Source organism: Sphaerodactylus townsendi, linkage group LG09 (genome assembly GCF_021028975.2).
Source record: "Sphaerodactylus townsendi isolate TG3544 linkage group LG09, MPM_Stown_v2.3, whole genome shotgun sequence".
NCBI lineage: Eukaryota > Metazoa > Chordata > Lepidosauria > Squamata > Sphaerodactylidae > Sphaerodactylus > Sphaerodactylus townsendi.
In genome coordinates this window covers 82043269-82165164 of record NC_059433.1, presented here as the reverse complement: position 1 = coordinate 82165164, position 121896 = coordinate 82043269, and the positions used below count along the sequence as shown (strand labels likewise).

The 121896-nt window shown below is 44.7% G+C and overlaps 1 protein-coding gene across 3 annotated transcripts; it reads right to left on the bottom strand.

Moving 5' to 3' along the window:
• Window positions 1-1043: 1043 nt before the first annotated feature.
• On the bottom strand, window positions 1044-64830 carry SYBU (syntabulin). Of its 3 annotated transcripts, none has more exons than XM_048508004.1 (6): window positions 64626-64830; window positions 30730-30927; window positions 14177-14279; window positions 7421-7621; window positions 5309-5458; window positions 1044-2860 (listed from the first exon to the last, which is right to left on the bottom strand). In XM_048508004.1, the coding sequence occupies exons 1-6, from the start codon at window positions 64822-64824 to the stop codon at window positions 1750-1752; spliced, it is 1962 nt and encodes a 653-aa protein (XP_048363961.1). In that variant the 5' UTR covers window positions 64825-64830; the 3' UTR covers window positions 1044-1749. The 3 variants fall into 3 exon arrangements, with proteins under 3 accessions (XP_048363961.1, XP_048363962.1, XP_048363963.1); XM_048508005.1 differs by having other exon boundaries at window positions 7517-7621; XM_048508006.1 differs by lacking the exon at window positions 64626-64830 and adding an exon at window positions 41583-41823.
• Between the last annotated feature and the right edge of the window lie 57066 nt (window positions 64831-121896).

Genomic DNA, 121896 nt, shown 5'->3' with positions numbered 1-121896 from the left:
CGTTGTGTTGAAGCCAACACACTTCCCTAAATAACACAAATGAAACCAAGCTGTGAGCAGAGGTCCACATTCCCTGTAAACCACTGATAGGGATGAAGGGTGGTAGGGATGATCTTGGTAGGGATGAAGGGTGGAAAGAGCCAGGAGAAAGAGGTGCAGAAAAAGAAAACAACGAGAAAGACGTCAAAGGAAGAGGTGTGAACAGAATGAAGTAGAATAAGAATATGAATATGAGAAAGGGGATGAGGAAAAAAATACAGACTGGACAAGATGTGGTTGCCACAGTGCGATTGCTGTGAAATGCTTTAAGTGTAACTACTGGGGGAAAGAAGGTGGTAAAGCATAGCCTGGTCTCCTCAGATCTCAGAAGCTAAGCAAAGTTGGTAGTTGAATGGGAAAGAAGAAGAAGAGTTTGATTTATATCCCCCCCTTTCTCTCCTGTAGGAGACTCAAAGGGGCTTACAATCTCCTTGCCCTTCCCCCCTCACAACAAACACCCTGTGAGGTGGGTGGGGCTGAGAGAGCTCAGAAGAACTGTGACTAGCCCAAGGTCACCCAGCAGGCGTGTGGGAAGTGCCCAGGCTAATCTGAATTCCCCAGATAAGCCTCCACAGCTCAGGCAGCAGAGTGGAGAATCAAACCCGGTTCCTCCAGATTAGAATGCACCTGCTCTTAACCATTATGCCACTGCTTCTCCTCTTTAGAAAGCACTAAAGAGGCCTCTGCAGAGGAAGGCAATAACCTCTGCTTCTCACTTGCCTTGAAAACCCATTGCTGGAGTTCACCATACATTAGTTGCAGCAATGGCACATACATACATGTAGTTGGCTTTGACAGCTTTTTCTAGTCATTAGAAACAACAAGCTAGCAGAGATTTTCCCAGGGTTTTGGGAGGGGGAGGGGAGTAATTGTAGTCTGGACATTTGAGATGACCACATCACAATCCCTCCTGTTGCAGTCAGACAAACGAGCACTCAAAATACCTTACACTGGTCCTGGATAAGTTCAAGTTCAGGATACGCAAAGAAAAAGAAGACACCAAGTCAGTTTCGACATGCTTTACTTATAATGTAGTTATAAACGTTCCCCCCCCCATAAAAGAATATTTAACAAGAAAATAAGTTACTACGTCATACACTTGAAATATCCTTCGCACAACTTGAGTGACATCATTACATTCCGAGTAAGACTTCATTTAAGACTTAAAACATACTTCATCAAATATATTCACAACCATGTTTATATAAAAAAACATAACAAGATTCAAGACTCCCATCAATCTACAATAATGCATTTTTTTTCAACATTTTTGGTTACGGTCCCCTTGTACACAGGATTGGAGCAGTGGAATGCGGGGGTGATTACATAATTAAAGCGCATCAAGAAGCACGGACAGACAATACATGCCAAGACTATGTAAGCTGCCTTTGCGAGAATGAACCTTTTCCCCTTTCACATCTGAAAACATTTGGTATCACAACCCATACACCTAACGACAGAACGAGAAGTGCTGAGCATGCTTTCTAAAATGCACTTGTGTTTACACAGTGGAAACGAGTCGTCATGCCACCAATATTTTTTTCCTCTTCAGTTTCCAACAATGAACATGTTTTCAACTAAATATAGTGCAAATCAAACCTTCCGGAGCAAAAATAAGACCAGACCCACCATTACAGACACAAGCTTTCTCCTGACCTCGCTACACCTGTCAGAACTCAACCTTTTGCGTATTGTAGAAGAAAATTACACCTAGGGGCGGAGGTTGATGGGTATACGACGAAGGGAATGCAGAGCTACCAGACAGCAGCCACGAAGCAATGCTCCAATGTTGTAGACTGGATTAATTCCTCCTTTTTGAGTACTGAGCATCCATATTGCTGTCGGCACAATGGGGGCAGCAACAGCCATAAGGTCAACCAGGAAGTGGCTGCTCCAGTATCTCTTCATGACCTTTCCCTCAGACAACTGCATGACATTCCCAAACATTTCAGTCGGACAATCTGTGAAGTCCAGTTCCTTCATGACCCGGTTCTCATAATACCTAGAATCCATGGCATCGTGCACTGACTCCATGGGAGACAAAAGGATTGCAGAATTTGGATCACATGGAGTCAAGTCTACAAGTGAGTCTGTGAAGCTTTCAGGACAAGATCCATCTGATTCTCTTAAAGCTGGAGATGGGCTGATGGGATGACCATCTTGGGCCTTGAACAGGTTCTGAATCAGCTGTTCCAAGCCTGAGCTGTACAACAATACGTCTGCCTGAACTGCCTGTTCCATTGCCACATTGCGGTTGCCATTGTCATCCTCTTCTGTGGAGTTTGTTAAGTTTGACACATGATCCAGGTGGTTTAAAGTCGAGGATGGAAAGACAGCCGGATGCCCAAGTTCAGGTGTGGTAGCAACTGTTGTCTCCTCAAATATGTCATTCCCATTAGCCACATCATCACTAAGAAGCACACCACTATCTGCCAGATCCTCCATAGACTGGTCCTCCACAAGTAGACTGTCTGCCATTTTGGAATAGGTTGTACTCGTAGCCAAGGACTTATCAGGTGATGCACACTCATAAGTTAGACTCCGATCCTCACTGAAAGAACCGTTCTGTGCTATTTCCATACTTTGGAGTAAGGATTCCAGTTTCTTATTCTGGATGTTGATATCCACAAAATACTTCTGAATCCCTTTGTCTTTCTCAGCCAAGCTGTTCTTCATGGTTTCGATGACCTGCTTGAGCTGCTTGATTTCTTTCCTTGCTTCTTTCAAGGCAAGCTGTGCTTCCACACGATGACACTCTTCTTCAATCCAATCTTCTCGCATGCGGGCCAGCTGAGATTTCAGTTCCTTGATTTCTGTCTCTCTAAAGAAGAAAAACATTAGTTCCTGTGAACAAATTCTGCTCTCACTGGGGAACAAAGAGCAGTGGACACAGTGCACACAGTTTAAAAGTTTTTAATCTATAATCTGTAATTTCTCCTATAGGTTGGACAAATATCTACAAAACAAGGAAAATGGTTTGTGCAACAAGATAGGATAATGGAATTCTCCTAGCCAACTAGCTCTCCTCATCTTTGAGCAATGACCAGTTTAAAAGTATAACATCTCAATCAGTAGTGGGATCCAAAAATTTTATTTTATTTATTTATTTTTATTTATTTATACTTTGGGCTTCTAGACCGCCCCATCCCCGAGTAACAGGTTCCCATGATGGTGGGATTCAAACTGTGGCGTAGCGCCAATGGGCCTGGGCAGGGCATGACGGGGGTGTGGCTGGGTATTCAAGGGGCGGGGCATTCCTGGGTGGGGCTGTGGCAAGCACGCAGCTGTTGCACCGGTCCTTGGGCGGGAAACAAATGCACGCAGGCGCAGGCTGCCATGCACGCTGGTGCACCTCCTGCTAGACTGCTTCAAGTTCTGCGCGCTACTGCTGAGAGAAAGGGCGTAACTAAGGCAAAAGTCATGTGGCAAAATCACCAATTAGTAACCCCCTCTCGGCACACACAAATAATTAGTAACCTACTCTCGGGAACCTGTGAGAACCTGCTGGATCCCACCTCTGATCTCAATCGAATTTCCTTGTTCCAGGTTGGATTTTGGGGATGTATTCCATTAATGGTGGAACATTCCCTTGGCACAATGAACCTTACATTGATGCAAGAGTCTTTTCCACCAGCAGAAGAATCTACTGCATCAGTGAGAGGATCCTTGGGCCAGAGAAATGTTCTACCATTAGTGGAAAGGATTCAACCCATTATTTTGTTCTAAAGATTGGATCCTTCTGACTTTTCTACTGCAGCAAGAAGGCCTCCTCTTGGTTCCTACAAAGGCTAACCAAGGAATCTGCATGCAGGATGAGGGTGAAGGATCCCCTTTGCATTACTGGAAAAATGGATAGGATTCAATTGGTATGTACGTAGAAAACTATATGAAATTGTAGCTGTGTGTAACATAACTCCAGTGGCCACCTTTTCACAGAAAAATGGCACTGGGAGTGTTGACTTGAATGCAGAAATGGCAAGTTTCCCACCCACTGCTTTCATCCTGCAGCCTCCCTCCACTAATGGTGTTCTACAGAGAAGACTTGGCCATAAGGGTTATGTTTACCAGCAGTGGCAGGGTCATGTGGCAGACTCTAAACCATTGTCTAAAGATGAAACTAAGTTCCATCTAATGTATGTTTCCAGTTGCATCTCCTCTACAGAATGGTCTTGGTAACAATGGATCTCAGCAGCAGCACAGCTGGCCTTTTTGGGAATTGTTCTTTTCAAATGACAAACGGCAGTTTTTAAAAATGGGTTTCTTGGACTTGGACTGTTCTTTCCATTCTCACAGAACCAGATGCCTTCCTTGCACCAGGAAACAGAATGGAAATGGCAGGATGTACTTTCTCATAACCTGGAGTTTCAGACTTTGGAGATTAGTGTGGCTCAAGCCAAGATTTTCTCCCCTTTTTAATTATCTCTCCCTTTCTCTTTCTGTTTCCCTTCCCATCCCCTCTTCGTACGATGTATGGATGGATCTCAGCATTGGGGCTGGGGTACTGTCAATGTCTTATCCCACCCAAAGTTGAATGGATTTTATTGCTTTCATTGTCTTATAATGGATTGTTGTAAGCCATAGGTGTCAAACTCGCAGCCCTCCAGATGTTATGGCCATCATGCTGGCAGGGGATGATGGGGACTGTGGTACATAACATCTGGAGGGCTGCGAGTTTGACAACTGTGTTGTAAGCTGTCTTGAGCCTGTACGGGAAAGGGCAGCCTATGAATCAAATAAGTCAAATCAAATTTGTAATTACTAATGGAAAATGCAGTCACAAATACAGGGCTGCAGATTCCAGTGCCCAACCGGACACATACAGATTATTACTGCATTAAGCAGTTTCATGACCAACAAAGAGTTTCTCCTTATATTTCTGACTTCTCTTTCACAGGCCACCAGGTTTTCCCATTCATGTGGGAAGCATTTTCGATATATCGGCGCAAACTGTCTGGGAGACATTACTTCAGTCATACCGATCTGAAGCTATTTCCATGATCTCCAAAGTACTAAAACTTACAGACGGATGACAGCTAGCCTAAAAATGGGAGTGGTAAACCCCAAGCAGCTAAAAGCATTCCATGTGCGGAAGGGGCCAGAATGCTTCAATGGTATACACAAAGCTTTAAAAATGCTACGGTTAAAGCAGTTATAGTTTGAGCCTATAAGCAGTGCTTATTAAAAGCAGTAACAGTCAAAGTGGGCCCAAATAGCCCTCAAAAGGAGCACCGTCTTTACACAATGAATCTTCTAGCAAAACAAATGTTACCTTTCTTGAAGTTTGCTCTCAGATTCCTTCAATTTTGTCTTCAGATGCCTCACTGTCACTTCCTTTTGCTGCAAGGGAGTCAGATACTGCTCCGGACTCGGTGGTTTAACGCCATGGTTCTCTCCACAAGAGGTGTATCGCGCAGGCCGCCTGAAACAGAAAGACGTCGTTGCGCATGCAACTTTTTAATGCTTTTTTCCCCCAGGAAGAGCTGAAATTGCATTTTGCTCAAAACGGGACGGGTGATTTGGCAAATGAACGTGAGGATCAGCCACCCTCATTTGGGCGAGAGGCAGGCTGTTGGTAAAAGACACCTTTCCCCAGTTCCTTCTGTTTCAGACCCAGATACTACAGCGTCTCATCTTAAACTGCAATAATTAGGTGGTAAGATTACTGCATACAAATGATGCCAATATACTAGAGCGTGCCAGAGTCTGTGACATTGTTAGGAACACAGGAGGGAGGGAGCTGACATTCTACAGCCCAATCTTCCACTTCTAGTGGTAAGCAATAGTTTGAAGTGGCATACTATAAGTAGCCCGCTAGGCAGAACCAGGATGTCCCCATTCCTTACTAATCTCCACCCATAAACAGTATCTGAAAGACCATGGGCTGGACATTTCTGGCTTTTTGTTGGCCCTAGTAACCATAACAATGCCCTGTATGAGAGGGCCAGGCTTGGTCATCTTCCTATCAGTGCTATGCTGTAATGGTGGCTGTGCTTCCCTCCAGTTCCACAACTGGATCCCAGTTAGGCACTGAAATCATAGGGCAACCTTGTGATTGGTCAGTGTTCCACTCTTCTGGGACCAATCCTTTTGAGATACGGCTGGGTATACTTCACATAACAGCTTCAGTCCTAACTCTTGTTTTATGCCGTCAGGAAAAGGCAACTCGATTTTCCCTAATTTCCACCTCCCACTAGAGATCTTAATTTCCCCCCCTACTGCCTTGCACAAGGTGCACAGTAGATTATGCCTGGAGAAGAGAGGTCAAGATATCTATTTTATACAGGCGTGGCTCCACAAGTACTAAATAGGAACCAAGTTCGTGCAAAGGGTTGCCAACTTTTAAACCAGGCCTTCTATCTGTCCCTTTAATATCAATATGACCTGCAGTAGTGATCACATGCTATTAACCAAGAAAAGCTTTAACTGCAGATTTCTGTGTATTACACCTTTATTAAAAGGCAGGGCATTTTTCCCCCTGACCAGCTGGCAACCTCATGTGCACCTTCAAGCTGACTAGTGAGACTACTGTGTCTTGATCTTCATGGTTGCTAGAGTGTGGGAGAGTTGCTAGAGTGTGGGACCCCATCATCCTTGGGACAGAAAATCAAACCAATAGCTGCAGTCCTTGAATTGTCTATTCTGGGATTGACTAAATTATTCTAAGTAATTACTAAATTACTCTAAGAGCCAGCGTGGTGTAGTGGTTAAGAGCAGGTGCACTCTAATCTGAGGAACTGGGTTTGAGTTTCCGCTCTGCCACTTGAGCTGTGGAGGTTTAGCTGGTGAACCAGATTAGCTTGTGCACTCCAACACATGCCAGCTGGGTGATCTTGGGCTAGTCATCATTCTTCGGAGCTCTCTCAACCCACCCACCTCACAGGGTGTTTGTTGTGGGGGGTGGGGAAAGGAAAGGAGATTGTAAGGCCCTTTGAGTCTCCTGTAAAAAGAAGAGTTTGGATTTATATTCCCCCCCACCCACCCTTTCTCTCCTGTAAGGGATAGAAAGGAGGAATATAAATCCAAACTCTTCTTTTTCTTCTTCTACACGGAATTTGAAAGGCAAATATTTCTTGACCTCAGGAAAACATCTCCTGTGAACAGTTGGCCTTACAAAAGAAGTCTGGAGGAATGCCTATAAAAACACAGAAAAACACCCCAGTTTGTTTTTGCAGCAGCTGCTGGTCAAGATGAGGGTAAGCTTTGTTAAGTGATACACTGGCCAACTGGAGACTGTTTTAGAAGAGATTTTAAGCTAGGAAGACCCAGGTACCTGCAAGAATGTGCGATGAGGACAATCTTCTGCTACAGTTCAAAAGATTTGGATGATGTGAAGATGGAAGGGACTTAAAAAAGAAGGATGGGCTAGGGAAGGCTCACTTGCCTCATAATGGGGCTATCACTTCCCTTGAATGAACCTGAATTGCTGCTGCTGGCTGAGGAAGCCCCATAATTCTGATGGGTGCTAACAGGACTCAACTGGTTTTTGCACAGCATCGACAGGAAGTCCTTCTCGCTGGATGTTGGAGGACTAGAGCCAGTCTTATAGGACAAAGATCCGCTGTTCCGTCCGTGAGGCCCCCGACTAGAATGGAAACCAAACACAATGCATTATAGGGCATCGTGGACAAAAAAGAAACTGCACACACATTTACTACAATATGTTATACCCAACATTTATTTAGGTGCTAGCAGTAAAGCCCATTTTATGAACAAATAAAATGGGCTCTAGACAACTGTTGGTGGGTTAAGGGCAAACATGGAGGGGGGGCAGCCCCTCCTGTCTTTCTTCCCCCCTTGGCCAATGTTTGATATTTCACTCTCCCTCTCCATCTGTGCCTGCTTCTTTCTCTATCTTGCTCACATGTAACATACACTCCCATCCTCAGATCCTCTCTGTCAAGGGGTGGCCAACCTATGGTGCTCCAGATGTTCAGGGACTACAATTCCCATCAGCCCCTTGCTCAATGCTGCCATTTCTGTGGCAAAAGTCATTCTGAGGCCCAGGAATGCTGCAAGAATGGTTTACCAGTTCAAAAAGTATACCAAGCCATAATTAACAAGAACTATCCTTTGCTATCCATCAATTTCAAATCTATGTACTACTATCTTGCTAATCATAAGCCATGATTTGTCAGCGAGGACATCACATCAAACTACAGTTAAACTAGAACTTAGCTGTGGCTTGGTGTCATGCCTAACATGAGTCAGTATCACTCAGCTAAACACACTTTAAAGGTTTATTGCAATAATGTAAGATTGACTTGAAAAATAAAAGAATTAAAACTGGAATGGCTCCATATAAGCTGCCTTCAATTAGCTGGTAGAAAGACGGGATACGAAAGAATGTGCTATATTTTTAAAAATTAAGATATTGGCCTGGATGCTATAATTTGTTTTGTTAGTGGCGCAGCCTTCTTCTGGCTCTAGCAACTTCACCCGGAGGAAGACATGTTTTCTTCTTCTGGAAGAAAGCTTCTCGCACCGGAAAACAGTAGCACCTTTAATTAAAAGCAACAATAACACCCAGACAATATTACTGTCCAGGCGACAATAGCACCATTTAACATTGATTTTCCAGGGGAACAATAGAGGTGTCCTGCTGTATTATTCTCAGGTAATACAGGTTTTCTTGCCTTCAAAATGGAAATGTCACCCTTGTCATTCAGGCTTAGTGTGGTAGAATAGTATGGCTCTTAATAGAAAGAAGAGTTTGTACAATTTTGCTACAAAGCCATTGTTCCTTATCATCTGTAGTACAGAAGCGCAGTGGCTACCCATGGTGGGGAAAACTAATAATCCCTTCCCCTCTGCCCAAAAACATATGCAACAGCAGAGTCGCTGGAAGTCTCCGGCCCTTCAATGATCACGGCTGAAAGCACTCTACACAGGCCAGGACGCTACCGCAACCCTGGCTAAGCTGTGGGCGCTATCTTCCTCCAGATGCACCGGTTACTCTTGAGGACCAAGGCGAGTTCTGCAGGGCCTGTAAGACCAAGGAGCAGCAGTGGCGTAGGAGGTTAAGAGCTCGTGTATCTAATCTGGAGGAACCGGGTTTGATTCTCCAGCTCTGCCACCTGAGCTGTGGAGGCTTATCTGGGGAATTCAGATTAGCCTGTACATTCCCACACACACCAGCTGGGTGACCTTGGGCTAGTCACAGCTTCTCAGAGCTCTCTCAGCCCCACCTACCTCACAGGGTGTTTGTTGTGAGGGGGGAAGGGCAAGGAGATTGTAAGCCCCTTTGAGTCTCCTGCAGGAGAGAAAGGGGGGATATAAATCCAAACTCTTCATCTTCTTCGTTCCACTGGGCTTTTGGTGAGGCTGGCCACAGATTGGCTGTCCCCTTGTGAGGCCCTGCCATGTTTTTGTCATCTCTGACAGTGCCCCCGCTGGTTTCATCTTTGGGCGCTGCCAGCCCCTCCCAGCCTTAAGGCCGGCCTGAAGACCGGGTAGTCTGTTATTATTGGATTGATACTGCATATTGAACCTTAAATGTTTTAGACGTTTTTAAGTAATTGTGTTTTTTTATTGTATTGTGAACTGCCTAGAGCCCTTTGGGGATGAGGCAGTGTACAAAATCAATCAATCAAACAAACAAACAAACAAACATGCCATTCATTGAGATTATTCAGCTGTTCACCTTATAGTTTTTTCTCCCACTAGCATCAGCTGTTGGCACAATTTGCTAAAGGCCACAGACCCACATAGGGCCTGCCACTGATACCCTGAGCCCATTCCAGGTAACACAGGGAAACATGTTGCCTCTGCTGACATCACAGATACATTTGGCCTTAGAGAATGGGGTAAGCATAGAGTTGGGAGAAGGGGGGTTGAGACATGGCGTAGCAAGGGGCCCCAGAGGGGCTGGAGCCCTTTGCGTCACTTCATGGGGGTACATTACACGGCCACCTTCACAACTGCACCCAGGTCCTGAACTCCCCATGGAATTTGACACAGGGGCGCAGTTGAATGCTGGTGTGAGGGGCTCGCCCCACCCCAATATTCACATGGAGATCGGGAGCTGGGTAAGCCTGTTTGATCCTGGCCTCATCGAGGTTTGGGCCCAACTTTTAGACCTTGATCCAAACCTTGCTGAGGCCAGGATCAGACTGAGCACTGGGGACTGTCTGCGCTAGCTTTATACTGTCGCTCTCTGCCCCTCCTCCACCCCACAAGCCCCACCTCTGGTCAATTCAGGCCAGAGCACTGCTCTGAGTGTGTGTGTGTGTGTGGGGGGTCCCTGGCACCATTTTATGAAGCTGCACCCTTGGTTTGAGGATTGCAGTTTGGCAGTGTAGAAGCCAGCCCAAGAGTTAAAGAAGTGCTGCCATTGCCATCACCACAGCAACTGTGCTGCTGCTTGAGTTGAACTTCTGCCATCCCCCCAACCTTCCCTGTGGAAGGATTTCAACAGGGCAGGGATTCTTGGGGGGTAGAAAAGTTTTAATGTTCTGCCCCTCTCCACCTCAACAATAAAAGACTTGCTCCTGTTGGCCTCAAATCCTGGTCTCTTCCATGTCAGTTTCAGTTAAAGAGCCTCGTGAAGTTGCCCTGCATAAAGCTCCCTACCCCACAAATTCCAGTCATGGCACAGTTTTCTTCAGTAGTACAAATCAGCCTGGATGTATTGAGCTGGATCCTGCAAATCCGTTCCACAGGCAGAGGGATTTTCATCACTTGCGTCAGGGCTAGACTCTTGCTTCTAGAGGAAATCCTCTGCGCTAGTGGAATGGATCCACATAGATCAGCAACTCTTTTATTTACATCCTGCCTTGTTCGCTGATGGGAATCTCCCCTCCTATCCAAGGAAATGATGTGATCCACATCTAGAGCTGCAGCTCTGGTCTGGGAAATTGCTGGACAGTTTGGTGTGGTGGAGCCTGTTTAGGGTAGAATTGAGGGAGGGGAAGGACCACAGCGGGTGATAATAACATACAGGCCACTCTCCAAAGCAGTCATTTTCTCCAGGAGAACAGACTTTTGTAGTCTGGAGATCAGTTGTAATTCCAGATCTCCAAATTCTACCTGGAGACTGGAAATGCTACCCTACCCACTTAGCTTTCACAAGATTGCTGCATCATTACACCCAGGGAAACTAGGACTTTGGAAGTGGCACTTTTCAGAAGAATAAAGTGCAAAACCTCCAGCTCCCCCCACCCCAATCTTAGAATTTCTAAACTCTTCTCAATCTTAAACATCTGAACTACCTGCATTTTTTTAACAAGGGCCAGTAATGTCAATTATCTTTGCCACTCCAGCTGGTAAACCCATACGAAGTGGCCTTATACTAAATCAGGCCATCAAGCTCAGTATAGTCCACTCAGACTGGCAGTGGCTCTTGCAGAGTCTTAGGTAGAGGTCTTTCACTTCACTTCGTGCCTGGTCCTTTTGAACTGGAGATGCTGGGGACTAAACCTGGGACCTTTTCAGTACAAAACTGAAGCTCTTCCACAGAGCCACAGTCCCCTTCCCAATGGTGACATGAGATTTGCCCCTTGCCAAAGACAGAGAGCCAGTGTGGCGTGCTGGTCAAAGGAGATGGATTATAAGCGAATTCCACATGGCCCCAAAACAGCGGTGTGAAAATGGTGTGAAAACGGAGTAAACCCTTTTACACCGTTTTCACGCTGCTGTTTTTTGACCCATGCAGAATCCATTATAATCTGGAGACCTGGGTTTGATTCCCCACTCCTCTATATGAAGCTTGCTGAATGACCTTGGGCCAGTCACAGTTCTCTCAGGACTCTCTCAGCCCGCACAGAGGCAGGCAATGGCAAACCACCTCCAAACATCTCTTGCCTTAAAAACTCTACAGGTCACCAAACTCTGCAGGTTGTCACACACAAAGACAAATTAAGCTACTTGTGTGAATAGAACCCACAAAGGAAGGGTGTGGTAAATCTCCACTGTGGGGAGCGCCAAACAAGCCATGGGCCAAGACTCCCTAAAAACCAAGACCCGAAATATAAATGCAGGAAGTAAGAAATAAGAAACAGACCCCAGTAATCAAGTGGCAAACATCTTTTGATTTGGAATTGGCTTGAACTTCCCCTGGGTACAGAACACTTTGTGCCAACCAGATGGTGGAATGACTGTGCTGGAAACCATCCTCCCCAAACTGTGGTTAGGGTAGCTCGTTCTTCACATTTGTTAATAAGAAAGCAACAGAGAGCTGTATCAGGACTATACCAATGCGCCCAGCCGTTCTGTGAGAACTGATCCCGGCTCCTCTTGCACAGAGGAAGCCATAAAAGCAGAGAAACGATTTGCATTTTGTACACACGGCACAGCAGAGATATTTTTGGCAGGCATAATTTGCCTGGCTGGCTCAACAACTGTACTTGAAAGGATTTTATACAGGACTTCGGGGAAAATTTCAAAGCTCTGCCCTGTGGTTTCCTTTACTTTACTTCCATGCTTGGATACTTATCCAAGTTTCTTTCTTTCCTTCTTTTTGGCACTATCAATGACTTTAATTCAAACATCCTAGTATGATACTAACTTCATTTTAGGGAGGAAATGACAGAACAAAGGCTATCATGTTACTCATGCAGTTCAGATTAATTTAATTCCCAATAGCAGCAGATAGGATTTATTACAACGTTCAGTTTCTCTCAGTGCAAAACATGCTGTCCAGAGGGAGAACATTAGTTTTATTTAACAAGCATTTCTTATTTTATAAACAGGGAACAATCAGTGAGATGCTTTGTGGTTTCTGGGCTGTATGGCCGTGTTCTAGCAGCTAGAACACGGCCATACAGCCTGGAAACCCCACAGCACCTCAGTGATTTCGGCCGTGAAAGCCTTCGACAATACAGAGAACAATCAGACTTAGCCTTATCCTTTACCTTATTTCTTTTTCCAAAAGACTCAGTCAGATTCTAGAGGCAAGTGTGGTTAGAGTGTCAGACTAGGATCTGGGAGAATGAGGTTTCCAAGAACAGGCAAAGTGTGGTTTTTCCTTGCCTGCACAGGGAAAGCGAAGCAGGACACAGCATGTGTTTTGGCGTTGTTTGGCTTTTCTGCTCCTCCCCACCTTTCCCTGCCCAGGAGCAGTTCTGTCAGCATTTCCTGGGGACTAATAGGGCTCCTTTTTTAAAAATTTAAGCACTTAGGATTCATCCCAGAAGCAATAAACCATAGAAATGGTCTTTTAAAAAAATCAGAAACAGATTACTTCAAATGACCACCTGAACCCAGAAGCAGGAGAACTACAGGGCAGGCAAAATGGTGGCTACACTCAGGGGAAGCAGCCGGGCACCTCCTCATGTGCAAATAAGGAAACGTGGGCCCCACTGTGGGCCCCACTGTGTGTGTCACTGTGGGCTCCACTGTGACACACACAGCTGCCCTGAAAACTGTAAGGGCACAAAGGGCCACTGACTGAGGTCCACAGTTGGAGGAGAGAAGGCTTAAGTCCCCTCCCCAAGTCCCAATCTGAATTGGGTCGGTGAGTACCTGGTAAGTAAATTCCCAGCACAGAACTCCCACAGCACATCTTTCAACCTCCTGTAGCTCTGACACATGGCCTTCATAACTACCAGATGAATCAAGCTTTCCTTCTACCTGTCTCCTCTTGCCCTTTTTTCTCCATGATATCCTGTCATTTCCTAGCCTTCCACTTCATTGGTCTGCATCTTCCTCACAAGCTTTCCTCTTCTGTCTTTCCCTAGCCTGCCCATGCCAAATCAGCCATTTATCATTCAACACTGCCAGCACCGCATTCCTTTGCCCCAACATTTCAATGCACAGCAACAAGCGTGCTCAGCTTAAAAAATTTACAGCCAAAAACAAAGCTAAAAAAAAATGTGCTGACGAGTGGACGAAGGTTAATTGTTTAGGAAGCTTTTCAAGAGAATGTGACCCGCTTCCCGCTTCTTGGCATCCAAAATGCTTTTATCACCTTTGCCGGACCACAAAACTATGTGCTGAACACAGCAAATGGCTACGCTCCTGCAAGCTTACAGTCTTTGGAGAATTCTCATCTAAATCTCAGGTTCTTGTTTGTTCTACAAATCATGTCTACATATTGCAATACGAGACAGACCTTTCCTCTCCCAATCTGCCCAAGAAAATGTATTTCCCCAAGCAGGCACCATTCAAAATAGGGGAGACAGGATAAGACACTGTGGCTTACTTCCGAGAAAATGATGACCTTTTGCTCCCAGCCACGGACATATGGACTTCAGGGGCTGAAATGCTGCCCGTGCTGCTTGACGAGCTAAAATCAGCTTCGCTTCCTGAGAAGGGAAAAGTAAGAATAAAAATGTGATGGCAAGTCTAGGACATTAGCAGTTCTCAGACTCCATGATAAATCAGTGGCATCCTTCCTTGTCTCTCCCACTAGAACTTGGAAATGAAGCTCATCATGCGTTGAATGTTGAAAGTAGAGTAATGTCAACCTAAGCCAGTGGTGGAGAACCTATGGCACGGGTGCCAGAGGTGGCACTCAGAGCCCTTTCTGTGGGCACATGTGTACAGAGTTCATCATATGATCACCCCACACACACATTTAGGCTAGCCTGGGCACAATCCTTTACCTGGGAGTAAGCTTGGTTGCTGGCAATGGGGCTTGCTTCTGAGTAAACCCCCCTAAGGGTCGTGACTCACCCATTCAAAGTGTTGCACGGTTGCTTCACCAAGCTTGCTTCCGAGTAATGTGCGCCTCGGAGCCAACCTTTTTTTCTAAACCAAAACCTCAGTATTCAGGTTAAATTGCCATGCTGGCATTTTGTGATAAATAAGTGGTTTTGGGGTTGCAATTTGGGCACTCGGTCTCAAAAAGGTTCGCCATCACTGACCTAAGCAAATGAAGATGCTGCAGTATTTCCACGGATAATGCCCCTATAGCGAAAGAGCTGTTGCCCTTTTTTTAAAAGCCCTCCAGCTTCGTTGTGGGTGAAATGGCAGGTACAAGAGAAAAACAACACTGATGTGCCTTCCTGTCCAAACTACAGAGTTTCGGGGAGGGGATAATTGAATTGAAGCAGGTTTGGAAAGAACACAGAAAAGCAGGGGAAACCATGGAGGGGGATGCCTCGAAAATGATTGGGTTACAATACTGTGTAGATGTTCTAGAAACCAAAAAACTGCTGCAATTTGAAAACCAAAATGGAGCAGAGAACCCATGTGGAAGCCATCTAATTTCCTCTTGGAGTTCGCCTTTGAAGCTGTTTCATTGAGAAAATGATGATTTTCGGATCAACAACCCCAGTTTTTCTGGAAGTCTGAAATGTTCAGTAACAGATTTTTGAAAGTTTCACTGTGTAAATCTATTTGTTCTTTTATACGGGATCTGATTTACCTTTCCTACATAAACCACCAAAGGGATATTCCCAATGTAAATTACCACACAGAGATATATCTCTTTGCCTGGTCTTCCACATTGGAATCTTTTGTTTTTTGGAACTTCCACATAGCACATTACTGTATTTGTCCTATTTCCAGGTTTTCCCTGTCATCCATACACTTCTTCACAAACCTGGGCTGTTTCCACACAGATGTTTTACTACGTTTTGGGTTCTTTATGACAGTATTGTCTTGAGGAATGTGCCCATGACAGCGCCCTCTATTGGTCCTTCTGCATTTTTCTTTGTTTTGCAGATGTCCCAAATCTATTTTGATACAGCATTTTTGAAACATCAGTGCTAAGGCACCTTGGACACCATGTGGATGGGCAGGTGTGCACTTTTTTCAGGTTCTGCCCACCTAAGTACCACGTTCTCCACCCCAGTTGCTGCTGTGGCCATTATCCTCACACACATTATCCCCATATTATCCCCACACTGTGGCCATTATCCCCACATTATCCCCAAAATGGCTGGGGGAAGCCATTTTTAAAAGTATCAGCAGTAGCTGTATCATTGATGCACTACAGTGTTAATTCTAAAGCAACGATGAACTAGTTCCCAGCTTTCATTTTTAAAAACAAGCTTATGTCTTTAGCCCTTTGTCTTGTGGAAGATTCTGGCTGCACATTTCTCTATATACCTCTGCAACAAAAAGAGACTTAAAAATTAAAGATGGAATCTAGTACGGTGCTGTTAAAGGAGTGCAGGGGGAAGCAGCCATGGAAGGCTCAGGCAAGGAAAGTGCTAAGAAAACCTCTGTGGGGATGATTCATTGCTGTTTCCTTCATGAGGGAGTAGCCCTCTTTACTCAGATCTTTTTTGGGGAAAGGTCAAAGCCTCATGTGTATTAGCTTGCCATCTGGGAGGAATGACACATTTTCCTGCCCTGACAAAATTCTGCCCACATCACTACTGTTTCCCCAATTGCAGTCACCACTTACCATATATTTTAAAAGCCATGCCATGGCTTTCTTAGTCTCTTCTCTTTTAAAAAAATAATTTCTATAGAGCTATAGCAATCTACTGCCATCGGTTTTCATTCCATGATTTGCAAAAAGGGAGGGGAAACTCACCACACAAGCAACCCTTTCAAACTCCAATCAATAACATTTTCTCCACAAAAGAAACAAAAGGTGGAGAAACAACGTTTGTTCTATAATGCACTATTTCACATATATGAATAAAAGAACAACAAAAAAAGGGTGTTGGGTCCCCATGGCAACTATGATGAGGGCCACTGCAGCGGGCCTGTGACCAACGGCAAGCTTATGAACCCATTAGGAAAAATCATAGTCCATAGTTGTAGCTTATTTCATTGATGATGTTTAGAAGATACCATAGTCTGTTGCCGGGCAGACAAGCCCCCTCACTACTAAGAAGAAGGGAGGAGAATAGGAGTGGTACAGAAAGACAGAGGGAAATGTAGAGCAGGGTCTGTAAGAAGAGCAGAAGAATAAAACCTTGTTTTAAGAATCTTTCCTTGCTACACAACCAACAGTTGCTCCTGTACATCAATATGAGCTTGTGATACAAAGGTTGAAATGATTAGAAAGCACAAAAATAGCATTTAAAAGCCATCCAATTAAACTGAGCTGGTATTTTGAAGAGTATAAAAAGGCTCAGAGGGATCTAGACAGATTATTGAAAAACTCTAACCTTGAGAATAATCCTATAAAAATGAGGGAAATAATCCTATAAAATATGGTAAAATAGTAATGGACCAGAATGGGTAAGAATCATCATCATTTAAAAAATTATTATTATAAGGCATTTAAAAAAAATAAACATAAAATTTTTCATTTTTAAAAAAAGTAAAATGATGATTTTACCTTTCTGGCCCATTACTATTTTACCATATTGAATAGGATTCTTTCTCCCATGTTTTGGGATGACCTAGAAGTAGCAACAGCAGGCAGATGTTTACCACGTCAGGTAGGCATTAAAGTACTAACAATGATAGATACCCCTTCCAACATAATAGCTACATTGCACCTCAGAGGAGGACTTAACCATGAGCTTTGCAAGAAATTCCACTTATGGAAGCATGTGACCGGGTCTACTAGATCACAATTAATTTAGCAAGCACCTTATATCCTAGCCTTCCCTTTGTCAAGAAAAGGGTCTGCTCTAATGCATGTGGATAGTCACACAATTTATCAGTAAACTGGTTGGCCCTTATATGGATGATGAAAGCAGCAAACCAGACCACCCACAGACAAGGGGTCTGGGGGGTCCACTAGACATGATCAAAACCATGATTTACAGTGCAATCCTGCACAGAATTACTCCAGTCTAAGCCCACTGAAATGATTGGAGCAACTCACTTTAGGATTGCACTGTTAGTAAATTACTCCCCTCACCCAAAGAAAGAAATACAGCACTGTATTTTTACAGCTTTGTATTTTTACAGCTTTACACCTTTACAGCTCTGGCCCCCGCCTGGTGGAATGCTCTTCCACCAATGGTCCGGGCCCTGTGGGACCTTGCTGAGTTCCGCAGGGCCTGCAAGACCGAATTGTTCCACCAGGCCTTTGGGGAGACTAGCCATTGCTAGGGGCCCCTTCCTCCCTTTGTTTGCTGCTGTAACATCATGTGGCCCCTACCGCCCTTCTTCTTTTCTGATGCATGTCTGAGAGGGAATTGATAGCAGGCGCCATCTTGAGCTAACATTAATATTAATTTTATAAGCTGCATTTTAGTGGGGTAGGGTTTATTTTTATTAGAGCCATCTTAATTCATATTTATTGTATTTTAAATTGATTGTGCTCTATCTGTACTGTACACCGCCCTGAGCCCTCCGGGGGAGGGCGGTCTATAAACCCAATAAATAATAATAATAATAATTTAAAAAATCCTGAGAAGACTTGATAAGGAGTAAATATGCTCCAAGGAAAAATATTAAGAATTTATTAATATAAGTGTGGAATAGGGTTGCTGTCCCCCAGGTGGGGCCTAGAGAACTCTTGGATGATAGCTAGGGTTCCAGCCTGGTGATAGAGATCCGTTCACCTCGAGAAAACAGCCACTTGGGAAGGTGGACTGTATGGCATTATACCCAGTGGTGGGATCCAAAAATTTTAGTAACAGATTCCCATGGTGGTGGGATTCAAACTACATTGGTGTAGTGCCAATGGGGCTGGGCGGGGCACGACGGGGGCGGGGCATTAATAATTTCTCTGTTAACTGTAAAAAACTCTTACTGTAGAAAAAAAAGTTCCTAATTTCCAGCTGGTATCTTTCTGTCCATAATTTAAACTCATTATAGCAAGTCCTATCGTCTACTGCCAACAGAAACAACTACTTCTCCTCTAATTGACTGCCTGTCAAAAACTTAACACTTTCAAATACTTAATTTTGTTTCTAGAGATCAAAAGAAGGATACTTTCCTTAAACAAGGAACTTTACCATATTTCTAAAACATGTTTTTAAAACAGCCCAACAGGGAGAATTATCCCGTTTTCTACCTTTGCTAACCAGCCACGTAGGAAACAACAGGACTTTATGATTTTTGGACCTAATGGAATTTCTAATGGAAAAGCAGACCCAATTAGTACCCCCCCCCCTCGGCACACACAAATAATTATTAACCCACTCTCGGGAACTGGTGAGAACCTGCTGGATCCCACCTCTGATTATACCCCACTGAGTCCCTCCCATTCCCAAGCCCCACCCTCCTCAGGCTCCACCCCTCCCCATATTTTCAGGTATTTCCCCATCTAGAGTTGGCAGTCCTAATTACTGCTGATCTCTGGATTAGAGAGATCAGTTTCCCAAGACAAAACAACTGCTTTGGTTGGTGGGCAGTATGGCGTGATACCGCTCTCCCCAAACCCTGCCCTCCTCTGGTTCTACTTCCAAATCTCCAGGAATTTCCCAACCCAGATTTGGCGACTCTAGAAGAAAGAGGGGAAGTGGAATTCAGCCGGCTTGAGCTCGAAAGAGTTTACAGAATGGTGAGAGGCAAAGTTTATTGGAAGCAGGGGTTGGATTTCCAAATTCAAACCGTCCCCCCTCCTGTGGCCGTTGTGTTGCTTATGCCTTCATTGTTGCTGTTATTATGTAAACACCTTCGGCCTGTTGGGTACGGAAAGAAAATAAATTACAACACTAAATTACAACACTACAATATTTTTGTTGTTTTTAAATATTGCTGCATAGGTTTTAAGGGTTTAAGTTTTGTGTTGTTGTTTGTTGATTTATTGATTTGCTGTTCATTGGAACAGCCATGTTGTGAGCCGCCTCGAGCCCTTCGGGGATGAGGCGGCCTATAAGTTTAATAAATAAATAAATAAATAAAAATAATCACTAAAATGGTACAACGTTTGCAGAAGGTCTGAGCTTTAAATAACTTGCACTCTGAAAAGGGTATCAACAGCAAAGACGTCCCATTCGTGCGGAAACACAGAGGCTGATTCCGCACGGGCCAAAAACAGCGGTGTGAAAATGGTGTGAAAACAGTATAAACCTTTTACACCATTTTAAACCCTTTTACACCATTTTCACACTGTTTTCACACTGCTGTTTTTGGCCCATGCGGAATCAGCCAGAGTTAGAAATAATGCCTCTCTTTTCTTCCTTCCTCCCTGCTCTGAAAATACAGGCCACATTTGTTCTACGTGTCCTTCCCTCAGGAAAGGAAAGCCACATACAAGCTTTCAGGGTGGATCCACGGAGGATGAAGGAACTGTATTGGCAGAGCGGGCAGGAAGCAGATTGCTTGTGTCTCAACCAGCACAAGGAAGCCAGCAGGCAGCGCGATCATGGGGCGTTCCATCTGCTATTTTTCTGCAAAAAAAGGATTGTTTTGGAAAAGGGACCTTTCTGACAATGAAGGGGCCCTCAACCTTCCCAAAAGGGTGCTCGAGAATCAATTGGTGTGGCAAGACCGCATCCATGGACTCCATTCTTGAAGACCAAATACTCCATCCTGAAAAATGGCCACGGGTGAATGAAGTCTGATGAGGATCAGAGAGTGCCACTAGCACTTTGAAGCTATGCTTCCATAGAACTACAGCAATACGTTTTCTGATGGGTTGCCCTTGAAGACAGTCTGGAAACTACAGCTGGTTCAAAAGATGGCAGTACGGTTGTTGTCAGAGGCTAGCTGACTGGAACACCGATCCTCTGTTTTAAAACAGCTACATCAGCTTCCAATTTGTTTTCACGCTCAATTCCAAGTGCTAGTTTAAAACCCTTCATGGCCTAGGATGCACATATTTAAAGAACCACCTCTCTCCTTAAGTCCCCACGTACCAATTTAGGTCTTCTGCTTGTCATTTTTTAATTGCTTTCCAACCTAACATGGCCTGCTTGATGTGTATTGGAGCACATTCCTTCTCAATAGTGGTTCTAAACTTGTGGAACACACCTTCTAAAAAGAAGGGGGGGCACCATTTTTTGAAGTTTTTAGGAGGTACTATATAGCCATGTTTGTGGCAGCTTTTAAAGGGGTTTAAGCAGCAGGTATTTTGTGGAGAGGGAGGTTAATGGGGCTTTATGATATTTTGTATGTTTTTAATCTTGGAATTGCAAGATTCCTTAAGTCACTAAGGAAAGGTGTGGTGTAAATAAACTAACAAATAAGAAACTCAGCTCTCAGAAGGATTCCAAGATGATGTTTGCATCAGCAAATATATGAGGCCACTCTAATGGCAACATAAATTGCTTTTTAGGAGCCATTCCAAGCAATTTCCAGCCAAGCATTTTTGCATCTGGGCTGTTCGCCCACCAGTTAATAAATAATCTGTCTTGTTTAAACTTCAGAGCGCTAACAACTTTTTGAGTTGGGCACATTAAAGTCACACACAAAAGTAAAATAACCTTAGGGCCACAGTTCAGTCAAAGTTAAGCACTCCATGGGACAGTTCAAATATACATTTTAATCTCTAGATAGAACTTATAAAAAAGTATTTTGTATGCCGATTACCATTACCTTGGGATCCACTGACTACTATGAGGAGAAAAAGGAATCAGTATTATAAATGCAGCATGTTGATGAACAAGCAGATCATGGGTACTGCCATATATATGTTGAGGGTGGGAGGGATTCTATAAGAACTCAGTGTATCTTGGAAAATCAACGTGCTTCACTCAGGGGCACAAACTGCTCCCTTCTGGTACCCAGAGGAAGGAGCTGGTTGTAGGCTCCCTCAGGTGTGTTCTAGATTTCGGTCACCTTACTTTGTCCCAGCAGAACCCATTGACAACCAAGATTGTCCACATCTGCACAGCTCCACCCTTTCATTTGCACAGTGTCATGTCTCTGTCCTAAGTCTGCACTCTTTTCCAGGTCACTACAAATAGCCCCACCATGTGTGCTCTGTCTTTCACACAAACACATCCGAAAGCACTTCCCCCCACCCCTCCAGTGGTGGGATCCAAAAATTTTAGTAACAGGTTCCCATGGTGGTGGGATTCAAACTGTAGCATAGCACCAATGGGGCTGGGCGGGGCATGACGGGGGTGTGGCCGGGCATTCCGGGGGTGGGGCATTGCTGGGCGGTGCTGTGGCAAGGACGCAGCTGCTGTGCCGGTCCTTGGGCGGGAAACGAATGCACACAGGCGCAGGCTGCCACACACGTCGGTGCATCTCCTGCTAGACTGCTTCAAGTTCTGTGCGCTACTGCTGAGGAGTGGAGGAGGGGCGTAACTAAGGCAAAAATCACCAATTAGTAACCCCCTCTCGGCACACACAAATAATTAGTAACCTACTCTCGGGAATCTGTGAGAACCTGCTGGATCCCACCTCTGCCGCCCCCCCCCCCCCCACAACTTTCTGCTTTAGCATCATCAGATTAATCTCAGGTTATTGTGATTTTATAAAATGGCTGCTTCCATGCAGGGAGCTGACCCAAGATGTACACCTTTTACAGTGTCGATCTCACCACTTGCATTTTAGACGTTTATTTCAGTGTATTTACTTAAGCTTTTGGAACGGGGATAGTATATCCCTGTGCAAAAAACCAAGATCACTTTTCTCCTTTTGCAGAAGCGACGTGTATATATTATGCCTTCTGCAGAGTATCGTTTCATACTGGTGTATCCATGGAGACAGATCCTTTAATAACTCCTTGAGTTAGCGGGTCAAGTAAGCAAACCTGCACAGGCACCATAGCAACAGACGTAAGACGAATAGGGAACCTATCAGAAAATGAGCAGCATCTCTCTCTCTCTCTCTCTCTCTCTCTCTCTCTCTCTCTCTCTCTCTCTCTCTCTCGCTCTTGAGGGAATGCACAGAGCACATTATCACAACGCGCAGACTTGCTTACCATTTTAAGAAGGTGCAATAGGAAACAAAAGAATCGAGGGAGAACCCAGCATCAAAAGTTGCTGGGAGCCAGCAGCACTTACAAACAAATACAAATACAAATACAAAACCTTTAATGGCATATAACCAGCAGTACTTAACGTTTGTGCAACTGGTGTTAAAGCTAGCACGGAAAGCATTCAGATGTTGCGCCACAATATTAACAACAGCAGAGGACAATAGAAAATTTCTGCATGTCTTGTTTTTATTCTGCTGTCCAGTCACAGCTGACTCACGGAAACCCTAAAAGTAGGGTTTTCAAGGCAAGAGACATTCAGGGGTCATTCGCCTCTGCATAGTGACCCCAGTATTCCTTGGTGGTCTCACACTCACACACTAACTAGAACCAACCCAGCTTAGCTTCCAAGGTCTGATGAGACTAGGCTAGCCTGCATCTCTTCATCTCTCGGTTGAAGACCTTTCTCTTGGGAGGTGCAGATATTCCATTGATTTCAGACCTGGGCTGCTTCCATATGGGAATGCAGAATATGGGGCATTTACTTTGATCCAAATCAGAGGCAGAAATGTGATGTGGCTGAAGGTCGGGTGGCCATTCGCAGCCCAGTTGGGGAGAGAACAATGCTCAGTTCAGCATTGACCCCACCCTTCAACCCTTTGAGGCTTTCTTCTGTTTCCATCTGAGCCGTGGTGTACCCTTTACCTTTGATTCAGCCATGGAGAGAGGAAGGAGGATTACTGAGCTGCGTGGAGGCAACATGACATATGGGTAAGAGTGGGCAGTAGCAAGTGGCACGGGGATGAAGCATGTAAATGCCACACCCACGCGCTGCTGTCTTCATAACGGGGGCTTATTTTCGCCCGGCCCAGGTGGAAGCAGCTCCGAGGCCAACTGGCAAGCTTTAAGCAAAAGACATCCTTCCATTCGAGTATCACTATCTGTGTATGAACAGCTTCTTGGAAGGGGGACTGTACAAACTGACGAGCATCAAAAATTGTCAACAGGAAGAAAACCACCTTAATAAATAATAGCCGAGTATTCACATAGCCCTCCCACAAGACAATTCTCTACCCAGAAGAGTTAGAAATCTACATTTTGAGAGAAACAATATAGGGAAGGAATGGACAAGAAGGCAGAATGTGACCAAATGCAATGTAGGTTTCCTTTTGGCTGGAAGTGAGCATATATGGATGTCAGAGACGTCATAGAGGAGATGATCTTTCAATTTGACGTCACAATTGGCAGGGGAGTCTGGGCCTCTGAAGCACCAAGAAAGGATGGAGAAGGCTCATGGGTGGTAGAAGCTAGAGAACAGAGGCATAGCTGGGCCAAATTGTGCCCGGTGCACAATCTATATTTTCCGCCCCCGTGCCCCCCCCCCCCGTGGTGCCCCCCTTCCCCCCTTTCCACACTTACCTTAGTTCCTTTCCTTTTCCTAGAACTTTTTCAGGCTGAAAAAAAGGCCTATTCACAGTTCAGGCTTAAAAACGGCCTGATGGGAACTATACTTCCCAGGAAACCTTGGAACCCCAAGGCATCCTGGGAACTGTAGTTCCTCAGGCCATTTTTAGCCTGTACTGTGAACAGGCCTTTTTTTCAGCCTGAAAAAGTTCTAGGAAAAGGAAAGTAACTAAGGTAAGTGTGGGAAGGGGGGTGGGGGGGTGGGCGCCGCAAGGGGGTGCCACGGGGGAAGGGGGAGGGGCCTGGAGAAGGGGGAGATGTCAGAGGGAATTTTGTGCCCCCCACGTGACCCAAAACTGTGCGCCTGGTGCATGGCACACACCCATCCCCTGGTAGCCCCGCCTCTGCTAGAGAATCAAAAGAAGCAATGGAAAAAGGAGGAAAGGAAAGGAACACAGATGGGCAAGACCACTGCTCACTTTGAAGCAGAAAGTGAAGGGTCTGCATCCAAAGCTTCCACTCCACTAACAGTTGAGTCTTCTTCCAGTGCAAGGAAACTTCCATCAGTGAAAGTAGACTTTTTTGATGCTCTGTGGCACACATTGGGGGTGGTGTGCACAGACTCCACCTGTGTAATCCCACTTGTACCCATTCAGAAGAACAAGTTACAGGCAAATTCAACTTTGTTTTTGTTGTGTCTTCAGTGCAGTACCAAACGAGACTGCTAAAGTGCAGGCCTGCGCACACACAGTCCCAACATCTGCCTGTACAGAAGATGACTCAACGAACAATAATCACAGGTAAGTGCAACCCTTTTTTTGCATTGCTGGAAAGCTCCTTACACCAGAAGAAGGCTCCTTGGATTAGACGAAGACTCCACCAGGAGCAGAGTGGAATGTTTTGATTCAATCCCAGGAGTTTATTATGGATCTGGAAAAGGAATGAATGGAAAGCCACCAGGGAACCTCTATGATACTAAAAGAAGTTGGCCTAGTAGTAAGACAGCTCTCTTCAGCAGTGGACAGTGCAGTCCTAAGGGTGGGAGATAGGATGGCACAAACATAGTGCTACAAAGAGCAAGCCGAGAGTGACACGGCCTCTTCCTGCATGAAAGTGGCCTATGAAACTCAATGGGCTGTACCACTGATTTTGCCGGCATACCAGCAAATGGGAGTGATCCCAGGCCACAAGGGTTCAGGAAGTTGATTATAGGAATGCCCTCTCTGAGGAGCAGCAGTGACATAGTGGTTAAGAGCAGGTGTACTCTAATCTGGAGGAACCAGGTTTGATTCCCCGCTCTGCTGTTTGAGCTGAGGAGGCTAATCTGGGGAATTCAGATTAGCCTGTACACTCCAACACACTCCAGCTGGGTGATCTTGGGCTAGTCACAGCTCTACGGAGCTCTCTCAGCCCCACCTACCTCACAGGGTGTTTGTTGTGAGGGGGGAAGGGAAAGGAGTTTGTAAGCCCCTTTGGGTCTCCTATAGGAGAGAAAGGGGGGATATAAATCCAACTCTTCTTCTTCTTCTCTTCTTCTGGCGCAGCTCAGGCTTCTGTGGTGGAGGAACATGGCCACCTCAGCGGCACTGTGGTCTGGGCATCATGGTGCCATACAGCTTCCCAACATCAGTGTAGGTCCCTCAATACCGCATAAGAACAATAATTTGGATTTATACTCCACTTTTCTCAACTGTAAGGCATCTCAAAGCAGCTTACAAACTCCTTCCCTTCCTCTCCCCACAACAGATACCTTATGAGGTAGGTGGGGCTGAGAGAGTTCTGAGAGAACTGTGACTAGCCCCAGGTCACCCAACAGGCTTCATGTCTAGGAGTGGGGCAACAAATCCATTTCACCAGATAAGAGTTTGCCATTCATGTGGAGGAGTGAGGAATCAAACCAGGTTCTCCAGATTAGAGTGTACTGCCCTTAATCACCACTCCAACTCCTGAGTGAATTCAGCTCACACACACCCCTCCCAGAATTGCACTGTAAATCTCTAATATTACAGACATCATCTGCAAACTAATCTCTTAATAACACATCTGATCAATACTTGTTCAATGGTCACTTAACATGTCGCATTTGGCATTATGCTTTCTGTTTCAAATGCTAGCAAAATGTAGATTTTTGAGCCTTCTGGGTGACAACAATTGAGACGGCGCTTGTAAGTGAGCTGATGAACAAATGAATATTGTACTTTGTAATATAACTTTGATTTTAATGATGCCTCCTGCATAGATTTTACCTACAGAGAAGCCAAAGAGGTTAACTGCAAAATGAATGGCCACAGCAGGAACCGGTGAGGTCATCAACCACCTATTCACTGGTAATTGACTTTTCTTAAAGGTGCCAAACGCACCTTACTAAACATCATTCTTGAGTATCAACTTTACAGTGAATTGCTCTCTTTAAAATCTAACTACCAGAGAGAGAGAAGACAAAGCAACGTTTTGAAAATGCAGTTCAGCACAATGGGTCAACGCAAAGCTATTCTCCAAAAACCACTCCCATGACAAAGCCGCTATTCAGTTTTTGTACATTCTGTTTTCTGAACACCAAACGCATTAATTCTGTCCTCCGTTAGCTGATCTTTGCAACAAACAGAGAACAAAAAGCAGCACACCCAGCACAACATGACAAGCAGGTTTATATATATAAAACCTTTTTAATGTGTGTGCTTCTCTCAAGAGCACAATTTCATGCTGTAAAATCAATATGAAGTCTATTGTGCTGTAGAATGTCCTGCAGATCCCCACCTCTCCCCACCAAAGCATCTCTGGGATCTTAAACGTTAAGGTGCATGGTGATCAAGCAGAAAGTTTTCCGCCTTTCGCATTCAGAAGCATTCGGAATCTTTCGGTTTGGTCTTGTGCCGTGGTCTCTGACACACTGTGGGGCATGACTAGCCATTGTTTCGCACCACGCCCCTTTCAGTTGCCACCACCACTTCAGGTAAAATCTACCCCCCCCCCCATTAATGCAGTTGCCCAAAGTCAACCTCGCAGGGGTATCATTCAGGAGTATGCCAAGGAGCCAGGCAGGTGGGTATGGACTCGTGAGGACTTTCTCAAGTTCAACAGAACTTTATTTTTGCAAGGCACAAACTTTGGTTACTGCAAAGGACAGGATCCAGGCACATTAAGGAAAATAAAATAAAGGGCAGGTGCTAAATGAAGTACTTAAAATCACGTTGCATCTGATTTGGGTAGGGTGCTCTGCCCTGGTGCATCTGTAACTCTCTTTACTTTTAGCATCACCCTCTCGATCATCCTTAGTGGCAAAACACCAGCACTGAGGAGTTCTAAGCAAACAGCAGCAGTGGCGTAGTGGCTAAGAGCAGGTGGCCAAGAGCAGGTGCACTCTGCCAAGAACAGGTGCACTCTGATCTGGAGGAACCGGGTTTGATTCCCAGCTCTGCCGCTTGAGTTGTGGAGGCTTATCTGGGGAATTCAGATTAGCCTGTACATTCCCACACACGCCAGCTGGGTGACCTTGGGCTAGTCACAGCTTTTCGGAGCTCTCTCAGCCCCACCCACCTCACAGGGTGTTTGTTGTGAGGGGGGGAAGGGCAAGGAGATTGTAAGCCCCTTTGAGTCTCCTTCAGGAGAGAAAGGGGGGATATAAATCCAAACTCCTCCTCCTCCTCCTCCTCCTCTTCCTCTTCTTCTTCTTCTTGCCCCTCCGCCCCCAGGAGCTTAAATCAAACAAAGAAGCAGGGCCCTTTTCAGACACCCAACCATGTGTATTTGGGGGTCTTCAGCCCATCTGGGTGCTAAGACTTGAGACTGCCAAACCTGCATCCTCCAATCAAGAAGTGTTAACACATCAAATGTCTAGCGCGTTTTTGATGTTTTAAACCACCAAGGGGATACCAGGATTGCTGTGCAAAAGAAAGCAAAGGAGTACCACTGTCTTTTTCTTGCATTTCTGCTTGTGCAAGAATTCTACAAGTGCAAATTTCATGCTGGATTTGACCCAATATGAAGCCAAGGATCACCCTGTCAGTCACTAAAGGGAATTCCAAGATTAATAACCCAGAAAAACAAGGTTCTTCCATTCTCTACTTTGCCAAATGACAAGGGCTAGTTGCCCGTAATGCACAAATATCAGGGCAAAAGACATCATCCCATAAGAACATAAGAACAAGCCAGCTGGATCAGACCAGAGTCCATCTACTCCAGCACTCTGCTACTCGCAGTGGCCCACCAGGTGCCTTTGGGAGCTCACATGCAGGAGCTCCTGTTCCAAGTCCCCTCTGTTGTTTCACCCGCACTCTGTTGTATCATTTGTGACAGCAGGAAAGGCCAGGATCAAGGGAATGAAATACCATCCTAGCTGAAGGCATATCCCCTGCTCCAGAGCTGCTGCAACCCACCCCTTGCAAACGCTATCAGCGGTCTTGGCTGCTAAACCCGGCAGGAGCCAAGTGACAGGAAAATCCCCTAGAAATGGTTTCCTGGCTTGGCATTCGTGACTTCTCCACCCAGTGGTTGTCCTATATCAGTCCAGGCAGGAGAATGCATTGATTCCTGATCATGAAACTATTTCTCCAGTGGCCAGAAGTTGTCATTCCCAAGCATGGGCAGAAAGTGCATGTTTAGTCATCACTGACCACTATAGCGCAGTGGTTAGGGAACTGAACTAGAACGGCTGAAAGGAGGCTCCAATTTCCACCCATGAAGCTCATGAGATGATCTTGGAGCGGTCACCAAAGCTCAGCCTAGCTTACCCCACAAAGTTTATGTACAAATAAAACAGAGGTGAGTACAAATAATACCATACTATAGTCCTAAGAGGAAGGGTGGAAGAAATATTCTGAAGCATTCCAAGTAATGTTCAAGCACTAATTTCCACACAGTTGATCTTAGCCAAAAGAATGAGCACTGATTTCCGACATCAGAATGCAAAAATTCACCAGCTTTGGAACTTGCTCTCTCTCTCCCGCCCATTCAGGTACTTCCTCTAGACTAGAGGCTTCTTTCTCAGTCAGGTGAGAACTTTCCTTTTTATTCCAGAGGGCTTTTTAAAAAAGATAATGCTGTCCTCTGTGTATACAAGTTTTAACTCTTTTGCATGGATTTTATATTGTAAGTTACATTGAGTAGTTATTATTAAATAGAAAAGCAGGACATGAACACTCAAAATAAATAAATAATATTCTCCATTGGAGGGAAACAGTCCTCATCAAGGCCATATTGGTCAAGACCTGACGATCTCCTCAGCAGATATAAGCACCATCATGTTTTTGTCATAGGCTGTGGTTTCCATCAAGGCATGTCACTTTAGGACAGCCCATTGGAGAAGAAGAAGAGGAGGAGTAGGAGTAGGAGTAGTTTGGATTAATACCTCACCTTTCTCTCCTGTAAGGAGTTTGAAGGTGGCTTACAAGCTCCTTTCCCTTCCTCTCCCCACAACAGACACCTTGTGAGGTAGGTGGGGCTGAGAGAGTTCAGAGGGAACTGTGACTAGCCCAAGCTCACCATGCAGGAATGTAGGAGTGCGGAAACACATCTGGTTTACCAGATAAGCCTCTGCCACTCAGGTGGAGGAGCATGGAATCAAACCTGGTTCTCCAGATTAGAATCCACCTGCTCTTAATGACTGCACCATGCTGGCTTTGCCCATTATTATTATTATTACCATCACCTTCACATGAAGGCTTTTTATGGCTCCATGAGAAACTTCCTTACACTGAGTTAGAACACTAGCCCACCTGACTCAGTCTTGTCTCCTTAACCAGCAGCAGCTTTTTAGAGGGTCAGGCAGACACAGTTCTCCTCCAACACCTGCTACAATACATTCAAATCATGTACTGGACCACTGAACCATTGTGCTGGAGAGCTGTCTGCCATCCAAGCCTATGAACAGTTCCAACATATTAATTTATGCTTCCTATACCAAAAAACTGAGCTTCCTGAGACTTGTTATAGCCAAGCTCCACACCTGTTCACAAGAATAGGTGTCTATCTTGCTCCTCTACAGGTTATTGGGGAAAAACCGATTATGGGACTCCTTTTTCAGTTGATGATCAAAAGTAAGTCATAACATGTTTCCTAGAGAAAGCCGAATTTTAAACGGCCTTTCTTCCCTTCTGTCAGAATCAGTAAAGAATCAGACCTGTTTCTTTACCTAATCAAGGCTTCGTTCAAATTACAATCTTGTTTTACACATTAAGAAGAGCAGGAGAAGCCAGTTAACACTACAAAATAAAATTATGGAGAAAGCACACACACACACACACATATATTAAATAGATTGATGAAAAAGAGCCAAATTAAATTAGATTTATTAGTAACCACCATGCATTTTGAGCTAACAATAAAGGAACCTTTTATTCCCAGTAGAAAATCATCCCCAAGGAATGAGACATGATTGAACACCACCAAAACAATAAAATACCATGTTAAAAAAAATTTTGCACTTCATTCCAAGTGTGAAACTGTTTCCTGATTTTATATATAACACAACCAGCTCCAAGTGATTCTAACATCACATTTTTAGTATTCAACACATGTGCCTCAAGACAAGGAACACCGCTGAGGTCTGTGTAATTTTATTCTTTATAGCTGGGGCCCGTATGATATTGGCAAGATTAAAGAAAACAAAACTAGCAGCTCTTCTACATCCTAATGGAACGACAGCAATGAAAATTGCAAAATCTAAAGTGCCTTACCCGGCTTGGCGAGGCTGGTCTTTGTTTCCTTCTTATGTCGAGCCGACTGTTGCATTCCGTCCCCCATTGTTCCTGAATTAAATTTCTTTCTTGTGTGGTCTCCATCACTGCCAGTACAAAAACTGACTGGACTGTGTCCAGTATCAGGAGGAGTCTTCACTGGTGATACTGACTGGCTGCTGGGGCAACCCGTGTCATCTGAAAACAGGAGACAAAACAAAATGCCACAAGAAAGGTTACATCTAGTGAAGTAAAACACAGGTGGCAGAGAAAGCGTTTTATTACGTTCCCATTTCATCATTGTGCAACTGAGGTTTCCAACAAAAAGCAGATCGTCTCTGCGCTGACAGACAAGGTTTGTGGTAATCTGTGGGGTATTTTCTGCATTTTAGAATTTTTTAGGTTGGAGATGGATGTCTGGAGAAAAGAAGTAACCAGGAACGTTGGAGATTAGCTGCTGCAATGGGAAGGTTTAAAATTAAAGGAGACCTATTTTGAAACAGGGCTTCAGGGTACTTGATCCAGTTTTACTGATACACACTAAAAGAAAAAGAAAACCCCCACAAATAATTTATGCACTATAAGGGTGCCATACCTTGAATCAGTCAGGGTGGGTAATTGGGGCTGGCTGTGATATTGTTTCCAATGAAACCAAAAGTGATGGCACACCTCATCAGGAATTGACCAAAACTGCATGGTAAAATCATAGAGTTTTTGTCAATTCCTAGAGAAGACAGACATCACTCTGGGGAAAACTCAAGTGGCTGCCCAACCTACATTCCAAAAGGATCTTCTGCAGTGGATAAATTTGGTCTGTAGAGTTGTGGACTTGTAGCATGTTTCTTCCAAGGCCATACCCCTCCCCCCACCCCCAAACAATCCTTTCAATGGTGAAGAGGTAGTTACCTTCACCACAGAAGAGAAACTGAGGTGCTGTGGCTTGGATCCAAAGGTGTCTTTGTGCAAGCAGAACACGTAACTGTGCTTGTATGAGGAGGGACTGGTCTCCTTTGCCAAATCCCGTTCCATTCCGCTTCTACATTTTTTTTTGCTACGAATAATCTTGTCAATGTCAACAAATTAATTACTGCACTTCCTAATCCAATTACTAGATGTATCATCCTATCGAATGAACTGATTCATGTTATGCCATCCCTTTTGAGTCACAGAAGTCTTTTCTGCACACAACAAATATAATGTCGTAAGGACGTTGAAAGAAGCATTCCTTGGGTAGGAACTCCACACAGCTTTCTCCCCAAGGACGTCTTCAGGTTAAGCCTTTTCTTCTAGCCCAAGGTTTTCAAAAATCGCCAAACTAGCTATCTTTCCCCCCCAGGATGGGTTGAAGATGCTTTGCCCAATGCTGTGCGGAGAGCAGTCCAGTTTATTTTCCCCACCTGACTTAAATCTTTTCACTTTCATTTCCCCCTCCCTTCATTGCACTCAGAGGTGTAGCTGGCCAAAATGGACCCCTGCTTCGTTGCTTCCCTGCTTTGTAGCACCCAGAGGCATAGCTGGCCAAAATGGAGCCCAGGACAGACTAAGAGTTTTCCACCCCCTCATCGGGCCCCACACCACACTCCCTGTACCATGCCCCACTTACCTCCTGGTCCTGGGGCACTGCCTTCCCTCCTCCTTGGCCCAGCAGCAGCCCAGCCAGAGTCCTGAGCTGGAGAGAGCCCCTCCCTGCCTCCCTCCCCAGCCATGGGAATGGCTGAGGAGCTACTGGGGGCAGAGCCGCAGCCCAGCCAGACTCCTGGCCGGAGAAAGGCCCCTCCCTGCCACCCTCCCTTGGCACTTTTTTAAAAGTCGAGGTCTCTTTTGGCTTAAAAAAAGGAAAACACTGTGGCTGGAGACTGGAGCTCCCCTCCCTCTGAGAGAGAGTGGGGTGCTCCAGCCTGGGCTCAGAGTAGGAAGCAGCATAGCCACGGCTGGAGTGCTCAAGCCGCAGCCGTGTTGCTCCCTGCTCCCAGGCCCAGGGGCATTATCACGTGGGGGGCATTTTGCTCCCCCTGTGACTAATTGGCATGTGCCCAGGGCACATGTCCCCCCATGTTCCCATGGCATCTACGCCATTGCTAGAACCCACAATTTTGAGAAGATTTCCTAGAACATTTACATTTGCTCTGCAGGCATCACAGACACCTGTCTTTTTCCTGAATAACATGTGTGCCACCCTGAGTTCCTCAGGAAGGAGGATAAGTAGAGATCAGTGGGTTTTTTTAAGATTATGTCCAACCCTCCCCAACATTCAAGCCAGTGAACAAAATATACTAAAAATCACAAAACAGAAAACGCAACAAAAACAACTGAATGTCATCTAACACAAAAATAGTCATTTCAATGAAGTCTCAGCAATATATTCATTACAGTTAAAATTGCAGCAGAACCTCAGCCAACCACCAAGACAGCCAGAACAGAAAAAAAAATCTTGCAAAAAGTGGCCATCCTCACAGTTCTAAAATTGGCCAGCCCACAAGCCTTCTCAACTTCTTCCAGAAGGTTATTCACAGATTTGGTTCCCTAACATAGTGGTTCCCAACCTTTTTGGTGTGATTCATAAATCCAGATTTGTCTAGTCTGATCCACTGGGGGTGGGGGGGAGTGTAGTCAAAATCTGCAAGAAGAGCTGAGTTCAGTCATGTATTTTATTCAGGAAAAAGCGTAAAGTGTACCCCCACCAGCAGAGAGGCCAAAGGCAGTGGTAGCTGGGCATCCCACAGTTCTGCAGTGGTGAAACCCAGAAGTGAGCACAATTGTAGATCAATGCTGGTGTTCAAGCAGCTGCAGGCACAGGGGCTGGGGCATTGCTGGGGGTGGACCCAACTTTAGTTGGCTTCTACCTGGGCTTGAGTCAGGAACTCCATGGCCAGGGCTTCAAACTTAAGCCACCCTAACTCTGTTGAGGCCTATGGGGGACTTCAAGGCAGCAGAGTTTTTAAAAATCTTTTAGCTGCCTCCCCACACCACCTGGAAGTCCTTGGGAAGTGGCACAGTGGCACAGAAGTGATGCCATCCCCGGCCACCTCAGGCTCTAGATTGGGTTGTTAAGCACATATTTTGTTGTAAATTGTACCAATGACTGCTGAACTTTTAGGAACAGAAGAGTGAGCACTTTGACATCCATGCCGGAGACTATAACTGATACGCTTCATTTTCTTTTGAGTCTATTCAGGATTATATTGCTGGACTCAGACAGCGTTTTACTGTCCTATAAATACTCATATTAAATTATGCATTCCACTGTGTACATGCCTGAAATTTAATTCAGCAGTTTGTTGCAATGAAACACTTTCTTTGTGTTACTGAAACCAATTGCACATGTCAGGTAATCATTTATGGTTCCAAAGGACTGGTATTTCAGAGAACCTTTCATTTCCAAATCTATGGAAGCTACAATTTCTCTGATGACTAAGGGAGACTCCACTCTTGACTTGGACAAAAAGCTCCCAAGCAGTGGCATACCATATACGACTGTTCTCAAAGTTAGTACCTCACTCTACACAATATGTGTAATGTGCAGAGCAAACATGCACATGTGACCAAGTACAAAGTTCAGGTCTGGGACACTGTCAGACACTACACAATCAAGTGAATTGTGGGTTCGCCTCAATTCCTGCATGTACTAGGTTTGCCAGCTCCAGATTGGAATATTCCAGAAGATTTGGAGCAGAGCCTGGAGAGGGCAGAGTTTTCGGTGGGATGGGGCTAAGCAGGGATGTGATGCCCTCACATCCCTCAACAGTGGTGTAGTGGTTAAGAGCAGGTGCAGTCTAATCTGGAGGAATCGGGTTTGATTCCCCGCTCTGTCACTTGAGCTGTGGGGAATTCAGATTAGCCTGTGCATTCCAACACATGCCAGCTGGGTGACCTTGGGCTAGACACAGCTTTTTGGAGCTCTCTCAGCCCCACCCACCTCACAGGGTGTTTGTTGTGAGGGGGGAAGGGCAAGGAGATTGTGAGCCCCTTTGAGTCTCCTACAGGAGAGAAAGGGAGGATATAAATCCAAACTATTCTTCTTCTCTACAGTTGCTGTTTTCTCCTGGGAAACTGATCGCTGTCATCAGGTGGTCAACTGTAATTCTGGGAGAACTTCAAATCCCACCAGGGAGTTCGCAACCCAAGCAATGGCCCGGTAGGATCGGAACAATGGTTCAAGTTGCCATGTCTCCGGCTATGGCTCCCACTGATTACCTTTGAAGTAGCACCGCAGAAAAATGAACCAAAAAAAATCACCATCATGACAATGGTGTGATGTCACTTTCACGGGAAACACAAAAATGACACCTGTCCTCTCTCCAGAAATGGCACTTGTCATCTCTCACCTGTCATCTCCAGAAACTTGATGACTAAACCATAGAATTCCTGGTGATTCCTAGAAAGGTTTGGCACCATTTCTAGGATGTCCCAGAAGTAACATCCTGTCATCATCAACAGTGTCTCGCTCCCATGTCCTCATTCCCACTGGTATGGCTTGGTAAACCTCAACATTCCTCCTTCTGCTCTTTTCCTAGCCTGAAACTACCCTGTGAGCATGCTATTGGGCCTGTTGTGGAAAATCTGAAACTGCCCCCGTTATAAAAATGGCACAGAAGGGAAGGCTGATGCCCCTTCCCATGTATACAGCAATTCTGATCCTAATTCTGATCCTAATTCTGTTCCTAATTATGCACTCACTCAAGAATTGAAAGGAAACCACAAGTTGCATGTGACTGTGTGACATCTGATCTCACAATTAAATAGTTTTGTTGCCCTACATGTTAGACACTTAAGCCCCAAGAATAATAAATGTGCTTAGAGAAATACCCCCACAAACCATTGCTCTGTGAAGCACACATTCGATTTCTTATTTCACAATCCTAAAACTTTTCCTCAGAAGCAAATTCAATGCCCTTATTCCCCCAAATAAATACACGTAGCATATAATATAGCTTTTCAAAGTGAAAAAAGAACACATTGTCTGCTCAACTTCCCAGATCAGGCCTATAAATTACATTTGGCTGGAGCCTAAGATTTCTTCCCTCTACAAACAGTTATGCTCCAGTGGAAAGAGCCTTATTTTGACAAAGAAAGGCTTCTGAACTTCAGTAAAGGGAGTTATATGATCTAACCCAGGCCATTTAGTCAGAATTCTGTTCTTCTGGCAAGGAGACTAATGCCTCACTCTTGCTGAACACCAACAACAACAAATCAATCCATAGATGAGCACCTGCTTTGACCTGTCATCATCTAAAGGAAAGACGTTCCCAGAATTATTTTGGAAAACTGATGGCAAGCCAGAATGTTCACTTGTCAATTTGTCCTGAAATGCTGAGCAAGAGTTTCTACAGAATTGGCCCTTTGCTTTGGGCACTCGGCATAATTAATAGTGACAGGGTGAGTTCGGAATGCGTCCAAGTCTGGAGGAAAAGCCAGCTTGCAAAGTGGATATGGCTCGTCGGAGTCCTCGAAGTCAACAAAGTAGCCAGGTGCAGAAGACTTTTTTCACTGAAGCATAGCTGCTTGCTGGTTGAAATGTTCCCCATCCAAAAGTTCATTTTTCATTCACCACACGGATACCTGGATACTGCTAAATATTATTATTATTATACACATAACAACACAGCACAACTGTCTGGAATTCATCTCTGAATATCGAGTCCTTCCCAAGGACCTAGGATATTAGAGGTTGACTGCGTGAAAATGTGCAGTTCTAAGTGCTGCTTTCTTGCGGCATGTGGACTGATGTTCTGTCAAGTTGGAAACTTTCAGATCGTTTTCAAGATTTCTTGGGATTCCTCCTAGAGCACCGACTACTAGTGGGGATTACTGTTGTTCTTTTGCCTGTCGTTCAACTTCAATTTGTGGGATCCTTGTATTTTTGTGATCTTTTCCAGCTCTTTGTCCTCTACCCTGCTGTCAACTGGCACAGCAACATCGATGATCCAAACATGTTTCTTCTCTATCACTGTGTTATGTCTGGGGTGTTGTGTGCCAGGTGTCTGTCTGTCTGTATTCTAAAGTCCCAGAGTATTTTTGCTTCTTCATTTTCTGTGGACTTCTCTGGCTTGTGCTCGTACCAGGTCTTGCTACAGGGCAGGCCGTACTTTTTGCAAAGGTTATTATTATTATTATTATTATTATTATTATTATTATTATTATTATTATTATTATTATTATTATTATTATTATTATTATTATTATTATTATTATTAACTGCCCTCCCCCGGAGGGCTCAATGAGGGGTAGGATTTACATAGCAGTGAGGGGTAGGATTTACATCAGAAAAATAGCCACGGAGCTAGAGCTCTCTAGTTTCGTACCAGTTTTCCTCCTTGCCAATTTAGTGATCGCACTGTCACAAGCTTGTGATCCTAAGAATGTGAGTAGCCATGACACATCAGATCAATGGCCCAGCTAGACCAGCACCCTTTAGATATCCAATCCAAGGACTGTCAGCAAGGAGCATAATCAGGAATGTCCTACATCCGGTGTGGACTCATGAAAGCTTATGCTAGTTCTTTATGTACTCAGCATAATTAATCATGCCAGGCCTGTTTAGTATATTTCTGATTATACCGCTGGGCTCTGAGAGTGGGTTAAAAGTCCCTTTTTTGTCATTTAATCACAGCTGATTTATGATGCCTCATATGGTTTTCAAGGCAAGAGAAATTCAGAGGTGGTTTGCCATGCCTGTCTCTGCATAGGGACCCTGGTATTATTTGGAGTTCTCTATCCACATACTAGCCAGGGTCAGTGCTAAGAGTGTGCAATTGGCCCAAGGTCACACAGCAAGCTTCCATGGCACAAGTGGGGATTCGAACCTGGGTTTCCCAAGTCCCAGTCTAACACCTTAACCACTACAGCACAGTGGCGTAGCGTTAATGGGACAAGGGGGGTTGAAGCCCCGAATGGAGCCACAGTGGGGACGTGGCTGCAGCGTGGAGGGAGCATGGTGAGGCATTCCAGGGCAGAGCGGGGGCAGACAGTGCCGTGGCAGGGGCACAGGATGCGCATGTGCTCTGGGCGCAGTTCCCCCTCACTCCACCCCTGCTACACCATGGCTCCCACTGTCCTATACATATTCTTGCCTCCTAGTGCACACACACCATTTACCTAACAAGTTAGCATGTGCTTTGACTTAACATTTACGGCAAGAAGCTCTCAGAAATCTTTCAGAAGTCATGAGTCTTTCTGTGGTTTTGCTGCAACAAACTAGCACAGCTATCCTGCTGGAATGTGTATGGTTTAACGGCATCTCTTCTTGTCTGGCAGGGCTCCTGTGCATTTCTCAGGCAAAGAGTCAACAGCAATCCTTCCTGACTCACTGCATTTTCCTGTTGAGAAAAAAACCACCCCTGCCAAATTTCTCCCCGTGAGACATCTGTTCAAGCCACCAGTAAAACATGTTGCCTTGGCCTGCTCAGCATTGGACTGCTTGAGCTTGATTACTGGATTATGTAACCTCTAAGCTTCCCCAGGTCACAGCCTCTTCTCTTGCCTTGTGCAAGATCCAATTCAACAAGGAGCAATGCTTGCTCAGAGCTCCTAAAAGGATGTCACTGCCTGGTCACAAAAAGCGACCCCTTATTTCCTCATCACTCCCTAATTATCACAAAAACACTATTGTTCCTTGGCACAGCGGTGACATTCCTGAGGTGTTGCCGTCCAGGAGCAGGAAGGTTCAATTCCAATTTTACTCTGCCATGGATGCTGGCTAGGTGACTTTGGGTCAGTCATACTCTGGCCCTTTCCATTTTGTCCAAAACATTTTTGATTTCTTCCCCCCCCCCCAATTTGTCTGCACCAACCGCCTCAAAACACCTCCTGAATGCCATTTTGTGATTTTTCTATTTTTAACATTCTTCATGGGTTCAATGCTTCAATGTTTTCTGCTGCAATTTGCCATAGCTCATGTAAGTCACGTAGATTTCAGCCCCCCAAATAAAAAAAAATAAAAACCAGAACTGACAAAAACAACCAGGAGAGACAGAATAGAGTGCGTTCAGAAAATGGCACCAAGGAGAAAGTCCACGGACTACAAAAAGGCATGGGGATATATTTTTTTTAAGAGCAAGAAAAAACTTTTTGAAAACGTAACAGCAAAATAATCACTATTCTTGAGGATACGTTTAAGTTGCTTTCAGGCTGGAAATTAAAATGTTTTGGGGTAAAAGCTATGCGGAGCTCCTTGCAGGAAGTGTTTTATTTCCTGCCTCAAAACGTTTAAAGTGCCTGTGCGGGAAGGGCTGGTATCAGCCTAACTCACCTCAAAGCAGTGGTGGGATTCAGCCGGTTCGCACCACTTCGGCAGAACCGGTTGTTAAAATGGTGCTTGTAAACAACCAGTTGTTAAATTACTTGAATCCCACCACCGGAACCGGTTGTTAAATTATTTGAATCCCACCACTGGAACCGGTTGTTAAATTATTTGAATCCCACCACTGCTCAAAGGTTGTTATGAGGATGAAATGGAGATAGGGAGAGATGTAAGCTGGTTTGGATTCCCATTGAAGGAAAAGCAAAAGCGTGTGTGCAGTGGTGGGATCCAAAAATGTTAATAACAGGTTCCGATGGTGGTGGGATTCAAACAGTGGCGCCGCCGCACACACGCACCTCCAGTCCCTATTGGGCAGGGAGGTTGCTTTAGTAACCCCTTCTCGGCACTCAGAAAATATTAGTAACCACTTCTAGAGAAGTGGTGAGAACTGGTTGGATCCCACCTCTGGGGGGGTGTGTGTGGAGAGAGAGAGAGAGAGATATTCAGCAATAAGAAATATAGAATCTACAGTGAAATTAAATTTTTGTATCAATTTACACAGAAAAAGCTCCTCTGTTATAACGGCAGCTCTCCGGCTTTCAAGAAGACACCAGGCTGCTTATCACAGGAACAAAATGAACTTGGAACTGATGTCCATTCCTCCTCGGAGCGCATATCATTAACAACCTTTACACTTGCCAATCCCTAAGCCAGGCTTTCAAATTCAGCTGCAAACAATGACATGCTCATTTGAGCACTCTCCTCTTGCCTGTGACCCGCCAAGTTATTTTTAAACAAGCCCCACACCTAACACTGGGACAAACCTCTCTTCCAAACAGTTGCATGGAAAACTGTACATACACACTGCTGCAATGGCCAGCTCGTGCTGCCAGAGAGATTTTTTCCATGCCTAGAAGTATCAGATGAACATCTGAACTCTACATCTCTCTTGCGGGATCAACATTGTCACCATCACACAGAATCGCAGCTGCACATAGAACCCGACTGTCCATCAACTGGAAGTGACATTGCTCTTGACTAACAGTGGAGATGACATCTCTCTGAGCGTGGAAATGGCATTTGGACAAAACGGTAAGAGGCCTTTCGACAAAACCACGTTCACCTCCACAGCTGAAGTTATCTTAGCGATTTTAACATTCTCTCGCACGTGTAGACTGTGAATCCAAAGATCCAGCCAAACAGTCCTCTGAGCCAAAAGAGGTCATACTTTTTTCCTTTGTCAATAAAACAACTCCTCACTCTGCATTACAAACTGATTTTGACATTGGGGGAAATTTCAAAACTAGTTTGGGATACTGCATGAGGAGAGGGTCTGCTGTTAAAAAGAAGTTTACTGGTCTAGTACAGGCCCCTTGGCCTGAATCAATGCTCTCTGAATCCCAGCCAGGGTCCATAAAATCTAAGCCTCTTGGATCAGGGAAATCTCGAGCAGAGTCCCTGTTAAAGTTATGAATGTGCCGTATGACCTTGTAAAAGTCACTCTCTCGCACATCGTAATCTGAGGCATGCTTACTCTGAAATAAATAAATCCCACTGAAAGTTCCAAAGTAAATTTTCAAAGATTGAAGGTTCAGTCTGTCTGTTTTTTAAAAAAGGGCAGCGGGAGGGAATCCTACTTTACTAGCCTGTTTTAGAAAACAAAAGACAGAAACTGTTGGGTTATTTTGCTCTATTATCAATTAATATATGGCGAGAGTAACGGCAGCTCACTAGAAAAGGTTTTGCACACTGAAAATTTTGGACACTGGAAGAAAAAACTGACTTAGTAAAAATATCCACGTTTTCCAGCTCGTAAACACAGTGAGACAAGGCAAACGTTACACAGTTTAATCCCGTTAAAGCCTGCTAACTCCATCCTCTCCCACCATTCAGCAAAATCAGTCAACAGTTTGTCCAACAATTGGTATTTATGTAGTACCCTCAGAGTTCAAAGAGTTTCATGCAGACATTAATGCCACATCCAGCAGGCCAGTGTTATTCTCTGGACTCCGCATCCGCAGGTGTTGAATCACAGCACTCCTTGTAAGGCCTCTGACTGATCTTTGTGCACCTGGCAAGGGACAAATTGGGACAACAGCACAGAGAGCAATTCCAAGTCGGTCTGCTCAGAAGTAAGTTCCATTTTATTCAATGGGGCTTACTCTCAGGAGAGTGTTCTCAGAACTGCAGCCCCGATCCCTCAACTGCTACGCTGTGTCAGTTATTTGTGGAAACTTAGGAACAGGTATCCCTTTTTGTTGATTCACAAAAAAGGAAACAGAATCAGAACGATGTCCTTCTCACCGGACTTGCCAGGTAGCTGTCATTTCTCGAAATTGCCTTGAAAGAGCTACCCACAGCCGGCCTGCGCCTTCTTGCCTACCTCAGCAGCCGTGTAATAACTGCTCCGTCATTTCAGAAATTACTGCTTTATCAATCAGGAAGAACAGCTGGCTCAGAGGCTGACAGCAGGAGGCATCCTGTAGGCGTTCTCCTCACCCACCCTGTCAATTTCAGCAATTCTACGCCAAGACCTAACCTCTGGCCAAGAGCCCTTAGCAAAAACCCAGCTATCAAAGCGGACAGAGACATAGCAAAAGTAAGAAGGAGTTACCTGATTGGGAAGCTGCTGCATCGGTTGGGATTGGGACCGAGAGGAAGTTCCCATGTCTTCCGTTGGGGACCAGAGATAACATTTTCCAAATGGGGAAAAAAATCCAAAGCTCTCCAAGGCTGGGAATGTGGCAGTAGAAAGAGAAATGAGGGGGAAGGGAAAGAGTGGGCCTCCGGAGCAGCAAATCATCCGCTCAGCAAGGTCTGTTCTCACTTCCCTCCTCTTGGCTTGACAGCAGCAAAATAACAATCGAAAAGATTCATTCTGTCAACTTTCAGTTTCCATGACTTGGCAACCCTGCAGCCTTCCAAGGGCACACAATGTTACGCTCCACCCTTTTTTGCACAAGGCCGTCTGTTCCAACACAACTCCTGATAGACGTCAGCTCTAACTTGGCAGACATTTGTGGCAGGATGCATTTGAGTTAACCCTTCCGAAAGCCACAAGCGCCTAGAAATGAAGAAATGTGCTGCCTTCCCTCTGAAACAATTGAAACTAAGGCTCAGTTCATACTGATGGGGGCCAGCAATGCCACAAGGAAAGTGGCCCAATGCCTAGAAGGAGGAAGTACAAAAAGGAAATCCTGACATGGCTCTGAACTTACTCAACGCTACTGAGAATCTGTGTGCATGAGCACAGCAATCCTTGGAACAGTCCTGCGAGGTAGACCAGTGGTGGAATTTCTGTCTTGAAAACTGTCGAAGATGGCCTTTCCTAAAGCTGTCCCAGTGAGGTTTGTACTTCTTAGAAGAGAAGAGTTTGGATTTATATCCCCCTTTCTCTCCTGCAGGAGACTCAAAGGGGCTTACAATCTCCTTGCCCTCCCCCCCCCCCCCACACACACAACAAACACCCTGTGAGGTGGGTGGGGCTGAGAGAGCTCAGAAGAACTGTGACTAGCCCAAGGTCACCCAGCTGGCGTGTGTGGGACTGCACAGGCTAATCTGAATTCCCCAGATAAGCCTCCACAGCTCAGGCAGCAGAGCAGGGAATCAAACCCGGTCCCTCCAGATTAGAATGCACCTGCTCTTAACCACTACGCCACTGCTCCTCCCTTAGCCACTACGCCACTGCTGCTCCCTTAGCCACAACGCTCTGCTAATTTGTTGTTGTTTTTATTTCTTCCACCTCTTAAACATCTCTTGTTCCTCTTTGTCCTTAGAGGTGGGGTTTTTGTCCTGAGAGGTGGGGCTTTAGTTCAGTCTCTGGAACCAGCACAGAGGAGTAGCAGCAGAAGAGACTTGGCCAGGAAGAGCAGAGTGACCTGCTGGTGTTCATTTTGGAGGGCTTTTCTCAAAGCCACAGCTTTTAAAACAGTGTATTTTAACAGGGGTTATCTCTTTTTCTCCATGTAAGGCTGCTGAATCTGGAAGGTGGGGCTTAACAGGGGTTAACAGAGTTCATCTCTTGTTCCTCTTTGTCCTTAGAGGTGGGGCTTTTGTCCTGAGAGGTGGGGCTTTAGTTCAGTCTCTGGAACCAGTGGTGCGTGCCTAACGGCGCGCGCAATTTTAATTAATTTTTTTTGTTTTTTAAATTAATAAGGACATATTTGACAGATAAAATGCGTGCAGGAGATGGCTCAGGGGGGGCAGTGATTCACGCTTAATATTTAAATATCTAAACAAATCGAATATGAAGGCAGAAAGCCAGCAGGGGGATGGGGGCTTTCCAGTGTTTTGCACTGAGTGTCACATGTATGACTATCTGCCTTACTAGGACAGAAGTAGGTAGGTGTGCCCTACGCTGCAATATGAGCTCCTGGCACTCTCAAAGGAGGCGTGTGCGTTCTCTTGAAGTAAGGTGGCTTGAACCTGGAGAAGCTGAAAGAGGCAGAGAGGGAGCCAGGCGAGGCTTTCAGGGACCTAACAGCCCGAGGTCCCACTCCCAAGGTGACATCTCTTCAGATGTCATGGAGAATGAAGGCCTTAGAGATGGAGGGTGCCAGTCTGAGGTGGGGGAAAATGCTCCCTTAGATGGGATCCCTTCCTTCACTGGTGATCAGCTATCCTCTGCAGCACTGAGGATACCCCTCGAGGAGGTGGGGAGCTCCTTGTAGTGGGTGGGCCAGATCATGATAGAAATGTAGAGAGTTGGGTTTGTGAGAGGCGTGATGACCGCATGGTGACTTGCCTGCCTGGTCGCGAGAAAGGTTAGCGGATATCACGCTTCATCTGGATAGGCTTTTAGACAGTGCTGGGAATTGGAGTCAGCAGTTGTATGAATTACATTGGCACCAAGCGACATTGGGAAATGCTAGCGAGGGAGGGTTCTGGGAAGCTAAATTTAGGCTGCTAGGAAACAGAGTTTGTGAAGTCGGGACCTCCAAGGTGGCATTCTCAGAAGTACTACCCGTTCCACACTTAAGACGAGCTAGGCAAGCGGAGATACAGGGTCTTAATGCGTGGATGATTAAGAAGGTGGTGTAAGGCCGAGGGTTTCCAGATTTGTCAGGAACTGGGGAACCTTTTGGGACCAAGGTAGAGCCTGCTACAAGCGGGGCGAGGAGCTTCATCTTAACCAAGAGGAGGAACCAGGAGCTGCTGGCTCAACATTAAAAAAGGTGGCAGAACAGCTTTTAAACTGATCACTGGGGGAAAGCCCGACCCAGGAGCTGAGGGTGACTTAGGTTGGGAATACAGTATCTATGGGGATGCAGACAGAGAGGGGAGGTTTTTCTAAATCCAACCACATACAAGCAAGGGAACATAGCAATGTGCATGTGACAAGGGATATAGATGTCTACAAAAGGCTTGAGGGGTAAAGCACATAAATCCCAAGGTTAAGGACAGAGAGCAGGGGTATACAGGTGTCTCTATGCTAATGAAGTAGAAGCATTACGACCTAAAATGGGGGGAGCTAGAGTACAGGGTTTGAAGGAGGACTTTGATATGAAGTAGGCATTACAGAGACATGGTGGAATGAGGAGGGAGCCGAGTGGGATGCTGCTGTTATACCAGGCTACAGGCTCTATAGGAAGGATAGGACAGAAGCACTGGGGGAATTCAGGAGTTGCCCTTTACATCAAAGAGAGCATAGTATCATATAAAATAGACAATGCAAGGGGAGCTGGTTCCCCTACAGAATCACTATGGATATCAATACCAGGTGTAGAGAAGGACAGTTTACATATTAGGAATATATTATAGGTCCCCAATGACCAAGAAGTGCACAAGAGGATTCTGAGACGGAAAAAGAAATTAGAGAGACCAACAAAAACAAAAGAAATGTGAAAGTGAAGTAATGGGTGATTTTAACTATCAGCATATAAACTGGAAAAATGCATGTTCAGGTCATTAGTAAGGAGAGAGCATTCCTGGATATGCTAAATGACTGTGGCTTAGAGCAGATGGTTGTGGAACCAACCAGGGGAGAGGTGATCCTAGATCTAATTCTATGTGGGGACCCAAGGTACCTGGTGCAGGGAAGTCCAGTGTTGTTGAGCCAATAGGAGAACTAGCAGCTACCACACGATGCTGTCAAGATTCAGTATCTCAGCTTATAGCAGTAACAGAAGTGGCAACTACTAATGTAGTTAAGATCTGCAGCCGCTTCTGAGAAAGGGAAATTTCTCTCCAAAGAATGAGGGGATAGTGTGCAGAAGGAAAGGAGCTGAAAGGAGAAAATCAAGAGAGTCAAAACTGTCCAGGATAGTTTGGAAGTTATTTAAAAACACAGTAATAAAAGCTCCATTTTCGGGAATGTGTTCCACGGGTTAGAAAAGGCAGCACCCAGTCCAAAAAAGAAAGCCACCATATGGTTAACAAGAGAGGTTGGAGGAAATTATCAGAAAAAAAGAAAATGTCGTCTTTAGAAAATGGAAGTCCAGTCAATGGCTGATGAAAGAATATGAGAGGGGAATCACCAAATGAAGGTATGGCAAAAGAGAAGCAAATTGGCTGTAAGGGAGGCAAAAAGTAGGATTTATGAGGGAATGCATGGCTGCAAACATCAAGACATCTCAGCAAACAAACAGTTCTTCAAGTACATCAAAAGCAGGGAAGCCAGCAAGGGAAGCACAGGCCCGTTAGATGACAAAGGAACAAAGGGTGTGTGCTAAAAGATGGCAGGGAGATTCGCAGGAGAAGCTGAGATGAATTCTTTGCATCTGTCTTCACCCAAGAGGAGGCGGTGAGGAAACATTCCTGCACCTGGAACCAAGCTTCTTGAGGGAGGCCGTAATCCTGAGGGAACTGTAGTGAAGATAGTGGTAGACAAGGAAGGGCTGCTGGCAGCCATTGATAAGCTAAATGTTACCAAATCCCCTGGGCCCAGATTGTTGGGTATCATTCACCCAAGAGTTCTTAAAGAGCTCCAAGCATGGAAATTAAGCTGATCTTCTCACTTTAATATGCAACTTATCCCTGAAATCGAGGTGCCATCCCTGAAGACTCCGGAAGATGGGCCAATGTCACACCAATCTTTAAGAAAGGATCTAGGGGACCCGAGGGAAATTACAGGCCAGTCAAAGTTCTGACATCTGTCTCCTGGTAGAATTAGTAGAATCTATCATTATTAAAGATAAAATTATAAAAACATGTAGAAAAAAGCAAGACCTGCTGAGAAAGAGTCAGCATGGCTTTTGCAGAGGCAAATCCTGTCTACAAACTTACTGAGAGTTCCTTTTGAGGGGTGTAAACAAGGCATGTGGACAGGGGTGAACCGGTGGACATTGTCTACTTTAGATTTCCAAAAGGCTTTTGACAAAGGGTTCCTCGCCACCAGAGACTGTTGAGAAAAAAACTCCAGCAATGAAGGAATAAGAGGGGAAGTCCTCCTATGGATTAAAAACTGGTTTTCGAGAAAGCAGGAAACAAAGAGTGGAGTGTAAATGGAAGTTCTCTCACAATGGAGATGTCGGGGAGTGGTGTCCCCCAAGCTGATCCGTTTTGGGATCTCAGTGCTCTTTAACCTATTCATAAAATGACCTGGAAGTAGGGGTGGGTAAGCGTGGTGGGCCAAGCTCTTTGCAGATGATACCAAATTATGGCAAGGGTGGTGAGAACCTTACTAAAAGGGATTGCGAAGAGCTCCAAGCGGACCTTGATAAATTAGGTGAGTGGGCTCAGAAATGGCAAAATGCAGTTCAATGTAGCAAAATGTAGGAAGTGATGCACATACAGGGGCAAAAAAAATCCAAACTACACAGATAAGATTTACAGGGCTTCGTGGAAGTGCTTTATCACTCACAGACCTATTAGGAAAGGGATTTAGGCGTCTTAGATTGGATAGTTCCAATGGAATGTCAACTCAATGCATGGCAGCTGTGAAAAAAAGAGCAGAAAACTCTATGCTGGGGATCATTAGAAAAGGAATTCGTTGATAATAAGAAACTGCAAGGATTGTCATGCCCTTATAGTAAGCGAAAAGTGAGTGCGGCGCGCGACTTGGAGTACTGCAGGGTCCAGTTCTGGTCAGCCGCGATCTCCAAAAGGATATTGAGGAGACAAGAAAAAAGTGCAGAGAAGGGCAACAAGGGATGATTGGAGGGGAATCCTGGAGCACCTTCCCTATGAGGAGAGGCTGCAGCGTTTAGCCGACTCTTTGGTTTGGGAGAGGAGGCGTCTGAGGGGGGATATGATTGAAGTCTATAAAATTATGCATGGGGTAGAGAATGTTGACAGAGAGACATTTTTCTCTCTTTCTCACAATACTAGAACCAGGGGGCATTCATTGAAAATGCTGGGGGGGAAGAATTAGGACTAATAAAAGGAAACACTTCTTCACGCAACGTGCGTGATTGGTGTTTGGAATATGCTGCCACAGGAGGTGGTGATGGCCACTAACCTGGATAGCTTTAAAAGGGGCTTGGACAGATTTATGGAGGAGAAGTCAATCTATGGCTACCAATCTTGATCCTCTTTGATCTGAGATTGCAAATGCCTTAACAGACCAGGTGATCGGGAGCAACAGCCGCAGAAGGCCATTGCGTTCACATCCTACATGTGAGCTCCCAAAGGCACCTGGTGGGCCACTGTGAGTAGCAGAGAGCTGGACTAGATGGACTTTGGTCTGATCCAGCTGGCTTGTTCTTATGTTCTTATGTTCTTATGTTCTTAAACTTTTAAAGTATTCTACCTCATCTTCAGGTGCTTATAGCACTATGCACGGTTCTGCCCTTCTCCATTTTACACTTACCACAGCCCTGTGAAGTGCTTTTTAAAAAAAGCATGATTGGTCTATGGCCATCCAGTGAGCCTCATGGCTAAATAGCGACTTAAACCCAGGTCCCCATGCTTCCAGTCTGCCTAGTTCTAAGGTGACCATACACTGAAATTAAAGATGCCTAACTCCAAATGGGGCCTGAAGATCTCCTGAACTTACAACTGATTTCCAGACAACACTCGTCAGTTCCCCTGAAGAAAATGGCTACCTTGGGGTGCACTCTATGGCCGTGGTGGCGAACCTTTGGCACTCCAGATGTTATGGACTACAATTCCCATCAGCCCCTGCCAGCATGGCCAATTGGCCAATGATGGGAATTGTAGTCCATAACATCTGGAGTGCCAAAGGTTCGCCACCACTGCAGTATATGGCATCACGAAGAACCCTGTGGCACACAGTGGTAAACTGCAGTACCGCAGTCAAAGCTCTGCTCACAACCTGAGCTTCATCTTGACAGAAGTCAGTTTCGGCTAGCTGGCTCAGCCTAAAATGATACCCAGTTTGCACCGGGCTCCATTTTCCCTAGCTACACCTCTGCCCGGAGGGGAGGGCAGAAGGGACTGCCGGCTGGGAGCCTAGCCGGTGGAGGGGGGGCAGGGCAGGGGAGTCTGCCATCCCTGGCCTCAGAGAGCTGCCGGTGGAGTCTGTCATCCCTGGCCTCAGAGCCTGGGGAAGGCCATAACAAACCACCCCGTAAATATAATCTGCTCAGTAAACATTGTGATGTGATGTCATCCCAGGGGTCAGCAATGACCCAATGAGCCTGCTGCACAAAGCAGACAAAGGCAGAGGCTGCAGTTTCAGTCTAAAAGGAGAAGTGCCTGCATTGCTGCTCAGTATAGCAGAAGGCTCTGTGAGCTAGACTCGTCGGCATCTGAAGAGGAGTAAGTCTCTGCAGAGGACTGGCTCCGTTAGCAGGGGTATCCTACTTAAGCCTTGCTTGGGCTTGACTCAGCCTGAGTGCAACATGTGTGCTTTATCATGAAGTGTCTCCCATCTGGTACCCTGTTCCATGCCTTGAGACCTCTGCCTGCCTGAATTCCTGGACTTCTCGACCCCAGACTGTTCTGACCAAGCCTGTGTCAGCCACCTGTCCTGACTCTAGACTTGCCTGACCATGCCTGTGCCCACCATCTATTCCTGCCTTTAGACTGCCCCACTCTGCCATAGCCTGTCAGCAGCACACTATGGCATTAGGTACCTGTGGAGGCACCGCCCCTCCTCAAACCCTACCCTTCCCAAGGTCTTCCCCCAACCTCCAAGAATCTCCCAACCTGGAGTTGGCAGCTCTAAAATACACATTCCTCATCTTGGCTCAGCAAAAGGAGCTGTGCCTCTGTTAAAATGGAAAGTGGATGTTGTAATGCACCTGCTAATCTTTCGCATGCTACAAAACTGCTTTTGGGTTTTGCTGTAACCTTTTAGAATAGTTACAATGGAAAAAATAGTCTTGGATTCTGCCGAACTTTGTCAGCCTTCACTGCCACAAAAACAGGCTTTCGGATAACATACGGGGAAAAAAAAGGTGTGTCTTTTGAGTTGAGTCTTGTTAACAAAGCTTTGCATGAAGTCCTGCTCGTGAGAAGGAATAAATCGAAAGGAGATGGGCAGGACAGGCAAAGCGCTGACGGATGCTGCTCTTTTACGACTCGCTTTGTTGTCTGATACACAAAGCCAGTGACGAGAGAAGCAAAGGTCAGTTGGCTAGGTTTCCCAAACAGGTGCACAGAATACTAACAGAAGGACAACTTCTTAGTCCAAGAGCCAGCAGGGGACAGTGGTTAAGACTAGCTGACAAGGATCTGAAAGAGTGCAACTCAAATCCCTACTCTGCTGTGAAGCTGGGCGGCTGACCTTTGGCCCGTCACACTCTTTCAGCCACGAGTTGTCAACTCCAGGCTTGGAAATTCCTGGAGATTTGGGGGTAAAGTCTGGGAAGGGAAGCATAAAAAAAGAGGAGGAGGAGGAGGAGGAGGAGGAGGAGGATAGAGAGTTTGGACGTATAATAATCTCCGGTTGTAGACCTCAAGACTATCTCTATTAACTCCTTTCCTCTCCCCACAACAGACATCTTATTGTGGTTGAGAGGGTTCTGAATGAACTGTGAGTTGCTCAAGGTCACCCGGCAGACTTCATGTCGAGGAGTGGGAAACAAATCCAGTTCAGCAGATAAGAGTCCACCACTCATGTGGAGGAGTGGGGAATCAAACCCAGTTCTCTGGATTAGAGTCCCCTGCTCTTAAACACTACACCACATTGGCTCTTGTTTGAGGAGAGGCAGAGAACTCAATGGGTATAATGTCATAGTCCACCCTCCAAAGCAGCCATTTTCTCCATGGACACTGATCTCTGTAGTTTGAAGATCAGTTGTAATTCCAGGAAGTTCCCCTGAAGAAAATGGCAACTTTGGAGGGAAGAATCTACAGTGGTACACCCTATCAAGGTGCTTCTTCTCCCGAAACCCCATCTTCCCCAGACTGAGCTCCCCAAATCTCCAGGAATTTCCTAACTCAGAGTTGGCAGCCCTATGGCTTAGACCAGTGGTTCTCAACCTGTGGGTCACGACTCCTTTGTGGGTCGAACAGCCCTTTCACAGGGGTCGCCTAAGACTCTCTGCATCAGTGTTCTCCATCTGTAAAATGGATCAATGTTAGGGTTGGGGGGTCACCACAACATGAGGAACTGTATTAAAGGGTCGTGGCATTAGGAAGGTTGAGAACCACTGGATTAGACAGACATGAGGTCCAATCCACAAGGTCCCCTTCATGTATTGATACTTATAGGGGATAACATGACTAATAAACAACAAAATCATTCTTGTTCAACCAACCAACCAACCCCCCCCCCCCCAAAAAAAAGCTATTAGGACTTCTATATATTTCTACTTGAGATTTCATATTGGCCCTTTTCCTTGGCTGGCTGATTTATGGACATACAATCTGACTCACAGTTAGAGGTATTATTAACAGCACCATGACAAGACCTGCCTCATGTTCTCCGTAGTCTTTAATTCAGGATACACCCAGTGAACCATTCGAAGCTTGTCTGATGAATTGATTTGTAGGCAGAAGCAAACTCAGCACACTTTAAATGCTTAAATTTTAATCGAGCATGGAAAGGGGGGGGGGAGAGAAGCTTTGCTTCATTAAGTCCACCCTCTGCAGTCAATGTGAAAACAAATGTGCCTTCTCAACCAAGCAGTACCTTTACTGACTAAAGGATGCTTTTCTTTCGGGGAGAATGACTCTGTAGGTAAGTTAAGAAAGCAAGTTACATTATAACAGGAAAGAGCCTTCTTCTGCCAGTTCCACTAGGCATCAACCCCAGTTCTACTAGGCAGTCAGCTAGGCATCAACCCCAAACCCTTATGATTCCACCACTGGAAAAAAGCCATCCCAGGTCGATTCCCGATCCAGCGGCCTTCCACCTAAGCCCAAAGCTTGCGCTCAATGTAAGTGCTCTGTGCAACCACTGGGATCAACGTGGTTTTGTACCAGCTTCGTCCCGTGTAACGGTCAAATTTCCGACTCCAGTTGGGAACTACTACTTTTTCAGGGAACCACGCTCGAACTCAGCTCGATTCCAGTAAAGTGTGGAATCTCTGGTGCCAGGAGTCCCCCATTCAGCCAATCACAGCTGAGTGTTTCGGGCATGCATACAGCTGGCCAGTCAAAAAACGCCACCTTCGTCCCTCCATTCCTGTGGCAGTTTTTTTAATAATGTGTGTGGGGATAGACGGAACATGGCCGTAGAACATTAGCCAATTGGAACGGAGCGGCGAAGAGGCACAGGATGATTCCGCCCTCCGAGCTGGGATCAAGCTGGTTCAGTGGGGAACAACAATGGCTTCGACCTAGGTTAGTATCCTTCTCAGGGAACTGGGTCGAACCTATTTTACTCGTGTGCGGAATCGCCCCCAGAGTTATTATTTCTATTGAACAACACTAACATACACAAAGAGGATACAATAATCTCAAAAGTGGCAAGAAAATGACAAGAAATCAATTTTCCTCCCTCCAGGCCATTCTCTCTTTTCAAATTTTTTAAAATTAATTTTCACAGCATATTTGACATATATAGAAAAAAGATACTTTAGAACAGACAGAAGCAAAACAGAAAAGATATCTATCCAAGACTATATTAATATAATCATTACATAATGGATTCCAATAATGGCCATTCTCTTTGATAAAGCAGTATTGGCAGATAACTGAGTTCAGCGCAGAGGAGAAGCCACAGCAGTACAGAACTAACTGGGCATGTGCAAATTCAGTCCCAGGAGTCCCAGAGAAATGCTGCTATGTTTGTAAGCCTCTGCCTTTCGGAGGATTATGGTTCCATTTTGGCTCTGGACCCACACTGTGGATAGCTGTACTATCTGGACAGGGAAATTCAGGAGGTGAGCAATTACTGTGTGTGGATCCAAATGAGGTAAATTCGGCAGAGTGTTCAACAGCACTTCACATAATGCTGTCAAAAACACTACACAATAAGGTCACTGTTGCTACGCTACAGTGGAGAGAGGAAGGGAAGTTTGTGGCAGCCATTTTGTTATTGTGCCCACTGTGCCACGTCAGAATTCCATGTGTGGGCCTGCAGGTTAAAAAAGGCAGGAGACCCCTGCTCCTCTCCATATTATACATATTTTTGTCATCATGTTACATTTGACTTATGGTGATGCTGTAGCGTTTTCAAGGCAAGAGATGTTTTGAGGAGGTTTGCCATGGCCTACCTCTACATCATGATCCAGTATTCCTTGGTGGTCTGCCATCCATATACTTGCCAGGGTCAACCCTGCTTAACTTCTGAGATCTGACAAGATCAATGCATCAGGTCTTTTTGTGCTACATTCGAGAATGTTTGGTATATGATCCTAACAATTGATGTTTTGGGGCTATTTATGATATATTTTGTGATATTGTGATATTTTACGTGTTTTTAAATATGGATGTATATTTTCTATTGTGGTTTTTATGCATAGTTTTGTATTGTTAACAGTAAAGCACAGTGGAATAAAATGTATATTTAATATATTTTGACAGGTCCCTATTAGACTTCTCAGCCTCTCTGGTTCCTAGACTGTCTTTCAGGTTGGGTTTGGATTTTTCCCTCCTTTTTGACTGCCATTAAATCCCACCGCCACAATTCTTTCAGAAAATCTCTTCTTTTTTTCAATTGAACAGCTGCAGAGATGAACTGTGAAAAAAACAGTCTGCTTGACCCTCCTTAAACAGGGTGCTCCCCTCCTGATTGATAAGGTAAACATGGTGCATACAGGACAGAGCTGCTCCAAAGCAGCAGTGGAACTTATGAGGAAACCAGGCATGTCTGGAAGTAACCGAGCCAGCTGAAGTTGTTGAGAAAATGTTCTCCTCAGCATGACATCTGAATCCTGCAGCTGAAATCCAAACCAAAAGGCGGGGAGAGTGTGGGAAGGAATCGGTTTCAATGTCAGAGGTTGGATGGTGTGCACCAAAACATTTGCTTTATTGACTGCTAAACTCCGGCTTGAAGCTTTATAATCGAGAACATTACTAAGTTCAGCGTATGTTTGCCAGAATAAATATAACTTTGAAAAGTTTCATTTTTCAGCCCGCCCATACTTCTCAGAAAAAAGAAATAACAGTTCTTGCAACATCTTCTTGTGATCTGCACAGCTTGGCAAAGGAAGCTGAGTAGAGGTGAACCCCAAGAACAGCGACACCTGCCACTTTATAAATGTTATCATGCCATTATCAAGACGGCTACATGCAAATAAGCTGTGCCAGAGTACCTGAGCGAATCCTGCAATCCCAGCTTAGGCAGCATATTTACATGGAAATAAGGACACTAGAGATCCCTCCTAAGAAAATAAATGTGAAATAGTGGTTGGAGTGTTGGGCTACCATGGAAGTGACCTCACATCCAGGTTTTCACCTGGAAGTGATGTTAATAAATCATGTGATGTCATTTACATCCCCTCAGTTCTCTCTCTAGCTAAAATGTGGGTGGAGGGGAGGAGAGTTCAAAGGGACGTGAGGACACTGCATTAAGCAACATTCATTTCTGCTCCTTGCCCTACCTCTGAAGTTCCTGGGGGTGCCAGATAAACGCCTGGTAACACTAATTTGAAACCAAATCTCGCAGTTCCTAGTACAGTGCTCTATATAACCATTACATAATATTCACTCCTTATTGCTGCACTTAAAATTGAAAGTAAGAAGACAGTGACTTGGACAAGGGCAATTTAATTTGCCCCTGCTATGATGGGAGGCCCTGGCCTGGCCAGCCCAGGCCAGCCCAATCTTCTTAGATTTGAAAAATGAAGCATGGTCGCCTCTGGTTAGTATTTAGATGAGTGGACTAGGATCACTATGTATAGGCAGGCAATGATAAACCAGCTCTGAATATATCTTGCTTCGAAAACCCTACTGGGGCACTTTATTTCCACTTCATGGCAAAAATATATACAGGAGAGGATTTTCTTCTGCTTTGGGGTGTCAAAATATGCTGGACCAGCCATGCTCCCCTTGAAATATAAGGCTAATTATGTCACAGTACAAGAAAGGCATTCTGCATATGTTCAGAAGTAACCTTTATTACATCCTCTTAGCCTGAGACTTGATAATCACACAGATCCTGGCGACAAAGTGTGTTTCGAATTAAACCTTTAGGCTTAACAGCCTCATTCAGCAGAAGTGCCTTCTGCGAGCAGTTTTTCCTTTCCCTCTCCTTGTTTCCAGGCTGGCGTCAACATTAACATACCCCTAGGCTTGCTCCAAGTTTCCTTTCTGCACTTCAAACCAAAAGAGACAGCTTTTGCCTCCAGTCAGCCATACAGAGAAAAGAGCTGAAGGCTTTTTGGTAGACATCAAGAATCAGCACTGGAAAGAAAATGAAGTCAATGGGCACTGACACAGACCTGAGATCTGCGGGAATGTGAGCCGCTACCCAGTAGGGTAGCTGTCCTTTTGATGTTAACATTTTAAAATCAGATTCAAGCCTATCCATAATGAGTATTTTTTTTTAAAGACAGGACTGATACGAGCTCTTTTGGCACCCTGAGCAAGGTATCCCAGTGCCTTCTTCCAAGCTGCAGCTGCCTATGCCTGAGCAGGGCCCCTGTGGGGCTGCCATTCAGGTACACTGGCACCTGAAATGGTGGGAGACTGTCTCTTTTAGAGTGGAGGATTAGCAAGAGCAAAAGGTTGGGCAAGCTCAGGATCTTTATTGCCTATGTATATAGAAATCAGCTTTAGCAAGAAATCCACAGGAGAGCAAGGTAAAGTTTAACAATTTTATTAAAAGAAAAGTAATAAAAATAGAAGCACACAATAATCAGAGCAGCAGAACACACATATAGTCCTAGGATATAAGCAGGGTTAAGGGGATAGGTTGGGAATAGTGGAAGAATTGGGGGAATTCTTAGGGGAAATACTGTACCAGATCCTAAAGTGGCTTTGGGTCAATGAAGCAGAGCCCAGAGACCTGTACTGGGCTCCAGAGAAGCAGGGTAGAAAGCAGATGGCATGCAACAGCAACTGAACCCAAAGGCAGTTTCAGAAATAAGAGGCCCTCAGCATTGGATGGGGGGTATTTTGTACGGAAGGTTGGGCCCTCTGGCCAAGCTAAGATACCTTAATCTTCCTGGACAAAGGAGAATCTTGCCTTTCCAGGGAGAGACAAGATAGTGACATAAAACTTAAGTATTGGGACACTAGTAGAATGGGTTGCGCACTTGGCTTAAGTGACTAAGTGGGGAGTGCCCAAAAAAGGAGAAGGAAGCAGATTAAATTACAGCTATAAAACAATGAAATGTCACTAAGGTGGTCTTTAGAGAGAAATTAGTCAGAGGAAGAAGTTTGGACAAATACATTTGGGCAAATACATTAACACGTCTTTTGTCTTAGCAGGGCAGGTAGTCCAGAGCTGGAGGTTCCCAAGGTAGAGGAATTGTTTTCCCTTAAGTCCTTTAGGAAGGACGTGAGGCAGGTACTTTGCAAGGCAGATTTGGGTGAGGGTAAGTCCAGTCAAAATTTTACTGTCCTTTGGGTATACTAGCCAATGCAGAGAATGGGCTCCCCATTTTGGCAAGGCACTGCTAGGCATCCCAAGTGTCAACAGGATGGGTAGAGATGCTGTTGTCTTAAAACAGAGCCCCCCTCCCACCCACCATGGAGTGGTCTGGTAACAACATGGCCAGTGATGGCATGGAATGGCAAGAAGAAAACCAAGTCTCCATGGTATGTCAGGCAACTGCTTGAGTGGCTTGGCTATAGATAATAATAATTTGTGTGCTCTCAAGTCACAGCTGACTCATGGCAATCCCAGAGACATGAGATTTTCAAAGAAAAAGATGAACAGAGGTAGTTTACTACTGTCTGCCTCTGCATACCTACTCTGGTCTTCCGCACCAGTCTGCCATTCAAGTACTAACCTGGGTTGGCCCTGCTTACCATCCAAACTCTGACAAGCCAGAGCTAGGCTGGCCATTGTGTGTATATTATTATTATTATTATTATTATTATTATTATTATTATTATTATTATTATTATTATTATTATTATTATTATTATTATTATTATTATTATTAATTCAATTTGATAAACCGCCCTACCCCCGAAGGGCTCAGGGCGGTGTACAACAACAAACATAATAAAACAAAACGAATAACCCCAGTTAAAAATACAAAACCTTAAAACTATAGCAGCAGCATCTGTCAATAAATAGTTAATAGTTAATAATAACAAGGGGAGTCTGGCATCACACCCCAGTGATCAAATCCTGGTAGTGGTCAAATTCTGGGAGGGGGCTGGCAGATGGTCAGATACACAGCCAGTGGACAAGGCAATGAGAGGGGCGGAATCAGCGGCCGGTCCCCCCAAAAGCCCGGTGGAACAGCTCGATTTTACAGGCCCAGTGGAACTCCCCAAGGTCCCGCAGGGCCCTAACTGCTGGAGGAAAAGCGTTCCACCAGGCAGGGGCCAGGGCAGTAAATGCCCTGGTCCGCGTGGAGGCCAGCCGCATCATAGAAGGACAGGGGACCACCAGCAAGTTTGCCTCCATTGAGCGAAGGGTGCAACCCGGGACGTATGGAGTGAGACGGTCCTGTAGGTATGAGGGCCCCAGGCCGTGAAGGGCCTCAAAGGTCAGAACCAACACCTAGAGCGAATTACAATAATCCAGCCTGGAGGTATACGTGTGTGTGTGAGTGTGTGTGAAGTCAAGTTGACTTACGGCAACCCCATAGGGATTTCAAGGCAAGAGACATTCAGAACTGGTTTGCCATTGCCTTCCTTCATGTGGGCTGAGAGAGTTCTGAGGGAACTGTGGCTGGCCCAAGCCAGCAGGCTTCATGTGGAGGTGTGGGGAATCCAACTCAGATTAGAGTCTGCCATTATAAACCACCACACCATGCTGGCTGGGCTATTAGTTTGGGACATATAAACAACTCTTTTAAAAAGGGAGATAGTGGGATATAAACATGACTCACTGAATAGTTGCTGTTCCTTGAAGGAAGAGCTCAGGCAAAGAACCTGAATTCCATTCACTGCATCATTAAAAACTATAATTGTATGTTTTTAATTGAATTTGATGGCCGGTACAAAAGCAACGCTAGAAGAGATGCTCTCTCTGCAGCTCATTTTAATGATTCCTTGCTATTTTAAGGGTCTTTCAGAACAAAACCAGAGAATCATCTAAGGAGAGGAACTGCTTCCCGGCCCAAATTGCAGGTAGTTATTTATCATTTGTATTTGACTGGAGCAAGCTCTCCACCTTGAGAAAATATTGGTGTGTTCCAGATGCACATGCAAAAAGTACAAAACATTAGCTTGGAAAGAAGGGAGAACTGTCCTTTGTGAATCATGTTCCTATAATTATCACAGTGGACAAAAATCTAACCCAAATATCATCTGAAAATACATGTTTTTAAATGTTTAATCCGGAATATACCTAGGAGCAATCTCTTATGTCCTTGCCTGTGAATCTGGCCTCCTGGCACTGAAATATGAAACCAGACCACTGGTTCATCAAGCTCATTGCTCTCTCTCTCTCTCTTTTGACTGGCAGAAACTCTCCAGACAGAGAAAGCCACTATCCAACACTTGTTTGCTGAGATCCTGTAACTGGAGATGCCAGGAATTTAAACTGAACCCTTCTGTGTTTCAAAGCATAGTGTTCTACCATTGAGATATAGCCACGGATATGCTACGCCCCTCTTCAAAATATCATCCCCTAACCCTACAGAAAGACAAAATGATGCTAGGGTAGCCAATGGGTTGAAATGAAACCAGTCTGGTTGAGCCTCTCTGTTTTAAAGGAAGTTCTACACATTCACATGAACAAATGAAGATTTTCATGGTGCTAAACATTATTGTTGTGGTGGAAGTTATTAATGTGGTGGGAATAGATCTAGTTCATCTTTGTTCCTAACGTTTTGGTTTCATTTTATTGACATCTTCAGAGGTGTGTCACAAAGTGATACTTTCACTCTGTGATACACCTCTGAAGATGCCAGCCACAGATGCAGGTGAAACGTTAGGAACAAGATCTACTAGACCATGGCCACACAGCCTAGAAAACCCACCACAACCAGTTGAATCTGACCGTGAAAGCCTTCGACAATACACTAAACAGTATTGTTTGCAAACAAAGGTAAATCAAACAAAGAGAAAGGTACCCCTAATATAAGACATCCCCGAAAAATAAGACATAGTAGAGGTTTTGCTGAAGTGTGAAATATAAGGCATCCCCCGAAAGTAAGACATAGCAAAGTTTTTGTTTGGAAGCATGCCTGACGAACAGAACACAGAAAAATAAGACATCCCCTGAAAATAAGACATAGCGCATCTTTGGGAGCAAAAATTAATATAAGATACTGTCTTATATTCGGGGAAACATGGTAGAAGGATTGTTCAAGCCTAAATGTATCTTTGAGCATGACAATGGCCATTTTTGCATAGGTGATCTGCCCCAGGGAAGTGGATTATTTTTCTGCTTCCCATGGTGTATTTGTGCACCCACCAGGGTCCCCTCTGCTTTCTTCCTATCTTTCACAAACCGACATTGCTGCAAAGTTTTTGAAAAGATTGCAGTAAAAGCCTGGATGACAGTTAAGTGGGTGGGGATATTTGCATTTTAACAATCTCTGTGTCCTGTCTTCCAAATTTCCAGCTTGTTTTCTTTTTTAAAGTATGTCTCTAGCAGCATTCATTGCAGAGATACAAGGGGAAAGGCACAGGTCCCTATAAAAACAAGCTAGGTGCCAACTAGAATAAAAAAGAAAGCTAGGGATTCATAGGATCTGACATTCAGATTGTTATGTTACCACATGGATATAACTATAGCCAATTGCTGACCTAAATAAACAAATAATGTAAAAGCCCTGGTGCCATGAGAGATAGCTACCGCTGGGAGGACCAAGGCAGAGAAACTTCAGGAAAACATTTAATGGGGAAGCCTGGTTGCTCCTTTGCCTTGTCCATTTTATTATTGTGAACCATGGTTCACAAAAGGACAAGGAAAAGAGGGCATTCGGGCCATTGCACAATCAACCTCAGGGAACTGGAAATGGGAGACTTTCAGGGGAAAAGGCATTTGAAATACTACAGGAAAAGGGCAGCGATTGGCATACTGTGAGTCATGATGCAACAAGACCTAAGGCTGTTTGCTGGCAAAAGGGTCACATGCACAGATTGCTGTCTGTGTCTACTGTGCCAGTATTCTGCACTGATTTTCTCCGCTTGCCCGCATGCCAGGGTCTCCCAAAACTGCTGGAGCAGCTGTCAAGCAATTTTAGTGTCAACCCTACTTGCCACAGCTCACTTGGATGCTGAAATTCTGCTATAGGAGGTCAAAGGGTCATCTAGAACACTGTGACTTAAAACTGGAACACTGTGGAATATTAAGAACTAACTGAGAATCTGCAATGAGAAGGTAGCCTCCCTCTCATCATCTGCCAATGGAATCATCTTTCCACTGGCGTTATACTGGGCACAGTGGCAGAGCTACAAGTGGGTATGGGGGTGCACCGTGCACCGGGCGCATGCCTGGGGGCCCTGGAAAATTGCCCTTGCGGGTCTTCTTCCTCTTTCCTCAGCCCTCCTCCCATTATGTTCCCCTCATTATCTCTTTACCTTAGTTCCTTTCCTTTTCCGAGAACTTCTTCGCGGGTTGAGCGCCCGTTCGCAGCAGAAGCTTAAAATGTATGTTAGGAACTTAGTTCCCAGGAGTACCAGCCTGCCAAGGTCTCCTGGGCAGCTATAGTTCCTATCAGGCTGCTCTTCAACCTGAACTGCTTAATATCTTCTTTTTCTCAGCCCGGAAAAAAGTTCCCAGGAAAAAAAGGAAAGGAACTAAGGTAAGTGTGGAAAGGGGGGGTGCCACGTGGGGTGGGTGGCGTACCACAGGGGGCATGGGGGGTGGAAAATATAGACTGCACACCAGGCGCAGTTTGGCCCAGCTATGTCTCTGACTGGGCATCTTAGAATCCAACCAAAGTGCTTTAGCTATCATAAGAAGCCACAGAACACCCCAGTATGGAATTCTGGGGAAGTTTTTGAATTGCTGTTTTTTCCATGTGTTGTAGGGGGGACTGAGCTTGGCTTCATGCTCTTGGAAGAGATGTTCTCTGTGTGCAAATGTTTTATCATTGGAGTGGACCCAACCAACTTTTTAGGTTTCCCTTTGACCATTGGGAGAAACCCCCACCCCCACCAATGTTATTCTAGGGGTCCTAGGACTGACATAAGAACATAAGAACTAGCCTGCTGGATCAGACCAGAGTCCATCTAGTCCAGCACTCTGCTACTTGCAGTGACCCACCAGGTGCCTTTGGGAGCTCACATGCAGGATGTGAAAGCAATGGCCTTCTGCTGCTGCTGCTCCTGAGCACCTGGTCTGCTAAGGCATTTGCAATCTCAGATCAAGGAGGATCAAGATTGGTAGCCATAGATCGACTTCTCCTCCATAAATTTGTCCAAGCCCCTTTTAAAGCTATCCAGGTGAGTGGCCATCACCACCTCCTGTGGCAGCATATTCCAAATACCAATCACACGTTGCGTGAAGAAGTGTTTCCTTTTATTAGTCCTAATTCTTCCCCCCAGCATTTTCAATGTAGGCCCCCTGGTTCTAGTATTGTGAGAAAGAGAGAAAAAATTCTCGTGGATAAAAAGTCAGGTGGTGTGGGAGGCTTTGGTGGGACTGAGTGAAAAAGTTGAATCCAACTCATGTGCACAAGCCATCACCGTAAAACATCAGGGTGAATACACAGAACAATTCCATTGTTTGGAAACAAGACGACATATAGAGAATCTTAGGGAGAAACAGGAAGGGACTGTGCCTTAGAAGCAGGACACATACTGTGCATGCATACATTTTAGACACTGCCAAACACTGGGACAGTTCCACTTAAAAGGCTTTCAGGCCACAATGCTGGGAATGACTTCTGCCTTTGGAGAGCTTCGGCCGCTCAAAATAGGCAGCAGCGACCTACCCATGGCAGCTTCTCTGCTTTTATTGATAGCTTCTATTAGAAGACAACAAATTCATGGAGAACAGATCTATTGTTGGCTCTCAGTTGTGGCAGTGAAACAAATACCTCCATATTAAGGAGTAGCATAATTGAGTACCTGATGACAGAGAAGACCCTCTGGCCATAAATCTCGCTTGGTTAACCGGTCCCTCTCAACCTAGCCTACCTCACAGGGTTCTTGTGATAATAAAATGGAGGAGGGGGTTGAAGATGCCGCTCTGGAAGGAGGATACAATGACTGATGTCTCCATGCGTTGCTTATCAACTTTCAAGAAGCATCCAGATTGCTAGTGATGGGAAAAAAACAATGGCTAGATGGTTCTCTAATGACTCTTGAGTGCAACGGCAGTGCATGCCACACAATGCAAACCTCTTGCAGGGACAATTGAGAAGTGATAACAAAACATACAATGGGAGCACATTATTGGGGAAAACTGCAACCCAAAAAAATGGGTACAAGTCTATGTAGCCAGAGGCCTCAAGACATGATCTGTGCAATAGAGCCACAGCACCTTTTCTAAGTCTTTGAAACAAGGTATGACAAAGAAGAATGAGTTGCAACTGAGACAATGCATAATTAGGACACAGACTACATTTGGCACTGGGAATACATGTACAGCAGCTGCCAGGAAAAAAATGTTATTCATACTGAGCTTTACATTAACAATTATAGTGGATCTCCCTGCACATCACTGAATTTGAGATGCCGCACACCGTAAAACACACGCACACACACACAAAAATGCTGAAGCTGTACAAACATAAATTGATTCCCCCGTATTTATTGCAGCTGTACTTTGTTCACAGTGAGCAACGGCAAATTGCTGCTATAATTATGCAGCAGGCGCATCACGGGGCCTTGTCCGGAAGCTGGCTTCTCTCATTTTGACGCCAGCCCCATTCTCGATCTAAATCCAAATTCAGAATCAAAGCAAAAACCCAAAGTGTTTTTTGTGTGCGCTTTGAACCTTTGTCACCCCCACATGAGGTCATGCACAGTTACCTGTTCACACATGACTGATTCTTCTTGTTCCTCACACTTACCTGCTGCATAAAGTCTACCGCTGTACGGTAATCAAGATGGGTGGAACCATGATGTGTTTCAGATACAGCACAATCACTTCAGAGAATTGCTTGCTGCCCAGGCGGGGAAATGTTTGATTCTGTTCTAGGAGCTTTAAGAGCACCCTGATGATGGAGCAGTTAAGTGAAGTTTTTTGTCATGTGGAGGTAAAAAAGTATCACCTGTTAAATGCTGCAGATCAGATGGCTGCAAATGACCCACCTCACAGGGGCCAATGCATAAGTTGACAACCTCACTGACACCACTGGCACAGGAAGCTTAAAAGTAATTGTACCTCTGAGCACAGCACGTAACATTAAGATGGAATTCTTAAGCATTAAAAATGCATTCAAAACAGGGGCGGAGGCTTAAGGGAGGGAGACTGGAACTTGAAGGATGGTGGTAAAATGCTCTTGTGCACTCTCTTGAGGAAGTGCCCATCTGCCCCACACCCTAAGCAACCCGCCTCCATTTGGAACACCCCCAGGAACACCCCTGTCATGCCCCTCATATGTCCCCAGGGCGCGCCCAGGGCATCGTGTCCCCTGCCCCGTGGGCGCTACGCCACTGATTCAGAAAACACCCATGGAACAATGTATACCTGCGTACCAGTAATGTACCAGATGCTCAGAGTCGCTTGCTTTTTGTAGTGCTCAAAGATATAGGAGAGCCAGTGTGGTGTAGTGTTTAAGGTTGTGGACTCTAATCTGGAGAACAGGGTTTGATTCCCCACTTCTCCATATGAAGCTTGCTGGGTGACCTTGGGGCAGTCACAGTTCTCTCAGAACTCTCTGAGCTCACTAGAGGCAGGCAATGGCAAAACAGCTCCAAACACCTCTTGCCTTGGAAACCGTACAGGGTTTTCGTAAGTCAACTGTGACTTCTCCTTAGGTCATCCTAAGTAGTTGCGCCATTCTAATCCCACGGGCCAATGGATTTGAAAGGATGCAACTCTGCTTTGGCCCGGGCTAGTCTGATCTCATCAGATTTCAGAAGCCTAAGCAGGGTCAGCCTTGGTTAGCACTTGGATGGGAGACGACCAAGGAATGCCTGGGTTGCTATGCAGAGGAAGTCAATGGGAAACCACCTGTTAGTCTTTGGCCTATAAATCACAACCTAGGTTGCCATGTTGGTGGCAGCTTGCTGGCGCTTTACACACACACCAAGACAATGCTGTAAATCAGTGCTTATCTAGTGTGCCAGTGTGGTGCAATGGTGACATTAATAACTGGGAGAGCTAGGTTCAAATCCCCACTCTGCCATGGAAGCTCACTAAGTGACTGTGAACCAGTCACTCTCGCTCTCATTCTAACCTACCTCACAGGGTTGTTCTGAGTATTAAATGGAGGCAGAGCCATAGCGAAGGGGAACTGTGCCCCTGCCACGCCCCCGCCCACCCCTGCCCCTGGAATGCCCCCGGTGTGTAACCCCCCGTTCCCTTGGTGCTACGCCACTAAATGGAGGAGAACAATGTAAACCACTTTGGGTCCCTCTTGAGGAGAAATGTGGGAAGTTAACTTATGCATGTAATCTTCTGTGTGGGAAAATTTTCATCAGGTTACCTATCTAATTTAACTCCTTGCAGAAAAGAGGGAAGCTCATATGAATATTAAAATTTCTTAAATAAACACTGGCCACATAGTCCTCATCCCACACAGGAGACACTGTGAATCTGTGGGAAGTGTATGTAGAAAATCAATATAATTATATGACACATGTGGTGGATCAGTCCTGACAAGTGAGATAAAGGATATAAAGGACTTTGGACTATTAAAAAAAACAAACTGCAGAAATAATAAACTGACAATCCCTGAAACCAAACAGTGCTCACATTGTATGTACAATACTTGTACATCTCTGGAAAATCTTCTTCCCAAATGTTTGTTAAACAAACTAAGCCCTTTAAGAATGCCAGAATATGTTGGTTTTAATTCTCTTGTAAGGAAGAGGTCAATTTTTCATGCAGGGTTCAAGGCAAATGCATTGCAATCCCAATAGGACCATCTGATTTCATTTACTGACAAGCATTTAAAAATATTCACTATTAAATGACTCTTACATCTTTGTTTTTCTAAACGTGTCGCAACAGTCAGACCGGCTAAAAAGGCAGAACGCTGCCAACTGGAAGACACGCTCCTTACAGAAACACGGATGACAATTGTTCCGCAAATAGGCTGATTGTCCACAATAATGTTTTGGCTACTGTTGATATCTTGGGGATGCTATTTTGTGCATTCGGATGAAGAGGAAAAACACCCCGGCTAAAAGACCACCATTTTGACAACCACACCCTTCCTTTTGGTACCTGAGCAAAAGCTGTTGCTGCTGATAGTCCTTGCTGAGCCTCCAGAAGAGCTCAGTGGGTTGAACTCTCTGCTTTCCTCCTCCGAGAAGGGTGACTCAGACGCTGGGGATGCTTTCTGGTGGTATGGGTGCTTCTGGGAGAGATGAGGCCGGAGGACCAGGCGGGGAATACGGCTGCGGCAGACCTCCTTGACTTGCATTTTGTGCTCCTTGCAACAACATCAACAGCAACAACAATGGAAATGTCATTCTTTATTCCGCCCCAGTCCAAACACATCCAGTGTGACATTCGAGCAGATGCCATCAAAAAATGTTTCTACATGGGCGGGGTATCACACAGCCAGCAACACAATTGTAGACAGGGGACCCACATCATTTGATGCTACCAGGGGCGTACCGCTGAGGGGGGACATATGGAGTCAAATGTCCCCGGGCTGTGGCCATTTAGTCACGTGGGGGACAGAAAATCACTCCCACACCTCTCCTCCCCCCCACCCCCGGTCAATACACTGGCTGCAAAAAAACATTGTTTGATCATGGTGGGGGAGAACGCCTGCCCATATGGGGAGGGTGTGCAGAAAGATTTTGTACTGGGCTACATTTTCCCTAGATATGCCTCTGGGTGCTACAGAGTGGAACTCCGCCATGCCAATAGCAATGGCTCATGGGAGACCTCAGAACTGATGTAGGGATTCTACATGTAAACAGTAGTGAGCCATGTGGCTCCCTTCTAGACATAATACTAGTCATTGGGAGGGGCCAGGGTTCACTACTTCAGCACAATTTTTTAAATGCCACAGTTTTCAGATTCAGTCGTGGACATCTCAGGGTTACAGGGTCAGACAGTGGGTGATGGGAAAGAGATCTGCCTGAAACTGGGATTGCTGAGGCCAGCCAGAGCAGACGATGCTGAACTTGTGCTTAGAGCAATGTGCCAACTCAGAAGAATGTGCCCTGTCTGTTCATGTGCATGGAACATTGTCCACATAGAAACAGTTCCCAGCGACTCTATCCTATCCATTTCATACCCCCAAACTGTGAACATGATGTGTGCTTGCCAACATATGTTGGCAATCACAGGCCACAGAAGTATAGCTGTCATACAGTTTCAATTAGCTGCCGCTCCATGTTGAAAGAGTCTACTCTGAAGTCCATAATGTGGGAAACAGCCTGGTTGCTTATCCAGGTTATTAGAGTTGCCAACCTCCAGGCGGGACCCAGAGATGTCCAAGAATTACAACTGATCTCCAGATGACGGAGATCTTTTCCCCCCACCCCCAGAGGAAATGGCTGCTTTGGAGGATGGATCCTATGACATCATATCTGGCTGAGGACTCTCCCCTCCTCAAACCCTGGCCTCCCCAGATTCCACACCCCCTCCTCAAATTTCCAGGAATTTTCAAACCCGGAGCTGGCAAGACAATCCACAAATATGGGGACTAACTGCCTTTTAATCTTTGTGAAATACTCTCCCAAGCCACGCAATCCACACTTCACATTTTATGCACTCTTACTGCAACGTTTTCTTTCCTTTTTTCTTTTTTGAAACCCATGCGAGGATGTGCGCCAGTGTGGGGAAAAGGAAATGCCCAGCCTAAAAAAATAAATAAAAGCCAAAGTTTCACCCCAGCGGGGTCGATGCCCAGACCCTGTTCCACAGAGGCTGGCAGCAACAGCCCGTTTAGCGGGTTCAAAACTGATCAGTGGAAAAGCCCCTGAAGGGAATGGCCACAGTGAGCATCACCATCTGCATCACTCCCCCCCCCCACCCCCACTCAAGAGACTTGGGCACATTTACAAGGATGGGGGAGGAATACCCAGTGGAAGCATTAAACCTTTCTGGGTTGGGCAGGCATCCTTTTAAGCTTGCTCTCTCTCTCTCTCCCCCCCCCCTCTACTCCAGAGGAGCATCTGCAGCACAGCCACAGCAATGATGTCAGACTCCATCAAGGATGGAGCAGCAGAGATGCTCAGCTGCCGCTGCCTACGCAGTGAGTAGCCGAGGAGGGAGGGCCAGAAGGAGGGAGCCCAAATCCCCTCGCTTGGGGGTAACAGGTCCTCCAGGGGATGGCTCTCTCCACCTGGGTCCCCACCTGTCCCCGCAGGCTCAGAAACACACCAAACCCAAGCAGCTTCTTTCCCTTTAGTGGTCCACACACCGAGGGTGGCGACATGTACCCCCTGAAACCCACACGCTATGCGGTGATGTCAGACCCCACCGGGGCTAGAACGAGCGCCTTTCCTTGTGACTCCTAGAACGGGGGACGGGTCCTTTAGGGAGCCAGGGGTGGGTCCCTTAGGAACCGTGGGTGGGGTTCAAAAAGACCCCCCTTTTTTTCTCGGCTCATAGTCCTACCCCTCTCTCTCTTACGCACGCATTCATACACACAGAATCCACTCGAGCCTACAACCCCGCCAAGAGCCCCCCACATTGACTGCTCCGACTTGCTCGCAGCTCACGCTTCGCTTGCTTTCCTTGGGGGGTCCTGCATGCCAAACGCTTTGGACCGGAAAGTGCCTGGAGGGGGCAGAAGGGGCCCCGATCTTGGCTGGGAAAGGGGGCTGCAAGCACCGCCGCCACCGCTACCGCCGCCTGGCTCGGCTCTCCCGCACTGGCTGCCTGCGCTCCGGAGCCCCAGCCCAGCCCCGCCGCTCCCCCCCGCCTGCCTGCCTGCCTGCCTGCCCGCCCTGACACGTGGAGCCGCCGCTTCTGCTGCAGGCGCGCTGACGCTGTCTTCGCCCTGGCGGGGCTCGCTGACCCCGGGCGGGAGGCGCTGGGCTGGCCGTCCTCTGGCACCACAACGCCCCAGGGCAGAGGAGGAGGAGACGGCTCGGCAAAGGAGGCTCCCCTGCCCGGCTGGCAGCGGCCAAAGCTACACGAAGCCTCACAAAATGTTGCCAGGACCAGGCGCAGCCTGTCGCTTCTTCTTCCTCCTCCTCCAAAGCTTATGGCACGGTCCCTCGGGAAAGTTGCCAACTCCAGGTTATGAAATTCCTGGAGATTTGGGGATGGATCCTTGGGGAGAGGAACGAGCTCCTCAGCGATCTACTGTCATCTAGTGCCAAAGAATCCACCCGCTGGAGCTTCCCTTTTCTTCAAGGGAACTGATCTTCCGGCCCGACCTGGGGGTTGGCAACCGTGGTAGGTCTGTAGACCTGTCATGCTTCTATGCTAGTTTCTCACCAGTTGGGAGTTGGCCGCTCCTTGAATCTGGAGGAGCCAGGTTTGATTCTCCGCTCTGCCGCCTGAGCTGTGGAGGCTTATCTGGGGAATTCAGATTAGCCTGTGCACTCCCACACAAGTCAGCTGCGTGACCTTGGGCTAGTCACAGCTTCTCGGAGCTCTCTCAGCCCCACCCACCTCACAGGGTGTTTGTTGTGAGGGGAGAAGGGCAAGGAGATTGTAAGCCCCTTTGAGTCTCCTACAGGAGAGAAAGGGGGATATAATTCCAAACTCCTCCTGCTGCTGCTCCTCCTCCTCCTCCTCCTCCTCCTCCTTCTTCTTCTTTGTACTCTGCAAGGTAGTGTTGCTTGTGGCATCCTTGCAAGTAACTATCTCTTCCTTGAAAGAAAACAAAAACATCCGCCCACCTACACATGCCCACACCTTTCCTCTTGTAAGATGAAAACAAAAACAGGAGTAGGGTGACACCTTAAACATTAACCACATTGTTGCAGCATAAACCTGTGTGAGTCATACGCAGCTGATGAAGTGAGCTAATCCATCCAAGCCTGTGCTCGGGTTTTATGGTGCTGCTGCAGACAGACCAAATTGGATACGATAAAGCTTGGATACGAACCCTTATCAAAAACTGTCCAAGCTTCAACAAGTCAAGAGGAAGGACAGCATTTTGATTATTGTAGGGAGGGCAGGCAGATGACAGCGGGACAGAGGAGTGGCCTCAGTCAAAGACCTGGTAAAACATCTCTGTCTTACAAGTCCTGTGGAACTGTTTAAGGTCCTGCAGGACCCTGGTGACGGCTAACAGAGAATTCCACCAGGCTGGAGCCAGGGCAGAAAAGGCCCTGGCCCTGGTCAAAGCCAATCACACATCCCTGGGGCCAGGGGCTACCAGAAAGATTTTATCGAAGAATTGGAGTGTCCTCCACAGGATAGTGTGCTTCTGCAGATATGACAGACCCATGCCATTCAGAGCCTTGAAGGTTATAACCAAAACTCTGAACCTGATTCGGAATTCCACTGGCCAATGGCTACCAGTGCAGCTGCGGAAACATAGGTGTTACGTGCTGTCTCACCGACACTCCAGTGAGAAGCCTGGTCATTCTGGACCAGTGTCAGTTTCTGAGTCAGTCTCAAGGGCAGGCCCACAAAGAGCAAGTTGCAGTAGTTTAACATGGAAGTCACTCTCACACAGATCACTGTGGCGAAGTCAGGGTGGGATAAGTAGGGGGTCAGCTGTCTAGCTTGATGAAGATGGTAAAAGGCAATTCTTGCCATACTGGTGGCTTGGGTTTCCATAGAGAGGGAAGACTCCAAAGTCACCTCCAGGCTGGATGTAATACCTCATCACCAAATCTCAGCAGCTGGAAACGCTCCACCAGACCATCCTGATCTGAAATCTATGTTGTGGCAAATTGATGAAGCTGGATGGAGACTGGATTTCATTAAAGGGCAACATATCTTCTTTGACATAGGTTGAACACTGCCCAATCCTATAAATTTAGTACAAATGATTTGTTTTTATGGGCGTTTCTCCACATGAGCAGATCTGCTGGAAGATGTTTTATGTTTCCATCCATTTGTGTCCTGGAAGTCTGCTGACCTGGAAGGAACCTGGCTGCTGATAGTTTAGATCTACAGAAACACATACGGAGTTCTGTCCCCACCTATTGCTTTTTGGTGCAACCCTTTGCGAGATGTTCAAGGAAGAAGAAGAAGAAGAAGAAGAAGAAGAAGAAGAGGAGGAGGAGGAGGAGGAGGAGGAGGAGGAGGAGTTTGGATTTATATCCCCCCTTTCTCTCCTGTAGGAGACTCAAAGGGGCCTACAATCTCCTTGCCCTTCCCCCCTTACAACAAACACCCTGTGAAGTAGGTGAGGCTGAGAGAGCTCCGAAAAGCTGTGACTAGCCCAAGGTCACCCAGCTGGCGTGTGTGGGAGTGCATAAACCCCAATCTGGAATTCCCCCAGATAAGCATCCTTCACAGCTCTGCATTTCAGAGCACGTGGGATTCAAACCCGGTTCCTCCAGATTAGAATGCACCTGCTTTTAACCACTACGCCACTGCTGCTGCAAGGATGATAATGGCTTGAGGGAGGAGGGAGAGGGATTAGCAGAAACTGTGGGAGGGGGCTCCCTGGCATCAGCCAAACAACCTTACAGTCTGACAAAGAATTATTTGGATCCAAGTTTACATGTTGACATTTTCCTTCACTCAGAGTGGGATTTCAAATTAGGATGTTTATCATGGGCTTTGTATTCCCTTCACAATGGAATGGCTTGCAGTTTCTTATGTGAGCAGTTACAAACCAGCTTGAAATGCCCTGTGGCCCAAAAGCAATCCAGAAATTGTACACATCAAGGTGGATCACTAGATTAAAAACAACAACAAAAAGTTCACGTACTATATAGTAGCAAGACAGGATCGGGGCAGCTGCATTGTCAGTTCTGTGATGTCGGAACTTTGCCACATCTGTTTACGTTTGCCTGCCTTGGTTCATACACTTAACTGAGGGCACAGCCACTCAAATCCGGTTCACAACAGCCCAGCCTGGCATTGTGCTTCACAAAGAACTTGCAGATGCCCATACCCTGATTCCATCACCAGTCTACTAGATTGCCCTGCACCCTTTTCTCTCAAAGGCTAACTTAATCGTAAGCCTCCTGTCCAGCTAATAAGGGTCATCAACCTTTCAGTGTTTCTTTGTTTTAGCAGTCCAAACTCATCAAGACTTGAAATGCCCCTGCTTTTAATTTCATCTGCACAGACCAAAACTCATCAAGTTTTAAGTGCTCCCAGGTCTTAATCCAATCAATCATTTTTCCACAGCATTGCCTGCGCCTGGGAACAGAACTTTGCTATGTACTAGGAAGACTGGTTCTTTTATCATAGCCAGAGGGGTCTTAATTTTTGTCAGACGATCTAGGGGAACTCATGTTTTCCGACATGTTCTTATCAGTTTCGTCACATGGCCAACTGGGCTTGCTGGTAGGGCCGATAAAACTGTAGTTCCTGAACATCTGGAGAGCCGCAGGTTCCCTACCCCTGAACTAGACTACCAAATTCCAGAGCAGATTGCCCTGAGACTTCCTCCTTGTGCTCACAAGAAGGGCTGGCTGCTTTTACCGCTCTCTTCTTGAACCTCTTCACTTCTGGAATGGTGAACATCACTCTCCAAATACCCTGCTCTATTCCCACTTTTGCATGTCTCTGTATTTTCTTAAGCTTCTCAAAACTCTCTGTGTTTGCAACTTGTGAGTGTATTTTATGTTATTTTTAACACCTTAATAAAATCGTAACCCCTTTTCTCTAAATCCTGGTTTTGAGTGGATTTCTTCGGGTCATGGACCTCTTTATAATTTGGTGGAAATACCTTTACCTGCCTCTTGCAGGTCTGTTCCCAGTTAATTCCCCCATCCATTAAAGGAACAGACCAGACCAATTTGGGTAATAGCTTTACAGCCCTGCTATACAGTGTTTTTCAGTCTATATTCCAATGAATCTTATGGTTTCTATGGAAATTAGCAGAGACTAACAAACTTCCCTGAAGGACAGCTTGTGCACCTCTATCATTCTTCCCCCTACTACAACATCCAGCCATTTGCCCCAGGGAGACTGAAAGGCTGGGCTAGTGGGCTTGTGGGCTCTGTGGGACATAACTTGGAATGAATCTTGTATTAAGTCAAAGAGAATAAAATGCACATTGTAGTTACCTTAAACAAGATGTTAATAGCCTATAATTACATGTCAAGCATCCAGCAAAGCAGCCTTGCTTTCTTCTCTTGTTTTCCTGCACCCTTCTGTCTCTAGCAGTCTCTAGCAGTTCACCCCTTGCTGTCTCATTCTATTCCTATGTAGGGGTTACACTAGCTGCTAGCATAATACATAATGCCCCCAACATCTTCGGCAATACACTGAGCTTCTGTGGCAGGAATGTGGAGACATATCAGAAGCCAAACTGGTGCATCCAGTTTTCCTTGGAGATAGAAAAGTTGAAAATCAGTTGGAAAACAGATTGTTACCAGTATATTTCTATCCTAGCTGACCTGCAAATTCTCAGCAGATGGGCGAGCTCAGGTTCCACCTGCTACAGTTGAGACCTGAAGCAGCAATAATAGACAAAAAAGGTGTATAGCAGAATTCCCATCACTATGGCAACTTGGCAAAAGACGGTTACTGAATTCTCACTGGTGACTGCTGTTTGCCCAAGTGGAAAGAAAGGGGCAGGTATTAATTGGGTATCACAAGAAGGTGAATTGGTTTAAACCTGTGGCTTCCAAACCTTTTCAGACTGCCCCCACCTTGGCTTCCGGACCATGTCCATAGTACCCCCACACATCTATGACCCCCCCTTTCTTGGTAGTAGGTCTACTGCAAATTCCGAACAACTTCTAACACTGTAAACACATTTATGTATTTCACAAATAAAACCCAAATAAAAGTAAACCAATTTGTTCAGGGTTTTTTTTTAGCAATATGAAAGGGCAAGTTTGCATCTCCCCTGTTATGTTGTCACAATATTAACAGGATGGGTGTGCAGGGATATCTGGATATGGGACATCAGGATATCAGTTTCTCATCATCAGGCTGCAAGGCACTAAGAAGTCTTCGATCCCCATATTCAGTAATTTTTAGTCTGCTTCTCTGCTTGGAAAGAAGCCGGGTGACTGCACTGAAGCCCCGCTCTGCTAAATATGATGTTGGAAAGGCAATGAAGTACATCTTGACTTTGCCCCACAGTGCAGGGTAGCAGCCAAGAAGGTCTTTTTGAGGGAACCATGTAAACGGGGCACAGCAATTGAGTAATACAAGATGCCTTTGCTGGCTCTTTGCCTTGGCTCCCCCTCCCTCCCATGGCTGCATAGTGAGGAGAATGCTGATGCCCCCATCACCACCACAAAATTCCTCATTGGCCCCTATGGATGTTTCCATCACCACCAGGGGGATGGTACTGCCCACTTTGGGAATCCCTAGTTTAAACTGTCAGCAGGTAGTTGTATCCCAACAGCCTGGGCAGGGACAAACTAGACAGGACCCTTTCAAGATTCAAGGTACCAGAAACAGCGTGGAAGCAGAGGCGTAGCTCCAAGGGGACTGGGGGGTGCATGACGCACTGGGCATGCGCCCCTGTAAGGGTGTGGCAAGAGTGTTCTGGGGGCATGGCGAGGGTGTTCCAGGGAAGGACGGGGGCATTCCGGGGTGGAATGGGGTGGAGGACGCACCAGTGCACTGGGTGCTTTCCCCCCTTGCTACGCCTCTGCATGGAAGCATTGCTTTTCTCCCAGATATCCTATATCAATCTTGAGCTACCAATTTAAAGACTGTGGATGATGTTAACTGTGGCTTGGGTCCACATCTAATTCTACCAGTGGGAGGGTACTTCCACTGATGAAGAGAGGGTAATTTTTGTCTACTCCCCCCTCCCACTACAGACTGTTATACCATAACCAGCATTTTTCCTGGGAGTCCACAATGCCTGAGCAGAATTTTAGGAGATCAAAGAGAAGTTGGATCCAAGCCCCTGTGGGGAGGGATCTGCATGGGTTGAATTCTATGTTCCCTAGGAAATGCAGCATTAGATCAAGCCTGCAGGTGATCACCCAGCAGACTTCATGTGTAGGAACAAGGAAACAAATCCAGACCACCAGATTAGAGTCTGCCACTAAGTGGAGGAGTGGGGAATCAAACCCGGTTCTCCAGAATAGAGTCTGCCACTCATAACCCTCTACACCATGCTGGCTCTCTTACTGGGAGAATGCAAGCTTTTTTGATAATTTGATGGATCACAAGCTTATATCATGGTAAAATATTAGTTTCTGTGGGGCCACAAAACTTTAGGCTGTAGAAACCATCCTGTACATTATAAGCTCCATGATACAGAAACGAGACCTGAGTCTGTGAATGAAAGGGATGTTCTGTTCCATAGGAAAAGTAATAACTGGAGTTTTCTGCATCATGGAACTGTAAACAGAGAGGGTGGGGAGGGAGAGAGATGCATAAATAAAGTTTGTTCTTAACATCAATACTTTAGTCATAACCAGGAGACAGGAGAATTTAGGTCCTTTCTTAATTAGGTCAAAGCTGAGAAAGGTAGACTGTCAACTTCAGAAACTGTGTCAAATTGTAATTCCACAGTGTCTTAATGTCATGCTGTAGTCAGGTATCTGCTTACTTGCTGATGTACCTAAAAGCTAATTCCTCAATACTTTTGCCTCTAGCATGACAAAGAAATAAGCCCAAGGCAACATCTAAAGGGGTGTAACCTTCATTCTGAAGGGCTGGGATCTTCAGAGTCAGAAAGTAAATTTAATTCCTCATTGTACCTTCTGGTTTTATCCCTTCTAATACCTGGTTATGGGTCATTCTTGCAGGGAGGCATAACAACTTTTGTCAAGCAAGCATGGCCAGATTTCTCCCATGGAGGTTGGAAGGCAGAGTTAACATTTTGAATAAATGGATAGGCTGTCAAGATCAGTATGAAGGATCATCCTGTATTGGTTTTTCATTTGCATTTTCAGAACACACACCCCAATTCCCAAGCAAATTATATATCCAGGTTAGTAATTAATTTGAATTATATTATCCAGGGTCTGAAAATGGTTGCAGTTTGGCTCTTAATAAACAACAGACATCTTAACTATTCTTTCACTGAAAGGCCAGTAGCTTGCAATTTTCCTTTTTAAAAAGTATGCAATTCTTCCATGCTTCTAGATCAGGGCTCTGCAACCTGCTGCTCTCCAGATGTTCATGGACTACAATACCCATCAGCCCCTGCCACCATGGCCAATTGTAGTCCATGAACGTCTGGAGAGCCACAGGTTGCAGACCCCTGTTCTAGACATTACAAGGATGTCAAAGGCTCTACCCAGATGTGCTTCATTTCAAATCTGGCCTTTTTCCTGTTTTAATAAAAGGCAGATGACAAGTTTACCAAACTTTAAAGGGTGAGAGAGCCATAGTGTTCCTAATTTAGTTCATAAACCATTAAACAGGATGATGACTTCAAACAGAGAGAGAAGTCCCTGAGATCAGCATAAAGTTTTACAGGAGCTGGCAGGGTCTACAATAATGGGGAAGGACATGTCAGCCATCTGGTAAGTCATAATACATTACTGTTAGGCTGCTTTTAGCTGGGTGGGTCATTAATGTTTTGACTGACAAGGTGAAATTATTGTTCATTTGGTCTCTGTATCTTTAGATCTCTCCACTGAGTGGCTTTTGATTGTGTACTTATTTAATTAATTTATTTATTCCATTTATACCCCGCCCTACACCGAAGTCCCAGGGTAGCTTACATAATAGTGTTAAAAGCCCTGTCAAAACATTACAATCCTAAAAACATAAAAACATTAAAAACCACCATCAAACCACCATCAAAATATTATATACTGCCCTCTGGGGAGAGGGCAGTATAGAAAACCAATAAAACAACAACAACAACAACAACAATCAATCAATAAAAACATCCATTAAAAATCCCCACCCCTCCTTCCTCCCCACTCTTTATCTTGCGTCGATACGGGGGACCCTGGGGGTCACGCATTGAAGGCCTGAGTAAAGAGGACGTTTTTAACCAGGCACTGAAATCCATAAGAACGTAAGAACAAGCCAGCTGGATCAGACCAGAGTCCATCTAGTCCAGCTCTCTGCTACTCTCAGTGGCCCACCAGGTGCCATTGGGAGCTCACATGCATAACGTGTCAGTGCCTGGCAAATTTCTGCAGGGAGGCTTGGGGCCTGCCACAGCTTGGGACCTGCCACAGAAAAAGATTCTCACTCCAAATTGGGGTCTTCTGATCAGGGTGTCCTCCCACCGTGCCCCAGGAGTTCTATCCCACTCCCTAACAGGAAGATGGATATCAACAGGGGACCCATTGAAGCAGTCAGCCTCTTACCCAGATGCCAGATCTGAATTCAAGACTTTAACCACTGCAACAACAGCATGGATGAATATGTGTGTTTGTGTGTGTGCTTGGCACGATGATATTAATATCTTTATTGCATCAAATTTAGATAAAAATGCAAGTTACTTTGAAAAAAGTATCAATTACAAACAGAAAATAAATGGCTGTTGTGGGTTTTCCAGGTTGTGGGGCCATGACCTATAATTTATACTACTTATGTTTTGTCCACACCTATGGCTGGTATCTTCAGAGGCATGTCACAGTGAGATGTGTTTCTGTGATATTCCTTCGAAGATGCCAACCTTAGATGTGGGCAAAACATTAGGAGCAAAACTTACCAGACCAAGCCCACATAGCCTGGGAAACCCACAACAGACAGTTGATTCCAGTCATGAAAGCCTTCAACAATACAGAAAAATAAATGTCTTTCAGGACTGAGAAGGAGAGACATTTGATGGGGGGAGTGTTAGGTCTCAGACCTGAAGCCAATAAACAGACTCTGGATTCTTGATCAGCAGCGTTTATTGTAAGGCAGCAAGTACCTAGCTTGAGAAAGCCAGTTCTGCTCAACCTGCCTTTCCTGGGCTCCTTTATTGTTGCCCAGTCCCCTCTCCCAGTTTCCCAGAGAAAGAGTGAAAATAGTTGTTTGAGGCTTAGGTGTCTCCAAGGCTGCAATAGGAATAGACGCAGCTACCTGCCTTGCCTCCCCACTCTGGCCAACAGGCACATCCTGTTTCCCTGAGGCAGAGAGACTCCTCAGGGTCATTCAGTCTAATCTAATATCGATGTCAAAGCAATGAACACAAGAAAGGAAAGGAAAGGAAAGGAAGAAAGGCCCTTTACATATCAATCAGAGTACACATCAATCAGGTTACATGAAAGTTGCAATACGGTTACATACGCCAGACTTCGCTCCTAACAGGGAGGGGACGTCACACTACAATCATGGTTTCTAGAAAATTGCCTAATTAGACAATCAAGGAATCTAGTTTTGTTGTTGTTTGGGGTTTTTTCCCCCCTGTCTGAATCCAGAAGAGACATAATGTGATTTAAGACATTCTAAGTGCACAGGCATCACTAAGGATCTATAGAGCAGTTTTAGGTGTGCCCAGGAGTTTGAGCATGTCCTGTGGAATTTGTAAGGTTCCCCATTAAAAGACAGATAAATACATCCCATGCCAACCATGCAATTTTTTTCCCTTCAAATTCCCTCAATTTCAAAAGAGTTTTGCCATCTGGCACAGGGGACGCATGAGTTGCTGCTGTCTGAGAAACATTTCTTCAATGTGCAGAACTAGTATCACAGTTCTTCAGTCCGATGTCATTGTGATTATCTTCTGAACACGGAGGCACAGAGAGGCAGGAAACATACATGTCCTTCACTGCTGAACCGCTCATTCTCTCAGGCAGAATGTTTATGTTGACTCCCCCGGATTCCCCTGGACTCCTTCTGCTCTGCTGAACATTGATTGGATCTAACGAACGGTTTCCAGCCAAATGTTAGAATGAGATTTTTTTCTCTTTCTCTTGTCATGAAAAATGCATGTGCTAAAAGGCATGATTTCTACAAGCCAGATTGTGTCAGCCTGTTGTCGTGCTCAAGAGTGAATATTTTTTAATTTCTATTTAATGACATTGACTTTATGCGTGAACAGACAACAGCAATCACAAATCCATTTACTTTGCTTTGGTTGGGTTCAAATACACCCATAGAAAATTTCAAAACACACGTCTTCATGTCTGGCAGCCATAAATACATCAATTACAACCTCCAGAGAAAAGAACCCACCTCTTTATTTGCATATAATAGATACCCTAGAACACCCCCGTGATGCCTCAAACCCTCTACAAAACCTGCAATTTCCACAAAGCCTCTAGCACACCCCCTCAATCCTCATGAAACTAAGCCTAAGTACATAGTAACTGAACTGAATGAATATCCTTTCCTTATTTATCATTCCCATCTTCCATTCCTCTCTCTGTTGTAAGCACATAAACTCCTCAGGAAAGGGACTTGTGTTCTTGTGGGGATTTGTGTGTCTGATAGCTTATAGAATAATACTGATGGAGCTTATAGTGGACTATGGAAGGAATAGCTCAGAAATTCAGCCCTTGACTATAAATGGAGATCAAGCAGAGTGGGTGGCTAGTTTTAAATTTCTGGGCGTCATGATTAAAGAGGACTTGACTTGGGGCGTACAGACTGCCGCGGTGGTTAAGAAGGCCCAGCAAAGACTGCACTATCTGAGACTTTTAAGGAAACAACAACTGAATGGAAAACTCCTGGTGTCCTTTTACCGCTGTGCTATAGAGAGTGTCTTCACCTACTGCATCTGTGTATGGTTCTCCAGTTGCACAGTGGCAGAATAGGAAAAGGCAGCCTCCAAAGGAGTGATCACTACTGCACAGAGGATTAATGAGCTGCCCTCTCCCCTCCCTTTGGAAGAACTTCTATCATTCCAGAAGCCTAAAAAAAAAGCCCAAGCAAAATATTCTGAGAGACCCGTCTCATCCAGCACACTCTCTTTTTGAACTGTTACCATCCGGCAGACGATACAGGTCTATCAAAACTAGGACAAAGAGGCTTAGAGACAGCTTCTACTCTAGAGCTGTGGCTATGCTAAACTCCACGGCTTCGTGTTGATGTGTTTGGGGCTGTGTAGGGATGGGTGGAGGAAGGGAAAAGTGAGGATGGGGTATGAGTCTGAAATTGTGTGCATTGAGGAATGCTGCTGTAAATTTCATTGTGCGTGCACAATGACAATAAAATGCTTATGCTTATGCTTCTTCCAGTGCTGTCACTGTTCGCCTTCTGATGAAACTCACCTTCATATTTCAGTACCAAGGACAGAGTATTAAAAAAGGTCATTCAATGGCCACTGCCATTCTTGAGCAAAAATATGTGATGGGAATGTTTGCTAATTTACTCTACTACAAAAGAATATTTAGTTCAGTTCAATTTATTGGATCATCCGAAGTGTATGCCTGGGCACAAAACTACCATCAACTATTATTATTGCTATTATGATATGGCTGCACATAGACTAACCAATTCATTTCCAAAAATGGAACTTATTGCTGTTTTGTGTGGTACTTTCCTGATATCATAGTGGTTCCTGATAGCGTAGTGGTTAAGTGCTTGCACTGCCACTCACATGGTCAGGAGTTCGAGCCCCCTGTGGGTCAGATATCCTGGCAGCTGGCTCATGGTCAACTCAGTCATCCATCTATTCCTTGGTCGGTAAATGAGTACCTAGCTCATAGCTAGGGGGTAAAGAATAGCTGGGGAGAGCAATGGCAAACTACCCCACAAAAACAGCTTGCCTATGAAATCACTGCTTGCAGTGGTACCCCTGGATCGGATACGACTGAAAGGGAAACTTTACCTTTTCTTTTCTTGATATCACTAGCCTGAATGGGTTGTTCACTATTTGGGAAGTATTTGTAATTCAAGTAACATCTTCTCCAGAAACACATGTAGAGGATCAAGCATTAGAGTGAGGTAGCAACATCTGTTGCCATATCAGTAAAGCCCCTTCCGCACATGCAGAATAATGCCCTTTCAATCCACTTTCACTATTGCTTGAAAGTGGATTTTGCTATGCTGCCCAGTAAAATTCAGCTTCAAAATGCATTGAACATGGATTGAAAGTGCATTATTCTGCATGTGTGGAAGGGGCCTGAATTTAAAGGCAGAACTGGGCTTGTCTGGACTGTGTCTAGGCAGACTATCTAGCTGACACAGGTGTCAAACTCACGGCCCTCCAGATGTTCATGAACTACAATTCCCATCAGCCCTTGCCAGTATAGCCAATGCTCATGTTGGGAGGGACTGATGGGAGTTGTAGTTCATGAACATCTGGAGGGCCGCGAGTTTGACACCCCTAGCACTTTTAATGCACTTTGCAGCTGTGCAGAATAGTAAAATCAACTTGGAAACAGTTATGAAAGTGGATTGAAAGTGTGCTATTCTGCATGGGTGAAAGGGGCCCCAGACTGGCAATGACTCTTCAGAATCTTGTCCATGTTACCTCCAAAAGCAACTGACATGCAGAAAACTGAAACTTAGCCTGTGCATTTTGCAACTTAGTCAGAAATATGAATGCATCTGACTGAATATACTTATAGTGGATTTTCCAACGAAGGGCAAGTTACCCTGACATTGTACTGATGAAGCAGCAAGCCACAAAATGGGCTAATACCAGAATTCCCATCTATTATGTCGATGTTACCATCCCTATTTTGGCTGGTTTATACCACAGTGGATGTGGAGTCTTCTGTTTGATCTTGTATTTAGAAGTATTCATCTGGACATTCGTTAGTGGTCTTGCTAAATGCTTTGTCTGTGAATACCACAGTAGTCTATATGCATGTTTCTGTACGAGTGTGTGTAGTATAATTAAGTGTACATGTTTGCTGCATTAATTTCACACTTTATTAAACTTTGCACTTATAGCTGTTTTTTTGCTGTTTGCCTGTAGCCAAGGTGTAGTAGGTTCTCTCAGGCAGAAGTCTTTCACATCATCTGCTTGAAAAACCCTATTGGGTTGTCATAAGTCAGGTGTGACTTGACGACACTTTACAAAACACACCCACTGCCCGGTCCTTTTAAATGGAGATGCCGGGGATTGAGCCTGGGACCTTCTGTAAAGCAGAGGCTCTTCCACTGAGCCGCAGCCCCGCCTTTCTATTTTATTTTAGAATAAAAAGGGGGCAGAGTTGGTTCCAGCTGCAACTGTGCAGCAATTCTTCTCCTGCAGAAAATCCCCATTTTTTTTCATAGATTTATCCTCCCCCAATGGGACCCAAAATAGCTCACCTCATTTTCCTGTCCTCCAATTTATCCTCACAGCAACCTTGTGTTAAATGACAGAGAGTGAAGCTCCCATGGCAGAATGGGGGATTTAGACCTGGGTCTCTTTAACCCTAGTCTGACATTCTTTAATCTAGTCCACTACACAGCAAGCTCCGGCACGAGAGAAGTCCTGTTTGTGTTTCAGGATATAAAGACCCACTGATGGTGACACACTTGAGGCCCACCAACAGACGGTTTGGTGCATATAAATAAGAATAGTTCAGCTTGTCCAATTTAACCAAATAGTCCAGAGCAGAAGACAAGCTGGTCTGTTAAAGCAGAGTTAAAACAGCTGGATGAGACTGTTTATCCATCTGGGCCACCTCCCTGTTTAGATGGAGGGAGCTAAACCCTGCCCTCGCTTCTCTCTGTTGCCGCAAACACTTGTCTCTCCAGCCTGATTTATTTCAAGTATCAGACCCAGGTCAATACAATGAAGGAATGTGAGGGAGAGGCAAGGTTTAGATGTCCTTACACACTCTTTTATGCAGGCTAAGAAATAGACCTCACCCATGACTCTGTATGGAAAATGAGATAGACCCATGAATAAATACCATAAATACCTTTGTTGCCCTGGTGCATCCATGCTGGCCCTTAGCCCCTCTTGTGTATGCAAAATTTAAGATGTGCCTATAGGGAGAATTCCTGAATAAGTACATTCTCATGCTGCTTCATTGGGATGATCAGCAGCAACAGTTCTTATCACCATGGCAACACAGTAAAGGAAGGGGATGATTTAGTATGGAATACAGACTGGGGTTTTATTATCATCATCATTATATCTGTCCACTTAGTTCTTCCACATTTTGCCTTACTTCATGCCAGCCCGTTATATTTAAATGGACTGATGCATACCAAACAGTTCTTGCTTGTTAATTCCTGGCTTTTGAGAAACAGAACGCAGTTGACTCCTTGTGATGCTGATTGGATCCCTGTATGTTTTTCTAGCTGCAGAAGGAGGTATGGCATGGTATTGATGGTACCTTTGACTTGATGGTACCTGTAACTTTTGACTTGATGGTACCTGTAACCCGGGCTATGGAAGAAGGTTTTTAAAAACAATATCATTCTGCATAGTTGGACATATTGAAAGTTCTCACCATGATTGTTTAAGGCACAACAGAGATCAGATCTCTACATCTGGTCTATATATATATTGACAATATATGTATAGAAAATCTCCTCTTCTCCAGCAGCAGAACACCAGTCTACGATTTTCCCTCTGTACCTGCTTCCTGGTTTTACAGGTGAATTACACATCTTGGGATTTGATCCCATACATCCCAACATCATGTCTTCTTTGATACTAACTTGTCTTCCAAGGCTTCAATAGTTCAACCAAGTCTCTGGGCCAAAATAAACTCAGGCTAAAGGTACAGTATATCCATTGGTATGGCACAATTCTCAAGTGCAAAGCACTTCACACGCACCATTTCTCTAACCTGTACAGCACCTGTATAAGGTAGACTGGTAATTTAGCAGCCTGAATTGCCCAGATGAACCCAAGCTTGTAGAGCCCAGAAGCTAAGCACTTAGATGGGAGACCACCAAGGAAGACCTGGGTTGATTTGTAGAGGAAGGCAGGGCAAACTGAATTTTGCTTTGAAAACCCCATTGATGGCACTTAGAAAAATGTAGCACTTAGAAAACTGTAGCTAAGAGAGGAAAGCTATAAGGCTAAGGAAAAAAAATGTTTATTTGTGCAGATATTCATACCCTGCCTTTCCCTGTAGCACATTCCAGATATACAACCTCAAATAACTATCCCCAAGTGGCTTCAGCCTACACCCCATTAAAAGGCTGTATGAGCCTGTGATGTCATTCTGGCCTCTCGGTAGCTTTGCATGTCAGATAACAAATGGCTTGCTGACTTCTCTAGCAAGCTTTCTCCCAGGCTTCCAAAGAGATAATCTCTTCTGTAGGAGTTTCCTCCTCCAGACAGAATAAAACAACACAAGAAAGCTCCCGGCTGCAAGATATTAAGAAAGTCCAATAGCTTTTTTTATTCAGGAACCAAAGGAAGTCTCTTTAGGTGATAAAGAGAGACTGGATAATAGTCCTTAAGAATCCAAACCTCTCAGCACATTTTAGCAAAGATGATCCCAAGCCTTGATGTCCTCCTCAGTTATCTGATCTTCCTAGCCCACTGCTGGTGCTTGTTATATCTGCCATTAATCACCCCCAGGTGTTTGCATTCTAGGAGATAACCTCCTTTCCTACAGGCAGCACCCCAACTGGTAGTGTTCGAGGCTGCCATACAACTCCTACATACAAAGGCCCAGCAAAAAGAAAGGGCCTGACAGTGTCTCCTGAAAATAGACAGCACCTCCCTTCAGGACGTCCATCCCACAAAGTGGGAATCACAACGGAAAAGGAAAAGGCTCCGGTCAGTGCCAGACAGAATTCCTTAATTGGGAGAACAACCTGAGCACTGTAGTTGCCCAAGGAACCAGAACGGAGGAATTAGGAACACGAGGAATGAGAAGATGACGTAGATCAATCTGCAAAACAATGAAGAATGAACATCCACGCCTTTTCCAATTTCCTGCTGTCCTGGACTCTAAATTCGGTTTGCGTCCTTTTCTGCAGCTTTCCAGCCTAAAGCCTTGAGCAATCTCACATTTTATGGCTTGTTGTAATGGTTTAGTTTTTCTCCCCACATTTACCTTCATCTGCCTTTCTTTGACATCTTTGACAGCAAAGTGTATTCTGAACATTAGGATAAACGTCGAGGCAACTAGGTGAATGAAAATGGACAGTAGATGCTTTCTTTTTTCTCCTTCCACACAATTGTTTTCTTTTGTTCCGATGAGGCTTCCCCCTCCCCTGTTTTCGAATTATTAATTGAGGTTGAATTTCTGTTGAAAGAACAGCCAAAAGAACCCAAATCACCCCCTTTTAAAAATGGGTTTCTCACTTAGGGATGGATTGCTTCTGTCCAGAAGACAGAATCATTTAGTGGATCTTAATTAATTCAGTAATCTGTATTTTAAGAATTCATCTTTCACTCCCTTTAAAAAGGGAGCGCTTTTGCCAATCATCCGCCTGGAAGTTTGGGATGAGGATTCCTGGGTCACGGGGTTCAATCCCGACCGTTTCATCCAAATCAGGTTACAGATTAAGAAGAAGAAGAAGAAGAGTTTGGATTTATATCCCCCCTTTCTCTCCTGCAGGAGACTCAAAGGGGCTTACAATCTCCTTGCCCTTCTCCCTTCACAACAAACACCCTGTGAGATGGGTGGGGCTGAGAGAGCTCAGAAGAACTGTTACTAGCCCTAGGTCACCCAGCTGGCGTGGGTGGGAGTGCACAGGCTAATCTGAATTCCCCAGATAAGCCTCCACAGCTCAGGCGGCAGAGCTGGGAATCAAACCTGCTTCCTCCAGATTAGATACACGGTTCCTCCAATTAGATTAAACAAAAATTACCAGCAGAATCATGTTTCCTACTGAGAAAAGGTCACTAAGTACAATAAAGATTCCTATAATGTGACGTACTGATACTCAAGAATCCTAGCAAAAATGGTAAGGAACACAATGGTTGGGATCCAACTGGTTTTTTTAAAGGGGAGGAAGGAATTCACTTTGACCATCAAAAAGGCCATATTGGGAATCAGTAGATTTCTACGGACATATGCCTTGTGGGAGGGAGGCTGCAATAAAGAGGAAATCTGATACGGATGAGTGAAAAGCTGCCTTGGTCCATTGAGACAAACCGGAATATTTACATTCTTCACCTACATTTTTTACTATTGTGAATGGTTTGTATTGCTTGTTATTGGCTTGCTAACTTTTTTTGAGGCTGTGTGCTCTAGTTTCTCTGACTTCTTTTAAAAGGCTGAACAACGTGTTATGAAATCTTCACATCCTGCCTCGGTCTGCCACAAAATCTTTTAATCAGCCGTGCCCGCGGAGTTCTGTGTTCAGAAATCAATTCCCCGGCCACACTGGAGTCCAGGCTGGATCCAAGTACCTGTGCCTGAGATGCATAAAATCAGAGCCAGCAAAGCTTCTAGCAGCAACCCACACGACACCAGACAACACACCTTGAGCAGGTGAGCGGAACAGAAGCAGATGATCTTGGAAAGGCTGTTTTGTCGGCAAACGTGTTGCGCTGTCTTGTGGCATACTAACCTCATTATGCCAGTCTCCTGTTGGAGTGCCTTTGCTACAGCAACAGATAGGCTGTTTTTTATTTAAAAATGAAAGCAGCACTGTGTAACAGATGCAGTGCTTAGGGAAGGGAAGGAAAGTCACAGTCTGCTGAGGAGTTCTCCTGTGCAGGTGTCACCGAAGTGGATTTAAATGGTCACTAAATATATGAGGAGAAATCAGTCTGCCGGTTTAATCTGAATGAGCTGGTGGAAGATATTTTTGTGTTAGGGATATACTATCATTAGTTGTGCCAAAGAGTCGAATACAATCCATAGCTTGTTATAAAGCTTGTGGTTCCTCTACTTGGTGAATACTATCAGGAACAATTCAAAGAATAAAAAGGGAGACAAAAGAGACATGGGGCTCTTCCGTACTGGGTTATTACTCCAGCTTGGCTACTTAACTGCTTCAGTTTTTCCCTCCCTTACAGGTTTTTAATACCCTGCTTTTCTCTAACATAAGAGGTCTCAAAGCGGCTCACAATCAGCTTCCTTTCCTCCCTCATAACAGGCACCTTGTGAGGTAGGTGAGGCTGAGAGAGTTCTGAGAGAACTGGCATTAGTCCATCAGGCTTCATGTGGAGGAGAAGGGGGAAAAACCCCAGTTCTCTGGGTTAGAATCCACCGATTTTAACTACTACGCTACATGTTTTAATTTAACAATGCAGTTAAAATTGACTCTGCAAACTGGGAGATAGTATGTGATCACAGCAGTACAAGATCATGCCATGTTCAGAGACACTGCTTGCACAGTTTGAGAGAGTAGACATGGTGGACTGTAGTAGAACAGGTAGATTCGAGACCAGTGCCACCTTTGAGACCAATAAGATTTTCAAAATGTGAGCTTTTAAGAGTCAAAATCTTGACTTATAAAGGGAGCTCTGACTCTCAAAAGCTCATGGTCCCAAATCCTGTTGGCCTTTAAAACACTACTGGACTCAAATCCACCAGTTGTACTGCCAGTGTGTATCCTTGTGTTCATGAAACACCACTTCGTTAGAGATGACCTCTGTGACATTGCATTGGGTACATGCCACTGAGTCTAGGGTTTTTGTTTGTTTGTTTGTTTGTTTTGGTAACGTAGCTAAGCAGTTTTCAGACTGCGTTCCAGAGAATGTTAAATTTCCACAGAAGGCTACCAGGGATTATTCACTGAGCAGATGTGACAATCAAACTTTCCTGAAATATTTGCATTGCAAATTATACGCATTTCGTTTGCATCGTGCCTTTAACTCACTGCATCCTGAAAGCTGAAAATTTAAGGAAAGCTGACATACAAGAAGTGCATTTACCTAATACCACATTAAACTCTGGTCTCCAAATTCTGTCCCTAAAATGTTCCAAAATATTCCTAGTCTTAAACTTGGATAATGTCTACACAGGGGTGGACTTGCCTTTTAGCGGAGGTCTAAATTTCAGGAAATCCATTCCAGATAACCAAATGGTATGCGTACATTCTATTGGAGCAACTATCTGGTTCTTATTTCACACCGATTTCCACTCGATCTGTTAAAGAACACCTTCCTTAGAATATCAAGTTGAAAATCCCTGAATATCTTATCTTCATAAAGCATGGCTGACACAGTGACTGAATGTAATGCATAAAGTAATAAAGAGGGAGATCAGCTGTGGAAAAGGAAATCTTACGTCATCATGCATAAGAGCATGATCTCAGAAGACATCTTTAGGTTGAGTAACACATTCTCTGAATAATGTTTTAGTCAATGTATTCTATTTTAGTGCTTGTGTAACCTCAGCTTATGGGTTCAGTGGGGCAAAACTTGGAAGGAGTATTAAAACAACTAAATTTTTTAACCAAAATTGTTTACTTTTCCTTAACATATAACATTCACCAAGTATTAACATTTAACAAAACAATTCAAGGTCCTGATTTAGTTTCATTTCATGTCCCTCTAATTACAGTCCAAAAATGCCAAGTCCAGAGGTGTAGCTGGGCCAGAGTGCACTTGGTGCGCACGCTGTGTTTTCCACCCCCCTCCGCAGCGCCCCCACTCCGCGACGCCCCCTTACTGAAGCTGTCGGCAAAGGTATAACTCTCCTTTATAGCAAATGCTGATATGACATTCTCAAGAGCAAAGGAAACAATTCTCTAGGTTTTCCTTAGACTCTTAACAACTGGCATTCAAAGACTTGTTCTTCCCTTTGGGTGCTGTTTTATGGGTCCTTGCTACATGAGTCTCTGCGTAAGGGGACAAATCATTTGAAACTTCTCACTTCAAACTCCTCATGTTATAATAGATACAACAACCTTTATTAGGCATATTAAAATAGGCTCCAGAGCATTACAGACATTTCTGAAGTACAAATCAAAAGTACATTCAAAACACAGACAGATAAACTGTATCTAGCATTGGAAGTTACTTAGAAAATTCTGTCACTTGTAAAAGAAATTTTGCTACTTTTTCCAAGAGCATGGCCTCTGTGTTATTTAACAAAAGCTCCATCATCATCAAATATATCTCTGTGCAAGAAGAGATAATGTATGAAACAGCTGGAGAGTGGGGGGGGGGACTTCAAATAAATGAGAGAGGGGAAATGCTGACACCTAGAGGTAGAATCATAGAATCATAGAGGTGGAAGAGACCACAAGGGCCATCAAGTCCAACCCCCTGTCATGCAGGAACACACAATCAAAGCACTCCTGACATATTACCATCCAGCCTCTGTTTAAAAACCTCCAAAGAAGGAGACACCACCATTCTCTGAGGCAGTGAATTCCACTGTCAAACAGTCCCGACAGTCAGAATTTTTTTCGTAATGTTTAGGTGGATTCTCTTTTCCTTCACCTTGAATCCATTACTCCATGTCCTAGTCTCTGAGGTGGCAGAAAACAAGCTTGCTCCCTCTTCGACATGACCTTCCTTCGAACATGGTTATCATGTCCCCCTTAACTTTCGCTTCTCCAGACAAAAGATCCCTAGTTCCTCAAGTCTCTCCTCATAGGGCATAGATTCCAGACCTTTTACCATTTTGGTTGAGCTCTTCTGAAGATGTTTTAGCTTGTCAATATCCTTCTTAAATTGTGGTTCCAAGAACTGAACACAGTACTCTAGGTGAGGTCTGATCAATGTAGAGTAGAGAGGGACAATTACTTCCCTCGATCTAGACCAGTGATGGCGAACCTTTGGCACTCCAGATGTTAAGAACTACAATTCCCATCAGCCCCTGCCAGCATGGCCAATTGGCCATGCTGGCGAGACTAATAAAGTGTAGTCTGCTTATCCTAGGAATATAAAAAAATTCACTCCACAGATCTAGACACTATACTCTAATTGATGCATCCAAGACTTGCATTGGCTTTCTTGGCTGCCATATCACACTGCTGACTCAAGTGCAATTTGTGGTCTTCTAAGACTCCCAGATCCCTTTCACATGTACTGTTGTCAAGCCAGGTGTCACCTATCCCTTATCTGTGCATTTCATTTTTTCTGCCTAAGTAGAATCTTACATTTACCTCTGTGGAATGTCATTATTTGGGCCCATCTCTCTAACCTGTCCAGATCATTTTGAATCCTCACCTTTCCTCCAGGGTATTAGCTACCGCTCCTAATTTAGTATCATCTGCAAATTTGATTAACATGCTGTCAAGGAAGACTCCACAGTCCCCTTCTACTTGAATTGCTTATTGATTCAATACACTCATAGAAACTTCTTCTTTTTTTGTAGTTTTATTACATATAACAGACGAAGCTTACAAGTTGCTCTAGCAATTAACAAAAGCTTCAGGAAAAAAGCAGACTGGGCTTCGGCTTCAGTTAAACCCTCTCACTCACTAACTGCCTTCCTGTGTTCTGAACCACATCCTCCACAGCTGGCACTTTCAAGAATGTTCCTGAACTCTTCACATGCCCTTTTCAGCTGAAATTTAGGGGCTAAATGTCTCAAAATTTCAGTTAGATCCAATCATATCATACAGGCAATTATATATAATTAACCATTACCCTGACGACTTAGTGCATCAGCAATAATATTGTCCTTACCCTTTACATGTCGAACCTCAAATTCATAATCTTGTAGGGCTAGGACCATCTCAAAATCTGAGCATTGCTGTTTTTTCATCTTGCTCAAAAGGCCAAAGGATTATGGTCAGATCTTACAATAAACTTAGACCCTATTAGGTAAGGATGTAATTTTTTGATTGCCCACAAAATGGCGAGGCATTCCTTCTCGATCGTTGAGTATGCACATTCTCTAGGTAACAGCTTTCTACTAAGGAAAACTATTGGATGCATCAATTGGTCTTACGCCTTTCTGAACTAATGTAGCACCTAAACCTGCGTTCGAAGCATCAGTATACACTTCAAATGGTTTGTTAAAATCAGAAGCAACTAATACTGGAGCATTTACAACAGCCCTTTTTCCCCCGTCAAAAGCAGTTTGACATCTATCGCTCCAAACAACTTTAAATGGGCTCGCTTTTTACATAAGTCTGATAATGGTGTAGCTAGTTCCTTAGTTGAGGTATGAACTTTCTATAAAACCCAACTAATCCTAAAAGGACTGAATATCCTTTTTTGTGGTTGGAATAGGCCAATTCTTAATACTGGCAACCTTAGCTTCAAGAGGCTTAATTTGACCGTTGCCGACACAGTGACCAAGGTATATCACCTCCTTCCATCCAAATTGACACTTATCAGGTCTCAAAGTTAACCCAGCTTCCTGAACCTTCTGCAAAACCATTAGGTATATGTTTCAAATGGGTCTCCCAGGAATCAGACATGATGGCTATATCATCCTGATAACCAAAGGCATAATCTAACCCAGTAAGAACCTTATCAATCAACCTCTGGAAGGTTTTGGGCGCTCCGTTTTAACCCAAAGGCATTCTCTTAAATTGAAAATGCGCATGCCAGCATACAAAGGCTGTTTTCTCAGAGGCTTCTTTAGTTAGAATTTGCCAATACCCTTTGAACAGTCAAAGGTGCTTATAAACTTAGCACTAGCTAATCTTTCCACCAATTCCTCCAAGCGGGGTGTGGGATAGGGATCAAGAGTTGTCATTAAGATTAACCTTTCTAAAGTCTACAGTCTGAATTCAGGAGGTCACCTTCAGACACTTGCTTTTTCTTCACTAGTACTATGGGTGCTCCCCATGCACTGTTACTAGGCTCAATAATATCCCACTTCAACATTTGTTTAACCTCCTTCTCCACAACTTCTTTCATACGATTGTTAATAGGGAATTTGTGGGTGTGGTTTTAATAGGTGCGACACTTCCAGTGTCAATGTGGTGGGAAATCAGGTGAGTTAAACCGGGCTGTTCAGTAAACAACAATTCAAAGTCCTTTAACAAATGTCTAATTTGCTTACATTGCCCTTCTGATAAACCATCTGAAATTCGAACTTTACTCACATCAGAACACTCCTCAAAATTCCATTCCACAAACTCATCTGCGTTAGTGTCAACTTGTACTGGAAAAGTCATTACAGATCTCTCACAATATGGTTTCAACCTATTCACATGCACAGTTCTCTGCCCACCATCTTCTTGAATTACATAATTGTCATTGGGTAAAACCTGTATTATCACATAAGGTCCCTTCCAAGCCACATCCAACTTAACAGGCTTATCCACTGACAATAATAACACTTTATTACCCACTGCAAAGCTGCGTGGCCTAGCCTTAACATCAAAGTAGGTCTTTTGCTTTTGCTGAGCCTGCTTCAAATTCTCTGCTGCAACTGTCCTTACTTCCTACAGAGTTCTTTGCAGCTCACAAAAATATGCATTTACATCCTTGGGACAAGAATTGTCAGTAAAGCCTTCCCAATTTGCTCTAGCTAAGTCCAAAGGACCTCTGATATCTCTACCAAACAATAACTGATTTGGACTAAATTCTCGGCTTTCTTGGACTGAATCACGGAGAGCAAACGTCAAATATGGTACCGCTTGATCCCATGAGTTTGAATGCTTTATTACATAAGATTTCAACAATTGTCCGTAGTTCTGAATGGCCCTCTCCACTAAACCATTTGACTGAGGGTTATACGCCACTACAGGGGCATGCTGAACCTCAATAACTCACAGAAAATTTTCATCACCTGTGACATCAAATTAGGGGCTTGATCAGTCATTAGTACTTTCATCACACCATATGTGGACTAAATTCCATTAAGGCCTTAGCTACTGACACAGATGTAATGTTTCTCACACAAAAGGCACAAAATCTGGTTGCATGGTCAGCTATAACTACAATATACTGTTACCTGAACTACTTTTAGGTAAAAAGGACCTAAAATGTCCAAACTGACCCTTGCAAAGGGTTCATCAATTACTGGGTAGGGTCGTAGCTCACACCTAGTTCTATCAGTAAGCGTGCTTAACCCGTTGACATACATCACATGTCTTGCAAAAATCGCCAACTGCTTTAGTCAGCCCTGGCCAAGAAAACTGCCTTTGAATTCTTTGCATAGTCCTTCTTATTCCTAGGTGTCCAGCCAATGGGACACTATGAGCCAGTTCTAAAATTTCTTCCCTGTACTTTCTTGGAATTACTAACTGTAAGGTTACTTTTCCCTTCTCAGAAAAGCCCTGCCTCCATTTTTTGGCGATACAATAAGCCAGATTGCCATATAAATCTCTCAGGATTTTCTTTAGATACTTCTCCAGAAGCAACCTCTGCCTTTTCACATAACTCTTTCAAAATGAGACATGATCTTTGTTCAGTTTTAAACTGCTCAGGCATTCCATGACATACATTTTCTTTATCCTCAAAATGAAAAGTTTCGACTTCCATAGCTGGACTAGGAGTGTAGTAGGCTCATCTTTCTTTCCCTCAATTGTGACTTAGTTAACTCAGCTTTTTTGCTGTCAACTCCCACTTCCACCCCACTTTTTCTTTTTTGCTCACCTATGTTTGACTTAAGTTTTCCAGCTTTAGGAATCCCTAGTTGGAAACTTTTCATGTACATCTTCTAATTCCCCCCTTTGAGCCTTCTGTTTCTCTCTTTTCTCAGTGCTTGTTTTAGCCTTTGACCTAGTAACTACTGCGTTCATTTGTCTAGATTGGTACAACACATCTGCTCCAATTATAAAAGGCATATCAGAAACATCATGTACAATGGCATATATGTCCTTTTCAATTCTGGGAGTCTGGATATGAATCAGTACTAAATCTAAGTACATAGGGGGTCCTTCATATGGGGTAACCTGCATCCTCCCCACCAACTGATGACTTATTTGCTTTAACAACTTTCTGTTGATAGAACTTATATCTGCCCCTGTGTCAACAGAACCTTCCACCCACAACTTCCCCAAGTAACACTTTCATAGCCCTGCGAGTCTCCAACCCACTGTCTCTGTTCCTCCAGATATCACACTATTTACATCAACCAGCTGTAACTCTCCCATTCTCACTCTTGGTTCTTGTTCAGTGGATTTAACAAGTTCCTCATCACCAGCATATCTCTTAGTTGTCAGGCATGCAGGATTTCTCCAGGACTTAGCAGAGTTCTTCATCACCACGGTGACAGGCTCTTCTCCTTCACTGGAACAAGCAGAACTACCTGGTGAATCATTAATCTCCTCCCAATCTTCATTTGCACCAAAACCCGATTATTTCCAACATGTTGCACTCTTGTTTCTCTCTTATTTCTTGCACATTGTGATTTGAAGTGACCCCTTTCTCCACACAAAAAGCAGATTATATTCCTGGGTGTATAGATCTCCAGCCGGTTTACTGGGCCTTGGAAGGAAGTCCCTTTCTCTGAAGCAAACTTTTTCTCCATCTTTACCCGTAAACTCAATATTTCACCGAGGTTGGTTTTAAACAATTCTCTCTTCTCTGATACAAAAGCGTGCTGGTTTTCTTTCCTTTGCTTTTATGGCGGCCATCTGGTCTGCAGCTTAGCCAAGTCAGATAAATCTAGAAGTTCTCTTTAGCTTGAACAAGAGCTGAGATTTCTTCGGGGAGTGTGTGAAAAAAAATTGCTCTCTTGCTATCAAGTTGCAAAAAGTCTTCTATGGACTGAACCTTTGCAGCTCTATACCATTTAACTGAACTATAAGTTTCAATCGAGCCATAAAAGCAACATAGCTCTCCTTCCTCTTAGGGAAAGCTCCCTCAGTTCTTCTCTCAACTGGATCTCGGATTTTCCAAATCTGGCTAAGGCCTGCCTTTTAAAATTCTCATAGGTGGCTTCTTCCCCAAGTGTAAGTTCACTGCCTAATAACTGAGCTAAATCTCCATAGCGCAAGGCCGCGCCCTCACTTGCTCTCTTCTGGGAACTTTGTTACCTCTCAGGGCAGCTTCAAAACAAAGCTAAAAAACTTTCCACTGACTCACCCTGCTGATACCTGGGGAACTGTCTCTTCTGCCAAGCTGCAGTGCGACTCCCTCTGTCTATCCTGCATCCAGCAAGTTCATGGTGGTTTCTTGTGCGTGCATAGCGTTTGCAGCATCCTCATCCATCCCTCAGTGCTGGTTGGTACTGAGGAATCAAATTATCTATACTATCCCGTCTGGTTGCATTAACTCTGGGTAGTCCTCTAGGGGTGTACTACAGACCTTTCTTGGTCATTCTCATCCATGTCTCTCAACTCCTTGCCATTCAACAGCTGTCCCGTGGCTCCCAACTCTTGAGCTACCACTCTGCTTGATTCTGGCTCAGCTGAGAAAAATGGTGTGCATATTCTGGGCTCTTCCAGTGTGACCTGCACTTCATTCACCTTTTTAGATCGAGGTTTCACTACTGGTTCGTCCATCTGCACATTCAACTGAAATCTGTGGTTTGTACTAGAGCAAATTTACACTCTTTGCTTGCCAACAAAATGCTCACTGAGTGTATTTCAAAATCCCTCCGCTTGCCACCATGTCAAGGAAGACTCCACAGTCCCCTTCTACTTGAATTGCTTATTGATTCAATACACTCATAGAAACTTCTTCTTTTTTGTAGTTTATTACATATAACAGGCAAGCTTACAAGTTGCTCTAACGAATTAACAAAAGAAAACTTCAGGAAAAAAACGAACTGGGCTTCAGCTTCAGTTAAACCCTCACTCACTAACTGCCCTTCCTGTGTTCTGAGCCACATCCTCCAACTGACACTTTCAGAATGTTCCTGAACTCTTCACACATGCCCTCTATTTCATTACCCCAGTCATTGATAAACAATATTGAATAGCATTGGACCCAGGACAGAACCCTGTGGCACTCCACTATTCACTTCTCTCCAGGATGAAAATGAGCCATTGATGAGTTCTCTTTGTGTTCAACCAGTCAACCAATTACAAATCCATCTAACAGTTGCATTGTCTAGTCCACATCTTTTCAGCTTACTCACAAGAATATCATGGGGCACCTTGTCAAAGGCCTTACTAAAATCAAGGTATGTTACCTCCACAGCGTTCCCTTAATCTACCATGTTTGTCACTCTTTCAAAAAAAAGAGAGATAAGATTAGTCTGGCACGACTTGTTTTTGAGAAACCCATGTTGATTTTCAGTGATCACATTGTTCCCTTCCAAGTGCTTATAGGCTGTCTCCTTAATGATCTGCTCTAGAATCTTTCCTGGTAAAATGGCAATGTTTGTATTACAGTGTGCCAGCTTGTTTTTTCAACTTTATTAATGTACAATTAAAAAAAAATACAATGTCAAAACTTTCAGTTTTCACTCTAACAAATGTTCTGCCTTGTATTCAAAGACTTCCCACTTCTTCACGAAGACAGGACTAACCTCTTTTTCTATGTCATCGCTTTCTATCATCAAACTGATATGCTTATAATGATGTCTTATTTCTACTACAATTGATTCTGCTCAGTATTGTCTAATGTACAAAACCTATGGTTAACAAAAAAATTTGCATTTCAACAGGTAGGTTATAAACATTTTCCAGGTGTTAGGACACCCATTTGGATCTTGTCCTCTTATTCTGTTTCTGCTAAATCTATCAGTTTCTCAGACCATTCTTCTTTCATTGGTAACTTCAATCCTTTCCACTTCTGAGCAATTACCAGTCTCACCACTGTAACCATATATATCAAAGTTGGCACCTTATGAAGTAGGCCTCTTTTTCTCTGTCAGCTTAATGGGGCTTAGGGTACCCAGTGGGCATATGGTAGTGCCTGTGAATGTACTGAGATTGCTTCTTAGATGGGATAGTGACGATTTTTAACATGACTACACTGTCACACTGCTTCGTTCAAATCCACAGAGTGGCTCACATCAATAGGTAACAATGGTCAACACCACAAAATTAGCTGAAAAGCTGCAGGACAATCAATTCCCAGATAAGCAACAGTGTAAAATGAAGTCAGATGACCAAACCAGTGTGTTTGTCTGTGCTGTTTGAGTTTACAAGAAGTGAGGTAGCACTGTGACATGTGGCTATGAAACTGTCACGATCTGTTTGTACTTGCAAGATAAAATTTGATGCTATAATTAAGTAGTGATGAACATGTGTATGAGTGGGCTGTTGGTCTGAAGAAACTTCTACATACCTGTTTTAAACAGGCTGTTATCAGTTGCTGGCCCAATTCCTTTTATAATGCTATGGGAGGTTTCAGACAGCATATTCAGAGGTGGGATCCAGCAGGTTCTCACAGGTTCCCGAGAGTAGGTTACTACTTATTTGTGTGTGCCGAGAGGGGGTTACTAATTGGTGATTTTGCCACGTGATTTTTGCCTTAGTTACGTCCCTCCTCCGCTCCTCAGCAGTAGCGCGCAGAACTTGAAGCAGTCTAGCAGGAGGTGCACCAGTGTGCGTGGCAGCCTGCGCCTGCGTGCATTCGTTTCCCGCCCAAGGACCGGCGCAGCGGCTGCGTCCTTGCCACAGCCCAGCCCAGCAATGCCCGCCCCCGGAATGCCCGGCCACGCCCCCATTGTGCCCCACCCAGCCCCATTGGCGCTACGCCACTGTTTGAATCCCACCACCATGGGAACCTGTTACTAAAATTTTTGGATCCCACCACTGAATATTTAATTAGTTTATGAGCCATATCTGAAGCGTTCTGCCCATTTCAAACTGTGTCGCTTTTCCCTTACCCTTTTTTTGCAGGGTAGCATAAGTCTTATGTGTCTATGGGGAGAAGGGAATTTCTCTTTCTCCTTCGGTGCCCATGATGTTGACTACCTCTTCGGATCCATAAAGAATACGAAGGTGGGGGGTTGTGCACTAGTAATCAAAACTGTGAGCAATGCACAAATCATGGCACTGATTTTTTTTGCTGGTTTTAGAGTACTGTTGGGAGAAAGTAAAGGAAGGGGGGAAATCTAATTTCAATGAGTTTGCAGGATCCTTTTAGAAGGCTGCTGTAAAAGATACTAAAACTTTTTGATTAAAACATTTTCTATGCTCCCTTTCCACCCACCATGGGATCCCCAAGGCAACTGGGGAACTGAAACACTGGATCTCTCATATATAGACACATATTCTCTCAATATTATTCAATTTTGCTCTGAAAAATAGTCTTTATAGAATGCAAATCAGAATGCATAATGAGTTGGAATCTAGAGAAGCATGAGTGGGATTTTGCTCCTGATCTATGTTTTTCCTAAGCCCCCCCTTCTATCTGCAGCCCCCTGAATCCTGCCCCCCAAATTATTCCTGATATTCAAGACCATCAGCATAGAATGTAGGACAAGGAGGCATACCTGGCAACTGTGGGAGAGAGAGGGGGAAAATGATGTCATGTTGCAGATGTGATGTCACTGTGATGCTCAAGGATTTGGACAAAAGTCTGAAGTAAAACTGACATGATGTCACTTCTAGGTATTTGCTAGAAGTGATGTCACACTGTTGGCATGTTGCCACTTAAAAAAACCCTTGTCAGCAGGCAATAGAGAGCAGAGGGTCTCTTTAGAATCCACAGAAATAGAAAAACATTCCCTTTGCATAAGCACATGCATTTTCACTCTCACAGATAGGGGTGTTTGTTTAAAGTTCACCCGCTGGTTAAAACAGACTGTATATGTGTTATTTGATGTTCAGCAAAAGCACATCTTCAATATATTTCCTCTAGCAGGAGAATACCCTTATTAACCACCAGAGGGCAGAGGTGAATAACATCAAGATGTTTTTCTTAGGCATTTTCCTGATTGTGTGCGTACGCATACATTTTTAGGTATGTGCCACGCAACCTGATTTTATTATTTAATCAGTGCAGTTAGATCTGCTTTTAGGATTTATTTTATTTTAAATCCACTCAAATTATTTTAAAATATTAGGATTTACTTGTTGTCTTTGTATCTATATTTATTTTCACCTGTTGTCTGCTGGGTTCATATATTGAATGTATAATTACTTTTTAAAAATTGCAACCCTCTTTAGGAAGCAAGTTCAGCTGCGAGTGCAGGATAGAAATATCCAATATAAATAAATAAAATAGCTAAATTCTCAGAATGCTGACCTGGTCCAGACTCACTATCTACTAAATGACTATCTGATAATCCGGGAAAAGCTCGTCAAGGTTAAACATAATTTAAATCCATGGGTCAGTTAGGAATAGTTAACTGAAATGCACCTCAAACTTTTGGATCAGGCCCCCAATATTTATTTAGAAAGGATCAATGTTCCTGTCTCAATCAAATATTAATTAAGAAGGGATCATTGCTCTTGTCTCTATCAAATATTTAGAAGGGATTATTCCACCTATTTCAATGGCTCATTGTTTTAATCATGACACTAATCAAATTTCTGATAAATTCATTGAAAGCTCTACAGTTCAGAGTCACTTGATGCTTTTACGTCATTCTTTTTTTTAAAAACAAAACAAAACCCTGATTTTTAAGCCCATTCTATTTACAGTATCAGCTGGTACTTCACATTCATCCTCCCAACTGCCGAGCAAAGCAGCCAAAATTATCATCACCAGATTTCACAGATGAAGCAGAGAGAGAAGTGAGGTTTGAACTGGCGGTTTCTAGGCTCACAGCTCATGTGCTTCCCCACAATGTTATATCAGCTTCCATATATTTTCATATTTGTAATTCTTCTTTTTGCCATGGAGATGGATGAGGAGTCATGATTGGTTGCAAGTTACCCAACTACATCAATGCATTTTATTTATTTTATGTTGTCCAACATATACACCACCCTTCCTTTTGCGGGCTCAGGGTGGCTTCCAACAATGAAAGATTCAAAAAATCTGAAGACAGTCTCCTTGAAGTATGGCACCATTAATTCCAACGTGCTAATGCAGTGGTTCCCAATCTTTCCCCAATCACTACCCTTTGGCAACTATTCCCCTGACATTGTACGCCTGTGTTAACAAACCAATTAAACATTTTTTCACATACCTCCAAGCATTCTGGTGCATACCCCTGGGGTTGGGAACCTAGGTTGGGAACCTAGTTATACCCCATAAAACCATCACATGCAATATATCATGGAGGAAAGGAAAGAAGGGAACAAATAGAGGGGAAAGGAGGACAGGGAGGGGAAGACACCGTTGCTGCCTCAACCATAAGCAGTGGTGGGATCCAAAAATTTTAGTAACAGGTACCCATGGTGGTGGGATTGTGGCGTAGCGCCAATGGGGCGGGGCGGGGCATGACGGGGGCATGGCTGGGCCTTCCGGGGGCAGGGCCTTGCTGGGCAGGGCTGTGGCAAAGACACAGCCGCTGCGCCGGTCCCTGGGCGGGAAACGAATGCACGCAGGCGCAGACTGCCACGCACACCGGTGACCTCCTGCTAGACTGCTTCAAGTTCTGCGCACTACTGCTGAGAGGAGGGGCGTAACTAAGGCAAAAATCATGTGGCAAAATCACCAATTAGTAACAACTGGAGGATTTCATGGCATATAGATTTTTCTGACATATGCTTTGACGTTTTGTGAAGTTTAAATATTAAATTGTGCGGCTTTATATTTGTTCTGATGCTTTATCAAGCGTTGCCTCTTCCAAACACTGTAGGAAAGTGATTCATTTTCCCTTTTTTTGTCCCTATATGGTTGTTAGTCTTGTGAAGAATATTATTTGTGAGGTTAAGTGATGCATCTCCTACCTGCATGTGTTCAGGATATTCCCCAGTGCTTGCGCTGTGCCAACTGGAATTAGATAAAAGCTGAAATCAACAGCATCTCTGCAAAAATTGTGAATCACTGGCATGAAGGTGAAGCTCCTCCAGGGCTCACACTCTGCTTAAAAAAAATTAAGTACACACAACAAAGGACAAAATGCACGTGCCTCTTCTTAGATGAGAAAGACACCTGGATGTTTACATAGTTGCACTTACCTGCTAAAGTACAAGGTGAGTTTTCTGCTGGTGAGAAGATGAGGAGAATGTCCCCTTTGGCCTCTGAAAAAGCCATGCTGGGCATTATGAAGTCTACATGGATGAAAGCCATGTGGATCAGGAGCAGTGGTGGGATCCAAAAATTTTAGTAACAGGTTCCCATGGTGGTGGGATTCAAACTGTGGCATAGCGCCAATGGGGCTGGGCGGGGCATGACGGGGCAGGGGCAGGCATTCTGGGGGTGGGGCATTCCTAGGAGGGGCTGTGGCAAGTACGCAGCCGCTGCACCGGTCCTTGGGCGGGAAACGAATGCACGCAGGCGCAGGCTGCCATGCACGCCGGTGCACCTCCTACTAGACTGCTTCAAGTTCTGCACGCTACTGCTGAGAGGAGGGGCGTAACTAAGGCAAAAATCATGTGGCAAAATCACCGATTAGTAACCCCCTCTCGGCACACACAAATAATTAGTAACCTACTCTCGGGAACCTGTGAGAACCTGCTGGATCCCACCTCTGATCAGGAGCTATAGTAAGAAGGAGAAATTAAATGCGATTGAAAAGAAAAGCTGGCTGGATTCAACCTAACGTGAGGAGTAGATCGGCACCATTGGGTGCTGGCGCTCCCTGGCATACAAGGGATATGTTCGCCCCTGGCTTGAGAACTAATGTTTCTTATCTTTCAGACCTTTCAGGCCATCACAGGACTATCTGGAGTGTTGGCCACAACATTGTCCATTGGGCTGCCAAGTATACCTTGTCTTCTGGTTGGGGGAGAGATCTTGGCCTTGCCAGCCACATAACTGATTTGGATGGGACAGAGAGGGATGCTTTGCTGCCAATGCTGGATGGAGCAGTTGGGAGGGACGGACCACCTCATGTCTTGAGAGAATGAACTGCCTGCAGACATGAGAGTGTTGCTGGCTTGCCGCATGGTGTTGGACTTGGAATTCATGACGCGCTGGTTGCCGGGGACTATTTTCTGGTCACACTTATTGGAATGTCCAGTATGGCAGGGGGCACTGGCCCCGGAGAAAGTGGGCCTGGCCAGATGCAGGACCAATAAGAATGTGGCAAGTCTTGTGCAATCTCTAGGGGGCAGGTGCATCGCCCACCGGGACAATTCATTTCACCTTCCAGCGCTGTATCGGAATGACGGCATCTATCTCTTTGTGTGATTGGTTGTTGGCTTAGGAAGCTTTGGCAGGAGTGAGCTTTGGCGGGTTGCACATGGGGTCTGATCCATTCAAGGAAGGAGGAGCCTGCGTGCCGGCCCTCCCCATTTGGTGGGGGCCTCAACAAGAGGCCTGGGGGGTAGATCGAGCCTGTGACCCACATGCCCAGGCAGGGGCCGCTGGTGGCTCATGTCCCCTGGCAGCAAGGGGAGTGCCCTCCTGGCAGCAAGGGGCCAGTGCCCAGGTAGCTCCCATTATCTTGCTGCTCTGGGCATTGGTGGTTTCCCCCATGCATCGGGCTGGGGGGAATTTATTACTGGGGGACAGCAGACATGCTGCCCAGTGCCAGATCCTTCCCTTATGCTGTGCCTCTGCTTCCTTTTGCCAGCACACCGACAAAATGGTTGTGCCCAATTTTACCCACCCAGTGGGGGTTTCTGTGTCTCCTTCTGCACTCTCGGACCGCTTCCTCCCCTCCTCAGGTGGCAATGATCTCTGAATCATTTAGCATTTGCTTATTTCTTCCCTGGACCAAAACCTTTACTTCATTTTCTCTAATTTCTGAAGAGATGTTTATCGGGGAGGGGGAGGGGGTTGTTCACAAGCAGATTTTGGGACCGAGAGGTTCCCAAGTGACATCCGCTAATCTTCCTTCGCCCATCGAAAAGAGGGTGGAAATAGATTTGTTTCATTTCTTCATCTTCTGACGACCAGATCGAGCCATTAACCAGTCATTTCTATATGATTGTGTGTATTACTGAATATGACTATGAGTATTTGTGTTTGTGCACGTGTGAGAAATTTGCAAAAGAACTTGCCAGTGAAGAACGAAAGGGATATTGCAATTATGACTATGGCAACACTCCTCAGATGCGAAGAGACAAAGGGCTGGCTTCCTTTCATTGCTTAGCTGAAAGGAAGCAAGTTATTAAATGCTATAATAAGGGTATATACACATATCCTTTAGCAAAAATGATTAAGCTACTGTGAATCTTTGGTTTTATAATCAGAAAGTCCTAATGAGCTGAATGAGAATGGCTGCGCTGGATATAATTTACAACTGAATGCTAAGTACGTTTACTTAGAAACACATCCCATTACATTAAATGGGATTTACTCTGAAGGTAGTATAAGTAGGATCACAGCATGGACACTGTAATTATGTGTGGCTAAGTTAGGGCGTTTCCCCACTTACCTTTGCTGCCCTTTGCTGCGCGCTACTCTCAGCGCACGGCATCTCTGGCGTGCGCCTGGGCGTCCCCATGACCCCACACTCTGCGCGGGGTCATCAAAAGGCGCCGTTTCGAGGAGCGCCAGGGGTGCTGCGCGCTGAGGGGGCGCGAGAGCGGCTGCGTTGTCGCCGCCCCTGTAGTGGGGAATGCCCCAGGACCCCGTGCTACTTGAGGAGAGTAGCGTGGGGCTTAAGGTAAGTGGGAAAAGGGCCTTAGTTATATTAGTCATGTTTTTAAAATTCCTTACATCCTCCTCTTCAATGTTATCCTGCGTCTCAATTTGCCTCATTCCCTCATAAGATTCTGTTTTGGAAGTATGAAAAATGTCTTTATGCAAACTGTTCTTTGGCAAGGCTTTGTGTAACCATTTCACACTTTGTTATTACACCTCCCCTTCCATCCTTCTGTAAAAGACCCAAGCACAGCACAGGAAAACCTCAGAAGAAACGTTTTCATCAGAGATGCAAAGCAAATGAAGCAGTGCCTCAGAAGGTACCAGGAAACTACTCAGAGAGCCAGTTCAGTTCAGTAAATATTGAGCTGTGGGTTCAGCTTCTTGAACCCAACATTTGAGCCTCTGTTTGACTTCCTAGTTGATCAGGTTAGGAGAAGTATGCAGAGGGACCAGCTACTTCCCACTTTGTTCTGCCATGCCAAGGGCTTGCTTGACAGTTTAAAAAATGAGCTTCAAGTCCTCAGCAAGACAGTTCTTTTGGATGCTTTCACCGCTGCCTAAATGATCACAAGAAATATGTGTGTCCACACAGAAGGCATGTTCTCAAAACTTATGAAGCATCAAGTTACCAACTCTGGGCTGGGAAATTCCAAGGTTTTTTTCTGGATGGGGAGAGACATCAGGGCAAGATTTGGGGAAGGGAGGAAGCGCAGCAGGGCATAATGCCATATAGTCTACCCCCACAAGCTGCCGCTTGCTCTAGGTAGGGCAACTGATCTCTGTAATCTGGACATCTGTTGTCATTCTTGGAGAGCACCACGTCCCTCCTGGAGGTTGGCCACCTTAGTGAAGCACTGTAAACATGCAGTCTGAGAAGGTTCCAGACAGTGGTGGGATCCAAAGATTTCAGCAACAGGTTCCCATGGTGGTCGGATTCAAACTGTGGCGTAGCGCCAATGGGGCTGGGCGGGGCCCGATGGGGGGTTGGCCGGGCATTCCGGGGGTGGGGCATTCCTGGGCAGGGCTGTGGCAAGGATGCAGCCGCTGCGCCGGTCCTTGGGCGGGAAACGAATGCATGCAGGTGCAGGCTGCCACGCACGCCGGTGCACCTCCTGCTAGACTGCTTCAAGTTCTGCGTGCTATTGCTGAGAGGAGGGGCGTAACTAAGGCAAAAATCACGTGGCAAAATCACCGATTAGTAACCCCCTCTCAGCACACACAAATAAGTAGTAACCTACTCTCGGGAACCTGTGAGAACCTGCTGGATCCCACCTCTGGTTCCAGAGACATCATGGTAAACAAGACACACTTCCTTGTGTATTCTGAAAGCAATAAGTAATTTGAACAGGTAATGACTAGGCTCAAATTAATCAACTGGGCTACAAAAGAGAAAAAAGAGATAGGGATGCCTTTTGATTAAAGACATAAACTGTTGTTTCCATCTATAGACAGCCCCAGCAAAGATAAATTGATTTCTTTGTTGTGCTGCTGATGGCATTTGCTTTTTATGCAAAACTTGCCCGCCACGCTTGATGATTAATGTATCACATGGAGAAATTCATATTGTTCAGCCTCTGTTCCACTTCATTATTATCTAATTTGTATCTAGGCATTCAATAGGACAAAAACTCTTGCTCTTTGAATACAAGAAAGAGAGATACCACCAGTTAAAGAAATAGGAATTGCTTAAAGACAACCCTTGATCATTACACTTAAGAAACACTGTGGGTCTTCTCTGCATGATTAATACAGCAAGCACCAACCACATTATACCTTTTTGCAGAATGTTGCCTACAATTCTCATTCCAATTAAAACAACATTGTATTCCATCATAAATAATAAAAGGCAAAATAGCCTTGGCCCAGGGGCGTAACACTGCTATTTACCCCAACTGAAAATATGAGCGTATCCTGCCCTGCACGTTTCGTCAGTTATGTATGATGATCCACAAAAGATTGTATGAATGTATATTGCTGCCTGCATGGGATTGTAAACAAGATGGGGTATCAAGTATGTCAAGGCTGGAAAGCGAGATTTGCCTCAGTTACTTTGACCTTCACAACTTCAGAAGGGGCTATTTTGTCTCCCAGCTAAGATACAAATGGAGAAAGCCAAGATTCCTGACTTGTTGAGAACAGTGTTCAGTTCAGAAATGTAACCCTGGATTTAAACAAATGTGTGCTCTACATGTGCCCAAGAGAGCGTTCCTTCTAATAAAAGAGTACCACAACCTGACTATTGTTTCAGGAGTATAGCCATGTTGTTCTGCTCTGCAGAAGAACTAGATTTGAGTCCAGAAGCCCATTAGAGACCAACAAGGTTATTTTGGGGGTGTATACTTTCAAGACATAGAGCTCCCTTTGTCAGATACAGACCTGATGGAAAAAACTTTGATTTTTGAATATTTACATCCTGAAAATCTTGTTCAGTCTCTATGGTGCCACTGGACTCAAATCTAGCCCGATCTGAGGAGAGCAGCAGCTTAGGCACTGCATACATGTGACAAGATGGGAAATGGAAAAGAAACATTTTGAAGAGTAGTTTTCATTCAGAATGGGTTTTTTGTGGGGGGGGGGGCTTTCTTTCTTGAAATTGGTAAAACTTTGCTGCAGTGTTATTTGTGTTTGTATTGCCTGGATGATACTCTTCTTTTTAAATTCCATCTCCTTCATTCTTCCCTGGATTTATGAAACCATAAATCCCCCTTTAATATACCTCTTCAAACACAGGCTTCCCCCAAAGCCTAGACAAAAACAACAGTGCTGACTGCAGGCTAGATCATCTGAGCCTCTCCCAGCCCAGTTGGATAGTGTCCCTGTAATTCTGCCACCTGCTAGATATCATCAAGAGAACTTTTATTCCCTTCAACGTCCTCCCATCCCTCATGACAGGGCAAACCTTTTGGTCAAATCAGCTGGGAAGATTGCTCTGGAAAGATCCCATGCTTTAAAGTGGCCAAGCCAAGAGGCCACTGGGAAGAGACAGAGGAAGATGTGGCATTCCCACTTGTCTGATCCACCCAAAATAGCCTTATTCTATAACGTTTGAAAAGTAGAAGACTCAGAGCTCCCAGAGGTGAGAGGTCTGCCTTCCTTTCTCCTCGCAACCTGCTCTCCCCTCCATCTCTGATCAGCTGCCTTCTGAAATGGGAGGGGCATACAAACAAAGAGCCAGTCTGGGGCAGTAGGTAAGAGCAGCAGACCCCAGTCTGGAGAAATTGGTTTGATTCCCCACGCTTCTTGATTCATATGAAGCCTATGGGTGACCCTTTGCAAGTCATAGGTCTCAGCCCCTGCAGAACATTCTCAGTCCATTCAGAAGCTGGCATTGGCAAACCACCTCTGAATACCTCATGCCTTGAAAACCCAATTGGCCATGCTGGAAGGGGCTGATGGGAATTGTGGTCCATAACATCTGGAATGCCAAAGGTTCGCCACCACGACCCTATAGGGTCACCATAAATCAGGTGTGACTTGAAAGCATTTTTCACCACCACATAGTGGCTGATTTGTCCTAGGAGTCACTCCGTCATAGGCAGAAGTGGAGCGAGGGGAAACTGCACCCGGGACACACACATACCCTGTGTCCTGCCCCACCCCGGATCACCCCCACCCCGGTCTGGCCACGCCTCCGCCACTGCTCGGCCCAAGGCATCGTGCGTCCCCAGCCCCGTGGGCGCAACGCCTCTGCCCATAGGGATGGCTATGCCCTCCAGAAAGCTTAGGTTACCTCTCAAGTGAATTGAGGAAGTCATTTGAATGCATTGTCCCAAATGTCTCCTAAAATTATTACTGTTTCCAAGGTCAATAGAGCCATGACAAAATACAGAAGCAAATGCATTTATTTAGAAACCTGTCCTCGAATTATTGCCTATGTTTCTCATAGTTCTCCTTCTACTATAACTTTTTAAAGAGATCAAGTAGGAAAGATTGAATGAATGGGGGTGGAAAGAGTACTGAAAAAGGGCAAGACAATCCCTTTCATTATTTGTTAGTGCTTCCATTCTGGAAGAGATAAGGGGGGAAAGAATGATAAAAGGAACAGAATTATTTCTTTGCCAAGATATGTTTCTATCTTACCAGATAAAATTAGCAATGAACAGATTGAGATAATATCTGTTCTCTTCTTCAGACATTGATTCTTGGTTTCTTTTGAAGTCGTATCATATAATTCAATAAGAAAATAATGGGGGGGGGGGAGGAGGTATACAGAGGAAAGTCAAATGACCAATAGTCTATAGATGCAGAAAAATGAACTGCTGGCTGTTTGAGAATATTCTACATTGACAGGTTCAGTGCATAGCAGGGGCGTACTGCCCAGGGGGACATATGGGGTCAAATGACCCTGGGCTGTGGCTATTTAGTTATGTGTGGGTGGGGTGGAAAATCATTCCCCAGACCCCTCCTTCTTCTCCCCGGGTCCATACACTGACTTCAAAACCTGGTGCAAAAAAAATTGTTTGGTCGTGGTGTGTGTGTGTGTGTGGGGCAGCCCACGCCCCCCTCCGAAAACTCAGATTTTGCAGCGGGCTCCATTTTCCCTAGATATGCCTATGGTGCATAGTGTTTCAGCCAAATTCAATCTCACCCAATTCTCCTCCTTTGTTACAGCTCACAGCCTACAAGGTTGTTATCCTCGCAGGTTCTATGACCCGCAGCATAACTTTTTGGTTATCTAAATGGATTCCTTCCTCCAACTTTCACCAGTGGTTGTATTACAGCTGTCCACCTCCAGATGGGTCTTGACTGAGGATTTGAACCTATGTCTCTGCAATCTGCATTAGACCCTCTAACCATTTCAACACTTATTCTCAGTCTGTAGTTTGTTGTACATATCTCCCTTTACCCACAAAGTCTGCCTTCCCCATGAACTGCCTTCAAGCCCTCAAGAATTTCCCAAGCTAGAGTTGACAATCCTAGGCTGGATCCAACCTATTGACTGGAAGCAGTTCCCCAGGGTCTCAGAGAAATAACTTGTCTAGTAACTACTACTCTCTAACTGGAAATTCCACAGGTTGAGCTTTTGACTTTCAGCATAGATGTCTGCTCTACCACTCACCTACAACCCCTTCTATTTCTGGCCCCATTCAGATATCACTACTGAGAACCAGGAAGAAGAAGAAGAAGAAGAAGAAGAAGAAGAAGAAGAAGAAGAAGAAGAAGAAGAAGAAGAAGAAGAAGAAGAAGAAGAGTTGGATTTATATACTCCTTTCTCTTCTGCAAGAAGACTCAAAGGGACTTACAAACTCCTTTCCCTTCCTCGTTCACAACAAACACCCTGTGAGGTAGGTGGGGCTGAGAGAGCTCCGAAGAACTGTGACTAGCCCAAGGTCACCCAGCTGGCGTGTGTTGGAGTATACAGGCTAATCTGAATTCCCCAGATAAATCTCCACAGCTCAAGCGGCAGAGCGGGGAATCAAACCCGGTTCCTCCAGATTAGAGTGCACCTGCTTTTAACCACTACGCCACTGCTGCTCATTACGGTATGCTGTAATGGTCAGAGCAGGGGTGTCAAACATCCAGATCTGGTTCTTTGAGAAGGTTTATCAGGCCTGTGACCCAGCTGAGACCCCCCCCTCCACACACACACTCTCAATATGGCCTGGCAAGCCACCCCCATGCCAATCTCCAGGCTTGCTGCCCCCTCCCCCAATGCCAACCACCACCTGGCCCAGCCCAACCAAATCACATTTATGTCATGTCTGCCCTTGTAACAAATGAGTTTGACACCCCTTAGGTTAGAGTGTCTAGTTAGGACTGGAGAGACTTCGGTTCAAATCCTCATTCAGACCTTCTCTCTCTCAGCACAAACTATCTGCCTAGATTGTTATGAGGAGAAAATGGAAGAAGGGAGACCCATGCAGACCATCTTGAGTTCTTTACGGGCAAGGTGGGATAAAAAATATAAGTGGGGAGACCATTTGTTAGTCTGCTGCTTCCCTGCTTCCAAGCAGAATCCTCAGTAACAAATGAATCAGAGACAGAGATGTCAAAATATCCAGTCAGAGGATAGAAATCTCAGCAACAGCAGTGAAGGGTGGGATTTTAATTCATGTTTTCTTTTCCTTGCTTTATTTATTCAATAAGTAGATTTCTTTGTGACTAATAGTGACAAAGCAGGCAACACGTTGCCTCAGTTGGTTCCCAAAGGCAAAAGCAATGCAACAAATTGTGGTGGCAACCAGAAAGAGTTCTTGCTGTGTTTTGCTCTTTCCCAAACTGCTGCTTTCTTAGACCTCTTGCAGCTTAGTAGTCAGTTTCTTCAAACCTGCTTTGGTACTGCCTTTCCCCAAAGACCATACTGAAAGCAGGTTACAGGAAAAGGGAGATGAGAACGTGTGAATTTCCACATCCAACACTGTTTCCCCACCACCATCACTCCCAATACAAAATGGGAAAGACTGGTTGTGAATGCACATCTAACATGTTTAGCTGTGTTGCAATGTGTATTCAGATGTGAGGGTTTGAATCTGTACATAGGGTGCAAAGCAGGGGCAGAGCAAGGGGGAATGGTACCTGGGGCACGCGTGCACCCTGCACCCCTGCCACACCCCCACTACGCCCTGGAACGTTCCCCACCCCTTGGAACACCCCTGCCATGCCCATGCACCAGCATGCATCCGGGGCTTCCTGCCCCCCTGCCCCGTTGGCGTTACACGACTGGGGAAAAATTCCCATTTGTGTTATATGTAGTAATAGGAGTCATACATTGCCACATAGAAGAAAGCACACATTTCCAGGGAATGACACTTCCTATCTTGTATACTGCTCCATGAGGCCATTCTCTGGGTTCATATCTAGTAATATAATGGCCCTTTATTGGTAAAATCCTATAATGTATTTAACTGGTTTCTGCTAACAGAGCAAGCAAAGAAAGAAAGTTGAAAAGGAATGAACAAAATAAGTAAACCAGGTAAAGCAAACTTGTGAAACCATCTATTGCAGTGGTTCTCAACCTTCCTAATGCCGTGACCCTTTAATACAGTTCCTCATGTTGTGGTGACCCCCAACTTTAACATTTATCCATTTTACAGATGGAGAACACTGATGCAGAGAGTCTTAAGCGACCCCTGTGAAAGGGTCGTTTGACCCCCAAAGGGGTCCTGACCTACAGGTTGAGAACCACTGATCTATTGCAAGGTGTCAAACAACAGTGGGCCATTTAGGAAATAATATGAGGGTATTCATTTTAAAATGCAAGTGGTAGATTATAATTGTTGTTGTTGTTTAATATCTCAGCTGCCAGTTCTTTAGCTGGTTGTTGGCCTTTCATTACAATTTGAGCCTCACCCAGAGGTCTAGGAAGTTGTAATGTATCAGCGTAGTATTCGCACGGATCCCAGCAGTGCTGCCTTCTGAATCTGACAGATGTTGATTTTGTCAATTTGAAGATGTTTCAAGTGCCACCCTAGGGTTTTTGGAATGGTGCCCAGGATGCCAATTATCACTTGGATGACCTCAGCTGGTTTGTGTCATAGTCGCTGAAGCTCGATTTTCAAATTGTGGTGTTTAGTGACATTCTCATGTTCTTTTTCAACAACCCTGCTGTCACCAAGTACTGCTATGTCAGATGGTCACTTTCTTGTCCTAGATCACTGTGAGGTTTGGTGTATTATGCGCCAACACTTTGTCCATTCAAATTCTAAAGTCCCACAAGATCTTGACCTTCTCATTTCCCATGACTTTCTCTGGACAATGTTCCCACCAGTTTTTAGCTGTCCTGATGTTGTAATTCCTGCATAAATCCCAGTGGATCATCTACCACTGAATTGTGCCTCCGTTTGTAATCAGTCTGGGTGATCTTTTTGCAGCAGTTGAGTACATGATCTACAGTTTCGTCAGTTTCCTTGCACAATCTGCACTTTGCATCATCTGAGGATTTTTTGATTCTGGCCTTAATTTTATTTGTTCTAATGGCTTGCTCTTGAGCGGCTAAAATCAGGGATTCAGTTTCCTTTTTCAGAGTTCCAGTTGTTAACCACAGCCAGGTCTTTTCAATGCCCACCTTTTCCTTGAGTAGATTATTATTATTATTGTTGTTATTATTATTTGCCCTGGTTAGTATTTGGATGGGAGACAAACAAGAACATCCAGGATTGCAGCCAATGACAACCACCTATAAACGTCTCTTGCCTTGAAAACCTTGAAGGAGGTTTCCGTAAGTCAGTGGCAACTGGACAGGGCTTTCTACCACCAGAATGGCTTTATCATGTAATTCTTTCCTTCCTAAAGCCTTACTTAATGAAGAAAATATCACTGATAGCAATATGGATTACTCTGAATAACAGTACAAACATTTAAAATGTATGTTATCCCAAGAGATGCTGTTAATTTTCCTCCTTGTGACGAGTATCATTATGAATCAAACAATGGATATTGGATGAAGCCTCCATTTATTCTTGGCTTAAAGACAGTATTCCCCATTTACAGAAGTGGCTTTCTAACGGGAGGAGATTACCTTTTGGGAAGCTTCCTTAATTGAGAAAAGATTTGATGCACATTATAATCTTGAACAAAAACTTCCTTGTGACAGCAGAGAAACAAAAGTTCTACATCAACAAAACTTGGGCTCATTCTGCACATGCAGAATAATGCACTTTCAAACTGCTTTCAGTGCTCTTTGAAGCTTTGCGGAATAGCAAAATCCACTTGCAAACAGTTGTGAAAGTGGTTTGAAAACGCATTATTTAGCGTGTGCAGAAGGGGCCTTGGTTTGGCCAGCTGTAGTTTCTAGGAACACTGGAGTAAGAACAAGTGTTCTTTTTGAAGTTCACTGCCATTATTTATTGCTCATCCTACCATGTATAGTCAAAAGGAAGATGACTCTGAATATGAGAAAACTCGACCCCCATACAGACAATATTAAAAACAAAATTAAGAGCAAACATCTTTCATGCAACTTCCCCCCAAAGAAGAGCCAATGCAGGCTTCTCTGGTTGGCAGGGAGTATTTCACTTCTATTAATAACAAACGTGAACTGGTAAAATACAATCTCAGCACTAATCTACCAGTCGGGGTTAAGTGGGAAAAGTCATTTATTTGCATGTTTGGATCAAGTTTCTCTGTTGAAATTAATGGCCAGATGTTGTGAGCAAGCAGACTCTAGGCATGCATTGATGCTCCTATATCCATAAACAATAAATGGCTAATACAAAAAAAGCAAATGTTTGGCATGGTATAATTAATCCTCTTGGAACACTGGAAAAAGTGTTCCAGGCAGAATTATGCTGTATGCATATTAATACTATCAGACCATCCATCAAAAAAAGAAAAATTAACACAGAAATATAAAACAAAAATGGATTTTTTGTGAGCGTAGCATGCTGCTAAATCACATTGCTCCAGGACACGCTAATAGCAACAGTGTAACTGGGTTTTAGGAGCCGCGTGGTGTAGTGGTTAAGTGATTGCATTGCCACTTACACGGTCAGGAATTCAAGCCCCCTGTGGGTCAGATATCCTGGCAGCTGGCTCATGGTCAACTCATCCATCCATCCATTCCTTGGTTGGTAAATGAGTACCTAGCACATAGATAGGGAGTAAAGAATAGCCGGGGAAAGCAATGGCAAACTACCCCACAAAAACGGCTTGCCTATGAAATCACTGCTTGCAGTGGTACCCCAGAGTCGAACACAACTGAAGGGGAAGTTTTACCTTTAACTGGGTTTTAAAAGAGGCTTGACTATGAAAATTAAAGGTAATAATAGATTCATTTGTAAATCAGTGGATAGTATGAAGAGAAAAAGAAGAAGAGAAGGAGGAGGAGGAATTTGGATGTATATCCCACCTTTCCTGTAAGGAGACTCAAGGTGACTTACAAACTCCTTTCCTTTCCTCTCCCCACAACAGACATCTTGTGAGGTAGGTGGGGCTGAGAGCGTTCAGAGAGAACTGTGACTAGCCCAAGGTCACCCAGCAGGAATGTTGGAGTGTGGAAATACATCTGGCTCACCAGATAAGCCTCTGCCACTTAGGTGGAGGAGTGGGGAATCAAACCTGGTTCTCCAGATTAGAATCCACCTGCTCTCCTATGAGCACCACACATGTCTCATATTCGCTCTTCATAGCAAAGATGATTCTGTCAAATGTAGCCATTGAAACTCTCTTCCATTCATGGATGTGGCAGACTTGGAAGAATGTCCATTAGATAAATCCCATTCTGCCACAATCTAATGATACCAAGAAATTGATGGAGCTACGCAAATAGGGGCACGTCTGGTACTTGATTGAGTGGGATCACCAGCTGCAGGGAGCAAGATTAGCCACTTACAAAAAAATGGAGTCCAGAAGTGTCACACTTTACTTTCTACTCTCTTTTTTGCCATCAAATCAGAGCTTGATGTGGCGACCCCTGCAGGGGTTTTCAAGATAAGAGATGTTCAGAGGTGGTTTGCTGCTGCCTGTCTCTGCATCACAGCCCTGGTATTCCTTGGAGGACACTAATCCAATACTTGCCAGGGTCAAGGCTGAAAGTGTGAGACTGGCCAAGGTCACCCAGCACGTTTCCATGGCAGAATGGGGACTCAAACCTGGGTTTCCAGATCCTAGTCCAACAGCTTAACCACTACACCACACTGGCTCTCAAACACAGTCTTCTAGCCTAACCTATTTCACAGTATTGTTGTAATAATAACAATGTATTACAGAAGTCTTGAATGCTGTCCTGAGTAGGGGTGGTGATTCAGTGAAGCGAAATCACCCTCCCTCCCCCACACAAAAACCCTATCCCAGCTTTTTAGTTTTATTTAACTGAAAAAGAATACACACATACACACACACACACACACACACACACACACACACACACAAGTCAAGCTAAATACAGTGGAAGCTGACAAGCTCTATCTAATAAGAACAAGGACCCCCTCTGTTCCCATGGCTACTGTCCCCCACACTTCTTACCTGTGCAGGTCTCATGATTCCCAGTACAACCTTCCTGGAGCAGCAGTGGCATAGGAGGTTAAGAGCTCATGTATCTAATCTGGAGGAACCGGGTTTGATTCCCAGCTCTGCTGCCTGAGCTGTGGAGGCTTATCTGGGGAATTCAGATTAGCCTGTACACTCCCACACACACCAGCTGGGTGACCTTAGGCTAGTCACAGCTTCTCGGAGCTCTCTCAGCCCCACCCACCTCACAGGGTGTTTGTTGTGAGGTGGGAAGGGCATTGTAAGCCCCTTTGAGTCTCCTGCAGGAGAGAAAGGAGGGGATATAAATCCAGACTCCTCCTCCTCCTCCTCCTCCTCCTCTTCCTCTTCTTCTTCTTCTTCCCAAAGGAATAGTAGGTTGAAAAAGTAGGTTGTTAGGCCAAGACTTGAATTACAGAAGAACAAGTTCAATCTATACATGAACTGTATTGGAAGTTTCAGAAAAGTTATACAGCCTACCACCTCTGATGGAAATGGGAGAGGGGAATACCATCAGATCTCTATAGAGCCCATCTTGTATTAGCCACCAGCCTGCTTCTTCACCCAATCAAATATGGGACTGGTAAAGACTAAAGTGGTAATTTCCACCCATCTCCTTTCTGCTGCAGACCCTTATCACACCATTCATCAGGCTCCCCTACCCCCTGATGGTATTGTTTTGTGGCGATCAGTGTGTTGCAAACAGATTTCTGACCACTAATAGCAAATTTAGCCTGGCTTACAGTGGGAAATACTGACCCAAAGCTTCAATCATTGTCTTAAGCAGAATATCGGAGTTTCTTGAATTTCTTTGCCATCTCATTACACTCCCACCCACAGTACGGGAAAGATAATTACCTCCCTTGCACTTCCCCGGCTTGTTAGATGACAATAAGGCATCAGTCAGTGCGGCGTTAGTGCCTTGGCAGCTCAGCCAAATTAGTGGGTACTGTAAGAACCACATTAAATAGCACTGCCAGGCATGAGATCAGCTCATATGGATTCTGCCATCTGTGATAAATAGATGTATGCTGGAAAGTAGAGGCGGCGAGAAAATTTCTCTCTCTGGTGAGAAGAGTTAAAATTCCAGATTTTCTGCCTTTGACAAATGGGGGAAAAAAGTATCACTGGTGTGGGAGCTTTTGGCAACAAGCTGGGGGGAAAATCAGGACTTAAATCTCATCCAGGTGACAGGGAAAGTGGAAACTGGGAGCACAGCAGATTGCAAGTTCAAGCATGAAAAAGGAAATCGAAATCAGAAGGTGAAATCGAGTTACAGCGAGAGAGGGAAAGATGAGCTGGTTCCAAGGACATCCTTTATTTAGACTCCCACTCTTAAATCTGTTGTAGTTACATGCCGAGTTTCCTTTCGCCATACAGCATTAACAGGGAAAGTGCATTATAACAACGTGCTAGGGGATTTTCAGTGGTGGTAATGGAGCCCCTGTCAGTGAGTGTCTGGGATGACTAACATGAGGCCATTCTCCTCTGCTTCTAGCGAGGGGCAGAGCATGGGAGGGGAAACAGACGAAACCAACTCTTGACCCTTTTCCATCTGGCTTACGAGATGGAGATTGCTTTAGTTGCTCTGGTGGATGATCTCCATTTACAACAAAATAAAGGCAGCATGTCACTGTTGATCTTCCTGGATGTATCTGCAGACTTTGGTATGGTCTACCATTAAATTTTTGTACAATGGATGGAGAGATTGATGGGAATAAAAGGGATGGCCGTTTGCTAGTTCCAACTTTTTCTAAGCGTTCTCAGACAGTCATTACCTGACAGTGAGAGCCTTTTGTGTTTTGTAAAGCATTATATTTCCCACTCCCCTCACTGCGAAAAGACTCAGAGCAGCTGCATGGGATATGGACTGCCCCAGAGCTTTGTTTTGAATGGTCTTTAATATGCATGCTATCATCTGAAGCCATGGAGCTGAGTGTAACAAATACACTGATAACATCCACCTGTATATTTATTTAACAAAGCTTTCAGAAATTACAACCTTCCTCCTAAACTGGTGCCTGGATGCCATGGCCAAGTGGATGAGGGAAGCAACTTGAATCCAGGCAAGTGATATTGGAAGTCCCATTGCCTTGTAGAGGGCTGAACTGCTTCTACCTGACATTGTGAAGTTATCCTATTTAGACCAGGGGTCGGCAACCTTTAACACCCAAAGAGCCATGGGGGTGTGGCCTTGCCTCCCCAAGCCCCGCCCCTGCCCCCTGCCTCCCCAACCACCGCCTTCAGCCTGCAAGCCAGCCATGCAAGCTGACGGACAGAGTAAGTTGCAGGGGCGGCTGCACTTATAGGATAGACGGCAGCGGCAACACCAACAACGGCAAGTTGCACTTTGGATACTGCGAGTGTGCCTCCTTCCCCACCTTCTCCTTCCTTCCTTCCTTCCTTCCTTCCTTCCTTCCTTCCTTCCTTCCTTCCTTCCTTCCTTCCTTCCTTCCTTCCTTCCTTCCTTCCTTCCTTCCTTCCTTCCTTCCTTCCTTCCTTCCTTCCTTCCTTCCTTCCTCCAGCGTCCTTTCCCCTCCTTCCCAGGCACCAGACAAGGGAGCCACAGTACAAGGACGAAAGAGCCACAAGCGGCTCTGGAGCCGCGGGTTGCTGACCCCTGATCTAGACGGTAAGTAATTTAGAGGTCTTATTAGGCCAGGCTTTGATGTCAGAAAAACAGCATCCAAGGATGACTAAACCCCTTCACCTACACTAGACCCATTCTCAACCATACTGGACTGAGCTTACTTTACTGTGTTGATTCAATGCTTCTATAACCTCTAACTGTGCGGTGTAGTGGTTAAGCCAGTGTGGTGCAGCAGTTAAGAGCAGTTGGGCCATGACAAACATGGCACAGCTATACTGCTGTGCTGAGATCAGAATGATAGTTGGATTGCCCAGATGGTAGTGATCAGTGGCAAGAATCAGGTAAGGCAACCTATTCTACAAGCAGGTTGTTCAAAAGGGTGACTGAAATGCAAATTAGTCCATTCCCCCCTCCCCCCACCTCATCTTTAATTCATTTGCCTGGGTCCTTTACTTGACAGTGCAGTGATAAACTTTTTGTGACCGAAAGTGGTGTCACGTCATAGACAACTTATAGTGGCCTCGTAGAGGTTTCAAGGCAAGAGGTAAACAGAAGCCATTTGTCTGTCTCTGAGTTCAGCCCTGGACTTCCTTGACAGTCTTCCATCCAAGTACCAAGAAGGTTGACCTTGCTTCTGGTATCTGATGAGATCAAACTAATCTGGGCCATCCGGCTCAGAGCATTAGATCTACCAGTTAAAGTTTGTTAACCAAGGGGAGATCAGGCAATCACTCATAGCCTAGTCAACAAGTTTCAAAATAATGGGGAAAATGTTTATTTTAAAAGACAACACCCTGCGAACCACAATGCTGCTCTTTCATAGACCCCGGTGTCCCTGCCACATGGTACAAAATGAGAAGTTGTGGATCGAAGTTGGAAAATAGGAACAGATGCTTTCACTTCTCTTCCCACTTCAGATATAAAAGATTCCATCTCGCTCTAGCGTTTTGTAATTAAACGAACGATTTCATGATAATCAACCATGATGTTGCCATTTGGCAAGCTAAATACATTTAGAAACATTATTTTTCATTCGTAGTTTTGAAAGCAAAGAAGATTGTGTATGGTGTCTACAAGTCACGAATGCTTACAAGGCACTCAAGATGGCCAGTTCAACTCCCCTCTCAAATGATCCTTCCCTTAGCAGCCTCCTGGACCCCCATCCCAAAAAAGTGAAGATGGGTATCGGGGAACTCATGGACAAAACACCACACTGTTATCCTGAATAGGCAGTTTCAGCTTAAGCTAGAGACAGACAGAGCAAGAGCAAATGACTGATATCAATAATTGGTGTATACTAGCATTGTCTCAAGCGAGAACTCCCAAATTTAACAGGTTTCATTAAGAAATTTAAAAATGAAATAATTGAAATCCATAAGCATACCCATGCAGACGCTACCCATTTAGATTCAGATGGTGGAGGTACCCAAAGCAGGGCCTCCAACAATGGCTTTTTATGCACTTTTGGTCTCTTTGGGTTACATTGCCTTTGGGTCAGATTCTCAACTGTGCAAGTGTTTCCAGCTCTTTTGAACTCACTGTGCTGCAGATCAGAGAAGCTCTGTGGCTTCCAAGAGTGGGTAAAGTATGATATGTTCCCTGCCTGCTCAGGGAAAGCAAAGCACACCAGTGTGTGTTCTGCTTCACTGAGCTTTTACTCTCTTCTCTACCTTCTCCCACCCACGCAGGTGCACTTCTGCCAACTCCCCACCATTTCTGGGGGGTTGGTGGGACTTCTTCTTAAAACATTTTTGATACTTTTGATCTATCACTCCTGCAGTAGATTGCTAAAGCATTAAAAGAGGCAGCAAACAACTTCCCAACCCAAAAGCAGTCAGGCAAAATGGAGGCTAGGCTTAGGGGAAGCAGAGGAGGCTCTCCTCACATGTAAATGAGGACATGTAGGGTGACCCCACTGCAAAGCACAGAGCCATACCACAAACAGCAAGTGCACAAACGGCCCGTGACCATATGTTAGCAGGTGGTCATTTTTCATTAGCTTCAAGCTGAAAAAATCCATCTATGAGACGTGGTTCACATAGACAATTAACTTTCAAAGTGGTAGGGAAAAAGACCAGAATGAATATAGTCCATTATATACAGGTATAGTTAGATTAGTACCATGAACTTATATAGCTATGCCATTGTGGGAGGCTGCATGGACACATCACAACCATGCAGTTGTGCTAGTACAGCTGGGCCATGCAAAACCAGAGGATGGGGTCAAAAAGGAAAAGTCTCTTTGCCTAGGACATCCATCCTCCTGCTAGAGTCAGCCCATCAATCTAAAGGAGCCTACATGAAGTGACCTTACTTTGAATCAGACCATTGGTCCATCAAGGTCAGCATTGTTTATTCAACTCTCGAGGGTCTCAGGTCTTCTGTATCACCTTCTTCCATATTCTTTTTTAAAAACTGGAGATGCCAGGAATTAAACCTGGAACCTCTACAGCTACATCCCTGCTCGTTTCTTCGTATGAATATGCCTGGTCATTTGCAACTGGCCATGTGCTGGGTAATCCCTAAAGGTGCCATTTCTGGGCTGTGAAATATCTGGGGGTTTGGGGTCTTTTTGGTGGAGGGGCATCTGGTGGGGTGAGGTTTTGGGTTGGGATGGGCCTTCAGCAAGGTAAAATAAAGGTCACCCTCCAAAGCAGCCATTTTCTCCAGGGGAACTGATGTTAGTCATCTCGAGGTCAATTGTAAGATCAGGAGATCTCCAGGTGTCACCCGGTGGCTGGTAACCCTAGTGCCCCCATTTCTGAAGTTGAATGGGTTGGTGATTGAGAATGGTGTCTTTCAAGCAGCACATGCAACAATAGCTTTAGGCTGGAAAGAAAAGAAAAAATGGACAATCCAGAAATGGTTGGAATATATCTGGGAACAAGTGACACTGGACATTTTTGAAATAATAACAAAGAATAAACTGTGGCAAGATAAACAGAGCGAAATCTTGAAGATATGGACCATATATGCGGACTGGATGAAAGAAGCTGGAGTCAATGAGGAGAAATGGGAGAAGAGATTACAAAGAATGAATTTACTGCTGTTTGATAAAACTATGAAAAAATATAGGGGAGAGGGGAAAAAGGGGGGAAATGTATTGTTTGAAAACGAACGAAGAAAAGCATTAATATAAAATGTAATATTCAAATGATACAATAAAAAATATTTTTTTTAAAAAAAGAGAATGGTGTCTTTCCTAAGTGGCACCATATCTTTAAAACATGCTTCCCAAATATGTTCTCTTGATGCCTAAACTACTGTGATTCAGACATCTGGTGAAGATTGTTATTGGGTTCCAAGCTATTGTTGGATTTTTGATGCCTCAATGGCATTTTTATGTCACAAGCTGCTTTGAGAATTATTAAAAGACAAAAGAAAAGCAGGCTAGAAATATTTAAAATGAAAAGAAGAGTTTGGATTTATACCCTGCTTTTCTCAACCACCAGGAGTCTTAAAGTGGCTTACAAACTCCTTCCCTTCCTCTCCCCACAATAGGCACCTTGTGAGGTAGGTGAGGCTGAGAGAGTTCTGAGAGAACTGTGACCAGCCCAAGGTCACCCAGCAGGCTTTGTGTGGATCAGTGGGAATCAAACCTCCGTATGAGAATCTGCCTCTCTTTAACAACTATACCACACTGTCTCATTCTCTCTATTTTTAAATAAAGGAAATCTGTGTTTTACTAAAAGTTCATTTGGGGACAAATCCTTAAAACCTTATTGTTCAGTAAAATTGACAAATTACATTCTGAGGATGTGTATTATAAGACTTTGGGGAGTGAAAAGTGACAATAAGCAGAATAGATAAAAGGGTCCTTGTTTACAGGTTTTCTGCAGGGAATGAATCTCAAAATTAGCACTCGGAGGAGCTCCAGGTAACCATTTTAATGCTTTGCTAATTGAGTCCCTTAGCTGAGTGCAATACAGCCTAATTGGCCAAATACAGACTGAGAAATTAGTACAGTGTCCCAATGGGTTATATTTCTGTGTGCTGTACATCTGCTTTATAAGCATTTATCATGTTAAGTAAAGCATTACAGAACTTATAATCAAAACTTAGGAATGGATTCGCCTACCTCAATTTTTGATAGTGAGCCTCAGTTTAAATGGCTACAAGTAGAAACTATAAGTCAACATCTATAAGTCACCATCGTTGTTCCAAAGAGCAGACCTTTTGCTTAGCGAGGGGTCGGGCAAGCTCAGAATCTTAGTTGCCAACTTTTACGGAGAATTGCAGGAGAGCAAATAAAGTTGAACAATTTATTAAAAGAAAAATAATAAACATACAATTACACAGTATCAAAGCAGCAGAGTGCACACACAGTCATAGGATATAAAAAGTGTTGAGTGTTTAGGTCTGGAATAAATGGAGGAGACGGGGGAAATTTTGTGGGTAATACTGTAACAGATCTTGGAGCAGAATGGTCTGGTGAACAGAGCTGAGCAACCCGTGATAGCTCTGGTACAAGAAATAATGCATTGGGCACAGTATCAACAAGCAAAGAGGTGTCCAGAGATATTGAACAATGACTACTGGGAGAGGGGAAAAGGGAAAAGGGGACCCTCAGGATTATGCAGAGTGACACTTAATCTCTCAAGACAAAGAGGCATCCTGCCTTTCTGGGGAAAGATAAGAGAAAAGCAATCAACTTGAGTGGTGGAGAGCCACTACTGTCCAGAGAGGACCCAGAAGGAGCTATGATCCGACATTGTACAAAGGGGAGTACATGTGTTATTTATGTGTTACCAGTGACAACTGGAATGAGCATGGCTGGAAAATGTGCTACCATGTACACACAAACTGCAGCTAGGAGCTAGTGCCACCTATATCTGTGGATGTGCCAGGCAGACATTGCTTCTTCCATGTGGCTATATTTGCAGAGGCTCTTGGGAGAAGTTTTCATACACTGAGCCCATCTAGAGTACCTCTTCCCATTACAAATAGGTTCCTATCTGGCTTTGACAGGAACACATGACAGCCACCACCAGTTACGTAGCATTCACCCACAGGTGTCTTCAATGCAGTGGGCTAGGGCTGCCAACTTTCAGGTGGTGACTGGAGATCTCCCAGAATTACAACTGACCTCCAGGCAACAGAGATTAGTACATCTGGAGAAAGTGGTCACTGTAGAAGGTGGACTTTGGGACATTGTACTTCATTGAAGTCCCTCCCCTTCCCAAACACCACCCTCCTCAGACTCCAATCCCCAAATCTCCAAATCTCCCAACCCAGAACAGCTAACCCTAGCTCTGTGGTGGCGAACCTATGACACTCCATATGTTCATGGACTCCAATTCCCATCATCCCCTGCTTGCAGGGGCTGATGGGAACTGTAGCCCATGAACATCTGGAGTGCCATAGGTTTGCCACTACGGAGCTAGCTACATAGGCAGCTGCTCCAATGTGTGTATTCATAGTGGACCAAAATATTGCTTCAATAGAACTGATGATCGATAGAGTCCGTGTTGTTAACGAATTATCCAGCCATAGAAATCTGAAGAAGAATCTTGTCGGTAGAACATGAAGCAGTAGGCGCTCAGAAAAATCCTTAACAATGGATATTCATTGAGGATTTTATTATTTATCAAAGTGTGCCTTTATGAAAACTGATTGCAAGAGAGATCGAACAGAATTTATGAGTCTATAAAGTGTCTGTCTTCTGTTTATGATCTAATGGCAGGGTTTGCCTTATGCATCAGTGTGAAATGGGCTTTTGAGTGGCTTGATGTTTATAACAGCTTCTGTTCCAAACAAGCAGCCTGGTATAAATGCAATCCAAAATCAATTACCAGCTGAAGAAAGCATTAATTTAAAGTTTAATGGATTACATAAGGAAGAACAGTGTCCAAATCATGGTTCTGCTGTTTTGTCTCTATCAGTCTGATTTACAACCCGTTAGATACCGATGCCATTACTTACAGTGGCATCTGTTTCCCAAACATGCATTTAGATCTACTCTAATAGATGTTTATGTGAAAAGGTCCCAAATTATTCTTTAGTGAAAACAGACAAGGCAATAGATACCGTTGCTATTTCTTTTACTACAAGTCCTATTGTATTTGTCAATTAGAAAGACATACCATGTGTCAACCACAGCTGATTTTCAGTGCCTCCTATGGCCTATTTATTCAAGCTGGTAAAAACGAGATATTTGGAAGGAAAATGGCCTGACGAACCAGAGATGTCCTTACCGTGAGACATGTATCAGATTTTGAGCATCAATATGGGCTATAACTTCAATTTAGACTGATAGGAATGGAGGGGCAGTAGAACTTGGTAAGTGTATTCAAAGCATGCTGTTCCCAAGTGGTCATTTGATGTGTGTCTTCATGCAGACACCCTCATATCAGTGGGAGACCAGGGGTAGGTGGTGGGTGGGGATATGGGATGAATTCACTTCTAGAAAAACCCTGAAGTGACATTGTGCCCCCCTAGGAATCACCACAAACTCTATTGTAAAATTGTAGTGTTTCTGGCTATTGCTACAGAGGACTGAAATCCACAACAATGTTTGTTTTGTTTTGTTTTTACAAAATGTTCTCCTTCTGGCTCCTGGAGTGCTGTTGGGCAAGGCCCACTGTGGGGTGAAGACTCTGGCACTATGAGCACATATTGCCAGAACCTTCACATGGCTTGAATATGTGACGTACTACAAATTTTGCAGATCTCAAAAAGACCCCTAGATAAGTTGGTCCTTTTTCTGAAAAAAGTATTAGAATGTCTCATTATCATGTTTAGTAACATACCAACTGCCTGCAGAAATAAGAGGAATTTTCTTGCAATTAAAAAAAATGACATCTGGTGGACTGTATAGTACAGTATATTTTTGAACTCCAAAAGAAATATGGGCATACCCAAAACCATCTTTTAAGTTCAACTAGACTAATCTAATTAGGAAGAACATCTGTTCT

Coding starts and splice junctions, on each gene's coding strand:
- SYBU (XM_048508004.1), bottom strand. CDS start 64,824: ATGCAAGTCAAGGAGGTCTGCCGCAGCCGTATTCCCCGCCTGGTCCTC. Junction 7,622..14,176: donor AGGTCATCATTTTCTCGGAA/GTAAGCCACAGT, acceptor TTTCCATTCTAG/TCGGGGGCCTCACGGACGGA. Junction 2,861..5,308: donor GAGAGCAAACTTCAAGAAAG/GTAACATTTGTT, acceptor TTTCTTCTTTAG/AGAGACAGAAATCAAGGAAC.